General features: G+C 35.2%; 1 protein-coding gene across 1 annotated transcript; it reads right to left on the bottom strand.

Annotated features, from left to right (window-relative positions):
* Positions 1–25,024: 25,024 nt before the first annotated feature.
* CDH9 (cadherin 9) lies at positions 25,025–95,278 on the bottom strand. The gene is made up of 11 exons (XM_005526477.3): positions 95,036–95,278; positions 73,034–73,328; positions 49,850–49,969; positions 47,428–47,595; positions 43,489–43,676; positions 41,934–42,187; positions 40,528–40,664; positions 39,012–39,133; positions 28,825–28,942; positions 28,491–28,742; positions 25,025–25,777 (listed from the first exon to the last, which is right to left on the bottom strand). The coding sequence occupies exons 1-11, from the start codon at positions 95,264–95,266 to the stop codon at positions 25,290–25,292; spliced, it is 2,373 nt and encodes a 790-aa protein (XP_005526534.2). The 5' UTR covers positions 95,267–95,278; the 3' UTR covers positions 25,025–25,289.
* Between the last annotated feature and the right edge of the window lie 48,901 nt (positions 95,279–144,179).

The following is a 144,179-nucleotide window of genomic DNA, read 5'->3' on the forward strand; positions in this document are numbered from 1 at the left end:
GTACAGTCTGACCAATGATCTTGTGCAAACTGGTCATGTCACTTACCATTCATAAAATGCTTCATGGGGGTTTTTCAGGCAAAAAAAATTACAGATTTTATTGGAAACATTTGGTTTTTTTTTTTGCTGGAAATCTTAAATCAAATAAGATTTGAACAAACCTGATTTTTTTTGATTCAGCTGAAGCCTTAGTAACAGTTTCTCCCAGGTGTGCCAAGTATTTTCATGGACTTTGAGAAGAAATCAGAAAGGTGTTCTGCATGATTCTCAAAGTATTGAAATATTACCTTTAAGGAATATACACATGAAAAAGATAATTTTCTTGCCATAAGAGAATATTTCCTGTGTTTCACTATTTTCTACAAATCATTGGCTGAAATTCTTCATATGTTATCCACCAGTAGGTTCAGAATTAATTTTTATTTGTTTCTCTTCATTCTTTTCTCTCTTGTGTATTTTTATTTTTCCCTGTGCAGAGGGCTCTTCTCTGCCTTGTTATATTCTATCTTTGATAAGGCAGAGATATATAAACAATCTCAAATATATTCAATTCTCATTGGAAATTAGGACAGGTGAATTAAAGTTAATGCAAGAATTTGGCTAAAGAAATAATAAACCAAATTAAATGTGTATAAAACTCCTTCAAAACTAATAGACATTAACTTACACTTCTGTCACCTCTGTTTTTCATCATCAGACCTAAACAGAACATCTGGACTAATAATAGGTAAAATATAGGAGGTCTATCAGTGACAAAAATACTTCTTATGTCCCTGATCCCTTGTAGTGGTCCTTGTGGTGTATTGTTGATTCTCATTTCATTTCATGATGGTTCTTCGAATGAATGTTTCTAAACTAAATGGAGAAAGGTAATTCTTCAAAGATTCAAATAAATTTATTTTTCTTTCATAGAGTTGTTTCAGTTTTTTCTTTTTAATTTTAAAAGTATTTTTTTTAATATATGTTAGTATTTTTATACTGTATAATATACTGTATAATAGAGACATCATTGATATGGAAATTAATACTGTAAATAGCTAGTTCCTGTATTTTCAAAGTATATTCATTTACCCAAATTAATTTTCAAATTCAGCATTTTTGAACAAGGTCAAATGATCAAATCAAATGATTTACTAAAAATTTTGGAAAGAAATCAACACAAGAGAAACCAATTGTTTTGTGGGCCAGTTAAGAAATGGTACTGGTCTTAGAAAGAAATCCTGGGGCTCTGCTTAAGCCTTGTTGATTTTTAGTGGGAGTAGCTGGACCTATTGAAAGAAAATAGACACCTTTGAATGTTCAGCAACAAAGAAGCAGCTCCCATCTCTGTGTTACTCTAGTGAAAAATGTTGGCTTGCTTCTCAGCACAAAAGAAAGGAGCTCTTTCAATATACAGAGCTTCTACTTGCAATTCTGGTGCTGCCAAGCTTGAAAAGGAAAATCCTTCCACCACCACTTCCCTTATTGCTGGTGTCTGTATCCCTTGTAGGTAATGAAGCAACGGACACATTGCAAATCTCAGTGTACAGAGGTGAAAAAATCAGGATTCAGCTTGCAAAGAAAGACAGAAATCCCTAACAGCAAAGTAAAAGCAATCATTGTGATATGAAATATTTCAGACAAATCCTGTGGAAATAAGTTTCTATTGCCTTGTGGTAAATTACCATTCCCTTATTGTAACAGCATCTGATTTGATAGTTCAATATCTCAATATTGAATAGAAGGAGTTTCTCAAACAAATGAGGAATATGGGGATTTTTTTATAAGTAGTAGAAAATGAAATAAATATCAAATATCAAAATATCAAATCTCAAATATTTGCTGGCTTGAAGCAAAGTCATGATTTTCTTGGTCTGTTGCACATTAAATCAGCATGAGATATGTACTAATAGTAATTTTGGATAGCAGGCAGCATGGCAAAGCAAAGACAGTTCCTGAATATTTGGACTGTAATCCTGCAGCCTCCCAAAACTGCTGGCAGAGTAGGAGTGGGAAGAAGCCACTGGTAAAAGGCCAGTTGGTTCCCTTTGCTGAGCATGGAGAGAACTAGGAGTAAAGTAATGAGCAGGCTCACAGCAGATGATTAGGATAGCAACAGATCACCCCGACTTTGGTAGCAAACATGAGGACAGTTTACAAAATTAATCATAGCACATTCCTGCAAACTTGGCTTTCTTGTTTGGGGTATGGTTATTTATTCCTTTTGATAGCTGAAATAAGCTGTTGTGTAGATCTAGTGTCATATATAATATAATGGAAAAAGAGAATGTTGGTATCAAGTTAATCTACATATATATATATATATATATATATATACACATATGTATATGTGTATATATGTAATGGGATACCACTGAATTTAATAATCTGTAGATGACTTAAATCCTATTTGGAGGGAGAGGCATACCCTGAAAATGGTGACTTCAAACAACAGAGTGCTGTCTCACCCCAGTCACTCCTCTACTAATTATTTATGTTCACTCTTGAAAGCTGTTCCATTTGCAACTAGAAAGGAATATCCAAGCACTTTGTCCTGTTCTGGTTTTGAATATTAAATTACATTAATATAAGCAGATTTTTTTATTTATTTCTTTAAAATTCATCATTTTCTTCACAAGTTTGAGTGCATAGTGCTCTCTATATTTCACTATTTGAGTTCCTTTGCCTCTATGAAATTTCAGTTTATACATAAAGGAGATGCTTTTCAGGAACAAATTTCCTTCATGTTGAGTTTTTGTAAACATTTGGAATATTTCTACAAAATAGCAAAATGATCCTAATAGTATATTGTTAGGAGAAATAGGAAATCAACACACCAGATTCTGTAACAGCTTTTATTTTCTTCATTGCATAGGCTCTAATTTCCTAATAAATTTTCTGTTAATTGTCATAGTAAAAACAGTGAAATATAAAAAAAACATTGTACATGATTCATTAAAGCTTTCATTGGTTCAGTCCTCTACTTCTTTACAAGACCAGTGAATTACTTTCAATTTCATACATGTAATTATTTATATCTCAGTCAATTTACTGAACAGACATTGTAGAAGACAACAATATTTCTAACAAAAAAATATTAAAAAATCATCTCTATTGTCATCATTGTAACTTTGATTTGTATCTGTCCATTTAATCACAAAGCAGAGAAGTATCATCATTATGTTCCTATGTGGGTTGTGGAGGTCAGGCTGCAAAGAATTGTTCCTTCATACTCACATCTGATACTTTTTTTAAGATTTTTTGTTGATAAATCTTCACAAATTCTGGAAGACATAAAATTTCAGTTCACTATTTCCCTAACCCCAGTTCTTCTGCCTTGCATATGACATCTAAATTTCATCACAGATGTTTTTACATTTTAAGATGGTCCATTTTAGTGGGACACCATTTGGGCTCATTGATACTTAATGTTTTTTTTCCAACCTAACTGACTCTATGAATCTCTTCCTAACTAAATTGTTTTGTATAACTTAAAACACTTAAATATATAATTCAAACTCAAATGAATAGCTAAACTAATAGCAGGATTAATACAATTATACATTTTAAATATTTTCTCTAAGCCTTTAGCACTGCCAGGAATTTTCTCAATTCCAGCTACTCATGAACACTTTTATAAAAGTTATGTGAGGTTTCTCAGCTTTTTTTTTTTTTTTTTTTTTTTTTTTGTGTGTGTCTGTGCTTTCTTTTTCTTTCTTTTTTTTTTAAGAAAGGAGAAAAATATTTTGGTAAACTCATGCTATAATAAAAATGGAAGTAACACACTCCTTTCCTGAAGCTTTCTAAAATCAGATTGACTATCTATTATAGAGGCATACCTCCTAGCAGAAAATATTCAAGGTGTTCCTTCCTAACTAAATTTGTATTACTGTGCATGCAGGGAGCCATGAAATTCCAGGAGTGTATCACAAAGAACAAGGACACTCAGCATGCTTTTCACAGCATTCTGGAAGGTAGACACAAAAGGATGGGGTGTGTGAACATTAAATTTTAAAACCTTTTTATACTTCAGGAAGCCTTTAAAACTATAAAAAATTTAAAGGATTTATAAAAACTACATATGCACAGTCATCAAAAGAGCTTGAAATATGTTTGGAAAGATTAAAGAGGAATATCTTAAAATATATGATAGGGGAGGAGAAGGGAGGGAGAAGGGAGAACAAGTTTCTGAAGTTTGGTGTCGCAGGTGAAGAACAGAACTGAGGATAAAGGTCTGCTTTTCACAGTCTTATCTGGCACACACTGTTTGCCATCTTCACTTTTTATATCTATCTTAGTGCTACTTAGAAAATTGTAGAAGGAGGTGGAGTGTGAAATGTCTGAACAACCCATGATATTCTGTGGAAAAGAAATGTGCCAGTTTTAGTGCTTGAATGGCTGTAATTATCATATTGTGGGCGAGAGTGCTGAAAGCTTAACATTTCAGTGAAGTATGGTAGGATTATACAATGCAAGATGTTGATGTGTACCTATAACTTGCATATGATATAGTGTGTCATTAAAAGCAACAACAGAACACCCATTGATTGCCTTTAGGTTAAAACCATATGCGAAATTTAGGTGTTTTCTAAAGGTCCCTTTTTAAGTGTTCCACGGAGTATTTGCAACAGGCTCACACAGTGGCACTTGACAGTTCAAAGAGTTCTTTTGGTTTTACTATGGTGAGTGTACTGCCAAACTTGGGATTTCAGTGCACTCCCTCCTAAGCAATTACAATGTCTTTAAGGAGCTATTTATTCAGCATGCATCTTTCCCTTTTTCTCTCTTCTTTTTTTTTCCACCTTAATTTAACAGGGTGATGTCAAGTTAAATTTAGATCAAGTTTTACGTTTATGAAATTTTCCTTAAAAATATAAAACAAAGAAGCCACAAAACAAAAAAGCAAACCAAAGATGTGCCATGTATTGGGTTTGCATGGCCAAACTTTAGTAGCAGAGGAGCTATAAGTCTGAGTATCTGCCAGAAACTTCCTCCATATCTGGCAGTGCCAATGCATGGCAGTGCAAAAGACAGATTTGCTGCTGGTCAAGGCTGGGCCAAATAGAAATGATGGTAAAGCCTCTGTGATAATGGATTTAGGAAGAAGAAAAAGAAAAGTTATTGTGCAGTTGTAATGGCATCCAAAGAAGAGTGAAGTGAGAATATCTGAGAGGGACACTGCACACACCAAGGTCAGTGCAGAAGGAGGGCTGGAGGTGTTCCTGGTGCTGAGATTCCCCTGGTGCTGAGATCATGGTGCAGGCCATGATCCCACAGCTGTGCAGCCCCTGGAGGACCACAGGGAGGCAGAGATCTGTCTGCAGCCCATGGAGGAGAGCCATGCTTGAGCATGTGGGTCAAAGAGAAAGCTGTGGGAGGCCCATGCTGGAGCAGGGTCCTGGCAGACCTGCAGACCCATGGAGAGAGGAGCCTAAGCTGGAGCAGACTAAGGGCTGTGACCCTTGGAAAGTGATCCACATTGTAGCAGTTTGTGGAGAACTTTTGTCCGTGAGAAGGACTCACGTTTATTAATGGAGAACTATTTCCCATGGGAGAATCTCTATGCTGGAGCAGGTCTCCTCTTCCTGAGTAGTGGCAGAAACACAGTGATGAACTGACTGTAACCCTCATTCCTGGTCTCCATGCACCACTGGGGAAGGGAGATAGAGCTAGAAAGGAGGGAAGGTTGTGGGAAAGGTGTTTTTAAAGTATTATTTTACTTCTCATTATCTTGCTCTTTTATTAGATTTTATTAACAATAAATTAAATTAATCTCTAAATCGACCCTGTTTTGTTCATGATGGCATTTGGTGAGTGATCTTTCCCTGCCCTTACGTCAACCCAGGAATTCTTTGTTATATCTTTCTCCCCTGTCCAGTTGCAGAGGGAACTGACCAAAGAGGCTTTGATGGGTGCCTGGCATCCAGCCAGGGTAAACACAACACAACAGCCCCCATTCTACTCGATGGGAAACAAAGCACTAACCTTACAGTTATAACCTTACAGATATATTTGAAGTTCTTGTGTGTTTGTAACTGAAATATTACATTGTTGGTTAAGGGTTGAAAAGAGATTAAAAATATTTGTTAAAAAAAGAGAACTAAATAATTAATATTCATTATGCAGGTGGATGCAAATAACCTTCCCGACAAACAGCAGTGAATTTCTCATGGTAACTTATTTCTGTGTACTCTTTCACTTTCTGTTTGTTGCTTGTTATGGGTTTTTCCAAAACTATTTGCGGTTTCTGCTCAGATAGGTCACAATTGTTTTGTCTCCAAATTATCTTGCCCAGAGAGGCAATGAATTTTGGTGGCTCAGAATTCAATTTATCCCAAACACTCACAATCAGTACCAATTGCTGCTACTCTGTTCTGCTAAAAAAAAAAACTTTTTCTGCTTCTTTATGTTCTCCATGTTGCCACTCTAAAATCTTCTGTACCTGCTTACTGGATTTTGTCTTGTCAGGTCAGGAGTCTTCCTGCAAAACCTAAACATCAGTGAGGTGCCTCTTCCACCACTTTCTGCACCTAAAGTCACATCATGGCTCTTACGATACACCGCATTGTGTGTGAAAGATCCTCTCATTTTTCTGTGGTAGCTGCTTTGGTGCTTTGCAATGAGGACCCAAGAAGAGTCTAAGAAGCTTTTTGAGCTGTTTGAGAGATAATAACTATCCAAGCTAGATGTGAAATTATAAAGAAACAAATAAGGTATAGAATCCAGTTGCTCGCACTGTCTGTTCCAAACTCCCATATATATCAAAATTGTTTAACCTGTAAGAGCCACATTTTGAGTTTTTAATATTATCAGAGCATTGAAATGAGTAACAGCTTTGTAAAAGTGTTTAGATGCTTAATATACTTAAGATGCCCATGAGGTTTTCATGATCTACTGAGATTTTCGAAGAAAGGTGCATTGCTTTATGATGCCTTTATTTCCTCTCTCGTTTCCTCTCCTTCTGTTTAATGTTATCTTACTAAAAACTACAGTATTTTTCCTTGAGAGTGATTCAAAAATATTTTGTAAATGGCATAGTTTGGATTTATTAAAACTCAATGTAAATCTATTAAGTAGCCTGTGAAAATAGGTATGTATATGTACAGTTCCATATTTCTGGCTGCCCTGTGTGGAATACAGAAGTGCTGAACTTACAAGGTCTATCTTGAATTCTTTCTGCAAGTAAGACTCCCACTGAAGCCATCAAGCAAGTTACTTTTACAAGGAATGCAGTGTTCTACTCAAAGTGAATATTTCTTGCTATAGACCAAGCCAGGGGATGCTGAGGGAATACTTAGTTTTGCCTTTAAAATTACAATGAGGTTTTGAGTCTCTAAGCAAGAGGATTACAGGAGAAGAGGAAGGGTGTACAGTGAACAATAAAGTAACACTTCTCTGCATAAGCAGCAAGCCAATTCACTTCTCATCAAATGCCTCATAACCAAATTATTGGATGATGATTTCTGGAGAAAAAAAAAAGTAATATTTTTTTTAAACAAATAGGCAGAAAAAAGGAAACAAAATAATATAATGCCTGTGTCAAAGTATGGCTTTAATTCCTTAGCCTGAACACCGTGACAAAGATGACAGACTTGATGTGCTTACTTGTGTTTGGATTAGGCATATGCTTTTTTTTTGCTACACTTCCTAATTACCAACAGAACTCTGATAAGAGGCTCTTTCAAACTTTCTGTCTCAAGTTATCATTTGCCTGTTTACTATGTCCATGCAATGTTGTGCTCTTATTATTCATACACTTTGAAACATGTGAAGTCTAAATGCATTATTTAAAAAAACAAAGAGACAAACATACTATTGAAATATTTTGAAATTTTAAAGTAGTTTTGGCTTCACCAGATCAGAATTGTTAGTTACCATAGCAACAACATTATGCGAGAGAGAATTAAACATCATTACAATCACTCCTAAGTGTTGAATAGCTGCTCAAACTTTTGCCTCTTGACATACTGCAAATCTAAAAGTTCACAACTCTATAGTAGCAAGAAGACAACCCAAATGGCCCTTGGTTTTGGTTTGTTTTGTTTTTTTTTCTCTACCAACTTGCTCTGAGATACAACTGTTTAGCAGCTTTCTCAAACATAACAGCCAGAATAACAAATTATAGTTCAGTGAAAGGTGGTTTAGTGTTCAGGAACAGTAAGGAGCCCTTGCCTTTTGTTCATGCCTTTTGCTCCTTTCTCATCAAGACAAATTCCTGTAACAGCCTTTTACTGCATATACAAAGTGAAAGGTAATGAAGAATATTTTAACTCCATTAGCACAAAAATTGTATGACATTTATCAGAGTTATATAGCATTAGTTAGTGTGTATATGCCACTGATTGATTTGGGTAATTAGGTTTGGATGACCAGGTTTTGGTAGCAGTGGGGGCTATGGGAATGGTTTCTGCAAGAAGCTGCTGGAAGTTTCACCCCCTGTCTGATAGGGCAATGCCAGCCAGCTCCAAGATGGACACACCCTTGGCTAAGGCCAATACCATAAGTGCTGGTGGTAATGCCTCTGCAGAAACAGATTTAAGAAAGGGGAGAAGTTACTGCTCAGGAGAGGCTTCAGCCAGAGAAAGAGAGCTGTGAAAACACGTGAAAGAAACTACTCTGCAGTCATGGAGGTCAGGGAAGAAAGAGGGGGAGGAGGTGTTCCAGATGCTGGAGTAGAGGTTCTCCTGCTCAGCCCACAGTGCATGGTGAGGCAGACTTTCTCCTGTAGCACGTGGATATCCACAAGTGAGCAGACAACCACCTGCAGCGTCTGGAGGGTCTCACATCAGTCTAGGTTGATGTCCAAAGGAGTTTATGACCCCTTGAGAAGTCCACACTGGAACAGGCTTCTGGCAGGACTTTTGGAAAGAGAGAACCCCATGTTGGAGCAGGTTTGCTGGCAAGACTTGTGAGCCTGTGGGGAATATTGTTGAAGAAATCTAATCCTACAGGACTGCACCTTAGGTAAGGAACCCACACTGGAGCAGTTTGTGAAGAGCTGCAGCCCATGGGAAGGACTCACATTGGAGAAGTTCACAGAGGACAGTCTCTTGTAGGAGGGGAGTAGGGAAAGAGTGTGAAGAGGAAGTAGGGTGGATATGACCCTTCTATTCCTGTAAACTTTTCAGTTGTGTTCTAAACTTCTGTCCAACCAGGTGTGTGTATTGATTAACTGTGCAGTGCACGTATGGAGACTTCAGCTAGCTTTGAACCAGACAAATGCAGTGTGAAGCCTTTCACAGCATTGGGATGCAGAGTTACAGGAAATATATTTTTGGGTGGTCTCAGCTTCCTCCACCTCTACTGGGAAGGTAGCCATCTGTTAAATGCTCTTTTACAGAACTGAATAGAGATCTTAGTTCTCTTCTAAAAGATAGGTAATGGCAGCTTTTATGTATGTCTGTGCATATAAATACATACATATATACACACAGACACACATATCTTTATATATTTATAAATAAATATACAAGATCTAATAGGGAATTTTCCAGGCTCCAAGTCCAGGTCATGTTTCCACATGCTGAGAATTGGCATATCTATAGCTTCTATCTCTTGTTACAACCAAAAAAATATTTGCAAGGGGAGAGGGGACGTGAGATAGGTTGGACAGAGTAAATTAAATGGAAATGTTTCATTCGTATATTTGAAATTCTATCAGTACGATTCAAAAGATAACCAACAAAAAACAAACCAAAACTAAGTTCCATGAGATGGAGAGGGTTATTTGAAGGGAGTACAGTTTAGCAAGTGTATTTTTTTAGAGCATCTGTTTTAAAAAAAAAAAGCTCAGATTCTTCTCTCAGAACAATTTCTATATTTTTTTTCAAAAACTGTTTCAAGTAAGTCACAAAAAATCCTCAGATTAAGGATTTTTATTTTTTGCAAGGCCCTTGATTTCATACCCCCAAATGATTAAAACAGAATATTTAGTAACTTCATGTCACATCATATTAATTCACAGCAGAATCCTGCAGTAATGTGACTTCTTTTCTTGTATTTTTTAGTGCTTATGCAAACCTTCTTGGAAAGATGATTCCTACAGCTGAGGTATACTGCAATTAGTATGCTATAGATAGAGAAGTGCACAATATGCACAGTACATCATTTGTCAATGGTAACCTAAAGAATTGGTTCTTACCCTGTAAGAATTATTGAATAAAAGTATCTGATATGTCAGATCCATCTTAGAGAATCAAGAGTGAGAAAATTTAAAATTCTGTGCTCAGTGCTTTATCTGCAGAGTATGCAGCAGATAATTTATGTGGAAAACACTAAGTAATAACAGTATAAGAAAATATGAAAAAAGCTCTTCTTTTATGAAGCTAGTTATGGTACATATGAAATGGGAAGGTAGAGAGGGTCCTTTGGGATAATGCTATATAAATAATAATTAAATCACTGTATTGTGATGAATATACACTAGGGGATACAATATAATTTCTACAGGCATTCTTAGTGGCATGAGTCTCACTTTCTTCCAAACCAATAGGCAATTTTTGTAATCACAAAATGGTTTTGATTGAAAGGAACTTTTAAGATCATCTTGTTTCAATCCCCCTGCCATGGGATGGGAGACCTTCCACTGGACCAGGCTTCTCAGAGCACCATTCAACCTGGCCTTGAACACTGTCAGAGATGGGGCACCCACAACTCCCCTGGGCAACCTGTTCCAATGCCTCATCACCCTCACAATAAATATATAAATCTTATAGCGATATCTGAAATACTCTTCTTTTTTACATTAATTAATTTGCCTGCGTTTTATTAAAGAAGGTAGAAGAAACTCTTCCCAAGAAAATAACAGTGATCTCTGTTGCATTCCTATTAGCAGCAGTTGCAGTAAAAATTGTGCTGCTATTATTTTTATTTTTTATTTTTAGTGTTCAATCTACAAGGCTAGTACAGATATTTTGATATTCTCTTTTTTCTTTAGAGTACCTTTGACAATAAATTTTAAATTCTTTTATTAAAAGAAAAAAATTCTGCATTTGCCAGTTGTAGACACAACGGGATAGAGGACATTACTTTCTCAGAAATATGGTACTTATGACTCTTGTTTAGCAAAATCATTAATTTGGTAAACATGAGCAACACATTTATGCCAGATTAATACTTTTAGATAAAACATAGGAGAATTTAATATACACAGGGGCATTCAAAACTCTGTATTTATTATGACAAAATGCTCCTAGATATTTATATGTTTCTAAAAACATTTGGATTTCAGGTTTTGTGAAACCTGAACTTACTGATGCTGTTCAGCATAATGGTAAAATATGCCTTAACAGAAATTTGAAAATTTAAACAAAAGTGGTTTTCTATTTTCTTTTTTTCTATTAGAGCAAAACACGTTAAGTCAAGAAAAACACCTAAATATAAAGTGTAACATTGATGTCATTATCTAGTTATACAGCTGTCAGCAATACTGGTCATAGTTGTATCAAAATATCAGTAAAGTTGCTGCCACTTAACTAGCCCAGAAAATTAGATCCTATTTTGCTGTGTATATTTATGTTAGGCATTTTTAATGTGCTACTTAACAGCAGAAGCAGCAACATAGTAAGTCTTTTATCCATGGTTTCAGAAGTGTAGCAGGTTTTCTTTCATCTTTCGCACAATTTTCTTTTCTTCTAGCAATAATAATATTAATGATAGTTAAAAAACCCTTAGTGTTGTGATTGATGTCGGTAAATGAAGACTGTACCCCTCAGCTGTAAGAAGTAATTGAAGTTTTCACAGTATCTGAGAACATTCCCATGGTGCTTTACCAATAAACCAGAATTTCCTGTATGCTACCCTCTCACTTAGTGCATGAAAGAACATGCTTGAGGGTGAGACCAAAGGCATTTTTTGACACATCAGTTCTAAACTTTCCTAGCCTTTTAAAAGTAAATATAAAACTATATAGAAAATATCTGTAAGTTCACTGTAATTGTGAGATCAGGTCGCAATTGTTTTCCTTATTTAATGTTTCCTGTCTGATATGTTTTGCATTGCAGTTCACAAATGGGTAATAAACAGTTAATATATTTAACTTCAGTTTTATAGTATATGGCTTTTGTGACCTTAAGTTCTTCATATTGACATAAAATATCTGGCTTCGGAGAGTAATGCGAGATTTTTTTTCCCAGAATCTCCCACCAGTATATCCTGTAAACTGCAAAATCTAATTTACAAGTCTCTCAAAAAGACAAATTAAATAGCCTGTCTTCCTATGACTTATTTCTGACCCACCTTTCCTCCATAGCTACATCTCCCTGAAAAATACAAAGAGCTTGCACTATTTTTCTCTCCAGCCCCTTTCTTTCTTACCTCTTTTTTTCTTACATTTTTTTTTTGTTCCTTAATTTATCTGTTAACAATGTCTTGTTTATATTCTTGATTCTGGACATGACAAGAAAGATCAAGAAGAAAGCAAAGCAACATGGGAGAAACTTCTTTATTACCCTTTCTCATTCTTTCTCATGGTGTTGTGTGTGTAATAGTAACATGAAATTCTCCCATGTTGAACTTCTGGGTATTTTAGGGTGTGAAATCTTTTGTTGTTCATCACAGCTCGTAGATGTATTTTCTTACCCTGGGGCAAATTATTTGTCCAAATTCAATAAGTGTACTGCTGTGGCTTCTACAGAAACCACTTTCCCTGAAGTAGTTAATGTCCTCTATTCTCTGCTTATGAAGAGCGCTAACCTAATTTCAGTATTTGGTATTGTTGATAATCCCATCTTCCTTAATTATATCCATATCAATCCTAGTTATCCTACCAATCTAACCCATTTTTGTCCTACTTCTTTGTGTTGAAAAACCTGCTTATAACATAACAAAGTTAGACTTACGATCTTCCACTGTACGTTCCAGCTATACAGACATCCTCCTATTTCCTTGTCTACACTTAAGCAGGTTCTCATTATTGTTTTACAATAAGAAATTCTGAGTGTTTTGTTACATGTTTTAAAGACAGGAGTACCAGGTTACAAGTTTAACTGTTGGCATTAGAATTATTGCTAAGACATGAGATCACAAAAAATTTGCCATCTTTGTGAGAGAATATACAAATAATGCAAAAGAGCTATATAAAAAGTGATTACTTAATTTTTCAAAAACTTGAAAAAAATCCCTATGATTTTATCATAGCTGTATTTATACAATTATTGTGAACCAAGACACTGCTTTTTATTTTTGTGTAGGTGCACTGAGTTGCTGTGATAGGTTAAAGTTAGTGGTCATATGGACTTCTAGAATAAATGTTCTGGCAGTAACATTTATTACAGCATAGGTTTAACAGTTTCTGTGGTTGACTCATAAAATTCTATCAGTATTACAAAATCAGCAGGACTCTGGAGGAATTCTTGCTGAACCAATAAAGACTAAGAGTTTTATTTTTTCATCCTCGAATCTACAGTCCTTTTCTGGTGTACTGGGAGATGTTATCTTTCTAAGTGGAGAATTAAATTTAACTTTCTCTAATAGGAAAGTTTGTCAAAACCTATATTACATAAAGATTTGAAGGGCGTTGTCCACATGATGCGTATGCAGATGGACATGACTGATTTCTAAGGAGAATGCAGACACATTTTACAGAAAAATCTAGATGTAGCTTCACTTAACAAAAGCAGATTTAATCATTTATTTTTGTTTTGTTTCATTTTTTTAAATTTCAGAAGAGTCAACAAGTTATGTAGCACAATTTAGCAAAATCTCAACTATGTTTTTATATTATATTATTTATATCATATTATATTTATTTCATTCCATTAACACATGTCTCCTAATATTGGATTCCCTCTCTCATCATTAAGTCAAACTATGAGACTGAAGCAAACAAAATCTGTCCTGACCACCTGTGGAAAAGAGAAGTTTTATATAAAAAAATATAAAAACTAAAAATTATATATATAAAAGTTTTATATATAAAATTTATATAGCAAATAAAAAAATCAACACCCCTTTTCTACAGAAAGAGATGTGTCTAGAGAAGGCATAAAGACTGACTGCTGAGGAACTGTTTGGAATCTGAGAGTTCTGATTTCTGACCATGATGCAATCACACTCTGAATCTAAACATGTGGTCCGTTTGCCTAAGCTGCATGGTGCTATGTAGCAGACTCTTTGGCTAGTATCCTCATTTTCAGACAAGCTGCTCCAGGTGGGCAGAACAGCCCTGCCAAGGGCAACTACATCCTTTTCCATGGAGCTGGGGAACTGGCAGAGTGGAATGTCATACCCTGCCAAATGTCTCTGAGGAGCTCAGCAGGCGCAGTGGGTTCTGCAGTGTATTTCTGAAGTTGTCTGCCTATCTAAATATTCATTCAACTGGAAAGCTGTATTGGGATACAATATCACAGATCTGAGTATGGATTCTGGTAAGAAGTATGTGTCAAAAAAAAAGATTCAGAAATAATGCAGAAGGGTAGGGGAAAGCAGGAGTCTTGACTAGAGACTAGATTAAAAGAGAGAAACATATTGAAATAGCCTAAATACATAAAATTTAGCTCAAAGTTGGTGTATGAGGCCTTGCTTGTGTTTTTTCTGCATTGTGATTTAACCCCAGCTGTCAAATGAGCCCCGCACAAGTCACTCTCTGCATCACCTCTCCCTCTGGATGGGAGAGAGGATAGGAATGGTAAAAGGTAGAACAACTCATGGGTTGAGAAGAAGACAATTTAACAGGGAAAGCAAAATCTGTGCACACTAACAAAGCAAAACAAAGAATTAATTCATTGCTTCCCATGGGCAGGCAGGTGATCAGCCATTCCCAGGAGATCAGGATCCCATCATCTATAACAGTTGCTTGGGAAGACAAATGCCATCAATCCAAGTGTCTCCCTCTTACTTCTTCTTCACCCAGCTTTTTTTGCTGAATGTGATGTCATGTGGTAGGTCAATTGATGGAATTGACAATGTCAAGTTTCTGAGCACTTGCTTTTCTTTAAACACAAGTTTTTCTAGAAATCAAATTCTTATTCAGTGATGTCCTGTGGCAGATAATTTTTCTAGAGTTTTTTGCCCTCAGTGGCTCAAGACTGTGACCATCACTTTGACCAACAAACATTGCAATTGCAACAATCAGCTCTTTTTCTTGGATGGTCTGATCTTTCCACTATTATCAGTTGTCTCTTCCATATATATTTTCTTAAGTAAGATCTTTATTTATCTATCTAAATATCCATATTTAGATAATAATAACCAAAATTGCTGCATACCTCCTTTGTATTGCAAACAAATTATTTTAATATAAGCATATATATATATATATATATATGTATATGTATATTTATCAACACTGATCATACATTGTCATTTCACTCTAACCTTCCCTAAGAGGTGAATTAACAAAAACTTGAGACACCTTCACCTTCCAGAGTGGGTTACAACATCCCTCACAAAACAGGCTTCAAAGTCAAGGATTTGACCTCAAACATTTTCTTGCCAACATAAGCCAACAGCAACAAAATGGTGAAATTTTTCTCCCAGCATTCAGTGTGGGAAGCTCCATGAAGAACTAATCCATGTTCCTAAGTGTGTTTTTCAGGTTCTGCTTTGTTTTCACTCTTTTCGCCATCCTCCCCAGAAGCACAGACTGTGATTCAGGGCAATGATCCCTGGGTCCATTTCTCTGAACGCAGAAGCCCATTCCTTCTTGTTATTAGGGTTATCAGTTTTGTCTGTGAGTAATATTTTTGGTTGTCTTCTGGGTGGCAGAAGTGGCATAGAAACAGAAGAAGCCTATGCCCACTAGGTTTTTCCTACAGAAAACAATGAAACACTCCTCTTTTTTTTTATTTCATGCTTTTGTTCTCTATATATCTTAGTATGATAATAGCAGTACAGCAAATAATTTCAGTGCTTTATTATACAAAAAAATGGGAAAGAATAAAGGAAAAGTCCACATGGGAATGATAATATTTATATATGAATGTTGTATATGAAATGTGTTTATGCTACTGAGATTTAAATTTCCATATCTGACATACTGGTGATTTGTTTTTCTTTGATTACATCCCGAGAAGCAGCACGAGAAATGTACGCTGTTAACAGCTGATACATTGAATGTCATGTTTAATGTTTTTCAAACATAATCAAAATATTTAATATTTTCTTGTGGTTTCTTCTGTATAATGCTGAAATTAAAGCAAATGAAACATCATATTTTTTTACTATTCCTTAGGAGTGCAAGAGAACCTATAAATGACACATACTGGGCTGATTCAAGCATATTGCTGTATTAGTATAGACATTTCTTTTTGAAAACATACGCATAAACATCGCAGCAGGGTTGTAAGTTTGACATTCCCATGCCCCAGAGGCTTTATGCTTATGTACCAGTGCTCAGAAATGGAGAACCTTTTCTTTCTTTTTTCTTTTAAAAAAGATAATGTTGACCAGTAAAGACAGTTTTATTTGGATGTATAGAGAAGCTCTGCAGGAAGATCTGCATCTCAATACTATGCAATAAAAAAATAAAAAGAATCTATGTACAATTATTTAATAATGCAGATGATACGCTGTAAAAGGGTAATATTTCCTTCTTTCAGTCTGTGTCCATTCCTTATGTCCTAGCACAATGGTTCTCTACTGAACTACTATTTGCCCTTTTCATAGTAAATTTAATTTGTGAGGAGGAAATGCACATCTATATTTTTCTTGGGGAGATAATACTATAGGGTAAGAAATATCTGTGCTTTGATACTGAATTTCCATATAGTCCATCTTATATCCCCAACCATAATATTGAATATCCTGTGTTTCTGAAGTGTCTTGTAGACCACGTCTGGTATTTAGACATTTTTCCCTCTGCTCTTCTCAAATTTTAATTGTACAATTCTACCGTGGAAAATTGCTGGGGCGTAAGGACACTTCTGGTTTCACTTGCTTAAATTATTTTAATCATCCTATAGCTTATAAGCAGGCCAAGTTATTTCTTAACCTATATGATATCAGAAGAAAGCTTTTGACAATTTTTTTTATACCCCAAGATCTTCTCCTTCCTTCTGTTTCACTTTTCACTCCAAAGTTTTAATTGCAGAACTATGGGTGATGCATGAGCAAAAAGAGCACAGCTTGACTTCTGTGCTGCATTTGAGGCACGGCTAAGAATGAAAACAATTTTTCTACTAGAATACTGAGTAAATATGATCTTGGACATACTGTGGGTTAATAAATTTGGAATCCCCATTTTTATTGAACTATTTCCTAGGCTAGAACTATATTGCCTGGTAGCAATCACAAAATATAAAACACTCTTAAAAGGAGAAATTGTACTTGAAATTTTTACTACACAAAATCCATAAGAAAATCCCAAGCTAGTTTAAAAATTAAGTCTTTTTTAGGAATTATTCATCTTTTGAATAAAAATAATGCATTTTTTTGTGATTGATGGTTGAAAAGTTTGGAAGCAACCACTGTCGATGCAATGATAAACAATACTAATTCACAAATTTAGCCTTTTCTAGTTTTGTGGTTCTCCCTATTACTAAAACCAAGAGCCTAATACAGACTTAAACAGATTTCTGGGTAGCCAATTTGTATTCTTTGCCACGGACCATATTTCTGACAGTCCACTCTTGGTCCCTTGATCAGTCTGTTTGCATTCTGTAGCTCTTGTTTTTAAAATATGTTCAAAATGTTTGATTTTGATTTTTGTTCCCAAATTTCCCTTATATTTCATATTCCCACACATCTATCCTTTTTCATGTTATCATTTTGATACATATGTCTCTTTTATGACATATACTGATTGTTTCCCAAGTTGTAACTTGAAATCTGTGATCCACAGCAAATCGTAAAAAACTTGTATATTAATAGTTGTTCTTTGTCCTGGTCCTTCTCCAAGCATGATTATTGTATTAAAGTAAAAAAAAAAATAGATTCCAGGAAAAAAAATGGACAAAAAATGTGCAGTAAGCCCTAAAGACTGCAGAAATATGCCCCTATGAGAAGGGATTCATAAGTCTGAAAACATGTCTGGTTTTATTAAGGAAGCTAATATAGTTAGCTAATATTATAGCTAATATAGTTAGACAAAAGATACTGCCTCTTTCCTCAGGCTTTCACTCTATTGCAAAAGTGTAAATGTATGAATTAAATCGGATTGCATCACTATTGGAAACATGTATGTATCAATGATGTAATGCAAATCTCTTTTTCATTGTATTTTGAAGGGCTGTTCACAAAATCAAGAGAAAGACCTTTAACAGCTGGGATTTTTTCACCTCTAAAAAATTACGGTGTTCATAATACTTTGTAATGAGTTTAGTGTTAGTAAGTACAGCAACATGCCACTGACTCGGGAAGGAAAATGCAGTGGGTGAAATCTGGCCCTTACTGCTATTGCTGTGCAAAAGCTGGCTGTAAAACAGTGCAGGGTTGGCTGAACATCAGTGACAACAAATATTCTGGCACTACTGTGCAGGATGGCTGAAGGCGCTCATCCATGGCACAGAAGAAAACACACTGGCATTGCTTTGGAAAAGATCAAACTTCCCCTTTGGTCAGTAAGTTGCAGATGGCAGCATATGTGTTAGCAGGTGGGGAAGCTGTTTACTCTCTTTGGCTCTCACTCTGGTTCCCTTTGGATGTTGCTGTGTTGCCTGGTGCCCATTCTGTATCCTAATTTGAGCATTAGTTGAAACAAAGCCCTTCATTTACACAGTAGATGGGGTTGAAAAGCCTCTTCATGTCTTGTTTCTCTCTGCATCCCTGCCGAGTGCTGTTCAGGCTTGTTCCTAAAGACTTGTCATTAAATTACAAATCTGGAATTGCTGGAGAAAAATTATATTTTTTTTTCAGCAATCAAAAATAATGTCTCATCAAGAAATCAAATGAAAAGGCATGGAAGGAGTCCTTAGGAATAAAGCCCAATCAGTTCTGAAGGAGTGGAGACCAGCTGGTGTTGGGTACTACAAACCCATATTCTTCCACTGTCCCTGCCTGCTGTACCACTGTACTTCTGATTACCTATCTGTAATCTGCTTGAAGTGAGAAATTAAAAATAAAGCTACTTCCTTTTCAAATCTGAGCATATTCCTGCAGTCTTTAGGGATTACAGCACATTTCTTTATCTATCATTTTTCCTTTGTACCTGAAATTAAAAACCTCTTTTATTCACTTACCTGCACAAGGCAAGCCCAGGAAAGCAACTGAACTTGTCCTCTTGAAACTTATGTCTCCAAAACACATACTTGTCCAAAGAACAACTTAGTCTGAGAATAATCTTTGATTCACAGTCACATGGAATGTTTTCTTGTTTTAAGATGTCTGAAATTTGTGGAGCAGTGAATCTAATTACAAAAAAAAAAAAAAAGGTTCTTATTTTTATCAGTGAAAGTACATAAATTAATGTCTCCTAAATTGTTAGCTCTTCTCAAGGAAGTATGGCCTGTCGAGAGTAGAGCAGGTATTGCTTCTGTCTTCAATATTGTCCTGCTGGGTGTTTTGGGGGAAACTGGTTCACAAATAAGAGCTTTTCCCACCTGTGAAACAGTGATAATGACACTGACCTTCTTTTTAAGAAAGCTTTAAAAACTAGGGATAAAAGCATTATATAAGGAGTAAGTATTATTATCGTTGCCCCTAGCAACTAGCTGCATGCTTCCTGACAGCTGAAAGAGCAAGTCTCAAGTGAAAAAAATCCCAGCCTTAAATTTCTTCTCACTGTTTTTACTCATGAAACTCTTTCCTCCCTTCTTCCACTGCTATGTGCTAGAAATCCACTTACATGATTAAGTGGATGGGGTGGTCATTCTGCCTCCAGCTGCTGGAGAGAAGGGAAGGCTGTAGTGATCCTGGACAGGTTTTGGGATACTGTGTTCCTCCAGAGATATCATTGCACTACTCGAACAGATCATAAACTGTTTGTAATATGGGCTAAGTGTCTACCTGTAACTTGAAAAGTAAAATGAAGGACAGAACTATAAGCAGTGAACAATGTTATCATTTGACTCCCACCAAAATCAAGATCTGTGTTTGTGCAGGCATACTTTATACAGCCTGTCATCCTCCTGTGAGAAGTGATGGAAGAAATGCTTGCCATGCTGACTCTAAAACCAAATGCTTTTAAAATTACAGAGTTCATTCCAAGCTTGATAAAGGTATATTAATATGTGTTATGACAGGAGATGTGTCAAATTCCATGAAAAAATGAACAAATCAGGAATGTGCTCATATTTTAAGTTACAGGACTGTTATGAAAATGTATTTCCTGCTAAAACAGTGCACGAGAAAAAGACATTGGAGTTGTGACAAGACACTGTCACTTTTTCAGCTCTTACTGGTGATCTGAAATTTTTCTAAAAAGTGTTCTAATGAATTTTGCTGGAGTGGGAGAAAGGTGCTTTGCATTGAATGGAGATGAAGTGGGGTGGGAAGTAAAACGAAAGAAGTACATGTTCCTGGATTTCCTGTGTTGCAGGGTGCCCTGTGACAGCCAGTGGGCTGATTCCAAGCAGAGACACTCACTTCCCCTGTAGAAATATCGTCAACATGATTTCTTTGGAACACAAGAACGTTGATATTCACAACATTCTTTTCTGCATTTAGCTCCTGTGAGATTTTAATGAAGATGAAAAATCCCAAATTTGGAAGTGATTTTTAAGTAGAGTTCAGGCCAGATCTCTCCTCATTTGAATTATGATTCATGAACTGAAACTGAACCAAAGTGTAAAATATATACTTTCTAACAAAAGGATGCTAAGACAGAATAAAACAATCTGTGAAATCAGAGTATTTTATATTCTCTGGTTTGCACTTAGTTGAATGCATCTTGTGTTCTGCCATAGATATTTTCCTTTTAGGTGAGCATCTCTGTTTAATGAGGTGTGGTACCTAAAGGTTGTTATTGGCAAACCTTTTAGATAACAAAGTGGGGATTTATTTTTTTTTTTAATATATGCACACATATACACTCATGCAGGCATATAGAACAAAATAAATCAGATGCCTATAAAATAATATCCATGCCTGTTCCTGAAAAATTCTTCTAGAATTCCTCACTTCCCCATTCATCTTCCCATGAATGTGATACCCTGATTCTGTTTTTTTAGTTTTGTTTCTGAAACTTCTTGTTTGTCTACAAAATCAATTGTAAAACATAATATGTAACAATACTCCAATATGCAATGACCTAGACACTTATATGCACTGTCTGCCTGCTCAGCACAAGTGAGAAATGCTTGGCACAAGTGAGAAATGAAATGTAAAATGTAAAATGTAAATGTAATTTTAAAATATTACCCTCACTATAAATTAGACCACTATCAGTTGAAATGCCTTTGGTAGAACCAAAGGTGTTAATGTCTCCTGTCATCAATGCTTAAGATGTTTCACATAACATTTTATTGTTCTGTGTGTGACTATTCTGTTCTAAAAGCAGTTATTTAATGAAAGGACTAAAAATTTTAGGCATTTTCATGTATGATGGTAGTTTCACTTAGGCTGCTTAACCTGACGTAATGAGGAGCCTGTTTTGGCATTTCACTGAAAAATGTAACCTTATGCAAGAGATCATCTCCAGCATCATTTTGTACTAAGACTACTTATCAAAGTGTGTTTTTAAGTCTATGAGAATAACACAAAAGTCAGCTTAAGTGAAAATAAGTAGAAAATACATGGATATTACAAAACAAGACCTCCATCAAGCTGGAATGGTTTTATGTTTGTCTTCTTTTTTTCCCCCTTGGAACATTCACTTGACATTTTTCTGTGTTCATTTTTACTCCTTTTTCTCAGCTTATTTGTTCTTAACCCTGGAGAGAGCCCATTCAAAATCGATTTAAGTCTGTTCAGAATGATCACTAAATCTAACAGTATTTCCTTGGGAGTTACTAAATTTATCTTGGTCCTTAGCAATCACAAGTAGGTTTTCTGCTAGAGATTGAGTTAGGCTTGTAAATTTTAAGTTTTCCCAAATGCTTCTTCTCCTTTGCAGTGAACCACAACTGAGTGGTTCTGAGTGGCAGAGAAGAGATCCTTGGTGAGATAAACACCATAAAAATTACTCTTCTCCTTTCTCTTGAGACTCTTCTATGGTCCCAAGGCTTTGAACTCCCCAGTGAGAGATGTCTGATGTATTAGTCAGTCCCATGGATACAGAACTTCGGTCAACAAGCCCAGTTGACTTCACAGAGGTTGAAGATATGAAGATATGAAGATATGAAGATATGAAGATATGAAGATAAATATGAAATACCCAGTGCTTTAGTGCCTCAGTTCTCTTACAGAGGGAGGAAAACCTGCAGAAGCAACACTGGAAGGAAATCTGACCTCTCGTCTCTCTCTTTGCAGTTTGATGCTTAAACAGTATGGCATATCCCACTGTCAGTCAGTGCTTCTGCCCATTATTGTACCTATTTTTTTTGCCAATCCAGCTGAATCCTGGTCCCTAGTGGTTTATTTTTCTTGGTCATTCTGTAAATTGTATACGTCAGTGTCAGTCACCTTAAAATGTCAAAGGAAGCTAACAATTTAATCAGTATCATTTTGTATGGGACAACTGAAAAGCATTTTCTGTGCCAGTTGCTCCTTCCACCACACTAGGGTAGGAATATTCATGCTGCATCCAGGTTTTCCAAATGTGGACCTGTAAAACCATCAATACCCATCAAACTCTAATAGGCCTCTCATAATTTTGTTTTCCTCCTCTCTGTCTTTGGGAATCAACTTTTTCAACTACTGTTATTCATTGTAAGAATGCTTGAAATTCCCCGTAAATTTGTGAAATTACTTGTTTTACTGTGTCAACTATACAAATTTCTGTGATTTGTAAATCCATGTAGGTAATTTTTTAAACACATATTGCTTTAAGAATTACAGGGTTCTTGACTATTAGTGAACTAACATGAAAGCATGGAAAAATCTCATTCTCTTGCTGAAAACAAAGGCTCTTTCTCTTTAGTGTCTATGACTCAGGATGAGAAAATCTAGGGTGAGAGAAGGGAAGTACCTTTTTTTTGTCAGTTTTCTGGACTTTATGCTCTTCCCAAATTACCACAGAGGTACTGTGACATGATGATACTGAGCACGTCTTTCTACCAGAGCATTCTGTGAGGTGACTTCTATTATACTTCTTTCTGTTTTCTGTCACTGAAGAAAAAAAAAATAATCTCTTCTGTACAACTTCTATAAGTCAGAGAAGTTTATCCTATATTTTCTTTCTATTTCAGTTTTCATTGGGTTTCACTCTTCCCCTCTCCCCCAGTCATTTCTCTTCAGGCACATGGGTTTTTATTGTCCCTTTACTTTTTCTTCAATCCCGTCTTGAGGCAATGCCTTAAAGTTATGGAAATTGAATTTGAAGATTAATGGATTCCTGTGTACTTTCGCTTTGCCAGCAACAGGTTGAGAACATACACTTCATAAGTCTTTTGTTTTTACCTCCAAAAGACACAAAACTGAAATATGCATTCTTATGCCATCAAGTTATACACTCACGCCCTGCAACTGCATCACATCCATGCAAATACCTGCCACATATTGCAGGTTATTTTAACATTTTTTTGACCCTAAAGTTGTTTTGTTTGCAGCGTAGTGTCACAGACCTGATGTGCATCTCACAACAAGCTATTCACGTGCTTGCTTGGAACCAAATCACACAGACATTCCTTCCCCCAAAAAAAGGAGTTCAGTGCGAGGAAACTTGAGATACATCCTTGGGGCCAGCAGAAGAGTATGGTAGAAGGACTAAATAAAAAACAATAAAGAAATATTTTTGATAAATAATCCGAAAGTCAACATAGTATGAAGATAATTAGTTGGCAAGAATGTGTTCTTACGTCTGACTGAAGGGTCTCTGAGGCTGCAGCCTCATTACTATTTTTATGGTAAGAGATGAGTGCCTCTTTATGGAAACATCTGAAAAATGGTTAATTAATATAGAGAAAACCTTGAAATATTTTGGACATCTGTAAGTGTTGGTTTTCTTTAAATTCAGTATTAAAAATGGAAGTGCTATGGATAATGTACTTCCTAAAGTGTAAAAACGTATCTTCTATTCCATAAATTTGAGATTTTATATTTTTCTTTTTTTAAACAAATGAGGATAAATCCTTCAACTCTGTAAGATCGTGTGATCTACTTATATTCCTTTCATTCTGTGTTAAAAAATTGTGCATTGCATAAAGGCATATCCAGCAAATATATTTTAAACAAAAATATATACTTGATAAATGTCATTAAGGCTTTAGGAAATATGCAAATGTACACACTTCTTTGAAGGACTAGAACAGTAACATCTTTAATAAAATACTATTTAGACCTTGTTTTTATTTCTTGGCTCCCTTTAATTTAAAAGAAACTATTAGTAATATGCCTGATTTTTCTAATTGTCTCAAAGCTCCAAAACAAGATTAGTATGTAATAACCTTCCTTTCTTTATTGATGTTAGCTTAATTACTCAATTTCTTTGAAGGTATATTACAAATTGTTTTCACATTTACCACAATTAACTTTAATAGTTCCTTAGATCCCCAGGCAACTATCTGTTAAGTCCTCTCAGTGGTCATCTGTTCACTTAAGAAGGTATGTGTGACTGAGTTTCATTGTGAAACTGTATTAGTATGCCATATAGCAATACACATTGCAAACCTGAGTGCATTTATTTATAATCACCTTTTCAAAATAGTTTCTTCTGTTTTTTACAGTGAATTTCCATTGTAGAGCACTATCTCCATATCATTCTTATGCAGTACATTGCAACCACTAATCTGATATAGGAAGATGCATTCAAAAATGAAGTATTGCACAATACGAAGTTTCCTTTGTTCAGAAAGATTGGGCAGTTCTTTATGATTAACAAAGTACGTGAGTAGGTAGTGTTTTTATAAACTCTAATTTATTTAATAAAAATACAAAAATATAAATATACATATATAAAAATATCAGGATGAATCAACACACAGACATTCTTTAACTCAATAAATATGGCAGTAATATTAATCTTTTTAAAGTATATTTTTGAGATTAAGTTACAATGCAGATGCACACTATCCAACATAGTAGGAAAGATAAAGCAAAGCAATTTAAAAATATGGAGTTTCCATGTCATTATTAAAGGCACAAAAAGCCTTTTATTTTCTTTTCATTCCCTATAAAACCATTTCAGTGGAGGTTTCTAGGCAGAGAGGGTGAGTTTGTTTTTAAATCTCAATCATTCATGTTCATTCACGTTGACTTATTGATTAAGCAAACCCTTACTAAGACAACACCTATTTTTTGTAAAGTTTTTATTCCCAAGTAAGAGAGTAGGCCACTTTATTTATCTAGGAACATAGACATGAATTCCACTAACACGGACCAGGTCACAGATTACTTTCTCAGTCTCGATCACTGTCCTCTCCACCATACATATCTGCTAGTTTTTTAAACCGAGGTCCCCAGTCACTGAGGTAATCATAGTCTTGGTTGCCTTCTGTGGTAAGTGATTCCAGGGAGCTGAGTGAATTTGCTATGGAATCATTTCCTTCATAGGCATATGTTGCTAATGAATCATAAGGAGGGGCAGCTGGGTCTAAGTCATTTTCCTTTAACCTTCTATGAATAAAATCTTGGACATCAATGTTTTCCCAAAGAGGTGCAGTCCGCCTTATCTGAAATATTGTTTCTGGGATAACATCTCTTCTCATCTTACTTTCCTCCCTTGCTTCTGGATTTCTCAGTGTACCAATGTCAAAGGCCTGGGTGTCTTCCTCCCCACCTCCTTCATCATTGTAGGTCACAATATTGTCCCGAACATCATCCTTTGAGATGATCAATGGTTCCTTCTTCCTCTGTCTCTTGAGAGCCGTAAACAAAACAACTAATACTAAAAGGAAATAAAAAATTAATTAAGAAATGGATAGTTAAAAAGTAAATAAATGAGCCAAAATTTTACCTCGTCTTTTGACCTGGAAATGTTTTAAGGCTGGAATGGGATTTTTAGTAGGATATAGTGATTAAAATCTATATCCAGCTTGATCCCTTAATAAGGGAAAGTATTCATGATTTGATAGCAGTCAAAAACTTACTCTTGTTTTAAACCTATGGGAGAATGGATCAAAATATTTTATATTTTAAAGAAATTTGCAACTAAGCTGAAGTTGAAAAGGAAACAATATCATAAAATATTATCCCACTAAGGTTTGACTTTGGTTTTAATTTTGTAAGTACCACCTTTCTGGCAGTTGCAAAGGGTCCTTTGATCAAATGTAGTTGAATCTCCTTGGCAAAAGTTATTCACACTATTGAAAGCTAGTGATTTAGGTATTCACAAGTGTATTATTCACTTCTGAATATGGGATCTACAGGTCCCTCTGAAAAGAAGAATCTGAGGACCTTAAGCTATCAATATTATTGACAAAACTACTTTTCCTTCAATGACTGCAAGAATTGAAATCCAGTCTTTGTTACTAAATGCTGCTTTTAAGAAAAACATGACCCCCTTTAGTTTATGAAGTGCTAGTTGAAAAACTCTTCTGAAGAGGTAAGGACTGATACAAAAATGAAGCTCTATAAGGAGAGATAAAAGAATGAAGTTAGGATTTGTAAATACATTCTGGTGTCTAAATGCTATTAATTTCAGTAGCAATTCAATGCTTAAGTGCATTTAAAAACCTGACTCTCTCTCCAGTAGCTGCAGTAAATAAGAGAAGCCATCTGTCAATGAGACATAACAGTGGTTACTGAACCATAAATTACAACAGTGCTGAATAGTTTTTTTGAGTCTTAGGAGCTAAGATTTTACTCTGAATCACCTGAGTACTGGTGAATAAAAGATAAGATGGGACATGCTGCAGGTAGGGAGAGGGGAACAGAGATCTTCCACATGCCATGATATTATCTTGTGCATATAATGGGTATTCCATTATGTTTTATTTGGGTTTTCTTCCTTGTACCTGTACAGAGGCCCTTCTTTTCATAATGATAGATGAGAAACTACACACTTTAGTAAGTTTAAGAACTCCACGTAGGAGAAAAGGGCATATCACTGAAAGTTTATTATGAAGTGCCTTTCACAGCCTGGTACTTTATATGTCTCACCTATGTTGACTGGGCATGTTGACACCAGTCTACGATTATAACACACTATACCTTGTTGAAAAATTAAAAAAGATGCCGAGTATCACACTAGCTGTAGACTAAAAATTCTGTTTAGAGTCTTCACAGCAACCTGTTTCTTTGACTTCATGTATGTCAGTAGTGCTAAGCAGAGCAGGGCCTACCTTGGGTCCTACAGTGGTCATACTTGTTCTGCACAGCAATGGTCCCTGATCCTCCTCTGAGTCTCATGTGCTATTGCTGTGGCCCTAAGGCACATTTTGAGTTTTGATAAGCTCAAAGTTTAGTACAGACTTGTTCAATCTGTACTGAAGCACTGCAGCCAATCAGAGCAATGCTTTCATTGTGAACAAGTAAGGACATATGCTTCATGCTCCATTATTTCATGCTCTGTGTTGGGGTGTGCAGGGTGGCTTTAAAGATGCAGAGCTTGTTGGCATGGTATTAAGAACTATGTAAGGTGAAGAGCTAGGTCTGGCAGTGTCTGAACCATAATTTTCTCCTGAAAGTGGTGCCCTTCCAGTTCTGCCTCTCAGACTATGCCTGGGCAATATCCTGGGGAACCCAGGGGTGTTGATGCTCAAACCAGGCCAGCAACAACTGCCTGAACCTAATCAGTTTATCTATCAGTTTGTCAGAGCTCAAGTATTCTCTCCCCCTTAAATCCAGTACAGATATACTTCGTAGATACTGGTTTCTTCCAATACCCACAGGAAAGATTAGGAGGATCACAGAGTTATCCTGAATCCAGAGTAAAAGCTGCAAAAAAAAAAAAATCCCCTTATAATTATATAAACTGATACCTGTAACTTCTCACTGACCCCTTGGCAAACTGTGTTTGCTAGGACAGGTGGGAGAGGAAAGAGGTTTTGTGCAGAGTTTTATTGGAAGGTAGCAGTGATGGCACTTGTCTTGTAAAACATGCAAGTTGAAATTTTTTTGTTCTAAACACCAGATAATGAGCTAGCATTTATTCTACTTCTTTCGTATGTCACCACATCTTTCTAATGTTTCTATCTTCCAAACACTCATCTGACTTCAGTGCTCACACTTATTTAATCAGCTGTTCTCACTATCACTTGCAAGAAATTGAATATTCTATCCTATGCTTTTGAAGTGTTTTCTGAACAGAAAAAAACCAAATCTTTCATCATTAAATAGTTAATATAATTCATAACATTTAATCATTGTAAAACTTAGCACTCAGCTTCAGAAACATGATTTTGAAGTTCTTGATCTAAATTAAGATCTGACTATGGCATGAACATTATTCAAATGAGCGTGGTAACTAAAACTGACCCTGTATTTTCAATTGCATTTAATCTAAGTAGCATAGTCTCGCTCTTCTCACAAAGTTGTCTAAGGAGTAATGATGATATTTTTCTGCAGGATCATGTAAATAATGGTTTTAAGATTATCAGGGCTCTCAAAGTGACTTGATCTTTGCTAGGCAAAGTAAACATCTCATCAGAGGTACTTACCTAGCAGGATAATGATGCAGAGGAGAATGGCCACCAGTGCCCCCGTGCTGAGGCCGGCAGGGAGGAGCAAGGCCTCGGCGCTGCAGGACTGCATGTTCCCCCGGCTGTCACAGGCACACACCCGGATGGTCAGCGTGCCCGTGCTGCTCTGGATCGGGTAGTCGTTGTCAAATATTATGATTGGCAGAAGGTAGGTACTCGTCTTACTACGGCTGTATCCGTTTCTTCTAGTCATAATTCCTGCAGTGTTATCTAGGATGGAAACACAGAATCAATAAATGTTTCTGAATTTTTATGTGATATTGGGGAGGGGGGTGTTAGGGTCAGCAGTTACCTTTGTTGTCTACAACAGAGAAGTTTGGATGAACAGCAAATTCTGGCACCAACTCAAAGAAAAATTTGTGTCCTCGAGGAGGCTGATCTTTGTCAATTGCACTCACAGTCTGTATGAGCTATAAAGAAAAGAGTATTTCATGCTTTTAGAAATCTTATGTTTCAATTCTCTGCTTTTCATGTCCAGTAAAAACCCAGTGAATCTCTCTGAAGACAAAAACTGATGTCCTAAGCCAAATGTTTCCCACATACACACAGTAGAGGTTACAGTAAACAACTTGGTTTATGGTTTAAACACATAACAAAGGATGAAAAAGGGTCCAGTCCTCACTGTAGAACAGTCATGTGCTTTGATTTGTACTCAGTATCTTGCAGTGATGCAGAAACATTTGCCCTTCTGAATAAGCCATAAACCTCCTGTGGCTCCATGTAGCAATGACGGAGAGTACTGTGTAAACCAGTTGTTAAGTGGGTCTAATTCTCAGTCCACCTCATCTGCTCCTGGCGATAAATCGGAGTACTGCACTGGCAGGATTCTCGATTCTCCTGGGGTAATAAAAAGAGAAGCTCTGCTCTCTCCTAAATTGAAACCTCTGGCTGTGGAGCTTAATAGCTGCCCTAACAAGGCCACTCAAGCCCAGCTGGGAAGGAGTGATAATAGTGCCAGAATAGCATCAGAGGAGAGTGAACTGAAAAAAGGAGAGGCTTCAGCAGTACCTCTGGATTCCACAAGCTTTCCTGTTGCATCAAAACATGCAAATGTGTGTACTCTTGTTTATGGAGACACACGTAAATGCTAACAAATTGACTCATTTTGTATCTATCTGCCGCTAGACTGACAGAGAGCAGTTACAAAACTGCTGCAGAACTGAGGAAGGAAAGGTTACCTGGGAACATCTGTGATTTATGAATTGACATGCAATATTTAACACCATGCCACACTGCATGAGTCATAGTAACTCCAGAAAGCTCTGTGAATGGCTGTTCTGTCCTTTGCCCTTCCTGGTGGATGTCACACTAGAGAGCAAACCACAGTCCACCTTGGCTTACAAGGACAGGTTTGCACTCAATCACAAGGTGACAAAACTGGTGGCGTAAGAGTAGGAATACATCTCAACTTGCTATAACTCAGGATGATGTTATATCAGGTGGAGGATGGTATAAGTCAGTACAGATGAATTTCTATGGCACCTAAACTTAAAGCCAGAATGTGTTCAGCAGTCAGACATTTTTCTTTCAAAGCCAAGAGGGAGCCAATGAATGTTTTGAGTTTTCAGGTGTTTCCAGTGCTCAGGGTGTCTTGAAATTCCACAGATATCAAAGCTACTTGTTATAAAAGACTTTGTTTTTCTCTTATTTCCAAACATTTCTTCCAGAAATACAGTAATTGACAAGTAGCACTAATATAATCTGTAAGCTTTGTGCCAATCAAATAAGGAATTCCTTTTTCTTATATACTGAGTCTGAACATTGGCTTGAGTGGGACTTGAGGACACAGTTAAATTTTGGAAGGTATTTGGAAGGTATTCTCACAGAATGGATCACTGTATTAGGCAAACAAAATTATAGGGCTGCAAAATATACTAAAGTGCTTTTTGTTGTATTGTTCAGAAAGAGGCTGCTGCTGCTACAGTACTGCACTGTGAACATTTGACCCATTTTTTCTAGTTATCTTTGGGATAATTTGATTACAGTTAATAATATTGAATTTTTTTTTAAAAATGGAATTTAAAATTTAAAAAAAAAATATTAATTTTTTTAAAAAATGGAATTTATCCATTTTAAACCCCCCAAACAACCCAAAACAAAAAAATCGCCAAAACTTAAAACACAACACGGATTCAGTTGAAGGGTCTGAGTTTAGCTCATTCACTTCCCAGCACCTCCTTCTAAAACAAGCACAAAATATTTTTATAATTTCTTTTTATTTTTGAGGTATGTTTAGGAACTTGAAAGGTAATTTGTGAACATCAGCCTTGCACAAAGCAATATGACTATCCTCAGAGCAGGATTATGCAGTTTTTCTAAGTGTAATTAGAATATTAACTACATATAAAAATCTCTAAACTTTTTAAGCATTTAATGATCATTGATCTTACAATTTTTAATTTTTTTTTTAATTTTTAGCTGTTTCATAAGATTAGTCAAATCCTTGTTTATGGTGAAGTATCCTGGGTAGTATTAGTGTGTTTCTAAATCACAGTTTATGTCAATAACTTTCCAGTGTTCAATTCTTTTGTCTTTCCTGTTATCTGCCTCTGGGTGTGTTAGTACAGAAAGCAAGACCGGGATTTGGTTTAATTTTAGTTTTCCACAGCTTAAAAATATTGCTAAAAAACCCAAAATATTTTGAGTGGGGTAAAATACCAAATTTAAAAGAGAAAATTTGCCTATCATAGTAGCACGAGTTTGAAAAGATGGAAGAAATAAAAAAGTACCTGGGAGAAGAGAGAATTAATGTGACAACATTTGTGCAGTTTACAATTACTTATTGAAAAACTCAAGGAAAAAATATCCTGCTGTAATAACTATCAGAAATTGTAGTTGAGTATCTCAGGTCTTTTTTGAGATGTAATCAGTGGGTGTTTGTAAGATTTGATTCACTTCATGTGCAAATCACACGGAGAAGTACAATTGTACCAGGCACAGAGGAACCTAATTGCAACAAATAATTATTGTTGAGGGTAAGGCTGAAGAAGAAAGAAACCCAGCCTTATTACCTGATCTAACTACTGGCAACATAAATTGAGAACCAGCTGTTTGCCTGCTAGAAAAAATGGGAGATTAAAAGAGCAATGAAAAACCATGATTGCAGGTGAATTGTTCCAAATGATGAGCAGGTGAAAAGAAATTAGAAATTTTATCTAATTAAGGATATTTTTTTTTTCAGTTATACAGCTGTAAATAAAATACAATGATATCAGTAATAATCACCACAGAAATGAAAGCGATCTGGCTATTTTTAAATATCTTATTTATATGAAAAAAGTTAGCACTCCTTTGCGTACATTTTATGATTTCATTTTGGAAATATAACCACCCATTTTGATGCACTTATGGACATTGAGTTATGGTCACTCTTCATCAGGACTTCAGAGCAATATCTCTGATACTGTAAGATTATGATGGAAGAGTTATTTCAAGAAAATTACTTTTACTCAAATACATTTCAAGCATATTAAGCTTAGAGAAGATAAAACCATTCTAATTATTTTCTTTCTTTCATACTTTCCCACGTGAATGAGTAGAATTTAGAAAATACAGCAGTATTGTCATTATTTTGAGGGCTGCAAATGCATGTGCCTAAGCACTTGTGTGTATTTTAAAAAACAGTGTCATACTCTAGAGCGGATCTTAATAAGTTAACTGAGGTTTTTAAGGGTCATTTTCCTTTGAGGGTTATGAAAATTTAAACATAAACACTGACATGAAGTTTTCTCTTGCTTAATCAGGACAAGGTGCTTGTAGCAGTTTGACAATGTTAAATGAGTAGCAAGAAGAATTATTCCCAATGGAAACATTTCTTAATGATCTTGGGACTAATGCTCTTCAGCCATGCTGTTTGCCAGTGCTCTGACAATGACTGGTGTCTTGGGACAGATGTTCTTTAATATCTTTATAAATGATGTAGGCAGCGAGATCAAGTGCACTCTCAGCAAGTTTGCAGATGACACGAGTCTGAGTGTGTAGTTGACAACAAAGGGAAGGGATCCTGTCCAGTGAAATCTGGAAAATCTTGAGAAGTAGACTGAGGAGAATCTCACAAAGTTCAACAAGTCCAAGGTGCTGCACCTGGGCTGGGGCAATCCTAGACAAGAGCACAAAGTTGAAGAGGATGTCATTGAGAGCAGCCTTGCAGAGAAGAACTTGAGGGTTCTGGTGGATGAAAAGCAGGACATGAGCCTACAATGTGCACTTAGAGCCCAGAATGCCAACCATATCCTGGGCTACAACAAAAGTGGAGTGGCCAACAGGTCAAAGGAAGTGATTCTGCCTCTCTGCTCTTCCTTTGTGAGATCCCACCTGGAGTACTGCATTCAGATCTGCATAATAGAGATGTGGGCCTATTGGACTGAGTCCAGAGTAGGGGAACAAAGATGGTTAGGGGTATGGAGCACCTGTCCTATAAAGATAGGCTGAGAGAGTTGGAGTTGTTCAGCATGGAGAAGAGAGGCTCTAGAGAGATCTTATTGTTATCCTCCAGTACTTTAAAAGGGCTTATAGAAGAGAGGGAGATTGACTTCTTACACAGGCAGATGGGGAATATGACAAGGGGGAATAGTTTTTAACTAAAAGAGGAAAGATTTAGATTAGATGTTAGAAAGGATTTCTTCACTCAAAGGTCAGTGAGGCAAGTTACCCACAGAGACACTGTAAATGATCCATCTCTGGAAATATTCCTAGCCAGGATGGATGGAGCCCTGAGAAACCCAACCAGTCTAGTGGATCCTATTCCTGGCCATGGCCAAGGGGTTTGGAACTAGATGGTCTTTAAGGTCCTTTTCAATCGAAAACATTGTATGATTTCATGATTCTATTTATTTCTTTCATGATGAAGACAGAGATTCTGCTAAAGGGTTTGGCCCTATTTCCCACTGAAATAGTTTTTTTTCAAGCATGAAAACAGTTCAATTATAATCCTGTTTCATGTTGTTTGGATTTTTTTTGTCCTGGATGACAGCATCAGATTTTAGGGCTATGACTTGCACCAGTCAAAACTATGATTGTAGTTTATGTTCAGGCTATTTTATAGTTATTTGTACTCATGTCTGAAAAAGTGGTTGGGGGTGAGCAGACTGCCCTGGAGCAGATTCCTTATACGTATCTCAAACATCCTTAGGCAAAGGCTGCTATTCAAGTTGTTTTAAAGATAGCAAGCAAGTAGAAGCTAGGAAGGGGAATTCTGAAATAGGAAGGGTCCCTGTGTACTTCAGAGCATGCTGTTAGTGTTCCTGAGGTTGCATTTATATGCACAGAGAGATGAACAAGTAGAAGGCTTTGGTTGTAAGGTCAGCCTTGGGACTGCCTTTAAAAGAAATATAGGAACCATTAAAGCAAATGCTAAGCTTTATCAGCACAGAGGTCAACACCATCTGGACACTTTTAAGATGGGCTTTTCAGTGTGTGCTGGCTTGGCATGTCAGGCAAAGAAATGGCTGTTGCACCTTGGCTCCAGGGTACACTCTAAAACTACAGCCACATGCTTCAAAAGTTTCCTTGGAGAAACATGGACAAGATGAGGTCCACGGGTGGGCACATACATTTTCAGGTTAAACATTTCAAAGAGACAAATAGAACGTTTGCAAAGAATTCTTCTACTAGTTCTTTTCAAAACAGTAATATATTGGTGGTTGTTATTTTATTTTTAAACATTTTTCTTTTTCAAAATTCCTTCTTTTAAAATTCACTATAAATGGTGAAAAATAATGTCACTTTCACCAAAATTTAAAGATGGCCAGTGCTGTGTATTACCTTTCTGAAGTTTTAATACAACTCGATTATCATACAGCATAAAAATTATACTTCCAGTCACAAAGACCACTGGAGAAAGATATTGTTAAGGTAGAGATACAGTAATAACTTCTGAATTTTGTTGTTTCTGTGTGTAACAGAAGAGAGGAACAGGCCTTTAATCCACTTGAATCATTTGGGTTTTCATTTTTGTTATATCATGCTTGTAATACCAGTTAAACCCGGTGATTGTACAACAGAAAAATAGACTTTAAAAATATCACTAAGCATTTGAGAAAGGAATGTCTGGGAAATGTTAACGTTTTTGCCTAATATTTTTTAGAAGAGATAAAAAAGTCTGGATCTCGAAGCACTGGCTTTCTTGCAAGTTTTGAACTTGTTTGGCGCTGCAAATGTTTCTCTAGGAATCTGGAAAGATCTCACCACTTTGTCTGCAATAAACTATGAGGGAAAAAATCCTGTGAGAGAAACTATTTTTGGCAATCATGAGAACAGTTATAACAGCAAATGTTATGGGGAAATGGTGGAAGAACAGCTTTGTTTCTCCTTCTTCCTCTTGCCCTTTTCCTCCCTGTGTGATCTGGTAGGGTCAATCACTAACTAACCCTGAATGTATTACTAAGAGCAAGGGTAAATATTTGTGGGACGAAGATTATGGAAAAGATGTGATGATATGGCCCAGAGGAGTGTTTCAAAATCAATCCAGCTCTCAGTGGATGTCCATCTTGTCATTATGCAGCTTGAGTCACAAGATCACACTTGTACAGACACAGTTCTAGGCTATACACCTGTAAGGTGCTAGCTATAGAAAACAGCCTCCATCACACGTCTGCAAGCTTGAATAGATGCCTGCCACTTAATGAAACTTCAGAAATGCAAAGCAGTTTGGTTTGCAGACCTTGGATCTGTTCCACAAATGTGTTGGCACTTTTAAGCAGGACTGAATGTTTATCAAAAGTTGGAAAACTGTCAGTTCCATTCTTACTTAAAAAAACAGACTGTTACCATGGGTCTCTCACTAAAATAGGCCAAAAGGTGTCTACCTAGTGAAGCAGTTACAGTGTATAAAATGTCATGACTGATAATTAGCAATGCGCACTTGAGAAAAAGTGATGTCTCTCTGCTCTGTTTTAAAAAGTGAGGGAAAGTAAGGAGAGTAATGAAAAGAAAAATCAGCCAGGTATCTGAAGGAGGAAACAAACTTTATGCATTCTGATATCTGAAAGCCTGTGAATGGCAAGAAAGAATATATCATCAGAGGGGAAAAATAGTGACTGAGGTTGTTTTCTTGATGGGTGTTGAAATTAGCTAAATTGTTGCCAACAGTAAGCTATGCAATAAACTATGGAGCTAAATTTTTACCAACAAATTTTCAGTTAAATCAGTCTCCTTCCTGGTTTCCATGGAGAATACTCATCCTCTAATCCAGCTAAAAAGACCCAGTTAATTCCTGTGACAAGGCCATAAGAGAACTTGTACCAAATCCTTCCCCACAACAGTCCCTGGGGCATTGGGATTAGGGGTTTCTAAATTGCACGAGAGGAAGGCTGCTTCCTACTTTTCTTTAGCCTGTGTACTAGCTAATGGAATGAGATTCTTAGGGTGACAGATGTGTTTCAGCCCAATGAACTCAGATTTTTATTAACCTTTTTGTGATAAGGTTTCTCTCTAGTCATACCATTGTTGTTTGGAGATAAAAGAGTAGGAGAAACTCTGTAGGATTTTCTTTCCTCTGACTCTCCTAAGGCTATCTGAAAAACATAATGAGTGAAGCCTCTAATATCTGTTGATGCTGAGAATGAGTAATGTTCCTTGGTGGCAGAGAACAATCTTTGATCATTCTGATGCTTTCTAATTCATCTGAGACTTAGAAAGCAATGTGACTAACAACTGGTCCTGGTTAAAAAAAATAAATTAATTAACTAGATATATTTATCTTCTCAGTCTGATTCTTTTGTTATGGTACAAGATGTAGAATCAGTGGTGTGATGTGTCAAGAAGAAATAATGGCTATAATAAAAAAGCTGTTTTAGGTGATCTCTAAAATAGGTTGGAGTAGTACTAAATGAACATGTTTCTGCTTATATTATACAGGGACTGCTAGACATGAGCAATACAGGTTCTCTGGAACTTAGCATCCTTGGCCAAAACATTCAAGTTCATATTTCTATATTAATTGCTATTTTTAAGCACTCTTCTGTGTTAAAGGCAGTCAATTATCTTCTGAAATGCTAAGTAAATTATGTGTAAATGTCCAGATATGAATTCAGGTGCCTCTCTTTAGGACCCCAACTGTTAACAAATAGAAAACCAAAATTAATCTCTCATTTTTTCTGTAGCTACCCTTGGTGCACACTGTCCTTCTAGTATTTTTGGGAGTTTTTCCAATGAGGGAAAATAATTGCTGAAATTATATTGGTAAATTAGATGTACGGGAGGTCTGAAAAACAACATGTCTATCTATCTATCTATCTATCTATCTATCTAATGGGTCTCTGTCATATCTGTTGTTAGGTAATCACAGAATTTATGAGAAAGGTAAGTGAAATTTCAGACATCCATGGATATTTCATCAAGTATTCTAGACGAGATTAAATAGGATTAAGGAAATTGACAGCCAGCATGCCTGGATTGAACTTCTTCAAATATATGAGAAATCCTGTGTTTTCTGGTTGGCAAAACTGCATAAGATTAATTGCAATTAGAACTTCATTTCTAAGCTTTGGAATCTTTGTTTGTGTTATGCAATTAAAATACATAACATACTTTTCTGCCAGTCATCACACTGAGATTTTAAGATTTATTTACCTTAATTTTGTCTTGTACAATGAGCCATTGTTACATTAACAGAATTTAGGTCCTATGGCAGGTGTTTGAACTTAATGGCTAGAATTATCTGAATTAAATCAATATGAAAAAAACAGCTTATAAGTCATAAACTAAAACTATATGGGTCTAATAAGCAAAAGCTTGGAGAATTTTTGCTCCTTCTGGAAGGCTTGAGCTGTATTCTTAAGTGGCAATTTATGTCACTGGATGATGTGATCATAAACCTTAGTTGTTGTGAAAAGCACTCTTTTTCATTTTTCTGATATGATAATTCCTTCCACTGTTTTAATTTAATTCATCAGTGCCTTTGATGTGCATATTCATCTATTTATATAATGTACATGAAAAATAGTAAAACTTTCCTTAAAAAATAATGAAAAAATTGTCAAATACCGCTTCAAAGGGAAGTGATTTTTTTTAATCAAAGTATCCTCTGCCATTCTAACCTATTTTGTTTGAATTCTGATATTTTGTGTAATGAATGAAAAATAGAATTGGGTGCAGTCTCCCAACAATCTATTGTACCCTCTTTTTCTCCCTTTTTTTTTCTTTTTCTGTTTAACAATTCATAAAACATTACTTGAATTGCAATTAATATACTACATGTTCTTGCTCTGCATAGAGTTCTGCTGTACCTAAAAACCTAAACTCATCTCAGGTGCCATCACGCTACATTCAGTGAAGCCTCTGCATTTAAATAAACATTGGGCAGAAAATCAAGTAAAACATGAGCATGGTTCCTGATGCATATCCATATGACCCATCTTGGTAAAATCTTTGAATATCACATGGTCACCGTGCTCCAAAGAAAAAGAAAATATTATGCATTCTGATCCTTTCCACACATTTTCGGTGAAGACAGCCAGCTTTGGCTGGATGATGACAGCCTAAAGCTAGTGGGACACGAGGATAGATTAAGCTGTTCTTAGGACTTCATCCTGGCTTCTCTCTCCTATACTAGGAACCCACTCATGTTTCTGCTAGTGAAAATAATGTTCTCAAGATTTTTCTTCCAGTCAAAAATGAATCAGGGAAGAGGCTCATGCATGGTCTCAGGTCTATTTTGGAGAGATATTCTTTAAGTACCCTATCTTCTACAAAATCCAGTTATTTTGTAAATACTTTCAGAATTAAAAATATTTTTTCACAGGATTTAAAACTGAGAGACTGACTGAGATTGCTAGCATAAATAGATGAATAATAAATAGATGATATATAATGGCAGCAATATTAAGACACTTCTGTAATATGCTGGCTCTGAGCTCTGTTGGTTCATCTACTTACTCAAATCCAGATTATCACTTTGTTTTATCTTCAATTTTTCTTTCTCTTCTTTTTGATTTTTACAGAATTGCTGAGGTAGTTTAGAAAGAGATATACATGACCTTTGACCAGACTCAACGCAATACCAAACTGAGTTTTAACTTACAATGGAAATGGTTGCATTGCCCTTTATTTTTGAAAAAGTTTGGTTTTTACATTTTCTTTACTGAAACATAGTAAAGATTTTCCTGGTTCATGTACTTGAATGTGTGGCTACATTAACCAAGCCAATGATAAAAATCCAGAAATAAATGGAATTAATGAACAGTGTAAAGCATTTTGTAACATTATACAAACCTCTTTCTGAAAAATATTTTCTGATATTAGAAATGGAAAAACACCTTAAAGTATCATTTTTTATTATATACTACATTATAGTACTAGGATATTATCCTTCTACTTTTATGTATTTTTTTGAATAAACTTGTATTTTCTGTAGAAGATAAGAGATTAAGAGAATGGGTTAGTCTGCTGCTGTTCAAACTAAGATATTGTGAAGTCTTCATGATGGCGCTGCAGGATAGTTTCCTTACAAGTTGTTTGGCAATATAAGTATTGGTTTACCTGTCCTGCTTTTGCATTTTCACAAACAAATGTTTCATAGTAGTTGGCAAACTCTGGTGCATGATCATTTATGTCTAAAATCCGTATGAAGACAGGTATCTGGCTACTTTGTTTAGGATTATCTGAAAAAGAAATATATTTATAATACAAGACAAAGTGATGTATATATATGAAGATAATCCAGTACATTTTTTCTGCTAGATTAAAAATGTTCAATTTTTATAATTACACTAACAATGAATAATTATATTTAATTATATGATTACATACATTACATATACATAAAATTCCTATTTATAATTGAAAAAAAAATCTATTTTATATATATATATGTATATGTATGTATAAATAATATGAAGTATGCTTAAATTGATTTGCATTAAAAAGAGATCACTGGGTTGTTATGGTGTTGTATTCTATATATCAGTTCAGCAATGGATTCGTTGCAAAACTTGTTCCATGAGCTGGAGCTGTTAAGAACATTTATCTTTTTAAATCAATAAAGCAGTAAAACAGAGTCAGTCTAAAACACCACCACCAAAACCACATACAAACACAAACCCACGAAAAACCCAAACCAAAAGTTGTTCTTTCTCCCCCAACTGTAAAAAACAAAACAATAAAATGACATATGCAGGATATGATCATCAACTACTCTTCACAAACCTCCAAACTCAAGGTATTGCCAGAGAGAATTCTCACACTATCCATATTAAAGATGTAGAACAAGTTTGACCAAAAAACGACAATCATTTAAGAGGAAAAGATAAAAGATATAAATCTTTCTGAAAATGGGGGTGTGATTCATCTCTCCATATTACCCAACTCCCAGATTCTTAAGCACAATGACTCCAGGGGAATCTATAGGAGAATAAAGGAAGGGAGAGAAGTTTTTCCTAAAATCAGTGTCTGTTTCCCCCTTTGATGACTGTCACCTCAGAACAAAGAGACACCCATACCTAAAAGTATCTAACAGAATAATAAAGAATCCAGGTGAAAGATTTAGGGACAGGGTTTACTTCAGACATGGAGGGCAAAGAATTTCCCTAGCCTTGGCTTTAAACAAAGCCATTATCTGAAATAGGTTAAATCAGTTGAGGTAAAGAGTAATTTGTTCCCAATTATAGAGGTTATTGTGACAACATATTTGTATGTCAGGGACTTTTATTTTCCATTTTCCCCAAGGATATTCCTGAAGACTTAGCTTGGGATAGAGCCAATGAATCACACCTGCACCAAATTATCTGATGTGAATTCTCAGGGAATCATTTAACTTGTCTAATGTATACTGTACATGGTTTTGATGAACCTGAGAGTACATAAATACCTTTTAAAAATGGGCAAAATGTATCTTAAAATAATAAATTGGAGTTTTATATGTGTGTTTAAAGATGTCTATCAATAATATAAGGTTAAGGGCAAAACTTATGAGACAAGATAAGTCATAGAAACTGTAGAATTTAATTATTTTCTTAGTTCAAATATTCTTTTGAGATAAGTCTTATCTTCAACTTACTGATTTCAGTTGCTATGACAGTGATGTTGTGCCAGGGAGTTTCTTCTCGGTCAAGTGGCTTTGAGAGGAATAAGGATCCATTTCCTGAATAGATGTTGAATATTCTGTCAAGGTCAGTGTGTCGATCTACAGAGTATCTGTCAAGATACAGTAAAACTGAGCATCACTATCTTGTGTTGCAGCCTCCAGCTCACAGCCACCTTTAAAAATTTTCTAATTTTAACTGTACTTAATCAATAATGTTTTCTTTATGATTAACCTAAGCTTTCCCACAGCTACCTACCTGCATGCTACTAATACTTAGAAACAATTTTAAGACTGTGAGGAGGATGAAGAGCAAATTATTATGTGGGTGGTTTTTAGATTGATAATTGAAATTTCATTTTAGCTCATAAAGTGAATCCTAGAACCCTACATAAAAGTGAACTTTTTTAGGTAAAATTTTTTGCAAATTAATTATTTCTTAGAGAACTGTGTCACCAAAAGGCACATATTGCAGACATGAGGAAGTACGAATTTTTAAAATTTATTTTTGAGGTGTGACACAAACCACAAAACTCAACAGAAAAATCTTTCAATTAGTTGTTCTTTAAGATGAATGTCCTAAAATCTTGTTTTATGATAATTGCTTTTGGTTTGTTCTTACGCAACAAGGAAAAAGCTTATTTTACAGCTGTTTTTTAATCAGCCTAGTAGTTGGCAGTCATTATCAGCTTAAATGGAGATTTTATACATATTTTACTTAAAAAGATTTTATTTTCTTCCTCCTCTCACACCTCCTACCTCAAAGCATACTGCTGCAGGACATAGAAGGCTTGTTCAGAAATGCAGAGATCAATTTTCATAATCACTTGCATGGTAAATACACAAATTTAACTGCTGTGTTTGTCACTGCAGATAATAATAGCAGATTGGTAACAATTACAGCAATTTCACAGCACTGAACTCTTACTTCTAATTGTTATGACTTTCTTGCAATCATTTCTTATTCAATACACTGTGATCATTAAATAGTTAGGCTATGGAACGTGGATGTTATGTACGGAACTCTGACTGTTGTCAAGCATCAGGGAGCACAGAAATACACCATTTTGAGTGTTTTACATGGTATAAAAGAATAATTTTATGAACAGCTTGGTGGAACTACTAGAGCATGCTGATAATTAAATGCTGACATCTTTCTTTTTACCTGGTGCCTATAGACTGCTCTTCAAAAGCATTGTCTGCATCGTTCATCGTGTTAATTGTATTTGACTTCACAAGCTCACAATTTCTCTTTGACACTTTTCAACAACCCCCATGTGCTTAATTACCCAAACAGCTTCTAAATACCTTGCACTCTCGTCACTTTCTGTACATGAGACTTGACCCATATCTAAAGAATTTTATATTGTACAATGGCTTACTTTATTGCATTCTTTGCTACATCTGGATCTTGGGCAACAACCTGCCCAATAATGCTTCCTTCCTTGGCATCTTCATCAACCTCTATTAAATACCAGGGTCTGCTGAACACTGGAGGTTCATCAATGTCTTCAACAGAAATTTTGACTAAAGCTGTGTCTTTGAATGGCCCCAGCTGAAGAAAACGAGGATCAGGATGAGCGTTGGTTGCTTCTACTCTTAGGGTATATAACACCTTGTTTTCAAAATCCAGATGCTGAGGAGCAAATATAAAGAAAATCACATCACTTTACAAAAAAAATGCAAGTATTACAATGCTAAGTGAGAAGGTGAAACATCTTTAGGAGCAAAAGCTCTAAGTTTGAATCCATCTTGGGCAAGATGGAGTATATTAGGTCTTATTCTGGGCATTAAAAAAACAAAGATTAAAGGATTATTACAGGATAGCAAGGCAGTTATGATCCCTCTATCTACTAATTGTTCAGGATCCTGAAAAAAAAACAAAACAGGAGGCTTTGGCCTATATAAAAATAGAAAGAAAGAAACAGGGAAGTTATACACAAAAAGGAGTTGTGTAAAGTCTTATTTGTCTCATCTCACTGGCAGTAAAAAGAGCAATTATTCCAGTTCTTAAATGCTTTCTGTCTTATTTATCTTCTTTTTACTTTCTTTTACCCATTACCATCTTTCCTTTTTGGCACTAGGAGCAATGCAGACTTGTCCCTGGTCTCCTTACTCCTCAGTAAAAAGAAAATCTGTGAAGCTTGATTTTCAATCTGTGTGACATTTACATCATGCATATCCATATATGCCTATGTAGGTGGACATTCATACCTACATATACATAAACAAGTATATGTGTTTCCAAATATGTTTAGAGATCTGGTTTTTATTTTTAGGTAGTTATCAATTAATGTTACTGATATATTTAATAACACTAGAGTCAAAAAGACTGTTTATAGTTTAACAGGCTGACTTCTGAGAAGCAACCAATAAATCTGTCAGACATGGTATTTTGAATTAAATTTCTGCAAATATATTTGCTCTTTGGAGTTTTGCTGACATCATATGTAACAACTGAAGTATCACCAAGACTGGACTTAAACCAAGACAGATTTTAGGTACTGGAGATAACTGGCAGCTGAATAGATTAGAGAGGGAGAGTTTAGCGTTGGACGTGCAAATTCATCAAACTCCAGGTAAGCCTCCCACTCTTGTTAGTCTTACCACAGCAATCAGCTGATAAACCCCACTGTGAACTGAGCCCCTCCAAGTTTTCACAGCCCTAATTTGAAAGTATTGTGTGTGAGACTCTATATTGAACAGACAGCAGCCACTGAAATATTGCTTTATGTGAAGTGACATGCCAGTAAATTTCCCTTGAGACTTGAAAATAACAGATACCTGCTGAAGAAAGAGAAGAACAAAACTAATACAACAGCTCCTTGGCAGCTTGACCCCTTGTGAGATCTACCCTCCCTTCCCCTGGAAAAAGAAAAATAACTGTAACACCTGAAGAGCTAAGTACATATAAAAGGGAGAGAGAAAAAAATAAACCTTTTTGACAGTTATAATCCCTTCCTGTGTGTCTTTGTCAGTGATGATATCAAACATGTCTGATCCATCCCCATTGGAGATGCTATATTCAATCTCTGCATTTTCTCCCACATCGGGGTCATTGGCTTTAATTCTGCCAAGCGGAGTCCCAGGGGGAGCAGATTCAGGAGAGCTGAACTGGTAGGAGCCTAGAAGAGCAAAATCAAGCATTTATTGTTCTGAGAATTTTTTAATTTTTTTTTTTTTTTAATTCTGAATAAAAAATCACCTTCAATTTCACGCAGATTTTTTAGTAGCTTGAAGTTCAAAACACTGTAAGAAAAATGCTGCTAGTATCATACTAAACTTTAAAATAGGATTCAAAACTGATTGACAAACTGTCACAAATATTCAAGTTATTCTTCAAAGTCATCTAATATTGTGCCTTTTTTTTCTTTTTTCTTCAGTTTTAAGGGACAAAGGTGATAAACAATAGGATAGTAGTTCTTACCCCAATTATTAGCACTATATGTATGTTTTTTCTCTAGAATTATTCCTAGATATATTTATAAATAGGAAAGTATTTTGTTTTGTTCTCTGAAAGTACAAGAATTGTAGAAATCAGTGAGGAGTTTAGAAAAAGACTAAAATAGAATAACTTTTTTTAAAATTATTTTGAAATAAATTCAAATAAGTGTTGTGTTTGAAAACAATCTGTTATTGATATTACGTACTAAAGTATGGTAAAGAGCATTTGGATGCATGTTCATGTTTATTGCTTTGTTGTTTTTAAAATCAGAGTCTTCTAGAAAGCAATCTGATTACACAGACACTCTTGTTTGTGTGTATGAAAAGCAAATTCATATGTTTTTTCTGACAACATTTGTAATAAAAAAAAAATCTAATTTTAAAGACATGTTGTAGCAGAAAAACTATTGATCAGATGATTTCTTGACCAGTAAGAAGCAGACATTGAAGATGTTTCATTACTAGTAAGACAAAAAAACAAAAATCTAATTCAGTATTTTCTATTATTTACTACAAAGAAAATGTAAAAAAAAAATATCTGAAGGGTTCACATTTTGCACGTAACATGCCAGAATCCGATGTTTCTTTTGATCTGTTTTTTCATGCAAATTCATATTACTTTACTGAGTGAAGCTGTAGCATTGGAGAAATACCTTAAGAATCTGACAAAATTAGCACCTAATGAAATGTACAACCCTTATTCAAAGGATCCAATAAGAGCACATATAAATTGTATTGATTTGTAATAAAGAGCATTCAACTCTCTTTGTCAAAACAAGCCTATTTCCTATATTTACACGTCCTTTGCTTTTCAAGACACCTAAAGGATCCTGAATGTTCCGTTTAATACAAGGTATATATCAAAATTCAGAGTTCAGAATGAGTTTCGGACCCCAGTTGTAAAGACTAAGTACAAAAGAATGTTACTGAAAATACCTTATATTTATATAGATGTGTAGCAAAATGGAAGCTAATGCTTGATGCTAAATTGTGATTGCTGTTATAAATTCAAGGCTGTAAGTGAAAACTCAGCAGTAGCCTGTTTGACTGTGATCCACACAGACTAAAATGCATATTGTTGCCTCAAACCAGTCTGCAAATGGATGAAAGGTAGGATTCCTGGCAGCTAAACCATGAGTTTCAAGCCTTGAACCCTTGACAAATTCAAGGGCTTGGCAGCTGAGCCAGACCTGCCATAAGAACAGATTCAATCATGGTACTTATTACTCCTTCCAGGTAAATACCTCCCTTCAGTGCTTTTCTGTTTGAAAGCATTCCAATTTTTGTGTGTTGTGTGAATGCTACACATTTTCAGCATGTGAGATGGGTACTTGGTTTTAGAGTACAACAGAATTCAAAATGTGTAAGGTTTTTATTGTAGTACCATTTAAATTCCATTTAGGCCTATGTCTTCTAATTTTCCATGACTACTTTCAGGAAACAAAAAACAGAAAATGCTTCTTCTTGATGCAGTCTGAACAACCACTACTTCACAGTGCCATTTTTACTTTCTCCAGTCCCTCTAAGAAATTAATTTTTGGCTCTTAAATACCTTGATATTAACTGGCATTGCTTGCAACTGCTATTCACCCTCTACTTTTGGCAACAATTTTACTTATTTACAAATAATTTGCAATTTTACAAATTTACTTATGTTGCCTCACATAAGAGAAAATAGAAAACAAATGTGTTTGTAAAAAGCATACTTCTAGAACAGATCATTTTTTTAAGGTGTGCCCCTCTTAATAACTACTTAAGAAGAAATCAAATCTACCTGATATTTCTCTTTCTTTGATTTCCTAGAAAGTATTAAAACCAGCCTGCTGAAGAGAAAGAAAATTAGAGGGAAGGGTGACCTTCCCTCAGCAAAACTGAAATTGCAGCCCTGGAAGATCCCACAGCAGGCCTTCTGTAGGCCACACAATGTGTTTCAGTGATATTCAAAGTAGAGCACTACAGAGAATATTGTATGAGGCATCAAATTGTGTAAATTTCTCTAAAAAGTACCCATCCCAAAGTTGATTGAAATAATCAGAAAAACTTCCATAGACTTGAGGCTTCAGTTAATTTTTGAAGAACATTATGAGGAACACAGGCTAAGGGGACTGGAAACCTTAAATTATTTGCAGTTCTATACATTCCTCATCGTTAATTTTATCTTTTTTCTTTATTTTATTCAACAGTGAGGCTTACCATGCAATGTGCCACCATAAATTAGAGTTTATGTTCCAGATTTCCTATTTGCCAAAATATAATAGGTTGCATCATGCTATACATGTCTGAAAAGTATCCCCTCATTAAGTCGAACAGGAAGTTCAGTTAAAAATTTCTGTTTGAATTTACTGCACAAAGGTGACTCTCATCAAGTGAACTCTGAAAGTGAACCAAAATTATCTTTTTTTTATGAAGGTTGCAGTACTTCCCCTCCCCTCTCTTTCAAAGCAGTGTGTTATCACAGATTGAGATTAAAACAGCAATTTATAATTCCAAGGATCCATTCTTCCATGCTGCCAGAGTTTTCCCATATTTTTTTTTTTTAAATCTGCATTAGGTTGAACAGTTTGTACTATTCTGGGTGTACTTATTGCCATGGTACTGAAGTGCTTTTCAAGTCCAGGAAAGCATTTTATAAATCAGCTCTCTTTGTTCAGTCCTTAGTGGATCTGTAAAGAGAGCCAGGTCTCTCATCAGTGTGAACAAGCAATTCAAATTTTATTATGTGGACACTTTTCTGGCAGACACTGAACTGAGGCTGTAAATTTCTCCTCTCTGCAGCCAATCAAACAGTTATCAGACACTGACTGTACCAATGTGAGATTGGATTTAAACACTGGCCTAGGATAAAAAGATCTGTAGTGTGTTACTCTGAAGTTTTCTGTGCTGTGTAGCTTTCTGCTATTTGCCATTTTTTTTCTTCTACAAAGGTATTGTTAAAAAACTTATTTTATTGTGTCAAACTGGCCTAGATTATCAAAGTAATTCAAGAACTGAATGTAGATTGCAGGTACCTAAACCAAATGCTTAGACTGCCAGCAGAACATATGACCTGATCAACTCTGCCTGTGCAAGTCAGAACATTAGAAAACCTGTGACGTATTTGCTTGCCTTGACACATGGAACTAAAAGTGTTTTCAAGAACAGATCCTTATATTTTGTAGTTGAATTCCTCTAAAGTCCCTGCAATTGGCCTAAATTATTGTTACAATTTATATTTCTGTAAGCAGAGTAAGAATGAGAAGTTTATCATTCCAACAAATAATTTGATATTAAAAAATATTCCCATTTGCCTTAATAATGCTGCAAAATAAACATACACAGCAGTGGGTAAGTACTACAAAAGCAGTGATAAAAAAGAAACTTCCAGATGGCCAAAGCAAACCAGCTGATTTTTGGGAGGATCTTTGGAAAACGGAACTATGAGGTGCTCCATACTCTGGGGAAAGCGAGGTGGATTGTCGTTGACATCAGTCAGTGTGATGTTCACGGTGGTGGTCCCTGATAGGCCTCCCATCTGTCCTCCCATGTCTTTAGCCTGGATGACCACTTGGTATTGCTCCCTGTTTTCTCTGCTCATGTCTGGTAAAGCAGTCTTGATTATGCCTTGAAGGAATAAAAAAAAAAAAAATGGAGAGACAGAGTGGTGAAGGAGAAGCACCATCCAGCATAATCTCAGAGCTCTTAGATGGATTTATGTCAGATACACTGTGCAGATGATAATCCATAGCAAGCACAAGGTATACTGCAATAAACCTTTCAATCTATGGATGCTTCAATGTGATTTTAAGAAAAAAGTTTAAAAAATGTAACAGACACATTATTCATTGTTTTTGTTCTGCTAAATCAATTTGATTATTATTTTAATGACAAAAATATCAATAAGTTCATTGAATTAATGACATTTTTCAGTTTCTATCCCCAGTTATTACTAAATTGTGAAATCTCCAGCCCTGGTGACATTTTGATATTATAGCACAAGGCTGAACTCTAATATGCCCAGGATTCATTATTCTGGGCTGTGATAGATCATTGATTGTGATGCTCAGTGATGTCCACTGTAAGTCAGCTGGGGCTACAGCTTGTAAGATAATTGGACAAGACTCTAAAATTAGTTTTGAAAAACCTTTTTTGAGGTGTCTAATTTGAAGAATTTCATAACTGTAATTTAAATGTCTCAGACACCTTTGCAGTACACAAAAATAATAGGAGTCGCAGGTGAGAAACCAAAAGTGATGCTGTATGCCATTTTCATTAAAGTCTCTTTTAGAAAACCAAGCATAGCCTTTTTATTATTTTTATTTTTATTTTATTTTTATTTTTATTTTTATTTTTATTATTTTTATTTTGAAGGGTGGTGTCTTTGAAGGGTGGAGTGATGAGAGCTTTCTCTTGTGAAGTGGGAAAATTTAAGTATAGTTTCCTTTTCTGCTGGGAGGATTCACACCCCTGCCCTTTCTTTCTCAGAAGAAGGCTCTCATTATAGGCTTGGTTTGATATTAAACAGAAAAAAAGGCAATTCTGGAAAATATATACTTTTAGCAAGTGAGTGAAATAAAGAAAAAAAAACCTTTACAGCTCAGTGATTATGACATTTATATCTGATCCAGGATTACCAGGTTCTGATTATCATACCTAGGCTTGTTAATACATGTAACATGAAACAACAAATTGGATTAAATTGAAAATTAATCCCTGAACCAAAGATGAGAGTCCAGGTCTTTCCCTTACTGTCTGCCTGCCTAAACACCTGCTGCCATCATTTACTGCCCGTGTGGTACTTGTCCTGTTTCCCTGCTCATGCCTGGTAATGATGTTTGACAAGGACACTGGAGAAAAGAGAAAAAAAGAGAGATGGAAAAGAGGGGGAAAACCAAACACTTTTATTCAAAGCAAAATTGTTATTCTCCCTTTTAAAATTATAGCTTTTTGATTAATTATCTTTTGTATATTATTCCTTTGCTGTGTTTAGAAAAAAGAAAATTGTTTCAAAAGAAAGCCATCATCTGAGCACTCTCAATGGATTAAGAACTTCAGGGATTCTGGGCAGAGTTGCTCTTAAATTCTCAATTAGCAAACCAGAATAATTTTGATAACACGCAAGAAAAGCTAATGCAATGCCTACTGAGTCTTGAGTATGTTAGGATGAAATATCTGGAAGAGGGGAGTTTCTGGTTGTGTCTTTCTTTTCTGAACCCTAATCTTGAGTTATGGATATTCAAAATTTACACTTTTTTTTTTTTTTTTTAGATTGTGTTTGTCTCTTATCCAGTTTCTTGCATAACTGTGAAAAAGGTTTCAATTCATTATTTTCAACTGGAAAGCATTCACGATACTTGCTTCAGTTCTCATAACTCTTGGAAACATAATGAAGCTTCAAAAAAAAAGTTAAAAATTTTCAGTGGTCAGGAATCTATTCCAAACTTTTAGAAACATTTAGTTACCCGTGAGAAATTTTTACCCTATAGTATGAAAATGTCCAACTCCCATTTATGTTTTTTAAAGGCAAATAGATGAAATTCACAGAAACTGGTGTAAAATAGGCTTGTGATGAATTTTTATGTTTCTTTGGACCCTTCACAGTATTTTCCACCTTTTTTTTTAAACTTTTTATCTTTACAGTTAACAATCATCTTTTGGAAATCTTAGTTATACCAAGTAAAGCAATTTTTCTACAATAATATTATTTTAACAGAAAAAGCATACTTTTATTTTGATTCTGCTTTTCATTCAATGAAAGGGTATCAGCTTTGTGTCAAGTCATATGTCTGTTCCAGCATTGAAATGGAAGTGAAATGTGTCTTGACCCCTGCATCCTGTCTCTGTTACTGCAAAAAGTGAGACTGAATGGACTGCTAACCTGTTTCTGGATCCACTGAGAAATATGGCTGTCCCTGGAGGATGCTGTACACCACTTTGGCACTGTTCCCATAGTTGGCATCATCAGCATCTGTGGCTGTCACCTGAATAACAGATGTACCTAAATGGGTACCAAGCAAAGAATCAGCAGGTTTTAGGAAGGCATCTGCTTGTAGACCACATACAGTTGTTGCAGTATTGAATTCAGTAAGAAATCAAACATCATCCACTGGACCAATCCAGAGACCTGGATCTACCCAAGAGACAGTAAAATAAAATCCCAGCTTCCCAGTGACTGGACCTAAAATCATTATCACTTGAGATTCATGCATTAGTTTAACAAGATTAACAGGAACTGACGCATCTTTGAAACTCAACACAGCATAAGGTTTTTTGGTGATCAAACAACTTTGAAGATTTTTCTCTGGCGATAACACGAGCTCAGCTGAAGCTGTTCACTTAAAAGTTTGGCTTAATTAATAAATAAACTTAAAGCAAATTTCCCCATACTCATTTTCTGCTTAGATGACAAATTCCAAGTGTCTGAATTCTGGCTCATTAAAACACTTTGTCTCATCCTAAACTGATTTTTGAGGTTCAGTTTAAAAATAGATTGTTTTTGCAATAAGAAATTCTATTTGTGGGGTTTTGTTTGTTTTTTTTCTCTTGGTCAAAGTTATCTACCCATTTGGCAAATATGCTACTGACATTTTTCAGGATTCACTTATTTTGTGTGACAATATTTTATCCTTGTCCTGTGATCATAAAGAAGACAATATAGCTTATACAGGATTATGAGTACTGTGAGCCAATACTTCTGGTGTAGTTTATGGGTTAGAAGCGAATGAAAACTTCCATAAAGCCTTTCTTATAAGATATAAAAGCACAAAGGTGTCCTTCACAAGCTTTTTTTTTGCTTAGCACCTTTCAAGATGTCAGGATGCATTTTGCTCACACAATCTAGAGCTGACAAATATCTAGATAGATGCAGGCAGTCCAATAGCTAGAGGTATAAAGATGCTTGACTTCTTACCAGGGGAAGAAAGCTGACTGAGAAGAAGTTCTTTACCCTATTTTTGTCCAAGTTGTTTTGGGGTTTTTTTTGTATCTCACTTTCTTTGAAAGAAAAATTTCTGGTAAACACTGTCCACTTAATTGATATCATTCCCTGTTTCCCTTTTTTTATACCTCACTCTCTCTAGGTTGAAGTTCCCCCAGATAACTTGCTGGCAAGTGTCTGTCTTGACTAGAAGTTTAGAAGACACTCATTTACCTGTGACTAATGGCATTGAAGTGAGTCACTTCTATTGCTGCTTTTTAGCATATTCCAGGGTTGGGAAAAGTAGAAATACAGAGTAATCAAAACAGATTTTTGAGATTTGTTAGAAGCAACTATTTTTTTCATAGTACACAATACAGCTTTACAAATAATAGTTTTACCTACACAACAATTCCCAATATTTCAGGTTATCTGAAGAGCATGTCAAGAGAGGGCAAACACATCTTTCTCTGCATCAAACCATCAGAAAAAAATTGTGAAAATGCTTTGTCACAAATCATCAGACTCTTAAGAAGATTTTTGCCATCAGGTATATGGATTATGTTTTGCCTGATTAAACAGCTAGAGGTCATCTGTGTGCCAAGCTGAGCTGTAAAGATGATCCCAAAGAAGCAAATATTTAAGGACATTTTAATCACTAACAGTACCCAGCAGAACTGCTCATCTGGACAAAAAAATCAAGACAGTTCTTTGACAATGGTAAAGTTCCATTAGTCCATTAGTCCAGCAGTCCCATCTGCTTTCAGAAAAGCAAGTAAGTTAAATCCCCTGCCTCCTCAAGACAAATGGGGAAAGAAGAGTCAATATCCCTTGCTAGCCTATAAAAACCATAATCAGTAGAATCATATACTGTGTGACATTGTAGCATCTAGAAGTTGAGAATCAAGAGCAATTTAGCCCATCCCAAAAAACCCAGCCCAAAATACTTTAATCAGAAAAGGTTTTTACTGTGACCTCCTAATCTAGACATTGTCATGGGGCTGACACAAAAGTTTGAGTAGGGTTATAGCAACTTAATGCAAATTGATGTTCTTCCTTTCTTTTCCTACTGTACTGTTTTGCTGAAGAGAAAAAATGCTGAATTTGTTTTGAGTTCCTCTTTTTTTTTTTTCTTTTTTAAGACAGTTATTACAGAGCTTAAGGCAGTATTTGGGAGACTTTTGTGTTTGTGTCATTGGAATGTCTGTTCTTTGTTTCCTGAGGCTCAAGTGCCATATAATTAGAGTTGCTGAGCAGAGTACAGAAGATATAACCCTACAGAAACTTTTCATGTGGTGAAAAGATAGTATTACAAATCTTCTTTTTGTTAAACTAATAGTACAACTGTGAAAAACTATTAACCACAGTATAGCCTCAAAAAAATCAATGTCAGCAAGCAGTACACTCTCTTTGTCAACAGTCTGCTGTGCCATAAAGAAGGATGCTCAGAAATGATAGACAGTACTCGTACAACTTTCTTTCATGAGATAAGAAACCTCTTAGCTTTTTGGGTCAGAAATGGCAGTGAAATAAAGGCAGTGAAATAAAGGCAATGAAATAAAGGAACTCAATATTAATTATGGAGTAATTGGTAAAGAGGCAAAATATTTTAATCAAAGCAAAGTAGGCCTTATCTTTACCCCACTTGAATGGTAGCCACAGTATGATCTGTTTATTTATTTGTTTACTTGTAGTCTAGATTACCTTGCAAGCAGCCTCTTACTGCAGTTGTCAGAGGAAATCAGCTTGATTTAAAATACAAATGAGCTGTCTGGATGAATACAGCAGTAGTGAAGGAAGGAAGGAAGTACAGTCTGGGAAGAACTGAGGGTGGGGGAGGACATTTTAGTGTTTACCTTTGTTTATCACCATTCAGCTCTGTTTTTAATGTACAATAAATTAAATTATTTTTTCATGTGAAGTCTGTTTTCACCCTTATGGTAATTCATAAGTAATCACTCAATCATCAAAATCACTCATCATCAAAAGCATGAGCTTTTCCATTTTCTTTTCTCTCCCAGTTTTGTTGAGGAGGGGGAGCGAGAGAACAGTTGGGTGGGCTTCTGGCAGACAGCCATGATCAAACATGCCACAGAGAAAATTGGTGTGAAGGATGACACAAAAAATGTGAAAATAACTACAATAGCAGGCTGAGTAGTGATAACATCACTCTCCTGCAAATCCAAGTCCACTTCAACCCAATCCAACCCAGCCAGTCTAATCCATTTTAGGATGATAACAAAATCACAGAGTTCTCAAGAGGTATGTCTTTTCCTTTTATCATTTTCTTTATTTCCTTTTTTCCTTTTTTCTTTTTTCCTTTATTCCTTTCCAAATTTTTTTGTTTTTGTTTTTCTTTTTCTTGAGTATGGAAACTTAAGCACTTTGATAACGTATCTATTGTGTGATGTATGGGGTCCTAATATATGGGCAGCAAAATGCAGAAGTTAAATTTTGAAAGTAATCTGAGAGAAGACAAATCTGTACTTAATCTGTATTAAGTAGTGCTGCTGTGTGTGTTTGTATGTGCATAAAAATTCATGTAAAAATGTAGAACTCAAAAAGGAAAACTATTAGAGAGAGCATCACTTCATATCTAGGAAGTGCCAGAATTAAGTGTCACTAACAGATTACTAAAACTCATGGAGAGTGCGACATAAATTTGAAAAAATCCCACAACATTTGAAATTAGAATGCTTTTATGAGTTATGTTTAAAATGCTTTCTGTTCATTCGTGCTATTTAGTCTTTGAAAGAGTCCCTCTGGTATAATTAGGTCTCCCAGCATGATACCAGAGTCCATTGCAAAACTGAAGTAAATAGCTTGAAGAGGATTTTTGCAGTGAAAAAGAGGTCTTCCACTAGATGAGACAGGCATATATTTTGCTACCTTTTAATGTGAAGTCATGCTGTTCAGCATGCAACGCTTGCTCCTACTTGGCTCTTTTGGCTGACATGAATTACAACAGCTTCTGCCAGTCAGGAGGATATATCTGCACCTACTGGAAAATTTTAGTTTTACTGATAACTTGTTCTGTAACCTTCATTCTAAACAGTGTTCTCCATCTTGGGAGAAGAAAATGAGCAGATTATATTGTTAGCAATGTGTGCTTCAAGATTCTAACATGAATGTTGGATAAGAAAATGACAGTGATTTAAATATCATTCAGAACCATGTCTTTTTTTTTTTTTTGAAAGGGAAATCTGTAACTTCAAAATGCATTTTGATTCTGACATTTTTATAAAAATAGTATTTCAGAACAATTCAAACTTCTGATTTTAAGAAAAAAAAAAGAAGGCTTAGGCTTTGGCTGGCCAGTATAAAGTATTCAAAAAGTAGTTTGGAAATGCTGAAACAGGATGTTATTTACATTATGAGACAGTTTCATTTGTATTTTTTTTTTTTCAAATTGACTTCTGTCAAAATTGGCAATTATTGAAAAGTTATGACTTTTACAGAGGAGTTTTGTCTGTGTATGTGCAGAAAGTCTGTTTAATTTTCAGAAATAGAAGACCAGCTGGGGTAAGTGGAGAGGCAAGAAGGACTTTATCTCCCCAAAGGAGAAGCTCTTATGCTTGCTTCCTGTTTTCAAGCACAATGCCAATCTGCTGTTCGTCAAGTTTATTTACAGTGGGAAGATTTTAGAAGAGGGTTACTTTCACAAGAGAGAAAGATTTGGGTAAGCTCTGGAAAACCTCTGGAGGCAAAATTGGGAATTTTGTATGTCTGGAAGTCTAAAGAAAATGAATGGACATGTAGTTTGGTCAGACTACATCATTCCAAGGATTATGCAGACGTAGTCTGGAGATGCCTCTGCTGAAAACATTAGAGAAATTTTGAGGGGTTTTAAGAGACACTTTTGTTTTTGAGAGCAGGTTTTTGTCTCTGGATAGTAGTCTGTGCTTGAGCAATGAACTGGAAGAATGATAAATTAGGAGCTATGTGGCACTACCCAAGCCTAAAACGTTTAGGGAAGGATTGGGCTCACCACCAAGTATCTCATTACCACATCAGCTGGATGACATCGCTTCTGACTACTTTGTACGTAAAGGACAGGACTAAATAAGGTTGAGATACAACTCTTATATTTTGATTGGAAGACAAATCTTCCCAGGAAGCTGAAAGAATAGTGAACTGCAAAGTGAACTGTGCTCTTTTGTACATGACCACAATTTAGTGGGGCTTTCACTAGACTGATCTTCCTTTTATTAGAAAGGGCCAGAAGGTTGATAGCATGAAAGATTTTGTAGAACAAAAGAAAAGGACAAATAAAAGCAGAAAATGAGTAAGTTTCAACAGATAGATACGTGATCCAAGGCAGAAGAGGAGTAAATGGCTATGACCAAGGGAAAAAAAAATAAAAAATAAAGCCAACTTAGAACAAGCAAGCAACTTGAGGAACTAGACTCAAAAGAGCAACAGCATTAAAATGAAAAAGTGAAAAGGACTTTAAAATGTAGTTCAGCCATTTATATTGAGAAGAAATTTCATAAAAAGACAAAAGAGAGGAGGTAAAAAGATGGCATAAAAGAGGACATGTAAAAAATAATTCATGAATTATGTTTTTCCAATTTAAACTATTGTAATAATCTATTGCACAGTTATGAGGTGAAGCTTAATTTCACTTGAAAACCTACTTTCTTATTTTTGTGTATCTTGTCTCACAGAATTTTTGATTGAGAAATCAGCTGATGTCCCAGCCACTGTACATAGTTGCTGTGCCCTTGTTTTTGATATCCACTGACCTCCAACCAAGGAATCACAAACTTTGCACCACTGTGGTGTAGGTAAAGGGTCACTGCAATCCCTGCTAATGTGACTAAAAGTAATTTGTGAGAAACTTAAGAAAACTTAGCTATTCTGCCTACTGTAGCCTTCCTTTCCCCAGAGCTACATTTTCCTCTCATCAGTAAAAACAGATGGACCAAGACACTCAGTTCACAAATATGAGATGCTATTTTTGCACAGCTTTACTTCAGAAACAGTACTTTGTTTCTTATATTTTGTAAACAAAATGAGGAAACAATGCTCATAATTTCTTGTGTGTGTTACATTTGGGTGGTTTGGGGTTCTGTTTACTGCATCCTTTCCTATGAAAAAAGAAACCCCATTTTAGACTGTGTTATGAGAACTTGCATTAGAGAAGAAACCCTAATGATTGTCTCACCACACCGAGAGATGTAATGTGACTAAACTGCTCTGTCTGTAGCCTGCCTGCATTTGCCAGTGAATACAATACACACACTGTTGTAACATAATGTCAGAAACTGAACTAGGAAAGAATGGCTAAAGCTGAACAAAGCCTGCAGCCCTCACCCTCCCGCTGTTCAGTACCTTGATACAGTAACTTTAGTTTTCCTTTGGCAGTAATTGTAACTGAAGTGCATCAGATGCCCTGCATGAGAATTTCAAAAGCATTATGGATGCAATAACAAGTGGGAAACAGCAAAAAGAATGAGGAATAATGTGAAGGACTGGTGAGTGAACAACTTTGTGCAAGTTTATTCTTTTCAGTGAAGCTCCTTTTTCCCCTTCTCACCATAAAGTCACTTCTGAAACAGTAATACTGGTGCAATCAAATGGCAGAGATGAAAAAGAGGAAAGAGCAGTCAGACTCTTTCAAGGGTTAGTGTAGATCAGCTTTCACATTTTATTTTCTAATGACTAAAGACACACAATATAAAATGATCCTTAATGAATTAACTGCAGCTTTAAAGTCTTGATTTTGTTCAATATGCTGTACACTTTTACAACTAGAAAACACTTTTTTATAAGGTAGAACAAGTGTCTACATTTAAAAATACACTAACTTCCAATTAAAATACTTAATCACAGAATTATCCTCAAAATTTCAATTCAAAATAATGGTGAAATTCACCAGTCGTATGTTTCTGGGTCTCAAGCTATTGCACGTACAGAGAGTTGATTCAACTAGAAATAATGTGACATGTTGAAGGAGCCACAAGTAATGCTGCAATATGGCCATAAATTACCCTGGTTAGTCCTAATCTGCCCACAGAGGATGTGGAAATAGGCCACTTATATGAACTGGCAGCTGCCCTCCATGACAGGTCAATCACAACAACTCCACCACTTGTTTCCTTTTTAAAGATGAGAGCAGCAATTTTCACCCTATGCCCCATCTTAATTTCTGGAATACTCCAAAAGAGAGAAACAACGTTCAGCTGCTCTTATGATTAAACACAGGAAAAGTTTACCCTGTTGACCCTGATAGGAGAAAGAGTAGTTCATAAAGGCTGCAGCATGATAATCTCTTGGTTGAAAATCTCTGCTCCTAGACAACAGTTTCAAAGAAGTGTTTGGTTTTATTTATACTTTTGTTAATTTATAGAATAATGACTTAATCATAGAAATATTATTTCTTTGCTACTCTTAGCCCCCTTCATTTAGTACAGTTCTAAAATACTTTCTGTTTTGCCCTTTTCTTAAAAGTAGTCGTGGTCCTCCAAACAATTTCTAAAGTTCTCACTTAAAAGGAAAAAAAGCAAGCTTAAAATAAATAGTTTTCAAAGTTTTGTGTTTTTAAAGTTTTAGTTCTGATGTACATGCCTGTACTGTTGTGTATTTTGAAATGAAACACCAAAAGTTATAATTTTTGTGGAGAAGGAACAACTTTCTGCACTTATTTTTCATTTGCACCTATTTTTGAGCTCAGTTTATGTATCCTTTATGAGTCTTTGAATTTCTGTCTATGAAGGAGAACTAGAATCTCACTCTCATCTGCATCTTCAAAATTAGTGTATAATAAAAATTAATGGAAACGTTTACAGAGATTCTTTTTTTTTGTCAGCTCTGCAAACAGTTGCATTTTAAAGCCACATGTGAATCTCTACTATGAACATGAGAAAGTACATAATATTTACAATGACAGGCTGGCCTCATCTTTATGTTACTTGGGATCATTTTCATCATCTGTTGGAATTCCTTTTTGGTAGTGATAAAGTTTGTTTCTTTAAACATTAAAACAGCTGTGGAAAACAGCAATTGCCATAAAAATGTAGTCAATGAAGTAATTATGGCAGCCCCAAATTTATAACTAGCCCCAAATTTAACTAGTGAGTTTATACTATGTGACTCATGAAAATATCTTGCTTCTGTCATGTTTAGTTACTCTGGATGTCAAAAATAACAATAAAGACCTAAAATTTTGAGGATAAATGGAGTCTAAACCAAAGCATATTAATAAAATTCCAAGATTATCTCAATTATTTGCCTTTTTAAAGTTACATTAATTAGACTACCATTTTCACACAAAAGCAGAACATTTCTAAAACATGCATGTCTCTACATAAGTAAATACACATGTAAGTATAAATATATGTGTGAGTGTATTGGTGTAGGTACACGTCTAGAATATTAAGTAGGGTAAATCAAGAGGCTTTTCTATTATTGTTTCTAGGCATTTCATTTATCTTCAAAAGTGTTCAAATGCCTTAAGTATAATGTGTGAAATGATTCAAAGGCAAAAGTGTTCTGCTAAAGACTGTTGAATTTTCACTATGTCTGCAAATCAACTGGAAGTTCATTGGCTATTTAGTGCAAGACTCTGCTCACAGTAAATGATAATGGGGATGATCTCATTTGCACATATCTCACAGATGGGCATGTTTCTGGATGAAAAAATGTAAAGGTGTTGACTACAAATTACTTGCTTGGGCAATACTCTTAAAAATGCCTGAGTCAATTTGAAAATGCTTAGACACTGTGCTCATTATGACTCAGTGAAAATTAATTTGGCATATTCATTTAAACAGTTTGTTTATTTTCTTCAGGTAGACACACCTTCCTGATAGCCAAGGTGTCTTTTCAAATTGTAGTCATGAAGTCAGTAAATATCAGTCTTCTGGACCATGAAATACAAGATTAATTTTTAACCTTCCTCTCTCTTAAACCACCTCTATGAACCAAAGAGGTGGCTATCCCTTGGGTGTGCAGTAGTTTTTTTTCACGACTGTCACATATTTTGACTTTATGAGGAAATAAAGCTTTCATTTTTTTTACTGTGTACATAGCCTTATTTATCACAGGTTATTTATCATTTGTCTTGGAGTAGAATGAACTAACTGTTATTGAGCTGGCTTTCTGTCAGGAAGCTTTGATGAGAATTTGGGGTTTATTGGCAGTTAAATGCAAGACATTCACACATGTACATACTTCAGGGCACATTAAGTTAGATTGTATTGTTTGGCTTTTGGGGAGGGTTTGTTTTTAATCTCCAGTTAGGTGTGAGCAATGCATTTTGATTATGAAGATACAAACAACTTTTATAAGGAATAAAACTGATGCTTGTACAAATCTTAATCCTGCTTGATCTTAATCTTACAGTGTCACACATCTGTGAAGTTGTAGGAAAAAGCTATTCTGGAAAGTGTTCTCAGGCATCTGGCAAGATAGCACAATATTAAGTAAATGTGAGCATCAGGATTGCTGTCATTGGGGAAACTTGCAGATGTATGTACATTTTGCAAGATATTGAGAAAAATACATGAGAAATGCTCTAACCTATTTGTTCTCGTGCTTACTAAAAGATGAGTAACAGCAGGAATAATATCAGGCACTTTTCAAATAAGCAGAAGTCATACAAGAGAGCCCAGGGTAAGGCTTTCCTTACCTTCATTTTCCCAGCTCTCTGAAGGCTGTGTATGGTAGAGAAAATTTCCAAAATATCTATATGATTGGCAAGAAGGAAAAAAGCTGTTTTATAATGGAATTCAAGCTGAGGTATTAATTGAACAAAGAAAACCACACATGTAACTGCCATTCCTATAATTCATCTTCTGTGTTGCTAAAAACTTGCAATCAATTCTCATACCTATTGTAATGATTTAATTGAAAAACCCATCATAATTATGTAATGTATAAAAACATGTGTCTCATGTGTGTATATGTAAATATCTATACATAGGTACATTTTAAGTGAGAAATTTTCTTTTTTAAAATGTTTTTATTTAACAATATCCATTATGGACAGGTATTGTATCATATCTATTAAGTTGAATAATGGACTTCTTGGGGGTGGGTAGTGTTCTTTTCCTGTGTTTTCTACTCTTAGGCTGCTGGAATTCTGCAGCTAAATAATTTTTAATTGAAGTGGTTCTAATCATTCAGATTTACATGAGATAAAGCTTTAACTTCATAGTAACCCTAATAAAATTGAGGATTAGGGTGGAGTGAGATAATTCTAGACCTTTGTTTTGTGAGAGATTGATTTTGTGAGAGATTTGATGAGCACTATATCACTTTTGAAGACTGAAAATTATGTCAAAGCATCTTTATGTGTGTTCTCTCTGGGTGATGATTAGTTAATTTATATTATATTGAAAAATATGTGTTTTATCATGAACCCAAATATTATCTGTTGTATTTTATTTATATATTTTAGAGATTCTTAGAAGTTATGCAGAAATCTGATAGGGAAAATCAAACAAAGCAAACCAAACCAACTGAAACAATCCTGTCTTTGGGTTTTAGTTTCAAAATAGATGCATGCAGGTGTTAGCACAATTATAAAAAGAAAATCCTCAACTTTACACTCAGCTGCATAAAATTAGCAACTAAGGTGTATACTCAGGCATTCAGAAAGCTGTATTTATTTAATAAAGAACTGAAAATATTCTGCATTCAATAGATTAGACTAAAGAAGAATGCCAGATGGGCTTTAATTTAACAAATAACAATAAAAATAATTTTAAAAAATTATACTTCTCAATGTAATTTGAAAAATCTCTTTTATGGCTACATAAAAAAAATCTCAGACAGATTTACCTTTTATCTAGTTAATTGCAATTCCTGACTTAGATCTGTGTAGCCAGAATTCCCAGCCAACTACAGAAACAACACTTTAGAAATCCCATTCTCAAAAATCTTTGAAATTAAGAAAAGGTTTTTTTTCAGACACCTAAAATTGCACAAGGAGCATAATTACATGGTTTCATAAAAGAACTCTGTGCATTAGGTTGATATAAACAGTGACACTAATGTTAGCACTTTTAATGCATAATCTGTCCTTAGACAATCTCTCTAATACTAAGCTGTTTAACTTAATGTCTGGCATATTTTAGTTGTAATGAAGTCTATAACAAACATATGCCTCTGTTTGACATGTTCCTTCTGAAAAAGACACAGGGGTTCCTAATATTAGTACTGTTAATTAGTGCCAGCTACTCCAGTCCTTAGATGCAGTTCAATTGCTGCAGGCTTCATTATAGTCCCATAAATGTGAGAAGGGTTTCACTGCAAGTCTTATTCTGTAGCATGTCTTAAAAGAAGGAAAATTATTTGGTGGTTGGTAGCTTCAAAGGCTCATAAGGGAATAAATCAGGTGCCTATAAACTGGTATCACGCTAGGAATTCTATTTACTCTGGCTCTGGAAACAGGTTGCGCATGGTTGTGAATAGCAACAAGTTTATATCAAAGGATGTATAGAAGGCTGTATGTTCATATCAAGAGTTTTACACACTGGGTGAAGCAACATGCTGTTTCAGAATGTAAGTGATATTTTTGGTTTTCAGATGTGAAACCATGAAAGATGAAAGGAATTTAACATCTTGTCAGAGGGACAGCATACTTAATCAGGCAGACCATACCCCGTTGTATTGCTCTGCAGTGTAAGCAAAAGTACTGATATAAAGAATCTGGGAGCATTATGTTTCTGTTCACAGACTGTGGTGTTAGAGCTGAAAATCTAATGAAATAAAAGTCAGGAAAATTAATGCATCAAAATATATTTAGTGTGGGTATGAGAGAGGAACATTTAATGCTAGTTTCAATCTCTAATTTAGAGATGCACAGATCTCTGTTTTGGGGAAGGGGGCTGTTTAGTGTTTTGGACATTTTTGTCTATTTTTTCATATTTTTTTTTTTTCAATGTATACAGATAATGGGAAATAATAAATTGGTTGGAATAATGCAGCCAGGTAAACATATTTGCAATGAGTCATTTCAAAGAGATAAAAGGGGGTGAGACACATTTAGAACAACCCGGGTCTGAACATTCCATTGGTAAGATGACTGTCATTCCAAGGCTATCATTTCAATGTCCATTGTTGCAGTAGCTGAACTTATTATGACATAGCTATGGAGTAGAACTGTTCAAGCCTTCTATGAAGTAGTAGGAAACTGAGTTTAAATGAGTTTGTAGTCATATTAAAACTGCATGTCCAAAGTTTAGACCAATTAGTTGACAAACCCTAAAGTCCCATATATTGCTATACAAGTCACCTATCCTGCTTACTAATTGCTGTATTTGAGCTTCTGGCACCTTATTTCTCCCTGTGAAAAATATTTTAAACCAAAACACTGCGAAAGGTCAGCAGGTGGAGGTCTAAGGGAACTCAGAGGAGGTCACGGACTGACAGTGAGTTGACAGTGGCTCAGTTCTCACAGGACAGGAATAGAAAAAATTATATCTTCCTGTGCTAGCAGCAAACACTAGTTACTTTTACTTGCTGACAACACTTCTACAAAACCCCAATTTCTTGTAGCACCAGGAGTCAGCTGTTACTCATAGCGGGTGACTAAATGGTTCTGGTTTTCCCATTGTGCTGCTTCAGACTTGTGGTGTCTTAATAAGAAACCAAACTTGTCTCCATCTCAAAAGAAAGGAAAATATAAGAAAGTGGAGAATCCTGTTTAGGTTAGAAGGATTTTGTAGCTGAAGAAAAATGGATATGTCAAGTGATTCTTTAGCTAAGGTTAGACACTGCTGTATGAAAGAGGCTCACCTACTTTTACTGGTTACATTTTGGATATTCCTGCCACTTCCCTAACACTAGCTCTGGCATCTAAACTCATGTGATCTGAACCAGAGAACAGAAGTAGTAGTAAAGGAATATTGACCTTGAACAATCCATCTTTATAATGATTTAGCTCCTTAAACTTTCTTCTTCTGGATTCAAAGGACAGTGGGAAAACATAAGAGAGCACACCTGGGAGGGAACAGAGAGACCGAAAGGAGAAAGAATGCCACTCCTTTTTCTGTAGCTTGAGATCTTATTAGCAATATTAAAATGTTCTGTAAAATTTGAATTTGTGAATGAAATTGAAATCTTCATAAACATGGCACAGATGTTTTCTATCTGGGCTTCTCTAAAGCCTTTGACATGGTCCCCCACAACATTCTTTCTCTAAATTGGAGAGAGAGGGATTTGATAGGTGGACTGTAAAGTGCATAATGAATTGGTTGGACAGTCACATCCAGTGTGTAATCGTCAGTGCCTCAGTGTTCCAGTGGACATCTAAAGACAAGTGTTGTCCCTCTGGAGTTTGTACTGGGACCAGTGTCTTTTAATATTGTAATTAATGACACAGACAAAGGGATCAAGTGTAGCTTCAGCAAACTTGTAGATGACTCCAAGCGAATAATGTGTTTGATACATCCGAAAGACAGGATGCCATCCAGAGGGATCTGGACAAGCTTGAGAACTGGGCCCATGGGAATCTCATAAGGATTAATGAGACAAAGTGCAAGGTCCTGCACCTGGATTGGGGCAACGCCCCATATCAACACAGGCTGAGGCATGAACAGATTGAGAGCAGCCCTGCTGAGAAGGACTTGAGGATCCTGGTGGATGAGACGCTGGACATGACCCAGTCATGCGCACTCACAGAGAGCCCAGAAAACCAAATGTGTTCTGGTCTGCATCAAAAACATCTTGGCCAGCAGGGTGAAAGACTGCCTGAAATGATGCATCCAGCTCTAGGGTCCCCAGAACAGGAACAACATTGACCAATTGGAGCAAGTCCAGAGCAGAACATGAAAATTAGAGGGATGGAGCACATCTGTGGGGGAAGGCTGAGAGAATTGGAATTTTTCAGCCTGGAGAAGACAAGGCTTCAGGGCTACCTGATTGCAGCCTTCCAGTACCCAGAAGGACCCAATTACAAAGAGGGAGAGAGACTATTCACCAGGGCCTGTAGTGACAGGAGGAGGGGTAATCATTTTAATCTGAAAAAGGGTAGGTTTAGATTACATGTTAAGAAGAAATTCTTTAGTTTGAAGGTGGTGAGGAACTGAAACATAGAACAAGAAGTGAATCATAGAACCAGAGAGGTTACCCTGTTCTTGGGAGCATTCAAGGCTGGGTCGGATGGAGGTCTGAGCAACTTGGTCTGGTGGAAAATGTTCCTGCCCATGGCAGGGACCTAGATATCTGTAAGGTCTCTTCCAACCCAAACTGTTCCATGATTCCATGATATACACAATACATAAAAATTAGAGTGATTACTTATATTTTAGGTGCTTATTTTATCTTCAATCTGTAACAAAGGGCAATAGTACTTTTGAATGGATATTTAAATTTTACAGAAATTAAACACATTCATTGTGGAATGAACACCATGCAGGAAGATCCTAACACTTCTGTAACATCCAGCTTGAAATCAGCAGAGCTGTACAAACTCAAAATAACCTGCTAATGGTACCAGAGCTGAGTAAGTTCTTTTTACTACTTTTTCATACTTTTTCATACTTTTTGCTAGGAAAATGCTGTCCATATTATATACATAGGTAAATGTGTAGAAAAATCATAGAATAATTTAAGGTAAAAATAATCATGATTTAAATAAGGTCCTTTTGGTGTTCTAGTGGTTTTCTTTTGAACATTAGAAATATGGCATCTTAAAGCATCCATTTATCCTACTCTTCAAGAGTTCTGCCTCATGCCAAATGCAAAATACTTATAAATATTTCTATATTTTCGTAATAAAAATACTATACATGTCCTTAACAGACTTCATGCCCAAAAGTGAAAGAAAAAACCCAAATATTCCAAAATTCTTTGAAAATATTCTGGAAAGATTTATTATTTTGACTACTTAATAAAAAGAGTGTTTTGACTTTTTTAACTTGATGGCTTAAGAAAATGTTACTAGGCATTGAACTCTTATTTTATATATTTTTATTTTCTTGCAACAGACTTGCATAAAAATAAGAAAGAAATTAGGACAAATATTCTTTTAAAAATTCATTTAAAAATTCATTTAAAAAAGATTCTGACATTAAAGAAGGTTTTGAAATTCTTTAGTTATAGTGGCAAATGCAAAAAGAAATATTGAAAGTACTCTAGTTACAGAATTTCTGCCATCATGCTTAGTTTGACTAAAAGGAATTCTAATTCCCTCTTGTAAAATATGAACTTGTGGATAAAATATTTATTTGAAATGTATCTTTCTCTTAAAGCTAGCTCAATAATTCATTTTAAAATAGAGTGCACATTAACAATTAGAATTCTGAAGTTTTGCAAGTTAGCAAACTAGTTTTCTTAAGCTCGTGTCAAAGTCAAGACAGTCATTCATAGCTTCTTTTTATAAACATCTGAAACCAGGGAAAATATGCAAAGGAGAAAATATAAATATTTCCTGCTGAAACATGAAAGATGAGAGCTGCCTCCCTTTAGTTGTTTATACACATCTGTAGATTAATGGTTACTGACATAAGCAAATTCAAAAATAGAAGATGTGATGGTTACTGCATTTGGTTCATTTTCTTCTTTCCACTTTTTTTTTTTTCCCAACCATAAGGCCTACTTCAGCTTCCTATACAAAATAACGAACTATTCTTGCAAAATGTACTTGGGATTATGTGATGCTGAAAACACAGTGTAACTAAAAATACTATCAGAATGGAGTGCAATCTTACTTAAATGAAGTAGTAGTAATGATGATTATAGATTCCCAAGAGATACCATAAAAATATTGAACAATGATAATGGAACTTCTAAGAGAATTCATTGTATAATTGGTGTTTCAGGATATACTACTGCACTCAAAGACAACAGCACAGTAATAAAAATGGTAATGTTAATGTACATTACTCAGTGTGTTTTACTGCAATCTCATCATGCTTTTTTACACATTCATGTGTATGTCTTTTACATATATATATTTTATTTATATCTTATATTTAGAATAGTTGTTCAATACATGTTTAGACTTGATATAATCCTCTACCTCTCAGTTGAAAATGGCCATATTTATATTTAATATATAACATTCTTCTATCAAGTTCCACTGATCAGCTAAAGAAAATCTCTTCTATTCTGATTATTTTCAATAAAAGTGATATAATAGAAAATTGTGTGTTCTAAATATAACCATTTAAAATATGATCCTCTATATTTAGATGAATCCTGCTGTGTAGAAACCCTGAAATATGTTAGGTGTCTTTGGTTAGATCTATAAATTTAGAAAGTAGCAGTTTGGGGAAATGACTGGTAAACTAAATTAGGCATCATCCCTTTTCTCAATAGAATCAATGCAAAGATTAAAAATTTGTTGTGTAATGCTCATCAGCTGCATGCTGAGGAAGCTTAATGGGATAAAACTGGTAAGCCTTACTCATTAAAATTAGCAAAGCAGGTACAGAGGGATGTAATAATATCGACCTGGGTGCCAAAAGGGATTAACTACACAGGACATCTCATTGCTAACTTCCCTTTCCAAAAAGTTCTTAATAACTTTATTTATAGCCTGAGAAAAGTAGTTTACTCAGTGAGGTGCGGTGATAGTTTTGATTTGATTTTATTTAGGTTTTTTTTAGGAATGTTTCACTTCAAATGAATACTTGCACTGATCTTATAGTCACGTAAACTTGAAGATGAAATGAGTAGATTTTAAGTGTGGTTAAGGTTGTGGTTTTCATTCTACATGAAGAAGAAATCAAAAAAATATTCATGATGCATAATATGTATTTAACGTCTCTGAAGTTTTGGGGGGTTTGGATAAGTAGTTCAGACTAGGACATGCTTGAGATCTACCAATTCTTCATTGAGACAAAGACTGTACCTTAGAACTTTGGCCTTCCATCAGTTTAAAACATCTTTTGTAAATTTGCTTCTTTTATTATGTTTTGATCAAACTTATGGGTCTTCCTAGCCTCTTTTTCTCATTTTTTTAAATTATATTTTATTTAATCAATTTACTAAATATGACATGATTGTCAGCTGTAGTATTGTTCAAAAATATTGCTACAGCAGTTATTATATTTCAGCACTTCAGTACAGTAGGTGATTTTAATGAGAAATTCCAGGTTATTGAGTTTCAGATTGTTTTAAACTAAAACATTCAACTTTTTAAGTCAATATCTGTTTAACATGATCATTTCCATAAAATTTATCTGAAATGACTTTGCAGTCAGCTCACTTCAGTGGTTTTGATTACTCCCAGTACTAACTTTGCTACACAGCATTTTAGGTTTACCCATAACACTGTTGGATTGGATCCTATTTAGGCATAACAGGGCTAATTTATATATAACTTGATGGCTGCACAAACAAGTGCACAAATAAGCATTCCTATTTCCCCCGGGCTTGGATAGGTTGTGCTGAAAATCCACGTTATGCTTTCACTCTTCTTACTATCAAACTAGTTAAACACAAAGGAGGTTTGCTTATTGGTACTGAAAAATCACACATTCTGTCAGAGGTGTTGACTTACCATTTTCCCTTGTGTGCTCTAGACACAGTTATTCCAAGAAACAGTCAGTAACACACTGAGAAGTACGTAGTGTGATTGCAATTTGAGTAACAGGTATACACACAGCTGGAAACATTGCTAGTGATGATTCCTCTTCAATTTTTCAAACTTAGTCACATTTTCCTGGGCTTTCATAAATATATGCTCTCATATTTGCTGGACTTGGCAAACATCATAAATATAATATTTAAAAAAAAAAAATTGGTTTCAGACAGAAATTTGGGAAGAGATTAAAAATTGAAAGAAACCGGGATTTTCCTGCAGATTTTTTACCTGCTTATCATAAGTGTATCTATTTCTTATAGTGTGTATAGTGCAACCATGTTGTGATTTTTAGTCAGAAAACTTCTTTGATTAGGGATGCAAGAATCTCTATATACAGTCAGAAAATGTCCCTCATAATCTCAAGTGTTTATGTAGGTAATGCAGGAATACTTTGACTTTTTCATTTCAGGTAGTTTTAATAAAGATGATCAGTCTCTTCCACAGATTCTTGATTTCATTATATTATTCTTATTTTTATCCATTGCTATAGAGGAAAATATATAATTAAAAGGCACCTAATTTTTTATTCTGGAGTCTTCTGGCTTTTTGAAACAATATTTTGTCCTTCCTTCCTTCCTTCCTTCCTTCCTTCCTTCCTTCCTTCCTTCCTTCCTTCCTTCCTTCCTTCCTTCCTTCCTTCCTTCCTTCCTTCCTTCCTTCCTTCCTTCCTTCCTTCCTTCCTTCCTTCCTTCCTTCCTTCCTTCCTTCCTTCCTTCCTTCCTTCCTTCCTTCCGCCACTTCCTTCCGCCACTTCCTTCCGCCACTTCCTTCCGCCACTTCCTTCCGCCACTTCCTTCCTTCCGCCACTTCCTTCCTTCCGCCACTTCCTTCCTTCCGCCACTTCCTTCCTTCCTTCCGCCACTTCCTTCCTTCCTTCCGCCACTTCCTTCCGCCACTTCCTTCCTTCCGCCACTTCCTTCCTTCCTTCCGCCACTTCCTTCCTTCCTTCCTTCCTTCCTTCCTTCCTTCCTTCCTTCCTTCCTTCCTTCCTTCCTTCCTTCCTTCCTTCCTTCCTTCCTTCCTTCCTTCCTTCCTTCCTTCCTTCCTTCCTTCCTTCCTTCCTTCCGCCACTTCCTTCCGCCACTTCCTTCCGCCACTTCCTTCCGCCACTTCCTTCCTTCCGCCACTTCCTTCCTTCTGCCACTTCCTTCCTTCCGCCACTTCCTTCCTTCCTTCCTTCCTTCCTTCCTTCCTTCCTTCCTTCCTTCCTTCCTTCCTTCCTTCCTTCCTTCCTTCCTTCCTTCCTTCCTTCCTTCCTTCCTTCCTTCCTTCCTTCCTTCCTTCCTTCCTTCCTTCCTTCCTTCCTTCCTTCCGCCACTTCCTTCCTTCCTTCCTTCCTTCCTTCCTTCCTTCCTTCCTCCCTCCCTCCCTCCCTCCCTCCCTCCCTCTCCTCCCTCCCTCCCTCCCTTCCTTCCTTCCTTCCCGCCACTTCCTTCCTTCCTTCCTTCCTTCCTTCCTGCCTGCCTTCCTGCCTTCCTTCCTGCCTTCTTTCCTTCCTTCCTTCCTGCCTTCCTTCCTTCCTGCCTGCCTGCCTGCCTGCCTTCCTTTTCACTAAATTTATTCTCACTTTTTTGAGATGCATTGCTTTCATAAGAGCAATAGTCCTAATATGTATTGCTCTATCAGTAATTTTTCTTTTTGTTCTTATTACATGACATGGCAGCCAGGAGGGCCAACCCTGCCCTGGGGGGTGTCAGGCACAGCATGGCCAGCCAGGCAAGGGAGGGGATTGTCCTGATCTGCTCTGAGCTGGGGCAGCCTCACCTTGAATATTGTGTGCACTTCTGTGTGACAGGGAAGGTGCGGGAAGGGGAAAGTGAGAGAGAGAGAGAGAGAGAGAAAGAAGAAGAAGAGAAGAGAAAAAGGGAGGGAGGGAGGGAGGGAGGGAGGAAGGAGGGAAGGAGGGAAGGAGGGAAGGAGGGAAGGAAGGAAGGAAGGAGGGAGGGAGGGAGGGAGGGAGGAAGGGAGGGAGGGGGGGGGGGAGGGGGGTAGGGAGGGTGGGAGGAAGGAAGGAAGGAAGGAAGGAAGGAAGGAAGGAAGGAAGGAAGGAAGGAAGGAAGGAAGGAAGGAAGGAAGGAAGGAAGGAAGGAAGGAAGGAAGGAAGGAAGGAAGGAAGGAAGGAAGGAAGGAAGGAAGGAAAGGAAGGAAGGAAGTGGCGGAAGGAAGGAAGGAAGGAAGGAAGGAAGGAAGGAAGGAAGGAAGGAAGGAAGGAAGGAAGGAAGGAAGGAAGGAAGGAAGGAAGGAAGGAAGGAAGGAAGGAAGGAAGGAAGGAAGGAAGGAAGGAAGGAAGGAAGGAAGGAAGGAAGGAAGGAAGTGGCGGAAGGAAGTGGCGGAAGGAAGTGGCGGAAGGAAGTGGCGGAAGGAAGGAAGGAAGGAAGGAAGGAAGGAAGTGGCGGAAGGAAGGAAGTGGCGGAAGGAAGGAAGTGGCGGAAGGAAGGAAGGAAGTGGCGGAAGGAAGGAAGGAAGTGGCGGAAGGAAGGAAGGAAGTGGCGGAAGGAAGGAAGGAAGGAAGGAAGTGGCGGAAGGAAGGAAGTGGCGGAAGGAAGGAAGTGGCGGAAGGAAGGAAGGAAGGAAGGAAGGAAGGAAGGAAGGAAGGAAGGAAGGAAGGAAGGAAGGAAGGAAGGAAGGAAGGAAGGAAGGAAGGAAGGAAGGAAGGAAGGAAGGAAGGAAGGAAGGAAGGAAGGAAGGAAGGAAGGAAGGAAGGAAGGAAGGAAGGAAGGAAGGAAGGAAGGAAGGAAGGAAGGAAGTGGCGGAAGGAAGGAAGGAAGGAAGGAAGGAAGGAAGGAAGGAAGGAAGGAAGGAAGGAAGGAAGGAAGGAAGTGGCGAAGGAAGGAAGGAAGGAAGGAAGGAAGGAAGGAAGGAAGGAAGGAAGGAAGGAAGGAAGGAAGGAAGGAAGGAAGGAAGGAAGGAAGGAAGGAAGGAAGGAAGGAAGGAAGGAAGGAAGGAAGGAAGGAAGGAAAATAAAGGAGGAGGGCAACCAAGATGGAAAAGGGTTTGAGGGAAAGCTGTCTGAGGAATGGCTGAAGCCACTTGTTCTATTCAGCCTGGACAAGATGAGACTTAGGGGAGATCCCATTGCAGTTACAACTTCCTCATGAGGGGAAGAGGAAGGGGCAGATGCTGATGTCTTCTCTGTGGTGACTGGTGACTCGAGGGAACAGTGTGATGTTATGTCAGGGGAGGTTTAGGTTGGATGTTAGTAAAAGGTTCTTCACCCAGAGGGAGTTTGGGCACTGGATCTGGGTCCCCAGGGAAGCTGTCACAGCACCACGTCCGACAGAGTTCAAGAAGAATTTGGACAATGCTTTTAGGCATACGGTGTTCTTGGGGTGTCCTGTTCAGGGCCAGGAGATGAACTTCAATGATGCTTGTCTCCCAGTTCAGTTTATGATTCTGTGGTTCTATGATTCTGTGGTTCTACGACTTGTTTTACACAGCACTCTAACCTCAAATTACCTTTTAAATTCTACAGGACAGAACCAGCTAGAAGTTTCTAGCCTACTGCTTTAATAACTTTAACTTTTGAGCATCTATTTAAGTTGTTTTTTTTCCAGTTAGGGCACCCAATTCCTTATCTGGAGGAATGGTACAAAAGGACTACAAGAAGAAATATATATATATTTGTATAGAAATATATATATATATATATATGTACATAATCTTATTTACATCTGTATGTACATCTTGACTCTTGAATTATAATTATTATGACTGTTTTTGGATATAGACAATATCTCTTTCTAGAATGGACTGCCTGGATTTGGGTTCTTGTTCTATTCCACTTTAAAAAATTACAAAACTACTTTTATTTGTTCTAATGTAAATGCTAGAAATTCTTATTCCAGTAGTTTTTATATTCCTGAAGGCCAAGTAAATGTCAACTAAACAGAGGAAAGAGTAACTCAGATCCTTTCTTTTGTCTTCATATTAGAACCCAAAAGACATTTTTTGCTGTTTATATCCTTTTTCTCCAGGAAAAGTACACAAACTCTTCTTCAAAGTAAAACTCAGCTTTACTTGTGTCTTTTATGGAGAGTTCCCTAGCTTAAAGTACATTATGGTACTTATGCTGTCATCCTCCTCATCAAATATAAACATTTCACAGACTTAGTATTTCTCAGGCAGTGTCAAAGCACTGGATCATATTCACTTCTCTTTTATTCATGCCTCTCCATTGACTGTAATGAAGTTGGACTAAGTGATAATGTTAAACACAGACATATTTTTTCCTATCTGTTCCAATAGAGTTCCTTCCTTACAAGTATATTTCAAATTAAATATGACAGGTGCACTGCCAACATTTTTTGTTCAGTGATTATCAGCAAAGTAAATTCTGAATGAAGCGGATTTCTCTAGTTTTCATATATTTTTACAAGAAGCATGCTTGGGCATCTCACATAACACATGGTAGTATATTTGTTCCTTTCTCATGCTTACTAAATATTATTTTATTGTTCTAAAATATTTTCTAAGTACATTATAAAATATTTTATAAAATAAGTAAAGTAATGTGTATATCATCATCTTTATAAAGTAAATTCTTATTCTGTTATACTTCTTCTACTGCACTCAGAAATATTAGTTTCTGGGAATTATTTTGTGAAGATGTACATTAATCACGAGATTCAGTGTGTATTTTATTGTCTCTCTTAACAATGTCATCATCCAGGGTTGATTTTGCAAGCCATTACAGTAAATCATGAGACATAAATAACTCAAGAATTTTTGTTAGTTGTGTCCCACAGCATATGGGTTTTATGCTTACTTATCTTATGAGAGAAACTGTCTCTGCTGTAAAAAAGTAGAGCACTTAGGTAATCATGATAACTTCTGATGAATGTGAATGTTATCTATCACTTTATATATTTGAACAAAGCACAGAGAATTATTTTCCTGTTATGCTGTAATTCTCACATCTACTGTAACTCCACATTTTTACTTTTCATTGCAGCTGTTATAGTTGTAAGTTTTTACCCATAAAGGCAAATATTTTTGAAACAAAACTAGTTAATTATTTAGAAACAGTGTTCATACATTTGGTATGAAAAAAATCACAATTAAATAAATAAATCCATATTAAAACAAACAAACAAACAAATAAACAGCCCACCAACAAGAACTATAAATACTGATAACAGAAAGAAAAAAAACAAACCAAAAAACATTTGTAAAAACATATTTTGCATCATTTTGATATATTAGTTGATTTACATACTTACACACTTAAAGTTGTTTCTGTCTAAAGGTACAAAAAATTTTGGTAAATTAGATGTTAAAAGACGATACTCTTTAATAAGTGAAGGAGTCAGCTGTGACAAAATTGTGTGGTAACTGATGAGACAGCCATACATGCTGCATTTCTTGATGGTTCCAGTGGGCTTGAAAGAGTAAAGAGTAGCTTATGGCATGGATAAAGGATTAAAAAGTGGATAAAGATGAAACCAATGAGTAAAAGCAGAAAACAAGTATTTATGGTACATTGCCTGCAACAGAAATTGTTCCATGGATACTCAGAGCAGCTAGTTGCAAGTGTCTCAAATACATTTCTTATAAGTTCCCAAGCAGCTCAAACCATTTTTGATTTTACATAAGGAATTTTTACCTACCAACTCTAGACATCTCCGGAATACTGGCCGTGTACATGTCCTTGGTGAATTTTGGTTCATTGTCATTGATATCGTGGATTTTAATGATAAATTCAGACTCTGGCTCCACTTGTCTTCCAGTTTTTCTGTCTATAGCCTTGGCACGTAGCACATACAGGGACTTTTCTTCTCTGTCCAATTTCTTTGCAGCATGAATATCTCCTGTATTTTCATCTATAATGAACAGACTGCCAGCCCCATCTCCCGTTAATATGTATTTTAAATTTCCATCTCCTTTATCTTGATCAGTGTGTAGCTTCAGAGAGGTAGAAAAGAAGAATTTTATAAATATATATATTGTTATTACAGACCAAATATTTCAGCATATATGAATAAGTCTGTACAATCTTGACTATAATTGGGGTGAGTAGTGGTTATCTTCTGTCAGCCTGATGGAAAAATTGAAAATTTTAGACTCAGTCATACACAAAAAATAGCTGCAAACAAACTCATAAGGACAGAGAAGGATGTAGAGGATATTGAAATAGTACTTAAAATAACAAATTTATAACAAAAAATTCTATTTCTTTGAACAGTCTGTCCAGAAATTACCAGAATTCTCCATTTGGAAGATGAAAGTGACTGTAAAACTCCCAAATTTCTATTTGTAAAATAACTCTTGCCTTGTATTTACTGGTTGTTGAGAAGTCAACCAGTTACCTTGAAACATAATAGAACAAATGAGTTTTAAGGATTAGAGATTGTGAACGTCCCCAAATCACCTATAAATGTTCTGATTTAAGTAATTGATGTTTCTTGTTGTATTGTTCTCTTTTTTTTTCAAGGCACATCCTACCTCTGTCAATTAATTCCTTCTTTCTAGTCCTCTCCACACAGAAGAAATAATTTTCAAGAACACTAGGAGGTAAACATTCAAAGCATAGAGAGGGCTTTAACAATCCTTTTCCTACTCAACCTCTTCTTAAGAGTTCAAAACTCTGTCCCTGTGAACTTACAGGCACTGGTTAATTTGCCATACAACACCCTTATGAAAAAGTGTCTAAAACCAAAATCAAATCAAGCCATTGAAGTTGACTCAGGCACCAGAAATTTTTATTTAATGCACTTCTTCAGGCATCTATTCCTCTTATTTCATTTACATGGCCTTATAGTTCATTTTTATGAGCTTCTGCAGTATATTTTCCTTATACAAATCCTTACAGTCACATCTGACCACAACTGGTGACTGAGTGCTTCTCAAGCATGGAGAGAATCTTATCTTAGCATGTTTTTTACTTCTCTGAGTAGAAAATTATAGTATATCAACAACCTGAGAATATCTTCTACAGTATCAATAATGGTATTATTTTAGAGAGTCACAAAAATAAGGGGTTTTTTTTGACATGTCTTGCCTTGTTCCTATATTCCTGTCAGTGTTTACCTCCATGTTTCATAGCTGAGAAATTGCAAATTTTTATTATTTTACCTGTATGAAGGATAATTACAGGATTGAAGGATTACAATAGATTTTTACTGAATTACTCACTTTAATTTTTCCTCTATTTTAACACTGTATCATAACATTTTTTACCTTTTTACTATTTACCATCTATTCTATCTATCTATCTATCTATCTATCTATCTATCTATCTATCTATTACTATTATGGTAGTATTTACACTTTTTACCTTTTTTACTACCTGATTACTGTTTTGGTCTTCAGAGATGAGACTGAATGAGGTAATACCATCCAAGGTAGGTCATCTCATAGTAAGTTCTAGTGCCTACTGTGTTCAGTGTGTATCTGTGATAGATACCTGTGAGAATTATTAAGGATTGCATGGTCATCTGTTAAAAAGAGGTTCTATACACTAGAAGGTGCAGATGAATAGCAGGCTGTAATATAAATACGACCCTGCCAATCTCATTTTGTCTGCTTGTATGAGCAACTCTGCTGTTAATCCAGGGTACACAACCTTTTGAAGGGGACAACAATGTGCAAGTAGTGGCAGCAGTGATATTTTCTATGTTACCAAGTGGTTCTGATAAAAAATCATATCTGTCTATTGTCATTTCTTTACCCATCTTCCTAACAATATGCAGACCCTCCAGAGATTAAGTTAATTTATCTTATCCATCTAACTATCTACATAGTTTAAACTATCTACAAAGATGTCAGGTAACTCAAACTTTGATAGGTATTTTGAGCTTCCTACTTGTCTCATGTTTCTAACAAATGATAAACAGAATTTTCAAGCATGATAAATTTGTGACTAGAATGTGATTTCCTAGCAATGAAGAGTTCCACCACCTATTGCCAATTTACTATTAGGAAGTACTAAAAGGACATTTGCAAGTTATCACTTATCCTAAATATGAGAATTTCTAATTCCCATGTATGTTTTGTTTTGCTATTCACATTAGAGTGACCTCCATTTATCTGTGAAGCAATTTTGCAAAATCATAGCTTGTGAAAAACTTCTTACTATTTAGAATTATATAACTACAAAATACACTTTCAACTTATGAGACAGGGTAACTTCAAATAATATTGTGAAGGTTTATGCAAAATTAGTATACTGATATATATACTTGTAAAGAGACACTGCAATGTAATTTTGACCAATCTATACTGTGTTTCTTGATGACTGGTAATCTTCTGTGAACTGCTTAAATATTTTGAATTTATAATATAAAATACAATTCCAGCTTTTCAAATGTTAATTATTCTACATAATGTCTACAGAAAATTGCGTTGCTGTAAATTACATGTAAAAATATGGTGTGTTATAATAACCATGCCCTTTAATTGACTAAAACCAAGGAACAAGAGCAGAAACATTTTCTAATTCATGTTTCCAGCTACAGTAAACCATTTTATATACAACATGCTTTTTGGAATTTTTATCATTAATAAACTGTTTAGGTGTGTGAAAGAGGCTCAGATTTTCAAACTGGAAAAATAATATTAATACATGTGATCTGAAGTAATCCTTGACTGCTGTCATTTCCCTCTACCTTTTACACACTCAGCAGGTCTGGGAATGCCCACCATTTACAGAAAGCAAAACATCATTCCTGTTGTTTATTCTAGATGACCTTTCTCTAAGTGGATTGGAGTAGATTAGAAAGCAAAAACTTCACATGGGTGGAAAACGAACTTTTCAAACATTTCCTTTTTCATATCACAAATTGTTCATTCTGCAAGTCAGATAACCATGAAACAATTTGATAAATTAAAAAAAGACCTACAACCGACACACCCCCAAAGCAAACCTACAAAGAAAAATCTAGACAAATACCCCCAGAAACCCCAAACAAAAGCAAATAATACATTAGATTTCTCAATATATATGTATAATACATAGTGACCACTGAAAACAAATGTCATCCCCATTAATTTGTTTGAAACATGTTGGAATGAAGACATAACCCAGATGTACTGCTGAGTATCTGGATTTCTTAATACTCTGCACACAAATCTCTCTTTGTAGTCTTCTGTGTGATTGGCTAAACAGTTGTCAACACAAATTTTCCTGTGGACAAAGATATTGGTAATGATTAGGGGAATGATAATCACCTATTTTTTTAACAATGTATGTCTTATAAATATGGGCATACTTATAAATTCTCTCACAATCTTTTTTTTTCCTTTTTTTTATAGATGAATTGTACTTCTCAAATCAGCCTGTCTATCCAGTTTTGTGGATAACTCAATTTTTATATGATGTGATAATTGAAATCTTGATGTTCTCAAAAATCTTGACATAAATTTACATGGATCACTGTTACTCTATTTTTCAATAAATAAATGAATAAGCAAGCAGTGATTATCTCAGAGTTCTGTAGCATAATTCTACTTTCCATAAATGAAGTACCTTGTTCCTCTAGTTTACCCTTCACCTTTATTTAGTACTCAATATCTATCAAAAAAGGTGTATATGGCACATAACTTCTTGGTTTCAGGCAGTATTTTATTTGACTAGGCGTTCTTAGTATGTGTAACTCATGACTTCTCTCAGAAGTGCTGTTATTATGCACAGTAGACAAGATATCAGTATTCTTTGAAGTGAAAGTACATCTCAAATTATTAAGTTCAGGAATTGGTATGGAATGTCAAACTAAATATAGAGTAAAAAAACTATATTACCTTAGAAAAGAGTTCCTTAAAGGTCCATGTTTCTTATTAATTCAGTTTTAATTTACTAAATTTCCAGTAAATTGCAGGTGATCTCATTCTTAACTCTTTTAATAGACAGTAACTCTTTCCAAGTTAGCCAGACATATAATCAATGGAAGAGGAGGGAATCAATGAACACAGTTAAGAAATTATATAGTGATATGAATAATTTTCTGCATTTAGAAACAAGAAATTGACAGACCTCATTTAGATTTCATTTTATTTGCAGTTTACTTCCATACAACTATTGTTGCAGAAGAAAAGGAGAAAAAAGAGCAATAAGAGCTACTTATTACTAGTGATGGTTATGAATAAATACAGTGAAAACGTTTATTTGGTTGCCTAAATTCAGAAAAGTGGTATAATGCACTTTGTGGAGAGGGGAGAGCAGAAATTAAAGACAAAGACACATTGGGAGAGGAGAGACCCATGTTTATGTTGTACTAAGCTACCTGCTAATGCTTACAAATCGGGAGGTTTACAATGTGCCTCTGTATCTTGGTATAGAAAAAGGTCTATTTCTACAGATCTCTTACCTCCACTGCCTCCACACATACAGCTGTCTCTGGCAGACGAATCCTTATGTCCTGTGGTCTATTTGCCTGTAAATACTTTTTAGTAGGTGAGAGCAATTTTCTTTCCTTACCTTTAAAGTGAAGAAAATACATTGACGGGTATGGTTAAAAGAACTCTTTAGTGGCACTAAATTGGTATATCTGCATATGTTAGTGGGAGATGAAGGCCAGGCTAATTTCCACATTATTTCTGGAATAATTCTGGTTAATTTCTGGTAGTAGAAACTATTACTAGAACACAAGTGAACCTCTTAAAAGGTATGTTGATGAATCAGGATTGCATGGAGCAGCAGTTCAAGTTAGAATACAGATGCACATGGGAGGGCAAAAAAGGCACAAATGCGGAGTTTTAAAGTCAGAAATATTGTAAAGGGGGAGGAAGTATTATTAAGCTATGTTAAGATATTTCATAAACTTATCAGGTGGGTAGGTAGGTGTTTGGAATCTGATCTGAAGGACAAATGAATTTGTGGTCATGTCTAGTCCCAGGCCCAACTACCTGAAACTCCAAACACACTAACATCCTGGTAACAAGGGATTGAGCAGAGGTTCCTATTTGTCTCAGCTATTTTTACTTCCTCTCCTCATGACAGGGAGGAAGACTCAAAACTGAGTCTTTTCTTGGCATGGGGAAGCAGTTCTGGGTACCACAGGGTAGACACAGCTATGTTGTGTTATCTTTCTCCCTGCATTCACTGTCAAGCACATTGCCTTGTATATCATGTAATGTGAAATATTGTGTTTGGTGTTCATCTTTATTTACTATTTAGTGTTGTGTAGAAGTAGAATTAAAAAGACATTTCAATAAAAGTCTTAAAAATTACATTAGACAATATTAAACTCCTGACAATATTTATTAGGTCCATCCTGTGGACTTGTAAAGGTATTGTCATAATTTCTGTGATTTTGCTATGAAAATCTTAAAGGGATAATCCCCCTTTTGCATTATATTTCTGTGATCGAATTCCTAAGAAATCTGGTCTACAGCAGTAAATTTACATTGTATTTGTATTTATACAAATCACTGAAAATGTTAATGGTAAGTTTTTGAATACCTCTACATGTATTTCAGATGTTCAGAGTAGCCTACTGCATGTTGTTTGTTAATTTTGTCTGGACTAGTGTTTTATTTTTATGTGTGTAATTCAAAGGTCTTTCTTAAAAGAATTTCTTAGGGTTTACTACCTGGATTTTTTTCTTCCAGTTGCTGGAGGTATAAGAATAAAATATGAAGAGTAAATGGTGCTAGTTATTTCTGTTTGAGATTATCAAGACTCAGCAGGAGAAAACTGGAAGCTATAAAAGACAAAGATTTTTAGTCCTGTGAAAATGAAAACTTATTTATGTTATTATACCAAATGCATTTCTATTTAAAGTTTTGATGAGCCATGATGCATTCACCTTTCATACAAAGTCTCTTTCTTGAGTTTACCTTTCATAACGTTGCTTTCTTTATTGCTTAAGGTGAAAGACTTAAGCCATGTGTAACTTCAAAGTGAAAATATTTTTCATAAAATTAGAATAATGAAGCATTATATTATTAGCTCTATAGGTAGAAAGTGTTGAGGTTTGGTTGTAATGTACTCAGACCTCCTGGCTCTGGGAAATGTATAGAGAAAAATAATAGACTGTGCATGGTGTAGACTATCAACCTGAAAAATGTCATGACTGTCAGATTTAGTATGATTCTTTGAAATATCCTTGTATCTTTTTAAATATTAAACCATTGAGTATTACAGTATTCCCTTATGGGAAGGGACACACGGTGTGGACATAAGGTTCCCATGAATGTGAAGCATAAGCTATTTAGATGTCTCCAAAGTGACCCTTTCTGAAACTAGAGTAAAATAAAATTTCTCTATTTGTAAGATTCTTCAAACATCTTTTAATCACAGTTTTTAGCTAAAGCTCCTGGCTTGAGGCAAGGAACATGCTAGGTAAAGGAAAATGTGTACATGTTTGTTCTACAAAGCCATGTGTCTATTTACATCAAATTTCTATTCATATATGGTGATTATATGATGCAATTTATTCCTAAACTGTGAAACAGAAAGAAACTGAGCTTTCCAAGTTATCCCGGTATGTATCAAAGCATAAATTGATTTGAGACTGGGAATTTGACTGTAATTATCATTCTTAGGTTGCTCCAGTTAAAGAAGTTTGTTTATACATAGGTGGGAAAGAAGACAGTATTTGTGAAAGAAGATAAGTATTACCTGAAACAAAATAATTTAATTCTAATCAAAAAATGAAAGTGGTGTGCTTGAAATAAGGGCTGGTATCATCTCAGCCAAACATAAAATCTCACACACAGTGCATTGAGTGCTAGTGACAGGCAGGATATCAACTAGTGCCCCTTCTGTATGATATCAGACCTTTGTGAGATCCACAGCAGTTAGGATACAGCTCAGACAATATTCTCCTTCATTAGCATTTTAAGTAATTAAAAACTCTAAAGACATCTTAATAGCTGCTGTAGTTCTTCAGTGTGGATTGAAATAGCAGTATATTCATAGCTTTAATTTTCTATTTATGTGTGTTTAATCAAAAGTTTTATGTATGTGCTAAATGGCAATGTATTTACCTGACTTGAATATGTGACATCAGCACAAACTTCTTAATTAAACAACCAGACTCTATGTGTTATGGTAGCCTAAGTGATTGTATATTAAACAAGGCAAATGACATTTACTTTCCTTATCTTCTGCTTTCCAGCATCTGGTTCTTGTGCTCAGCTGTCTACTGTTAGAAATTCTCTGGAGAAGGATATTGTGAAAAACACTGCTGACATCAGCTGCAGGTGCTGATTTTTACTTAGTACTTAAGGGTAAATCTTGTTTCCATTCAGGAAGAATTCAGCACAATTCTTAACAGTTTTTTGGTTCGAATCATACAAACACAACATGGGGAAATTCCGTATATATCTTCTGCATATGTAGGAAGGGGTCCTGGAAACCAAAGCTGTATTCTCATGCACCTCCTTACCCTTCTTACCTTCTATAGCTCCTGTGCCCTTTATGATAAGTTGTAGTTAAACCTGCAAAAGTCGTTGCATACTTACTTCTGCACAAAGAACTGGACTTCAGAGCATATAATTTGTTAATTTTTTCTGGAATAGTGTTTTATATTGATGTGTGTAACTCAAAGGTCTTTCTCTCTATTCTCCAAATCAGCAGCTTAGTTATAGGTTTTCAGCCTGATGAAAAGAGCCAACTTTTTTTATTATTATTTATGGTTTGCCATACACAGTTATTTTTCTGTTCCATAACATGAGATACAGATTTATGGGAATTGACTCCAGTCATTAATTGTGTGCACAGGTCGGAAATTATGTCATCATCACACCAAGCACTGTCACTTTAATCAGTCCCTGGAACAGGTGTTAAATCCATCATTATTTTAAAGGCTTCACAATTACAGAGGATTCCTTTCTCATGGATTTTTCTTTCCCCAGAAACTCCTGAGTGAAATGTGTCTCTGTGCATGACTTTTCTTGTTATTTTAGAGGCGCTCAAAATGTCCTTTTGTTCCAAAAGATGTGCATAGAGATAGGCAGGAATAAAAGCTATGGCCTGGAAGAAATGTTAATTTGTCATATGGATAGATTATCCCCTACCCTCTGCAGAACTAATTGTTCTGAGCTGAGCTCTATACTAATAAGCTTATAAGAAATACTCTAATAGGGGAGACCAATGGTTTTTTAGCCAAGTACTTTATCTCAGAGGCAACAGGAGGTGCTGGTTTGAGAGAGTATTCATTCTGACCACTATACTTCTTGATTAGATTAGCATCCCTGCTTCCCAGGCCCCAGAATTTAGAACTTTTAGATTATAACAGATCTGTATTTGGTTTTGTGATATGTTCTTTTCTATTTTCTTTTATGAATCTGATGTCCTTGAAGTTGTCTGGTTATCCATTGCCCTAACTTTGGACAAGGACTGTATTGACTGAATACACTGAATGTATAAGTGTTTCCAGGAATAGGTCATCCCCATTCACCAATGTCAAAAATATATCAATAACAGAAATATTTGAGTATTTTTTTCACTTCTGATCATAATTTCATGCATATATATGTATATATATATACTTATAGACAATTGTGCACTGATCAAGACAGCATGGTTTTTAGGAAGTCATACGGTATAACAGAATAGTAAGATATTGATATGTAAGCCAATAAGATCAGTCTTTTTAGGCCTTAAATATGTAAACAGACTTCCAGGTTTTCAGCCCCAAGCAAAAAAAAACAGACTATAGACTTGCTCACTGAAATTTTTTTAAGCTGCTGGATATGTATTTTCCAGAAATATTCAAAATTGGTTATTTACTCTCTTTAAAACATACTTGTGTTTACAAGAATGCATTTCAAACCTAAAAAGTTATTATGCTGAGTTTCATGCTTATTGATTCGCAATGATCTCTGCCACAAAGATTCATTTTTCAATTATGTATTTTTCCTAAGATCTTGCTTTGCAAACTGGTAAATGACACTGTACACACCTCACAAGAAGAAATTCATTCATTCCTGAATACTAATTTCAGAATTCCATTGTTATGTGGTAGCACTTTATATATCTTAAATGTTTATCTAAAACCAAATTTTCAAATAAACAGTAGTGGAAAGAAGGTAAGATAATTGTTTAAATTATCACTAAGGTCCTTGCTACTGCTTATTTACTGATAGTGTTGACCAAGGCAAAAAAATAGAAAGGAAAAATAAAAACACAGAATGAAGTTAATTTTAAGTATCATACTATCTCTCTGTGTCAGTGAAAGTATTCTGTAGAGTTTTCCATGTAATTTTTCATCAGTATGAGTGCAGTTCCCTTGCCCCATGTCTGCTCCAAGACGGGCATGTGGCCAACTTCTGGTAAAATCTGGGAAGCAGATTCTCAAAGTAGGTAAATCAAAGAAAAAGGTTTTAATCAGGACAGGACATAATAAGCGCCAAGCCTTGAATCTGTGTTGTGATATGGTAACTTCCTAAGGGAAGCTAATTTTTCAAGAAGAGTGTCATGAAAACCAGTAGTTAGGAAAAAAAAAAAAAAAATTTAGTGTATTTTTTTCCTTTTCTTATTTGTCACTCATTTTGTATTCATTGAAATTTGCATTACTTACTCATACAGTTCTTTTAAATCTTGTTTCCAAATACCATCTTTGGAAGGTCACAGCTGTAATGAGGGCAAAGACAAGGCAGGGGCTGGAATAGATATCAACACTTCTTAATGACTTCCATGGTGCAACAGAAACTGGTAAGTGTAACTCCATTTCTAGGGTGCCTGATATGGATTTCGGGCTCTGCATAAACCACAGGCTGATTGTACATGTCTGATTAAACATGAAGATTGTGGCTTAGAAGGGAGCCAGGACAAGGCTCTCAGGGGCCTTAGATGAGAAAACTCCATGAAAGAGAAGTAGTGCCTAGAGAAATTAAAGCATAAGGCCCAAACCAAGCATAAAGCCCTGCAGACCAACAGTGTTGCTTCATGTTTAATTTAATAGCTGAATCTGCAAGCTGGTCAGATAAAGTGAGATTAAGGAGACAGTGCAGGAGTTATTTAGAAAGGACTTTAAAGAAATATTCTTAATGCAAATACTAATGAAAAAATAAACTGCATGAGGTGCATAAAGGGAATAGTTAAACTATTATTAGTTCAACAACAAGGATATCAAAGCATTTGAATGTGGTTAAGGCAGATAAAATTCTAAATGTATTGATGTTAATTTTCTAATAACTTTTTGAAAAAAATTTGGTGGGGGGAGAATTGGAGAAATCAATGATGACTGTCTCCATTCTTTTCTGGAATCCATTTTTGTCTAAGAAAGTTCTCTGTACTTTGGAGAAGGATGCAGCATACATAATAAAACTGGTTGTTTTGCTAATTATCCTACAGCTTCAGCTGGAGTCAAATGTTGACCATGATCTTGTTAATTACTTGAAAATAGATTTTAAAATAGAACTTGAGATTTTAATATTATTTAAAATATGGGAACAGGAGCGCTTTCTTTTTCCAAATTGTTTCCATTCTTGATGAGTGCTGTCATTCCTGTCTTGACCTCTCTAAATAGATAAGCCTTGCCATTATGTGGATTTGTCCCTATCCAGTAGCTATTCCATTCTGCACCAAAATGTTGTCATTGACTTGTTCTGTGACCTTAAATCACTGTTTCAGCAACTTTGTTGTAGTTTTCTCCTCAGAAGAAGGGATGTTTTGCCAGTGCCTGTCTCACCATAGGCAATGTTCTTTGCATATAAAATACTTTGATATTTCACTTAATGATACTTATGGAAGTGGAAATTATTAATCCTAGAATCATGGTTTTAACATTTGACTTATCCTTTTCTCTTTTATTCTCATCAAAGAGATCAGTGTAAATCCTTTCTTTATCCTGAAGATAAACCAGTGTTTTACATGGATATACACACGCATACATTTTCAGAATTTTTAGGACAATAAAAGGATTTTTAACTATGGGAGGGGAGGGTTTTCTGATTTTTTTTTTTTTTTCTTTTACACAATTTGAATTTAGACCAGATTTATTGACCTGAAATACAAAGAAAATTAATTGCAGTATTTAGTAAGATGAAATCAGAATTGGTGATTCCTGTTTCCCTCCATATTTTAAGGGACTGAAGAATTTCTTCTGCTATAGATTCATATTTTTCCCTTCACTTCATGCCTTTCAATATGCTATTCTAAATTTTTCATATGGAGTGTGTGGGAATCAAACTGTGACCTCTTCCATTTCATAATTACTAGTCTTTATTGATTAATGTATTTGCATATTCTGTGAAATTTAGAGTTAAAAAAAACCCCAACACACTTAAGTGATTTATTTTGCTTTCTTGCAACAATCCTTCTTCCATGTGCTTCAGTGACAATGGATACAGAAATATTTGTTCCTATGCCAAATTCCTCTTTAAATTAATTTTATTGTCCACACCACTTGTTTATATCTAATTAATGTAGGTTTAACATTAAATGGCAAATGTTTATTTCTTTTAGTCACTTGCTTCACACAGCATATACAGTCTTTTTGCCTTTTTTTTTTCAAATTATAAATTAAATTAGAAGAAACACGCACACAAATTTTACAGGGATTTTAATCTCACCCTTTTAAATGCAAACATTTTAATAGTCAAGAGAAAGTGAAAGGAGATACTTTCAATATTTTATCTTTCATTTCTTAATTTGTTCTTATCAGTCAGCTACCTGTTGTATATGAACATTAAATGCTCTGTTACCTCCTGGTATTTGACAGGGTTTATTCATCAGAAATGCTTATTAAAAAGAAAAATGTGTTTACTTTCACAATCCCTGTAAGAGTGAACTACCAGAAGAGCACCATTTTTAAAGGTTGCATCAGTACTTGCAACATTTTTATCAGTATGATATATTAGTGTTTAATTCCAGTTTAACTGCATAGAAGTTGTAAACCAGAACTTTTTTATAATAACCAAATTTATTCTCAATATTTGGAAATCTAGTTTAATTCAGCTCTTAATCAGAAATATGTATTAGTAGTTAAAAGTTCAAATGGAAAAAATGGCTAAATGGTGGTGACAAGTACCAATCTGAAGTTAGGTAGATTAATTTTATGAATGTTTGAGTAGAAATATAACAATATCCCATTTACTATCTCTATCCTGGTCATTGTTATGCATTAGAAAAAGTTAAAGCAATTGGTTATGTCACAAATTCAAGCATTCAGGCACTGTTCCCCAAATAGGTAGATAGTAAATATCTGGTTCTATATATTTCTCCATTTCATAGTGTACCCTAAGATACTATTCAGCTCAATACTTCATGGCAATTATTAAATTCCAGAGCTTTTTTTGTAATATTGTATGGGAACAACTCATACACAGACATGTTCTGAGGAAAAGCTTCATTAGAGAGACATTGACAATTACAGTTTGCAAATGGAAAAAATAAAGTAAAATTTATATAAAACAAAAAATTTAGTCAAATATTATTAATAATTATTTCCAACATTAATAATTATTTTATGGCAGGATATGGGCTAAAAATTCCTTCTGGTAGCTGAATCAACCATTCTAAAGATCTTTGAGATTCTGGAAAGAGTTTTACAACTAAAGTAGGGGAGAAGTGGTGCCATTATTCCTTAGGTTTCTCCTATGGAAATGAAGAATTAGAAGCAAAAATTTCTCTTCAGTTAAGTAACTCAATATCATCACCCTGGCTGTCATTTCCTTGCACTCAAAATTTAGAGAAACCTGTTTTAGTGGTGTCCATCTGAAATAGGCATACTTGTGTCTGAAATGTGAAGAAAACCAGAGGAATTTGTGACTTCTGAAATGTTCATGGAGGCTGTAATTCTTTCTTATTAATTTTACTATATTCTGCCGTGTAAAAACAGAAAAGAGGAATTTCAGCAGGGTTTCTTGACCATGTAAGAGGGAACAGAAGTTTGCCTGTGTGTTTGTGCTGCTACAGCAATATATACAACAATGATCAGACCATGGTTATGTATTTCCAAAAGTGATAAGAGTACCCAGCTTCCTCTTTTGATTGATACCCAGCATAGTGTTAAATTAGTCAATTATATGGACTAGATGAACACTTTTTTTCAGCTTCCAGAAGTCTGAAATGTGTGATGACTCCTGCAATACACAAAATTTGATATCTCAGGCACATATAGGAAGAAAGCACTTGCTGTTCTAGGCAGTTGCTTGTTGACAGCTTTGCTATTTGTTGTTGAGATGACTATTCATAACCTTTTCCCTGACAGACCAGACATTGCAAAACACCATCCTCTGATGCTGTCAAACCAACCTTTTTAGGTAGTCACATACTCTTTTTCTCTGATGGCTTTTGCACTCCATCACTGGGCTGGCAGGTACCAATCAACCACAATACAGCCAAAGCACTTACCCTCTCCAGAATCATTCCCATAATGTAATCAAGGGAATAAATAAACAACATAATGAAAAATATCTCGTGAAATGCGTTTCGCTCAACCTCTCACCTTTTCACGCACAATAAATGATTGCCTGATAATAGATAATGATAGGTCTGCAGCTTGCCACTAGTCTAATCTTCTTTTTCTAGGATTAATGCTGCAAGGTTTAGAAATACTAGCCAAGGAAGTTTTAATAAGATAAAGCTATTCTACGAATAACAATTACCTACTGTGCCAAGTTCCTGAGCCAGACAGATCTTCAAGCCAGACCTTCTTAGGCCTTTCCACATATGGAGCTTGATAAGAACAAGAGACATTTAAGCTCAGAAAAGCCATTTTTATTAAAATGAAAATTATATTTTAACTGGCAGCTGGAAATTACCACTGCAGACAGAAGAGGACTCCATCCTCCATGGCTTATGTGTCTTTAAATCAGGTAGTTTTACTTCAAGTCCTGGGTTTTTTATTAGCTGGTCAACAATTGCTCAATCCCAGTGAACTCCACAGGGGAAGCCTCTACTGTGCAGGCTCCCAGCCTCCATTCCTGCTGTTTGGTCCCATCCCCTTGGTGCTCTGAGCACACCCAGGGCATCCCCAGGGAAGGTAGCTGTGACTAAGCCAAGAGCAAGCATTGAGGTGAACTATAGATTCCATGCCATTGCTGCTAGGTTGGGTATTAGGTAAGCATAACTTTTTCCACACCTGAGAGAAGCATGGAGGGCGAGAGGGAAAAGGGAAAAGAATTGGAGAAATATTGCTGCTTTTGCCTGTATTGAATTGTCTTGTATTGACTTTGGCTTTAAAAATGGCTTAGTAATTTTTTAAATGCCTGCATTTTTGCTATGGATGAAGTTTTCAATTAGTGTTGCTAAATTTTGAAAAATTTCATTGAAAATTCCCCTTTTTCCACTAAGTATCTATAAAAGCACATATTTGGTAGCTTCCTGTTTTATTCTTTTTTAACTGAAAATCTGCATGGATGTTCTGTCCCCTAAGAGGAGAGGGAAGGGACGAGGAAATGGAAAAAAAACAAGGGAAAGGGTAAAGAGGAAATCTGCAATAAAAGGTTTGAGGATTTCCTCGTTTATGTTTCTGGGTTTATTTTGGTTCAGCTTTTTTGTTTGTTTTATTTAATTTTTTCCCCTCAAAACAAGTTTAGCTGATTTAGCAGATGAACATGAAAAGCACACAGAATCCTTGAGAACAGAACAGACAGGGCCCTAAAGAGATATACCTAGAGCCTCCAGGTAGGATCAATATCACCTTTCTGGCAAGTGGTTCCTTTTTGGTTTGTCATGAAAACATCCAGTATCAATACAATCCTATCTCACTGATAGTTCTCTACCTAGTATTTAACTGTATTGACTGTATTTACCATTAAAAACTTTTTCCTGATGATGACTGTAAATCAACCTTATGGCAATATGAACCCAACTTCTTGCCCTGAACATGACAAGAACTTCAGATTGTTTTTTTAACAGCCTTTTATGTAGCTGAAGAAACAGAAGCTGTCAGATCTCGTGACAGCTGCTCTGTCTGTACCAAACAATGCCAACTCACTCGTGCTATTCATGTCTTTGAAGCCTCTGATCATTGCAGTTGTTTTCAAGAATAATTCTTTATTTTATATGAAATGTGATGTTCAAATTTGACAGCAAAATTCTAGCTCAGGCCCATTATTGCAATGTAACATTAGAGATATTTCGTGTTTAAACTGTTTATACTTGGGTTATGCATGATGTGATTAGATCTTGGCACTATTTTTGAAACTTCAATCAAAAATGTATTTATGTTGTCAGAAGTTACTGTTGTCCTTTCTAGATAAAGAAGAGTCCCATTGTTTTTGGAGGACGTAACATTTGTCTTTCATCATTTTCTTCCCTGGCCTTCCAGCCTTCTTTTTAAAATAGCAAAATGTATTGAAGGCTTTGGGGTTTTTTTATTATTTTTTGACAAAAAATGCATTTTACTTCCACCAATTTTTCAATAAGTTTTATGTTGGAAGACTTCAGAAAATAAATTATTTTTAAGCAAGTAAAGCTATGGCTCCTTATTGGTATTTGCAATTAAGTAATGAATGTGTCTAAGGCAGGGACTTGTTGTGGCATTTTTAAAATTTTTTTTCCCCTCTGTTTGTCTGTTTCAATTTTAGCTTTATTTTGGTGATTCATCTGCATAGGATATGGCTGTTTGAAACTAGATCAAATATGTATTGGAAAAAATGTGCTAACTGAAGAATGCAGGGTAAGTGGAGATGATTTATTAATTTACAAATCAAAGAAGTCTTCTCTTTTGTGTTTTTTTGGTCAGACTGTTTTTCTTATTTTTTTGATATTTACTGTCTTTATTTTTTTCCTCTTTTCTTTGATGCACCATTATTTCTTTGTATTTATTCAAATACAAGGAAAAATTTGAGATCTGAGAAAGTAAAGACAAAAGGAGACCCCACTAATTTTTCTTCTTTTATTTAAACTTAAAGTATTGGTTTTACTTTAGGAACAGTGATTCTAATGAAAATATATTATTAGATCTTCTTCAAAAGCTGTGATTTATGAGAAGGCTTTGGGATACAGTGCATACTAGATGGAATATATTAAGAATGTGATGAAATCTTCCCCCAGTTGAATTATATTTTTAAATGATAGAAGCATATGATTTGTTTATGCTTCTGTTGGGTTTTGTTTTCGGTTTGTATTTTTTTTTTTTTTCAATTTACCATAGTGCTAAGTTAAAAGATATCAAAAACCATTCTGTTTCTAGCCTCATTTAGTTGTTCTCCTGATTGCAACAATTTTACAGGGGGTACAAATGGAATGTAATAATAACAAGGTAGAGGACACGCTTGAAACTCTAAAAGGATAGTGCACCTGCATAGTCTCTCATCTTTATAGGTCACTCTTAAACTGAATGTAGAGGGAAAATAGCAAACACTGTAAAGAAATCTCTATGGAAAAATTGCATAAATTGCTTCAGGTCACAAATAAAAAAGTAAGTTCTCTCTCACACTATAAATGCAAGATAAAAATTCAGTACACAAAGAAAATATTAGGGAATGAATAAAAACTACTGTGGAAGAGAACATTTTGCTCTAGGATGGAGCAACTAAGGTTACTGCTGGTTTGGGCACTGCAGTGTTGCCAACAGCCAGCTTGTTTGGGTCACCCCTGTGGGCCATAAGCTTCTTTCTCCCAAACTGCTCAGAGGGGAGACCGAGTATGGCCAGGGCCTCAGAAACATGTTCTGAGGACGTGAATGAATGAGGATATGACTAATGAAAAAATTGCTTTAGTGCTCCCAGGTTTCCATCTTCTCTGCTGCTTTTTGTATTAAGAGGGAGCCTACTCTGGACTGGTAGGTATAGCAAAGGTAGTCAGCCGAATAATGTGAAATAATATTTTCAGCCATTAGTACATTACAGTCTACATTTACAAGAAAATACTATCCAATTCCATTGAATAATTAAAAAAAAATACCTCAAAACCATTCAGTACAAAGGTGTGAATTTGAGTGAATTATTTTTAAATAACCAGATCTGGTGAAGCTGGCAATTCAGTGATACTTCTTTTATTGTTTTTAAGTTAAATAGTTATTAAGCTAATAATTGTTTATGAAGTTGAATTAAGTCTTAAGACAGACTGCGAGAGCATACAACCTTACTTGTAGATGTCTGAATATTTATAAATGCAGATTACAAGAAAAAATAGCTGCTTTTAAATATATATTTAGATAAAAATATATTTTAGATATATATTATATATATATATATATTTACCCTGCCCTTCCAAAAACCAAACCAAACTCTTCCCCCACCCCCCCAAAGAAACCCTCTTGCTATTTTTCTTTTCACTTTATACTTCTTGTTAAGACACACAAACAAATGTCACGAAACAAATTTCTTGGTTAACTGATGGTAGAAGAGAGATATTTCTTCAGTTTGCATCCAATTTAAATGCTGCTTATGACATGCAGATCCTAGTTAATTTATTTTTATGGACGTTATTAAGCATGAGGTTATTCATGAGCTGCTAATTTTGAGCAGTGACATTTATTTATTTATTTTTTTATTTTGTATTTCCCCCTTTATTATGAGAAAGTTTGTGGTAGTGTGAAAAAAAAAGTTTTTATTCTTGTCTGTTTCTTCTTTTTAAAATTCTGGGATTTGGCAGGTGTTTGGTTGTAATGTTCATGGTAGGGTCTGACATATATTGCATGGTACTACACCCATTATCTGCCCATCAAGATTAGCAGCTTTTTATTATCAAAGTGCCTCTTTGGTACAGGGAGAGGAGAGCTTCTATGTAAAATATGCAACTGAGTGACTTAAAGAAGGGAAAATCTCATCTCTTGAAACCACTTCAATATACTGCTGCAAAACATAAAGGACCATGTTTTCCAAAATGGCTAATGATTTTCATCTGGTCTATTTCTTCTTGTCTAGGGATGTTTCATGACGGCTGTAGTTAAAGATACTTGGCATTTTGCGCAAATGATGTCCATTCAGTAGGTATCAGTTATGTCATTTAGAAATGGAGACACATAAAATCAATATTATCTTTGGAAAACGAAACTACTTTTTCCTTGAGGGCTATTTGGTTAGAGCCTTCTTGCAAGTTTTTTCTGTGACTAATAAACATCATCCTCATCAGCATTTTAATACTTCCTGAATCGCTTGTCCTTTTTTTTTTTTTTAGATTATTATCTCTTTGGATCGTTTGTTAGGACGTAAGTATATTTGGTACACTTTTCTCACAGAAGGTCAGTGTTTTAACTTTACTTTCTCAGGTTCTGCAAGGCTATTAAAGTTAATAGCAGCAAAGAGGCTGAATCTATGGCCCCTACCTTGCAAAAGAAAAAGAGATCCCAGATATGACACACAGGCATTTATTTTCTCAACACCTTCTTATTTCATAAAGGTTGTTCTTCCTTTAAGAAGAAATTAATCTCATAAATTTAACTATTAATGCTATATTGTAATCTACTTTTTCTGTGAATTGTTAGTGGGCAGAATCAGGTTTTACAGTTCTTTTCACTACATTCTCTAAAATGTCCTCACATTGATAATCTGCTTGAGATATACATCTCACTAGGCAACAGGCATTTTGAAAGAATGTAGCCATTTTTATATTTTAGAATTTATTTTTTCTTCTTTTCTAATTTTTTAAACAGGGCTCTGTTACTGCTTACCTTACATATGTCTGACTGCGTATTTAATTTGTAAACTCTCCAGAGCAATGTTCATCTCCCTATGCATTTTAGAAACAACATTTAGCAAGATGCATCCACTGGTTGGCCTAAGTATTTCCTGAATATCATTTAAAAGGAAAAGAAATCAAAGGATACCATAAGCAGTACATGTATGAGTACTAAAACCCAACAAATTTAAGGACTTCCTATCCACTTATCTTTTATGCATTCACCTGTATTTGAGACATGAATCCTCTGAGTTTGCAGAAGGAAAGAAAGATGTGAGGTAGACATGTTGTAAGTTGTCTGAATTTACATTGACTCCCATCACAGTCACAAGACAATTGATCTGCATATATCCCCCATCTTTAAATGGTGGCTGCCAACTATCCAACTATAAAAATTACTATTTAAAATATCATTTCAGATATGAGGGAGAAACTCCACTCCAGGGACCTGTGCAACTTAGTGAAGCCTGGGCACAAGGAGTCCTCTCATAGGGGCCAGACTGCCAGCCAGGATTTGGGCAGTCCAGTGGTCGAAGTGTCCTGTTGTCCTCTGCTGGTCTGAAAAGGACTGGGGTCTGAGGAGCAAGAATGAGAGGTGTGGGGATGTCACAGAATTGATCTCCATCCTGCGTACTCATCCTTCTTAATAAGAAGTTTCTATCTCAGTATGTCGTACTGAGTGATCCTTCCCCACTGCCAATAACAGAATGAACTCATAACAAAATAAAACATCAATAAAGTAACATTAGTATCAAAACATAATGACCAGACAGATAAAAATTGTATGAGAATAGAAACAGGGTGGGAAAGCTAATTTTTTACTATTATGGCTATGATCCCCTAGAAGTTTATTTTCTTGTAAAGTTTCTTAATTCAGTTTATTTAAATTTTAGTACTACATTTGTTATTCTACCCCAGTAGCCCATCTGCCTGTGCATATCCATGTTAAAGAGGGGATAGATAAGAATGCTTGCTATGAACTAGTCCCCATGGGTTGGAATAAAAGTGCTCTTACTTCACACATGCTAGTTTGCTAATTACCATCACTTTGAAGAGGAGAATACTAAACCTGAGATTTAAGCCTTTCTCAGAATAATGTTGTTCGATGAAGTTGTTGGCGTGCTTTTCCTTTCTTTAAAAAAATTCCTTCTTTGACTTATTGTAGCAGCTCCCTCTGGGTGCTGTATGTCACATGTACCTGGGTTAATTTGAACTAATTCAAAATGTATTTACTGTGGTTTTATACCACTGAGGACAGAACTGTGATAATTTCATCATGGTATAAACTGCTATAAAATTAGTGAAAACACATGGAGTTCATCATTTCAATGCAACTCCTCTTTGGAACACAGGATAATTGGGGTGATTTCTATCTGTTTAGAGAATCAGAGATGCTGACCTCTCTCAGGGGTCTTGCTGTAATATTTTGCAGCAAAGTGTAAAAATCTCAACATGTTATTTGAGTTATAGGAAGTGAAACATCTCAGACCCAACTGCTCTACAGCTGTCTGGCTTTTCTTCCTGGACTTAAGTCTATGGTAATAAGGTCTAACAGTTTTTAGTTAGTTTGGAACAAGTAAGAGGTAATCTTACCTTACTCTGGTAAGTTTGCATCTGTTGCAATATAACACGTAAGCATTCCTTGTGTGAGGGGTGGTGATGGTCTTGACGTAAGCTTAATTTATTTGAGTGTTAAAGTGGTTTTAAGCCATTCATCTATATTTAGTGGAATTGAAATTGGAAGCAGCTCTAAAGTTTGACATTTACTTCTCCTCTATGACAGATTTCTATTAAAAAAAAATAAGCCTATTTCTGTCAGTTTAGAGCTAACTCTACAGCTATGGAGTTTGAATTATTGTGAACCTTTTTGTATGTTCTCTTGAAAAGTGTACTTAATATTAAACAATACATGCAAACACATTGTTGTCTTTAGAAATATTTCTATGCAATTAGTTTATCCTTTATTGAAAACCCTTTTGCCTATAACAAACCTTCTTATTTTACACACTGATAAAAAGACCTAGCAATATTATTATTTGCCTTTGTCTTATTTCTCCTACTTCATGTCAGAATTTATTTTGTGGAAAACAGAATTGTACAGGTGTTGGTATGAACAAGGTAAGAATCAAGCTCATAGTTATCAGGGTTGACTTCTTTGACATTTTGTTTCTTAATATTGGGAGATGACTTGCACGTTTTCCATATGATCATGTGACCAGAGATATTAGCTAATGTTCAAAAATATTTTGTAGCTTTTATCTACGAAAGTCCAAATCAGTTTAGTAGCTAGGCACCTGAAAATGAGATAATTACCTGAATAAGAGCTAGTGACAGCATTGTGGATGAAAGATAGAAACTGAATTGGACATTTATTAATTTAAGCCATTAAGATAAACATTTCCTTAATTGTAAGTCACTCTGGGTGTATTCTAGATCTCTGATATTCTAGATCTTAATAAAGATATCTTGGTTATACTAGACCATAAGTCAGATTTGTGGATGGTGAGACAGCAGAGGGCTAAATATCCAGAATTTTTTGAGTTTCATGTTATCAGAAGAGGTAGGACTGGAGACAACTGGAATTCAGAGGTTCCATTTTTGACAACATCTGATGTAGATAGATCACCAAGAATGTAAAGCCCTTCAAGTAATTAAGTAAAATTTTCAGTTTATTTCAGAAATCACAAAATCCAGGTTTCTTTTCCCCCTCAAACACTATAGCCCTACTTGGAATCATGGAGAGACAGCAATTTTATTGTTAATAGAATTGTATATTTCACTTCAGAAAGTATACAGCCCAGTACATCAGCAAATGCCACAAAGGTAGATGAATGAAATACTAACTTTTCTATTCTCTTATCTAATATTCATGTTTAACAGTTGAAAAAGTGATAAAACTTGCATGGGCATATGTAATAGGAAATTGGAACATTTTAGTCTGAATAGTTTCCTTTTTTTTTCGCTGAACTTCGTTTCTCTCACACCTTTGAACAAACATGGAACCACAGGTGGCCTGTGGTGTGCTTTGACATAACGAGAAATTGAGACCGCTGCTGTACAAAAAGCACAACAGCTGTGGAGAAGGAGTGGAAATACCAAGGCTGTTAGATGCATCACCTTTAAAGAATCCTTTAAACACAAAGCTTACCTTGCCCACGTATTGAGTATCTGGACCTGTGTACTCCTCCAGCAAGAAAAATTGATTCCACATCCAACCACGCTTGGTGCGGTGCAGTGTTTTTCCATCACTCTCTGACAATCCTGTTATCCTTTCACTGTGTGAGTGCTTGTTAGTCCTTTTTTGGGACGGCGTCATATGAACCACATAAAACACAGAGCTCCAAAGCAAAACTGTCAGAAAGGAGTGAGTCCTCATCATTTCCAGAGATGCTGTTACCCTCCACTCCTCTAATAATTCACCAGAACAAATTTTTCAAATGTTATATTCCTCTTGTAAGAAAAACCTAGGGGACAGAGAAAAGTGTTTGTGTAAGTTGAAATAACTTTTTTTCCCTAAGGAAACAGGAACCCAGTCAAGTGATCAAAACAATAAGCCATGGGAATGACAAATAACCATGAAAATTACTCAGAGAGTTTTAAGTCAAGTTCTTTAATGTCTTTTTTCATCTTATACCAGTTCGCTCACATGGCATATAGATGTTAATTTAAAACACAAGCTGAGTAAAATACTCTATCTGAAAGCTTTAGCTACCAGCAGCATCCTGACACAAGAGCCCAAATAAGAAATCTTCCAACCTAATCTCTTCCAGCTCAGCCTGATGCTATCCTCCCTTAGCATCTGTTCATGACTGTCTGAAAATCTGAATTTTCTTTTACTTTGTGATTAATACATCCCCTTCTTCCCTTTTGCTAGCCCCCAATTGTCCAGAGGCTCTTCTTCTATTTCTGCAGAAAGGAAGTAATAAAATGAAATTTGTAGAGTATTATTGATGCCTTCTACAGATTCTTTAAACAAGAACAAAAAGTACTTGTTAGACAACTGTAGGTTCATAAGAATCCTGCTAAGTTAGCGAAACGCTGTGTTTAGAAAAGAATTCTCCATTTAGAATGTATTTCATTTTACCCTGAATCATGGCTGAATGAATGGGAATTTTCATGATATAGAACATTACTGTAATTAACATTTTTCTGAAAATTACTCTGATGTTTTCTGTGGAAGTTTGTAAGCAATACTTATTCAAACCAAATCAATCTCATACTCTATCTGGCAGTACAACTGAAGTGCCTGATGTCACAGTTCTTTCCATAAACTTTTCCACTTTAAGTCTGTTTTTGCTTTAGGATATCTTTAGTTGAGCTGTCATTTTATATTACAAAAATAATAGGAAAACAATTCAGCAGCAAAAGTACATTTTCTTTTACTATCCTGATCCGTTAGCAGTGATAGTACTGTGAGGCCAGAACACTCAGATATTTTGAAATTAAAACAACCCACACAAAATTATCCCCCTTTCTTCTGCAACCCGACATTACCAAAAGATATTTTCACTCTTGTTTATTTGTTTGGGACTTTTATAGAAGATGGGAAGGGAGTCTTTTCTGCACAAAAGTTCATTTTGGAAATAAGATTGTTTTTTGTGAAAATTATTAGCCAGTTGAGAACCAAGACTGTTTAATGGAAAACATTTAGTAAATTGTACTCTAAAGGCCTTAATGATTAAATTACTGGAAATGTGCCCTTGTGTGAAATTGTCTTAAAATGATGATATTCTGTATGGACTCAATGTCCTAACTAGAAATCCTGAAGGAGGATCAAAGTCTAACCATTTTAGTAACTTCAAAAAGAGTTTTAGCTGAGCAAGAAGTGAAGGCTTGGAATATTTATCACTTTCTAAGATCATGTTGAAAAACACAAAGAAAACAACATATTAGGTGTCATATTTATGCAGAAGATCATGTATATCATGCAGGAAAACTTGTTTTCTTTTGCTTTTTATTTTAATTGAAGAATCAAAGCACTAAGTAAATTAACTTAATTTGCATAAAATCATGAAGGTACATAGATCTTAGCATACATTCATGAATTTGTTTTCTTTGAATTCTGTTTTTCTCTGTTGTAATGCTCAGTATGTTCCTGCTGCAGGCACAGGGGCAAAGTGCAACTCTCCTGTGGTTAATTTAATATCAGCAAATTTTGACATTAACTGGAGGACATATTTAGTACATGATGATCATGTCTTGTGATTGAAATTTACTGGATACAGATCAAAAGAAAAAAACCCAAAAACTAAAGTCAGCCAATCTTCTATCCATGTTTAAGTCTGATGAGTTGAATTCCTTGTATAATATTAGACTGAAATAACCTGCTTGGTTTTATCATTGAATAAAGTTATTTATTAATGTAGAGCATAAAATATTACTGTTTGTATTTCAATTCCATTCCACTGCATCATCTGAGGCAGATTGAAGGGCTTCTTCATGCTTTGTAAATTAGATCCTGCTTAAAGTATTGCAGAATGAAGGTAGGCAGGAACAAGAACCTTTGGAAATACTGTATTGAGAAGTCAGACAATCACCTTTGTCCAGTGACTCTTACCAAGTCTCTTATCTCTTCTGGAGATATTCTTGCATGATGTGTTCTCAAATAGTGCTCTATCATGGCTGCACTGGGACTGAGTTTAAGAATTCTCTTCTGTACACTCTGAATGATAATATTCAAATGTTCATATTAATCAAGTTTTGGATTTGATTACTTTTGCCTAATATGAATTATATGTTGTTATGTAACTATTCTGATAAATATTGTGTTTGTATATATTTATTTATATATCTTTAAAGTCGTGACTTATTTATTTCTCTAATTTCTTGGACCCTACTGTCTTTTCTGCAGTAAAACATAACAAACCATAAACAAAGTGAAAATTCCTAAAATTAACATGGATATTTGGCAAAATGTTAATGCACGGTGATTCTATAAAACTGCTAAAAATCCTTAAAATATTTCTTCTCTAATACCTAAAACCTCTAGGCCTTGAAAGACTGCTGTGAAAAAGAAGTTACTAAAAAATGCCAACTAGTTAAAATTTTCACTTCAAAATGTCCTTATTTCAAAACCTAGACAAATGATGCATTCTGCTTTGATTTTACTCTTTTTTTTGACAGAGAAGAGTGGGTGACATCAATATATTTCCTTTTGACCTTTTAGAGATGTATGATTGCATGTTCAGTTTGGTGATGATTTAAAATGTAAATAAAATTTCTTTAAAAAGTGCTTCATTTTTACTATTTCAAACTGCACATTTTTAATTTCTTGAAATTGCCCTCATTCCTTTCTGTCCAAACACTATTTGCCATAATAGTTTAAATGCAAAAGAGGTTTATACTACTCTTTCCTCGTACTCAGAGAAATACTTCAAGGTGGTCATTGACTTATTAACCTTGTCTCATAGTCAGCTGTTCAAGCAGGTTAGGAGCTGCACTCTGTAGACTCAGAAGGTGGAGTTTAATACTGAAACAAAGGGTTCTGGTATGGTCTGGAAAAGTAAGACCAGCTTTTCTGATTCAAAGGAACTCAGTGCACCGTGCACAAATGTTCTGACCCTGCTAGAAGAAATTATCTCTGTGCAAACACCAATTTTTCATAGAGGTCTTTTTCTCGAAGGAATCTAATTTCCCACATTTTGTCCCAGCCAGGGCAGAAGTTAAACTGAGATTGCTTTAAGCATGTGGTTTTTCTGTGCAGCGCTGCCCTCTACTGATTTTCTTGATAATTAGTAAGACTGTACTACCTAGTCGAAAGGTAGCATCCTTAATGTCAAGAAGAATGAAGCAAAAAGGAAAACAAAAAATGAAGCTACAGCTCATTTTTTCCTGCTTTTTATTTTTACGATAACTGGAACTTTTAGGTGTAAAGAAAGACTTATTATTCTGGGTCAGTGTGTCTGCTGAACATTATGATAAACATCTAATTTGATTTTTCTTCTAAGAGGAGCAAAGATCTTTAGAGAATAATTTATTTTTTCTGAACAACTGATAAATATTCTATATGCAATCTCTTTTCAATCCATTTCTGGTCCCATCATTTAATCAGTAAAATTTCAACTTCTTGTTCTTGTCAAACAATAGAAAATGGTTTTCTTTCTAGTTATCTTGGAAGCTTCTCCTAAGATGGGGAATTCATGTGTTAAACATACTAATGCCAAACATTTCTGAGAACTTGCTTTTTTTCCCCATCTTTCAAATCAGTGGATCTGAGTGGAGGTAATAAGTATTTTTTCATTTGTATGGTTTGAGGGATATGTGGTGGTAGTGTAGAACCATTGCAGTCTCTCCTTGCAGTAAGGAATTTGATATCAGAATCCTACAACAGTTCTAGGTAAATGAATAATTTCTGTATGAAAAACATTATTCTCTCAAGCACAGTAACAACTGGAAAAAATTTATCTCTTGAAGTCCTTTTGAATGCAAAATATTCTATTTAGATTCTTCAGGTGTAGTGTGAAATAAGCCTTGCTGGGATCAATAGCACGGATTTGTTACTGATGATGCCAATTTAAATGTTTCTATAGCAATTGCCATGGCAATGTTTTTAATTAGTGCAGCACAGTCACTCATAAGCATGACATGAAGAAAAGCTAACCTTCGGCAGCTTGATAACGTACCCCACATTAGTCTGTTTCATTTGTTAACAGTGAGGCAAAATTTGTGTTCTAAAAGAAGATCTGGTGCTAAATAGCTAAAAATAGCAGTTAACTGCAGGAGCAGTGCTTCATACTACACTCTGATCTCTAAATAAGAAAGGTGTAACTAATGTTTAGGATGATCCAAACAATCTGTATAACTAGGTATTTTAACAGGATATAGCAAATACAAATCTTGTGTAGCCTGCATGCATGGAATCAGTCTCATTGGCTTTGTCAGCCTTTTTTTGAAAACAAAATATCTGAATGCAACTTTAATCTACCTAGACTGAGCACTAAGAATGATGAAGCTGTAGCAACAAAAGGCTGTACTATAAACAGCACACTGCCACCCATAACACCAAGATTTAGGAAGAGGTTGGATCTGCGCCACTGTAGGTTCAGTTTTATCACTTCCCCAACTAATTAAAGGTATCACAGGATGGATACACATTCTTCCCTTTGGCTGAAGCACTCAAATATTGTCTGAGTGCAGTCATACTGCAGACGTGAATATAGTCTCTGGATGTACAACTTCCTAAAAGCAGCATTCATTTTTAATATTCTTCTGCCCAAAAGCATTTTTTTTTTCTTCCCTCTTCCCTACTCATGGGGTTTGGGCTAAGGATGAAAAGATTAGAAGTAAACAACCGATATGCATATGGACTAAACTTGGGGTAATCAAATTATTTCTAGAAGAAATTATTTCTAGGAGAGCTCAAGAAATTTTTGAGGGATCCTCAAAGCTTACGGGACAGCTTTTTTGACTGATGAACACCCATTCTTCGAGTTCAAGTACTCAGAACTTCTTCAGGCACAGAAACATGGACCACACTAAAGAAACACTTTCCCACTCAGCAGCTCCCACTGCAAACCTTTCAGAATAGATATTCAGAACTGGTTTGTGCCTATTGGGTTGCTTATCTATTCAGCACTGCATACAGTGACGATAAGCTCATTTGAAAATTTTTGCCAGGAAACAGCTGAAGGCAATTCTTTATTTCTGGGACACCAGTGCAGGTTCCCTTAGTTACATAACTCCAGGAGTCATACTAATAAAAATAATAGGGAATTTGAACTAATAGTCATGTGTATTGGAATGTCTATTGAGTTAATGTCTTTAGGCAAACAAATCTATGGTTTGTAGGTGCATTAGGAAAAACATTTCTCTTGCTGTGACAAGAGAGAGTTAGCATTTATTTTAGAGTTTTTCCAGACTCTTGGGTATCTACATTGGAGATATAGGTCCAAATTCACCTCATTACAGCCTGAGTCACCCTCTCAATAGCACTCACAGTAAGCAACTCAAACCCTTGGGTGGGTGGATCTGGCTAGAGAATGTGTTGATTCATATTTGGACAATCCCCACTGGCAGAATTGTGCAGAGGCAGAGCTGTAGTTTAAAGCAGTGAAAATACCATCTTCCCTTCTCTGGAACAAGTATCTTCTGAGGAGCAAATGAAACAGTTTCTAGACTGTTTGTCCTCCAACCATCCTTCTATCAGCTAGTGAATGAAGCCTGCAGCACTCCCAAACCATCATGAAAAAGGGTATTTCAATTCTTAGCAATGGTATCAAATTAAGTTAAAAGAGACTTTTAAAATATCTGCTTCTAAGACAGCAGGCCACTGGATTACACATGTGAAATGTGCATTTTCTCATTGGGAGAGAAAAAAACCAAAAAAACAAACAACTTTTTTCTCCAATAATGAATATTTTTACAGGATGTCCTTTTTATCAACATGAGGAGTACAAGGAAATACAGCACTTGTAAACCCTTAAAGCAGGGACTTTTGAAGATATTTCTTTGATCTTCAGTACTGATTTTTCTCCACAAGGAACACATTTCACTCTTATCATATAATGAAGCTGCATTATAAGTTTTTATGCCACACCTTATTTACAACTGCAACACATTCATCATATTCATGGTTTTAAAGAATAGCCTTTAGAAACATGAGGAAAAATAAGTGCTATCATCAAAGCATAATTTTTCTCTTTTCCTTCCCTTTAAGACTGTTTTGTCACTCATAGCCTGATCATCTGTATTTTGACATGGATACCCTGCAGGTACCAAAATTAAGGCACTTATTTTTGTTGGGTTTTTGGAGGTTGGGTTTTTTTTTGGGTTTGCTTGTTTGTTTGGTTGGTTTTTTTTCATAAGCAGCATAGCTTTCTATCTGCCAGATACAAACCCAAACCGCATCTGGAGTTATAGGCCCCTATTTTCCAGACATATTGGTTTTTATTATTCTCTCTGCAAGAAACAGATGAGATTCACCTATGGCAGCACTGTTAATGACAGGATTACCAGTTCTTCTGATAACTGGGACTACACACTTTCTCTAAATTTCTTTTTCTTGCTGCTTCATTATGTATCAGTCTACTCTGGTCACACATCAAGCTTCTAACAAAGCGTTCTGAGATTCTACATCTGGTGCCTCCCATCTCTGCATGTCTCCTGAGCATGGCACATACCACAATGAGAGCTTGCTAAACTTTCTGACTCTACAGCTTGTATAATGGCCAAAGAGATTGTTACAAGCCAGAATCTCTCAGAATAAAGACATCTTCAAGATAGTATCTCAAGGTCTTTTTAAAAACTTAAATCTCTGCCATCCTTTTTTTTTTGCTCATGTACATCTGACTCATAAGAAATCTTGTTCCTACAGAGAAGTACTTAATTACTACCTACAAGGGATTATACATTCACTTCTCTGGACTGGAAAAACTGAGTTGCTGACCAATTAAAGGTGGTTAGCAAATTCAGAATGTAATTGTAGCCCATTGTCACTGCTTCCTTCCTCATGGAATTGAACAGCTGCTGAATGCTGTCATTCATTAGAGATCAACCTCCTTTATGTCCTTCTGCTGTCTCCAATAGGATCACAAAATCTAGAAAAGTTTTATTCTCAGAGTTGAGCAGGAGTATTGAAAGCATAGGAATTTGCAAACAGAAATAATGTATAACCTTAACATAATTTTTTTGCTATTAATTTATCTCAGGTAATCTGAAGGGAGTCTGATGCAGCTGAAGTTTCATCCTATATTTCCATAATAAATGCTTTAAAATACCTAAAAATTATAATTCTCTCACTTGAAAGAATAAGATAGATCTCAGAAATATAAATTTTGAAAACTTTCTTTTTTCTTATTTCTAGGTCTAAATCTCTTTTTAAAAATTAAAAACATTCCCCCAACAAAGAACCAAAAAATTTTTCACCCTAATGTCATTTTAATGAAAGACAAACATGAATAATTTCAAAATGAAACATGAATAAATTCAAAATAAAATAGTGCTTGTTTTGTCAGTAACCTGACAGTATAAATAATGGTATCTTCAACAAGCAGACATGCATGATAACCTTTAAATGTGGAGAAGCATATAATAGTTTTTCTTCTGTATGTTTTCTTAGTCTATATAAGGTAGCAGTCCCCCATAGATTCTCTTTGCCATGACTTTCTCAAGATTTTCTTTGAAAGAAAGATTTTTCTTTGAAAAAATGTGTCTCAGAGAAACAATATTCTTCAAGGAGACTCATATTTACCAATTTTGTGAAAAGAGCAAACCCTTTTTGTTTGTTTTTGAACATTGTGAGTGACATCTTCATTAGACAAAAAAAAAAACAGCCATTGGAAGTCACAAAAAACAGTTATTCCCTCTCCACCCTTTTTGCCACTGATGAATGTATAGACTTAAATCAATTTCTCCCTCAGCTTAAGATGGAAAGCTCTGGGACTGCCTGCTTAAACATTTCTTGTATGGAAGCTGTGCCAGACTTTTGATCGCATCTGTAGCCCTCCTCTGAATCTCTTCTATTTACTTTTTTTTTTGATATATCTCTTGAGTTTGGAAATCATAATTTGTTGCTTCATGCATTTATAAACAGCAGCTTAATTGTTTTCTCTGCTTAATTTCATCATGATATATGGCATAGCATATTTTTATTGACCGCACAGCCCTGGGCTAAAGTTTTCCTGTATAATCTCTTGTCACATTATGGTGTTATTCCCCAACAGCAGTAGTATGAATTTATTATTTTAAGTGTATAGTCTGGGTTTTTTCATGTGCATGATTTCACATAGTTAGATAAGAATTTCATCATATATCATTTGGCTGTCCACTCACTGTATCACATAGACTTCAAATGTAGGTATGGTAAACTACTGTAGCTATTAGACCACGGTAAAGTAGAGATTGGTTGGCACAGCAAGGCTGAAATCCCTATGGATAAACTTTCTTCTCTCGCCTGCCTCAGTCCAAAATGGGTCTACCATGTCCATGCCATTTATGAGATTTCATGATGGGAATTTTCTGGGAGAGCTTGGTACAAGCTAAAATAATGTTAGGGTCTGTAATTATAGTGAAAAGTTATAGGCGAAGTACATCACAAATTTTCAGAGTTGAAGTATGTTAGTATAACCATAGTCATAAGATTCCTCTGCACACCCACTTGGCTTTATTATTCTTTGTCATTATTCTGTGTCATGGTGGTTTATCCCCAGGAGGAAACCAAGCCTCACACAGCCACTCCCTCACTATATGATAGAGCAGGGGAGAGATCCAGAAGTGGAAAAGTGGGAAAACTTGTAGGTTGAGATAAAAACAGTTGAATAGGTAAAACAAAACTACACACAAAATCAAAGAAAAACAAGGAATTCATTTGCTGTTTTCCATGGGCAGGCAGGTGCTCATTCCATCTCTAGGAGAGCAATCTCCATCTCATCACATTTAATGGTTACTTGGGAAGACAAACTACTTTACACTGAAGATACATTTTTTTCCTTTTTCTCTGCCCAGGTTTGTATCCTGAGCATGATGCCATATGATCTGGAATATCCCTTGGGTCAGTTGAGGTCAGCTGTTCCAGCTGTGACCCTTCCCAGCTTCTTGCACACCTCCAGCCTGCTCACTGGTGGGGTGCTGTGAGAAACAGAAAAGGCCTTGGCCCTGTATAAGCCCTGCTCAGCAGTAATGAAAACATTTCTGCATTATCAATGCTGTTTCCACCACAAATCCAAAACACAGCCACATACTAGCCACTATGAAGAAAATTAACTTTATCCCAGCACATGCTGAATGTCACTTGCAACATTTTTCACCTTTATATTCAAACCTGTTTTCAGTTTATTTATGGGTATGTGCAGTACTGGCTCTAGTACAGATCCCTGTGGAACACTGAAACAGACACTTCAATGTCAAAACTCATTATTTACTTCTCCCTGACAGTTTCTGTCATTTAATCAATTAAATTAATTCTTTATTTTATTATTCTTCTATTATTTGTTAAATTTAAATAACTTTAAATTATTGTTATATTTTATAAAAATTACTGATCTATCATATCATTATATATATATATATATATATATATATATATATATATATATATATATATATATAATTGATATAATTATATATCAATTACTGATATATTCAGGAACCTTCAGCTCTAGCTCATGGGCGCTTACGATCATATGGTGAGTTGCCCTGTCAAAAGCCTTCTAGAAGCAGAACTATATAATATCAAAGAGATCAAAACTACTTTCAGAGAACTTGAATAGGTCTGTGTGGTAGCACTTCCCTATTGAAGAGCTACCCTGACTTTTCCCCAGTACCCCATGTGTCTAACTATTGTGTTCTGTATAAGTATTGTTAACAGTTTCACTCATTTGTGCCTCATTTTCAGTTTGGGTTTCAGTTTTACCAGGAACAAGTTGCAGGAACAGTTTTTTAAAACTTAGTATTGCTTTTGATACCTTGAAGCCCTCAAGCAACAAGGAAATTCAATTGAAAAGTTAGAGAAAATAATGAATATTTCAGCTGTTTCAACACTGAGATATTTAGGATTCTTGGTAGTATATGTGAAGTGGCTTGAAATCCCGCTGTACTGAAATGAGATCCTCTGCTGAGTCCCTGGTCAAATAAATAAATAAACAAATAAACAACCTGATCTGGCATTGATTCCTTTAGGGTTTATAACTCCTTCTCTTTTTTTCCTGGAAACTGTGACAAATGAATCACAGAGCACTGTGTAGCCACAAGCACAGCACTGATGGTGAAGTGTTGCATGGAACTTCCCAAAGAAGTTTTTGGTCATAGCAGTTTCTTTAAATGTTTCCCCATTCTCTGATGAAATGACAGAAAGGATATCACACTGATCCATAACTCTGACCATTAGGTATATATGCTTTTTTAGTGTATCCCTGTTCTGCAATTTGCTCCCTAAGGGTTTAATATCTATACTCTCTCCCAAGGGCTAACATCTTGGATGTGGCCTTCTGGTGTTTGAAAGTCCTGCAGAGAAGTCCACTAAGAACAATGAGCAGTAGCTCAGAGTTTGGTTTTAATGTCCAATTTCATAACAAAAATTTGATTATGGTTTTCCCCAATGAGGTTTTAAGATCTCCTGTAATATTTCCTGATTTTGCCTTCCTCAATTTTATACAATTAGTGAAGATTTTATGTGTTTATAAGCATATTTATTTCTTAGTCCCATGGCAGGAAATTTCAAACCCACCTGAAACTGCACCTAAATGTAGAGAAATATGTCACCTGCTATGTCTTTAATAATTTATTTGTACTCTCATGACAATGTAGTTGTTACTGCTTATACCCACTATTTTAGGAACTGTTTTGCTATTTCCTTCTTTTGATTCTAGCTACCAGAGAAGGAAATAACTAGTTTATGTCTCTAATAATACAAGTCAGCTTTAAAATGGCATGTGACATATTTTCTTTAGTAATGCCTGAACCAAAATTGAGAGCTTAATAATCTATATCTCAGCAAGAATTCCCAGAATATTCAGGGTTTCATGTGATTTATTTGTGTTAATTCAAAACACACAGAGTACTTCTCAGACAGCATTTCAGAATTGCTTCCTGTATTTTCCTTGTCCTTTAGACTTAAAGTGAGTAAAAAGCAAAATTATAACTGCATGAAACTATGTATATGGTTCCAGTTTCAGACTGAAAAAAGAGTAGAAATATGATTGAAAAAAGTTGATATAGCAAAGCATTTGCTTTATGGTTTCTGGTCTAGTTCTTTTGGTCTAACTTTTAAATGGCAGTGCATAGTCTGGCTTTAAAGCACTTTTTCATAAGCTGAAATGCCTATGATTGTCTCCCTTCCTTCTTACATTCCTAAAAAATTAAGGGAAAAGGATATATGAGGAGATATATCTTTGTTTGAGCTTCATGTAGCTAAGACAAGTCATAAATTTGTGACTTCAAAGACAACAAATTAACTCAAGCGTATAACAAGAAAAAAGGTGCATAGGTAATCTATACATAAGGATGTGACATTCTCTGGGCTTTAATCTTTTCTTGGTTTAAATAGATAAATAAATAGATATGTTATGTGAAACAAACATGCCTTATGCAAGTGAACTTCTTCCTTCTTTTTACCTTTTTGGTTCTTCAGTCTTTATAACAGCCAAATTTTGCTGTCTTGTTTTAGTAGTATGTCTGGGAGTACGCAGCATCACTTAGTGTAACAGCCTAATTTTTACTTTCAATAAGGCCTGTTGAATTACCTTGTTTTTCCTAACTCTGAAACACTGCCATTATATGCACTATCCACAGGCAGTTCTTCATGGGAAAGATGTACCTTCATCTAAATCTCATTACTGCAGCGTTGGTTATAAAATAAACATTTTATAGTAACTGTTACTAATAAATAGAATGAATAATAATGACCCAGCATATCAAATGCAATTGTCCTATTGCAGTTCTGAGTGCTGAGAAAAGAAAACACTCTGCAATGGTATAATAAAAATGAACATCAAGACATACTAATTCTAAGTTAGTTGATGGTATAAATCCAGCTAATTTTATAATTGTATAGCTCAACATCTTAATGAATGTTAAGGAATGGCTATTTTTAGCGATAGAAAGTGCTAAACAAAACCTGTAAATCCATTCATTTATATGTGCCTGCCTAACATCAATATTTTTTATAAAGGCAATAAGAAAGCGAGAGGAAGGGGTTTTGAGTGAAATAAACTGCCTTCTAGCTGGCTCTGCTGAAGTTATTGAATAGCGCTACTGAATTCTGCAAAGGCATTTTTTTTCAAAAAATTTCTTTCCAGTTGTCTCAGAGCAGCCTACAGGGATACATGAAGACAATTAAACCTGTTATGGAATTATGACTAAATACTAATGTAGACGAACTGTGGTTTGCTTCCAGTACTTGGGAAAACAAAAGCCAAACAGAATTAAATGCATCAATATCTGTAAAGCCAACAAGGATTACTAATCTTATATTAGAGAAAGATCTTAAACTTAACTTCTGTCAGGAGTCATTATTTTGTATTTGATGCATTTCAAGTTTTACTCTTTCCTACCTTTCTCACTTTATAAAAAATATTTTGCAGGATTTTTTTTTAATTCTAATCACGTTACATTTCTTTTTCTTCTTCAATGGTATGTTCAAAAATATCCCAAAACCAATGCATATAAATCTGTGGATTTTTAACTAGGTTGCATTTATAATGGAAATTCTAAAAGAAGAACCCAAGTGACCATTCATTTCATTTTTCACTCACAGTTATAAATTAAGTAATAATAGTGTAAGAGTAAAATTTGTTATTTTCTGCTAACTTTTTCAGAGGGCAAGTTAGATTAAGTGCTTTCATCAATCATCTCTTTATTGTTCTCTATTTTGTATTAACAACACTGCTAAAATAAGGAGCAATCCATTCATTTTCCAGTTTTTTAGGTACTTGATAGACTAATGTTTAACATATTTCAAAAATATTCTAACTACAGTGTTATCTTGGAAATGCATGTATATTTTATAAAATGGACATCCACCATATATTTGCATTTTGCAATAAGCTTATAAAAGCTTGTTTTATTGACTTCATTAATCATTTCTAAGCAAGATCTGGAGGAAAAATAGTGCTCTGTGGAGATTTTTTTGGTGTTAAGGACATGATGAGTTTTCTTAATATTGAATACTAGATATCTGTTATCCAAAAGAGGGAGCCATAACATTATACTATACCTTTGCACTTTTTGAGACAGTGAAGCTGCATAAGTTCCTTTATTCCTTTTTCTTAAGGATTATGCTTGCTCTGAGGTTTTGTTTGTTTGTTTACTATTAGTAAGTATAACCCAGAACTAGATAATACACATTAATAATCTTATCGGATCTGAGTGAAATGGTTACACTAAAGACAAATACACTTTAGCAAATATCCTGTCATGAGAAAAAATACTTGGAAAAAGTTTTCTTGCTCTTAATTTCACCTACATGCACTTTTTTCAATTTTGAGAAAAGAGTGTAGTGTCTTTTTATTTAATTCACATCTTTTGAAATGGAAAATATACATAAATATAAAATGAAAGTGCCTAAGGTATTTTCTAAACATACTTTGATTGCATGTCTCTGTAAAAACTGAGACTAATGCAAAACACCACTTTTTATAACTGATGAGACTTCCACTTATTAAACACTTGCTTAGAGGAACACAGCACTTATAAAGGCATTGCTGATATCTTGGAAAACATGGACTAGATTGCCTTCATATCTGAAAAGTCAGTGGTCAAGAATATATCTGAAAGAGTAGAATGGAAAAGCACAGAGTGATCAATAACGTGTTTTATTTTCACAGTTTCTTTACAGCATTTTCTTTTCATAAGTTCCATGTGCCACATTGGAATTCCAGCACAGCCTTGTAACCCTTTGTGAGGAAAGACTTTTGGCATTCTCAGCATCAGAGAAGTACTCATAGTTGTTTCATCCCTTTGTAATATTTTTTAACTAAAGTATAAGTTTGATTTTCCATGAGAAAAGACATGCCAGGTTAAAATTCAGGAGATGGAAGTCCAAGTACAAATTCTGTGGTTGAAAGCACATATACAAAAATTTGTTATCCCTTGTATGGAATGTGATTTTTTCTACTATTTTTCTCCTTTTTCCTAAGTAAAATTAAACACCATGGAATAATACGTTATGTAATTTAAACCACTATGTCCCTTAGTTCTTTTTTTGTTTGTTGGTTTTAAGTCTTTCATGAAATGAATGCTGAATAAAAGAGGAAGGCGAGTACTGGGAAGGGAAAGAGCAAGTGAGAAGATGAGGAAAGCACTGAGAAGATGAGGAAAAAAGAGAGGATACAAACACTTGAGAACAAAGGTGCAGGATAGAAGAATAAGCGTTCTTCAGAGAAGCATATAAAGTTAAACATTCCATTCATAGTATCTATTTGCCAGATGAAGCATGGCTGTCTTTTAGAAACACTTTCCAATTACCCAGCTCAAGGAACATGGATCTGATGTTTTCAGAGCTGGAAACTATCAGCAGGTCCACAAATTAAACTAGTTTTATAGATGCTCAGCAATTCCAAAAACAGTCTGTTTTACACTGGATCTATTGTTTCATTTATTACAAGATTTTTCTTACTGGAAATATTTATAATAGCAGTACTCTCTCCATGCATTTTAATAGCTTCTGCTACTTTCTGCGAAACTTTAAAGATAGCATTTGTCTGGGAATAAGCATAATTCACACAAACTTGTATTTACCACAGGGGTATCTGATGTCACTTAACAATTTCTCCTGCAATAAAATATATAGATAAGTTTTCGGAAAACTTCTGTGTTATTGAGCTTATGGTAAGCTCTAAAAGTGACTTCACTGCAAAGCAGACAAGTAGGACTGCACATTTTCTCAAGAAAAGCAAATGACTAGATAAAGCATGATGGAATAAACATTCCACCTAAAAATAGCTTAGCTGAACAAATAATTTAGGCAGTTTCTTCTCCATTCTGAAATTCATTAGACAGTTTCTACTTATCTCATATCTTCTTATGACAAAAAGTCAATCCAGCCTATGATGCACCTTGATGTAATAGCTTGTGACTTGACCTCCAGGTAATTTGCTCCAGCAACATACATGAACTCAAAACTTACAAAAATGAGAATTTATTCATCTTCATCAAGTTATTATTTGTTAAGGAGTGTTCACCATAATTTACTCTCATTACCAGTATTTTTTTCAAATTTCCTATGACAGGAAAATTCTTTAGTTGGTATATTTTAAAATCTCAGTCAATCTTTTCAGTTCTACTATTGAAATTTTATGAGCTTTTATTATATTGCTTCACAATATGAAAACAGCTTTCCACTTTTTCATGTCTATTGTGACATTAAATGTTCTAGTAATTAGTATGAAATAATAAAATCACTTCAATTATTGAATACATTGTATCTAATACAAATTTAAATACTTCATTTTAATTTCCATGTTGAACCCCCCTCCCACTTGTATCATAATGAAAGTCAGTAATCTTGCAGAGCAGCTAATTTCATACCATAAAAAATATATATTGTTAGCTGCCATTAAGTCATCATAAAAGAAATTATGAATTTGAGGTTAAACATATTTCATGTCTTGAGCCTTCCCTTTTTGTCTTGAATACATATGAAAATACTTTTGTTAAAACCAGCTTGCATGTGCTGAAATTATAAAAGAAAATACATTGAGAAATATATTTTGCGTGAAATTTTCCTCATTTGGATGTGATCACTGCAAGTGTAATTAAAATAAAAGTGCTAACTCTAGACATATTTTTACTTTTTGTTTTCCCTGTTGGCATTTGAAAATATGTTAATGTTTACTCCAATTATGTTCAATGAAGTTCTTTTATGTATCATCAGACCTACTTTTAATATTTCATAACCAAGTCAATATCATTCATACTTTCAATTTATTGTCTTGTTTTAATTATACAAGTCCTCCGTCATACAATGAACTGAGATTACTTAACTATTATCTGATTCTATTGCAGGTTTTATCTACACCTACACTAAAAGTGGCCTTAATAAGAATTGAGGTAGTGACTTGATAATTGGAATTCCCAATTTATAGTGATTTTTCTATGATGTATAAAATTATAATTTTACATTCTCTTTCTTAAAGACAATTCTGTATTTTTAAACATATTTATTTCAGTATGTCTCTATTTTGGTATGCATTTAAAGTTTAAGTGTGGTCAAATGTTCTTTATTTCCATTCATTGTTGCTTCATCATTTACACAGGACACTATTTCAATAACCGATTAATCTTTGTAAGGGTGTTTTGGTTTTCCCTCTTACCTACATGTACTGCATTTGCTCTGACCATGTGCCATAATATTGTTCATATTTTTCTCTCATTTAGTATTTTCAGGACATTTCAGAACTTTCTTCCAAGATAAGTCAGTAAAAGCATTCTGCCAACTACAGTGGTTTGCAGTTAGGTTTCTGTTGCATTTCTATAGTTTTTCCACTTTGCCTCAGCCTCTATCTTTTAATGAAATTTTTTTCAGTAATATATACATTATAATACCTTCTAAAGTCACGGCTTCTTCAACACATTACTAGTATATACGTTTGAATTTGAATTTTTAAACCAAAGATTTTAGCCATGTGTTTAATTTGTGTTTGTCTATTGTTATGTGGTACTCATGTATAGCAATTTTTTCAATCTACTATTCTATTTTAATAAAGGAATTTACTACTTCTATAACCACCATGTTCACAACATTATACTGATCTCATTTTAAGCTATACTAAAATTATATTTCAGTCTCATTTTGGTAGATGAACAAGATAATTTCCCTTTCCCTCCCAGCCTATGGAGAAAGAAATCTCTTTATACTACCTGTGTTTTCATCTAACATTATCCTCTGCTGTATCAGAAATCACTATCTGTTGGCATTTTGCAATCCTGTTTTGTCTGACATTTACCTTGAAAGTAACATGGATTTGATTCCACTTGTTTGCTTGAATACCGATTACTTCTGCGCAAAAGAGAATACATTTCAAAAAAAATAGATCCAAATAGTTTTGTTCACATAATATATTCTAATTGGCTTTGTCATTTGCTGTTATCTATCAATTCATATTTTATAACATGGACATTATACAAATAATGTGGATTCTGTGCACACACCAATCCCTATGCAGGGGGAAGGATGTGAAGAGACTGGAAAGAAAAAATTTTTAATAGCTTAGCATTAGTCCTGATTGTGCAACAGTTGACCATGTCCATCCTATGACTATTGCCCAGCTTGTGGAGCCTGGTGAGGCTCAGGAACCTCAGGCAATCTGAACAAGCTGGTGCTCAGCTGTGCAGTGCATTCTGCCCTTTCTATCCCTTTGCAGCTCTCAAGTCCTCTGCTTGGCCTTTTAATGACTGTGACAATATTTCCTCTCTTTATAAAGATTGGATCTAAATGTTACTGATGTCCATGGGAATATTCAGCTAGACCATGATGAGCTTTCCATCAGAACTGTGTGCACTTCTGTTGTTTATCTGAAGCTTATACTTGATTGCTGTCATAGAACACTTTGAAATACTTTGTTGTAATTACTGGCTGGTAATTGGCAATTTCTGAGGGGCACCACAGGAATACTAATTTGTCTAGTCTCTAATAAACCAACTGTATTGTTTCAGATCCATGAGAAAGAACTATACTGTTACAATTAATGTTATGTCCTCATAATTATTTTTATAATTTTCTCATGTTCTAGTATTTCTTGCTTCAAGATTTACATTCAGTATGTAGTCTGAGCTCAATCAAAAAATGTGTTGTTCAAGCCAGTGCATATTTTTTTCTGAGCAATAAGCTATGACTGTTTACCTTCTCCCTGTATATTGTACATTGCACCTGTAAATTAACAGGACTTCAAATTCAAAAATAAAATTATTTGGTTACTCTTATCAAAGATGGAGTCAAAGGCAAAACTTGAACTTAAAAAATGCAGGATCATATCCATGCAAAGTTTTGAACTTGTTAGTAGATAATATTAAAACCAGAAGGGTTCAAATGCCCTTTCAAACCACAATGTCTGTGCCTTCCTGATTATCCTTTTGTCCTTTGGATTTCTTAGTGATATCAATATTCCAACAAATTATGAATAAAAATTCTCCACTACCTGTTCTTTTTTAATCTCTCCCTTTTTTTGCAGTCTATGATCTCACCAAAACAAGGCTACTAGGCCACATATATTTTTTTTATAAACCTCTAATCTGTTGAAAATGCAGTAGACACATATGGTTCTAAATTGTTCCTTTTTACAATTGCTACAGATTACAGATACTATAAATATTTTCCATGAGGAAAGTGCAATTCTGTATGACAAATTTCAAACTGTTTGTAATTGGACTACAGATTTTTGTGCAGTTTTCTTAGAAACAGGCTCCTGAGAAGTTTGCAGAACTTACAGGGTAAGAACCACCCACTTAAACCAGTGAATCCAGAGACATCTAGGTAATGCTGTGTTGTTCTATTAGAGCTGGGTTCAGTGTCTAATATACGAATAATAATTGACTTTAAGTAATAGGTACTATTTTCCATGTCGGGGAATGCCGAAATATTAACAATATTTCCAGTAGTTGTTAGTTATAATTTTTGCCAAGTAGTCACTATCATTGGGAATGAATGTGATAGAGGAGGATATAACTCGCCTTATTAATGACTGCTCCAATAGGACAGAAAGATATGGATATCCAGTGACATGGGTGCATGTACCTAGACCAGGTGGGATCCTATGCTTAGCCCAATCCTCCTCTTTCTCTGGAGTTCTCCTACTGATGGAGTACAGACGTTAGTAATTACCCTCACCCTTCTCACTCTTTCCCATTATTCAATATCAATAAAGTGTTAAGACAAACATGATGGTGACATTAATTCTTTTGGACAACAGGTCAGGGAGACTTGGAGTAGGGGAAGCATCTCTTCTTGTACCTGATAAACCAGTTTGGTCTCCAGAACATGGGGAAAGGAATTTTTTTCTGATCATCTTTTAGTGGAGGGTTCCACCCTCTTTTTCCTCACTTCCATCAGAAGTTGGGAATCAACTCAGAAACCTCTGAACCCTTTACTCTCCTCTCCTCAGATCAAGAAGTCTCCCTGGCCACAAAAACTCAGTAGTCCCCCAGCTCAAACCACAGCAGAAACACAGGGAGACCAGTTGCTGCTTGTACAAGTGGGCAGTAAAGCTACACCCTAGGGAGGGGTACACAACCTGAAAAGAAATAAATGTCAGAAATGTTATAATTCTGCTGCCATTCTGGCAGGTAATCATTTTCGTAACTGGCTTCACACATATTTTCTACTGGGATCTTGTGGTACTCCTGCTCACTACCAGATGAACTCAATGAAATTATAATGTACATGACTCTCACAAGTAAGAGCTTCAACTTCTTAATTGCACTTATTTATGACCACAGGTACGCGTATATGTATACACACACACATATAATTAAGGAAAGCATAGCTATGTTTCTGCATTTAAGTGTTGAGGTTTTTTTACAGTGATTGTGTCATAATATCTTTTGCATGCAATTTCAGAGGGCTGTAGACAGGAAAACAAATTAAAAATATTTTCAAAATTCTCAGTGAGATAACCTAGAAGTTTTAGCATCCAGTCCTACCATTAACAGATATAACTGGTGAAGTATTAAGATTTGTTAAGATAAATCAATTTCCAGTCTCAACTGTTTAACATAACATATGGCATAATTCCATTTTTTGAGGAAAAATGTTGCAAAACATGCTGCCTTCAAAGATGAACACCTTTATATTTCAGGGCAAATAACAATTCTTTCTTTTTTTCTGAGTGGGATTGGTGGTGCTGTTTTTCAACCACACATGGGAAAATAATTGCTTGCATATGAAGATGGTGACTTTGTCCTATGACTACCGTATATTTAAATCTTAACATCTTCCATTGTCTTTTTTATAAACAGAAAAAGAAATCTTGGATGCCTTGTGGCAATGCTGGAACCCTCATTCAGTGTGCCTTAGAATTAACTACTACGGACGACCTGCAAAAAAAACAAAAAACATGTCTATGTTTTCCTTGTCCTTCCTGTTCTTTAGACACTTGATAGTGGTCACCGGGATGGAAATTTCTGTTTAAAGGGAGCATGCTCATATCATTCAACCTTTCAATTATCAGGATAAAACTGAACTTCAGGACCAATTAAGCAAAGTAGGCATAAGTCAACTTTTATTTGCATTGTAAACAGACATTTAAATTAAAGTTAACGGCGGTATTGTTTACCTTGGGGCTGATCATTTAGATGACCATACAGTAAGGATGAAGAATTCCAAAACCTCCATTGTAGCAAAAAGATTTCAGGTTTCCTAAACCTTTGCTCCTTGAGGTGAGAAACAGAAAGGGAAATTACTTCCATGTTGAAGTAATTGCTTAAATTTTCTGAGGGTGTGAATGTTGTCAGTGCTTGTAGTGAGGTACAAAGTGCACGGGTGATTCACTGAAAGCTGCCAATTAGTCATACTAAGTAATTGTATTAATGTGACTTAGTCAAAAGTTCCTCTTTCATGGAATTTTTGCCTCAAAACAAATTTGTTGAATGAACTGGAATTCTTTTGTAGAAATCTTGAAAGAATAATTTGGGGCTGATTTGCTGGAGGACCCTGGGAACTGCCAGCCAGTCAGTTTCCTCTCTGTACCTGGTACAATTATGAAACGCATCACCCTGCAAGATGTATTAAAGCATATGGAAGACAAGGAGGTCTTAGGGACAGCAAACACCTTAGGGACAAGGTTATTAGGGACAGCAAACACGTCTTTCCCATGGGCAAATTCTGAGTGATCTCATGGTCTTCAGTAACGGACTGACTGCATCAGTGGACAAGGTACCTTCCGATACCATGTACCTGGACTTCTGTAAGGCCTTTGATATGATCCCCCACAGCAGTCATGCTGCTAAATTGGAGTCATACAGGTTTGGTGGTTAGACTGTTACACTGATATGGCCTCATTCAAAGATTTACGGTCAATGTCTTTGTCCAAGTGGAAACCAGTAAAGAATGATGTCCCTCGAGGTTTTCTGCTGGGGCCAATGGTATTTAATGCCTTTTTAAACTACACAGACAGTGAGAAAGACTGTACACTTAGCAAGTTTGCAGATGACACCAAGCTTTGTAGTGCAGCTAATACACCTGAGTGAAGAGACACCATCCAAAAGGACCTTGACAGACTTAAGGAACATGCCTATGCAAATCTCATGAAGTTCAACAAGGCCAAGTCCAAGGTACTGCACCTGGGCTGGGTAAATCCTCAGCATCACTGCAGACTCTGGGATTAAGAGATTGAGAGCAGCTGTGCTGATAAGGACTTGATGGAACTGGCAGATGAAAAACTCAATATGAACTAATGACTTTCAACTGAAAGAGAAGGTTTAGGTTGCACACGAGAAAGAAATATTTTACAGCAAAGCCGTTGAGACACAGGAACAGATTACCCAAAGAATTTGTGGATATTCCATCATTGGAAAAGTTCAAGGCCAGGTTGGAAGGGGCTTTGAGCAACCTGATCTAGAGGAAAGTGCTCCTGTCTATGGCAGGGAGACCAAACTTTGAAGTTCTTTTCTAGTCCAAACAATTCTGATTCTAGAATGACAGCATAGACAGAGCAGATGTTTTTCTGTGTTTTTCTCTGGTATTTACCACTCTAGGTCTGATGTTATAGAATAAAAGCTGGAAATTACCTGCAAAGGCCTCCTCACCTCAGAGCACATAAGAATATTACTTTAGCTATTAGTAAATATAACATATAGCTCTGGAGAACTTACAATGCAATATATGCATGACTTTCATAACAGAGATGCTGTGCACTTAAATAACAAAAAGCAAACAAAAAAAATCTCTATTAGTCATTACACATTATAGATTTATATATACCTATGTAGATATATATGTATATATAGAGAGAGATATAAGTATACCTAGATTCCTAAATCTTTGAATCTAACCTCTGTGTCTAAAATTACATCAAAATAATAATAAAACTATATCGACACAGATACAGATACATATATACACAAATGTGTGTTTTCATCACAGGCAATGGAATTTCATGATTTTTAAAATTTTCTACTAAACTCACAGGCTGACTAGCATGAAGTTTAATTAGTGCCAATTAACTAGAGGTGAAGGAAGCAGAAAATTAACGTGACTCTTTTCTTTCTCCATTCTACCACACCGTCCCCTCATTTATGTTCCTCTAAAGAGTATTTTCTTTCATATTTCAGCTTTCAGTCTGTAAAAAATATTGATTCTGATGCTATTTGTGAAGAAAGGAGATAAACAACAACATTGATTTTGGTCCTATTTTTATTGTAGCTACCCACAGTATTGCATTTTAAATGATCTCAAAATAAGCAATCCAGAAATGTTTATGCTGCTTCAGCTTTGTGAATCCACTCTTCTTGGAGAGGAAGCCTTCCTTTTTTCCTTTCTTCCTTCCTTCTTTCCTTCCTTAGACCTATGTCTGTATATAGCAGTGCAGTTCTCTATTTAATCGTATAACTGCTTTGCAAACATAAAGTAGTTAAAAAACTATTCAGCCTGTAGGCTTTTGGTTTGGGGCATGCTCTGAACTATGGTCTCAACACATTGGACACAGAGAAAAAACATAGAGGGCCTTTTTGTATTTGAGAAGTTTATTTTAATTTTTCTGTATCCTATATTTTCTAAATTCTTTGGAACTATATTGTAGGGACATGTGAAGAATATTTACTCTAAAATGTAAATGTGAATTTCCTGAGCATAAATTCAAATGGGAAATAAATTTTTAGAGTGAGTATCATTGTCAGAAGTGGTAAATCTTTCATTCTAGTAGTGCTCACATTTATGTTTCTGAATGTGCAGCACTAAGCGTGTTCCTAAATCATTATCTCTTAGATTCAACCTATCAATAGGGATGAGCATATTTTAATATATTTTTTGGGGCTTTTTTTGGATTTTTTTGGCAAAAGACTTCAGTCTGTGGTGCAGTCTAGCAGCTTCCTATTTCACCCCCCATTTTGAGCTAAATAGTTATTTTTTTCCCTTTCCTGAATGAAAGCTTCAGGGAAAGACTCTCAACCAGTAGATTTTTTTGGCTGATGGTAGCTGAGAGCAACTACACTAACTTTTTTGAGATTTTCTTCTCTTTAATTGTCTATAAAAGTGATTATAGGTACATTAATCAAAACTTTTTTTTTTTTTTAATTTGAAAGTATTTTTGCTTAATGCAGGCTTGTTTTGGTACCATAAGTAGATTTTTCAAGAAGACACTGGAAGAGCAGGCAGTACCAGAAGCTTGAATTTTATCAAAATGTGACAAATATAATTACAATATCACAAAATCAGTACTTCAAGTTATGTGCGAGTTTTCAGCTTTATTACTACTGCTTCTATTCCTACTACTAAGTAAAGAACAATTACCTTTAGTGTCATTCCAATTCCATGAAGGAACTTGAAGAGATCAATTAATTTTATTTAGAATACAGGGAATTTTACTTATTATCTTACTTTAGAATATATATAAATCCAACCAGATAGCTGGTCTTGAGTAGGAAAGGAGTCATACATAACACAAATTTAAAACCATTAAAAGCAAGATCAAGCTCAATTACTCATAATCCATGGATTTCAGAAAACAGGATGGAATGAAGAGACTACATTATTTTTTAGATAGAAATCCATTTTTCCTACAAGTCTGAATTCCCATTAGCAATGAAATTACCTTTTATATTTGGGAAGCAAATGTAAGGATTATTGCAAATCTTCCAGGAAATGGGAAACTATTTTTTGTAATTTAATATTTTTATGTTTACTCTGAGGAAAATAGAATTTTTTTATCAGATAGCTTCATTATAAGAATACAGATTCAGCACTCATTTTTACTTGGGGTAAGGGAAATGCACAAAAGTAATTTCACTGGCTTCAGTGGGACCAGTCTTATTGCAAAATATTACTTGTTCTGAATACAGGTTCTGGAACGCAACACAAGCACAAACAGCTCTCCTGACGAATAGTTTAAACAACTACAAGAATTTCCTTTTGAAATAAGTATGTTTTTCTGATTTTTTTCCCTTTACAGAGGAAAAGTTATTTCCATGAGATTACCTACAACCAACATCTATGACTTAAAAATAAGAAGGAAGAACAATAACTTCCCACTACAAACTTGATTTTTAAATCCACTAGTACGGAAAATAGTGACAAAGAATAATGCAAACCATGTAAAAGTATTGCAATAAACAACAAAGTAGGCAGAAAAATTCAGCCATAATACAGCACTATAAACTTCAGCAAACCCATTGTAATATATTGCTTTGTACAAATATTTAATTATTTTTCTCTAGAATTTGCATGAGTTATGCTTGGGTTTATGTCTCTAGATGCATGTATACATGCATGAAGATAAATATATATATATATATGTATGTATGTATGTATATAACAGTTCTATTTATAAACTGGGTCTATTTTTATCTGTTAAAATCATATGTGAGTAGTTTACTGAGACTTTCAAATCATACAGATCTTATAACTGCTGGATTTTAAAATGCTAAATTTCATTTGTTCTGTGCCTAGTTTTTCTTTCAAAACAGAAGCAATGGGATTAACTTCACCCTTATACCCAGCTCAGACCTGTTTTCCTTTGCCTCTTTATCTCCATAGGAGCTAATATTGAATGATGGAGTACAGAGGAAATAAAATCCAATCATTTTAGTAAGATCTTAAGCTGAGTTTTTTAGATCATTATATTTTTAAATTTTCTTTATTGAACACTTTTTATACAACTTGATATTTTATTGAATTCTTTTTTAAGACGTGCCAAAGTATAAATGTCAAATTCTGCACCACTGATTATCAATACAATAGATCATATTTTTTTGAAAGTAATGGCTAAATCTAATTATGTCTGTATATGTTGCCAGAAGGCTTGTATACATCATTAATTGACTTCAATTATTATTGAAAAATACTTAAATTCAGATAATCTCCTTCTGAGAGCTGTTGTGTAATTTGTTTCAAATGATGAAAAGGCCTAATGTTTCCATCCCCAAACAAGAATATATTATCCACAATTTTCTCTATTTCGTAGAATCTCTTCTTAGGTGTAATTTATGAAGATCCTGTTTTGAGTCTGGATAAGTGCTTTAGGATCTCTTTCTCAACATAATTATGTACAATGGCAAGATATAGTCAGTGTTTTTTAGGAAGTGGAATCCTTGAATACCAACGTGCATGGCCCAAAACTGCAGTATCAATATAGGCAGAATTTCCATGAAGGTGGTCATTCTTTCTCTCAAATACAGCCTCTGAGGACCAAGCAACCTGAACATCATCTAACATACAGAAAACCTGTACTTACTTATACCTCCTTGACATTTGCAAATAAGGAGATAACATAATAACTATTTTTTTTCTGAGATTAGGAAACAGAATCCAAAGTGATGTTGTCTTGATGCTGCTATTACTTTTACTACTAAAAATTATGAAATTTAATTATAGAAGTTCGAATTTCACTAACAAAGAAATACACTGGCCATCACTTGAAGCACTCCATTTTGCAGTTGCAGAAATACACTTTCTGAGAAATATTTGTGGTTATTGATGGTGTTATTTAAGTATTCAAGATTAACATATTTTTATGAACATTGATATAATCATACAGAGAAATTGGAAAACTGGGAAAGTGGAGGGCCCATTTGATCCCTGGCTCTGACACAGAGCTACTCTGTAACTGAGACCAAGTCTCTGTGTGGCGCTGTATGGGATGACAGCAACGCCGCCCATGTCATTTTGTAATCTTCCCAAGATTGCAGAGATTATAAATACCATACCTCACTTCCTGATATTTCTATAATAAAATTACTTACGGTGTATTAAAAAATATTCTTTTTCTAAAACATTTTGAGTTTTCTTCTGGGCTGCAGTATACATCCAGCATTTTTTCCTTTTTTCCTGAAGCTAGCAACTTTTTTCCAAAAGTAACCAAGTCTCAGTTTTGCTAGGATTTTGCACTGCAGACACATAGGATGATTAGATCAAGATACTCCTCTACTGTTCAGTCATGCTCAGCAAGTAGTCCTCGATGCCACTGGGGTATTTTTTATCATGACGAGTCACTGAAAGCCAGGAAAATAACTTGTCTTTTAACATTCAGCAATTTCCTATATGGTTAAAAGGTAAGGAGAGAAATTACCCTGATTGTTTTTGCAAAAATACTTTTTGTTCATTTACCTTTGCTTTATTTTCCTTCTCCTCCTACCACTTTCAGCAAAATTTTGGGTTTATTCTTATATATGATTTTTATAAACTCCCTCACTCATATACAGAATGCAGTTAGCTTTTTCTTTGGCATCTCTATTCATGTTCAAATATTAGTGCTTCTGCAGATGTAACACCTGCTGCAAGCCTTAGAAATTCAGAAGGCATTCTGATATGAGTGGGAGACACATTTTTCTCTTTTGCTTCAGTTACCTTCTGAAGTTAAATAGTTCTGACTGCATGGAAGAAACACATTTATTTATTTATCTAAATTGTCTTATAATCTAGCCTATATACCCCAGTTTTCTTATATATCTCCTGAACAAACTCATCCTCAGAGAAAATTGTCAGTCCTGTTACTATGTGGCTTTACTTCTCAAATGTTTCTGCAAGTAGATTCCCTGCAACCCACGTTGTGCAGATTCAGAAACCGTGTGCGGATGCCAGAGATAAACGAATGTCAGAATTAAGTTGTACAGTCCTTTCAGCAGCATTATGGGTGGTGACATTTAAACTGGTGGGCTTCAGTTATTACATTTTGTTTGGTGGATAGGTCAGGGAATGAAATCATCGTTATTGGTTGATCCCATGATGAGAGGGCGTCTCTGCCAGTACCATGCTGAGATCAGCATCCTTGTGGAGCAACAGCCAGGTGAGAGGAGAGCACAAGTCCTGTGCATGGGCTGCTGTCTGGAGATGAGGACAGCCTTTACAGAATTTTCACTTCTGCAGACAAGTGTGAAAATGCTGAAAGCTCCAAGCAATTTTACCATGGGTCTGTACAAAGTATATGGCAAAGGTGTTTCTCCCCACATTTTCTCTACAAACTGCATCACCAAACTTCTTTTTGTGTTTAGGTGAGATGTACCGGTTACACACACAGCATAATATTCTACAATAATGGGTACAAGAAAATCTCTTAAATTAAAAACTCTACTTAGTTCACACAATAAACATATAAAAAAACTTTGATTGCTGAACTCCATCAAGTTAAAAAAGACTTGACAACTGTTTTAGGTACAAGTATTAATAGTACTGATACACTTACATTTCTCCATTTAAAATCAATCTTGTTTACCTAATGTAAAAAAGCCCAAACCAAGAATTATTTATTTCACAGATATTTGACTGTATAATATTCAAATATTTGTTAATAGAAAATTAAATTACATTAGATGTAAACATATTTAATTCTCTCTTGAATTTACATTACTACACAAAGAAATGCAAATGACAGGACAATATATTTTATCTGTCAGCTTGATATATAAATAGCAATATACCTTTTTCAACAACTAACATAATTCACTAATAAATTTCTTTATATTCATAGACAAATTATAACACAAGATTTCTGAATATTTAATTAGTTCACTCAATTTTTGGAATAAAATTATCATTTCAGATATGGAGAAAGATTTGGAGACTGATTTTTAAAGATCTGTCATTAGCAATTCTTATCACTATGACCAATATAATTTATTAAAGAAGCCTTTTGATCTCATCTCCAAAACTAGTGCAAGTATTACACTTCCCTTTTTATCCATATTTATCTTTAGCATGAGTAGCTAGTGTAATACTGAGCAAAGAAGAATAATCCTGCTGTGATTTCACTAAAATATTAGTTTTATCATTTTTATCCCTTAAATCAGAGCAAGACTCACACATTGGTTGTAAATCTGTCTACTGAAAATGGAAAGTGTTTTAAGAAAATACCATTCCATTTTCTGAACTATGACTTAAATCTGTGACAAGGTGAGTTGCTGCTGTATGCACATTGCCTTACAAGAGCAAGGGATACCAATTTCCTTTTAGTTCATATACATCATTCTTTCTTTGAAGCTCATACTGTGAAATTAAACAGATGTGACAGCATGTTACTTGCATGTGAAAAGGCAAAATGTCATTCAGTTGTTTTCTGCTGGTTTTTTCAGAATCAAGTGGTCAGTTTGACCTTTTATGCTTTCTGCCTTGCTTTCTGTGGGACTCTCTGATTACATATATTAGACTGACAAGGTAGTTTGGAAGCACTTCTGGAAAGCATCCTTACACTTTAAGCCTGTTGACTTGACTTACTGCTACAGATATCCAAAGGGACATTTTCTTCAGCTCTCAATCTTTCTGAACCCTGAGATGCACTTCCCCTTGTAACACATATAAAAAAATCCCACGAATTTTGCTACATTCACTAAAGAAAATTTAAAAATAGTGTTAGTACTTCCTTCTTAGCCCTAACAAGGACCTCCTATTTTTTCATCCTTCTAAACCAGGGTTGTTTTTATTAGATGTATTGACAAACACATATGTGAAAAAAAAAAGGGGGGGGATAGCTTCTATCTGGAGAGGTGAAAATGCATCCTGCATGAAAGTTAGGCTATATTGTAACTCTTACATGGCAAGGAAAGCTGAATAATATCTAACAGTATTGCCAAGGAGCATATGCATTGCTAATTTTTTAATATGCACAAGTAGTTGTCATATATAGTGTATCAGAAGTTTAGATTTCAGCAAGTTAGTGGGTTGTGGGTTTTTTGAACTCATCGAGAAAAATATCCCCAAAGTGCTCTGCTGACACTGCCCCTCCACTCCCCCTTCCCTAAAAAGTATCTGTAAGACATTTTCAGCATTTTAGACACTCCTGAAGAAAACATCTGCTCTTTCTCTGCGGGCAGTTCTCATGCTACAGAAAGTTGATCTACTCACCCAGGCTGGCTGTGTGAGCCCAGTCCCGTCCGTTCCGCGCTGCTTCTCTACCTGCTCGCTGCCTTCTGCATGTTACCGTGTCTCCAGCGCCGAACGCACTCGCTGGGGCTCCCTCTCTGCCGGCATCACTTTTAAGTCAGGCAGGCAGCGAGCAGAAGCCAAAGGGACTCTCTGTCTGATTGGTTTCCATTCAGTGCCGCTGATTAATAAAATAGGTCCCTGACAAGGAGAGGTGCTGCTGCCCCTCACAGAGATGTTGCTGCTGCTAGAGCCGCAGTGCTCAGCGTGAGAAGGTTTGGGGCTGGGGGGGACAGCACGGCGGCTTTGCCAGCCAAACACTGATTTGCAACTGAATGCGGTGGGAGGGTTCAGAGAGGAGGGCTTTGTTAAGGACCCTCTTATTAACTGAAGCTTAAATACAGAGATTCATGTTACCAGCTCAGTTTGGTCTGTTTTAAGATCAGGTGTAAAGGTATACCCCTAACTTGTGAATTATACGGAGAAAAAAAAAAAATTACTCTAAATATCTATACTAGAAACACAGTGTCACTGGTGTGCAATACACATTGGAGAATGCAAAATTATCCCTCAATGCTACTATGTTGACAAATGATTTTAAGATGAAAGAAAGCAAGGTATGTGAGATTTTCTGTGTGCTCAATAGGTTTACATCTCTAGTGTCACTTACAGCTATTGATAATGATGGGCTTGTCATTGTACCTGAAAGTGAACATAATGCAAAGTTGCGAGGGACGTTTTGGGAATTGTGACTAATAGTGTTCAAGTCATTCACAGAAATAAACGGTTTTGCTAGCAACAACAATGAATTTCCTGGTTTCTGGTGCAGCCTGTTTGGGTACAAGTAATAACTGCTCACTACTATGACTCCAGATGTTCAATGTTACAGTGTTAATGTGGTTTTCTTGAACTATCATTTTCAATTAAGGCATGACGTCATTTACTAAAATAAGAAAACTGGAGTATCCTAAATTCTGGGTTTTGCTGTTTGTGCCTTTTTTTGTGGGCTCCGGGGTGCTAAAGAGTGTTTGAGTCAACAGTGTAAGATTAAAATTTGCAATGGAACTTCTAGAAACTGGTTGCCATTACTTTCTGTAATGACAAATCCTGATGACAGCTGTCATGGGCATCAATAGAATAGCAGGAAATGCTGCAAAGTGTAGTTGTATAGTCTTGTAGCATAATTAATTTGGTACCAACATTTTCTCTTAGGAAAATGAATCAGAAGGCTGATTTGCAGTTATGAAATTTTATTAGGACTGTGCTTTCATTAGCTGGATTGAAAAAAGATATGGCTTTAATCTGGTGGTGAAACCGTATTATAACTAAAGGCAGATTTGCACCAAATAACCAAGTGAGAAATCTAAGGGGTTATTTTTAGGCTCTTCTTATTGCCATAGTACTATCATTGATGAGCTCAACAGACTCATATTCACAGTGCACTGTAACCAGTGAGAACTAATTCACCATTAGATCCCATCTGAAGTTATTAAAGGATTGATGTAATTTGCCAACACCAGTCAGAGCCTTTATATTGAATTAAGTGGCAGTCAAATGAGCTAGGTCTTCTCTGAACTCTACACATCCATGAAAGCAATATTTGCATACATGTCACAGAGTGCACACTTGGGTCTTACATGGGAATATCAGAAAGCTACATCCAGACCCAGGACAAAATTGATTAATGTAGTTCAGGTAAAACACAGAAGCAAAGTTGCAATTAGTATTTTCATTCCACAGGAATGGAATGGAATGGGTCCACTTCAGCAATGGAACTACTAGAAAAGAATATTTAGTTTCATTTTTGTCCCAGTAATTATATGGGAGAACAAAAAGAAAAGCTACTGACAAGTGTATATCTCTAATGTCCTAAGGTCCCGGTGCAGATTTAAATCTTGCAGATCCTAAAAGGTATTTTCTTAATAGGAAGATGTCTGGATGATAAAAAGGCATGAGTAATGGCTCTACTTTTTTTCATTGTGCTGGCTTTTTTTCACCCTTTTGGCTTCTGTTCGGGAACATTGTGGCTACTCTGATCAATATTAGGAGACCATCCAGGTACGAAGGAATCCCTGAAACTGCAAAGATGAGCAAAGTATCTTTTTAAATATTTTCTTGAACTAATTCAGTGGCATCTGGGGAACTGGCCCCTGTTTAAAGGTAGCCATAGATCTGCTCAATAGCAGTTGTAGGACACTCAGATAAATGGAAACGGCTCCATTTGATGTTGATGCCATCTACAAGTTTGTAATAAAACAAGCAACTTTATTTATATTAGACAACATAAGGTCTGCTCTCTCATTTCTATTTCTCATGGTGTTTTAAATACAGCACAATAACTGCTATAGAGAGAAAATATTGAAATTATGTGCTATACATTTACAGAAAAAAGGAGCATTTCTAATGCAAATAATGTTGCATGACGGGGATAAAAAGTTTTGCAATATTCCCTCTAAGTAGAATATACATGAAAAGTAGGCCAAAAAGGAAAAAGTGTAGGTGTGACAGCAAATAGGGAGAGATGGGTGGAAATCTAAGGCTGTGCTCTAACATGCAGAGGGCTACTCCATATAGGGGAGGAATACAAAATTCTCCTGAAAAAGAGTGGGCAGTGGAAAGAGATATGGAAAAGCAGAAAGTGCGCCAAAAGGATAAGGCAGGAATGCTTGTATTGCAAGACAGGCTGTACTTCAGTTTTATATTTTATGAAGTCTCTTGGCATCAGGTCTCTTTTCACCCATATGCATCTTTCTTTCTTTCTTTACCTTCACAAAGATTTGTCTGCTAGCATCCATGGGAAGTAGGAAGCAGTGATTACATACCAAATCTTCATTGAAATTCTGAACATTTCCTTGTTTCACAGAGGCTAAGGTCACTCTGAAGTGATCTAGTAACAGAGTTAGGCTGCTTGCCATGTTAAATCATTCTGAGTTCAATCACTGTTTCCCATCAGTTTTTCTTTTCCTGACATATTTACACTTGTTTAAACAGAACTAAGTGCAAATAGAACTTCAGAAAGGGAAAGTAATGATCCATTTTTATTCCTAGGTTTTTCCATCTGTATGCAGTCAGAATATGATGTCTAGGTCTGCTAGTGAGACTCATCTCATTTAATCTCTTCTGATACTTCTGATAAGGCGAGGCAGACCCAAATTTTCACAAATCTCTGTTCCCACATGTCCTCGGGTCTGTAAGGAAAACTTGGCCTGGGTCTGGTAGTAACAACTTCCCTTAATTAAGCCACTTCAATATGAGTTTTTTCCATTGTCAGAAATCTTAAATATGTATTTAATTGTTCTCAAATAGGAGACTGTGTGATGTCAAAAAAGAACAGTGCTGAACAGGATAGAACAATCAAGAAATATATAAATAAGTAAAAGCTTACAGAGATTCACAAGAACAATGCCAACAGTTCTGTACTTCAACTCTGCTAATTTTCACCAGACACTTTAAGATTATGAAACATAAAGAAACTGGGTTGAATCCACCAATTTCAATCACTAGTTGAAAAATCTAATCTTAAAAACATCTGTATTTTCACTTAGTCAATCAATTCAGAAGAATGCTTTTTAGTTTCTTTTTCAGCTTTTCTCACAGCTTTTTTTTTCTGTGAAAGACTTTAAATGATCCATTTGTTAAAAATATGATCAAGTGTATGACTTAGAAAGATTGTTGGAATGTTACTGTGTGAGTCAACACAGGCAGGCAGCTGGAACAACCACAAAATCACGGCTGAAATGCAGAGAGTAATTTTGTTTCTTTACTCCAACTGGAGGATCCTTAATCACCTGGATGGAGACATCCAAGTGGGAATACAGGCACCATCAGGCTCAGTTGATCCTAGTGAACAGTGGGCCTGTTGTTTGCACCCATTTATCAAGGGCCTGTGCTTGTGCAGTTTACCACCAGGTTGAGGTGTCCTCGGCTTTGATCTTCTCTCTCCCAAGACCGGGAGCTCAAGCACGTCTGTGAGAGTGTCTTTGAGTCTCTCAAAACACCTACATCACCTACACACAGAGATTCTTCTCAAAACAGACAGAGGACAAACAGCAGTAGGCGTAATATGTGAGGTTTCACACACTGTTATTCTCCAGGCCTTGGCATTCCCAGTTGCAAGGTCACTTGAGCGAATGCACCATCCTCCTCACCATTCTCCTGCTTTTAACATTTGCTAAACCAGAGCTGACAAGCATGAGATTTTGGCTGCCCCCAGCCTACATATATACTATCCAGAGGATAGGACACAGAGAGAATAAGAAATCTTTTATTTCTTTCCCATAACTGAGCCTCCTCCTTTGATAAAATTATGCAAGGAACAGCCACTCTGTCTTGTTTTATCTCTGTATATGACTCTAAGTTCCCAAAAAAGACATGAGAGGAGGGAAGGCAAGTATGTGGGAAGGAACCCATATCAAGACCAAAACATGATAAGAACAATTAGACATTGTTAATGTCTGAGCTTTTTATTTTTTTAAAACAATTAAGTTAAAACATATGCATAAAGAAATCTGGTGCCACACAGATCACTGGATTAGTTAAGATATCTCCAGGGTTACTTTTGTTTCTGATTTGGGAAATACAATAGTAAAAGCTTTAGTTAAGAATAAGTGCAATAATCAGTTTCATAGCCTAATAAGCTCTCTTATCTTTATTTTAAATTTATTTTAAATTATTAAATTTATTTTAAATTTATCTTTATTTTTAAGATAAATTAAATCACAAAATTCAATTTTTTCCAGCTTTTTAAAAACCCAATAATTTATTTAGATAGTTAGCACAAAATGATTTGGTTTATTTGCCATGCAGATGCATATTTACATACATCCACCCCTTCTCTATTTATTTCCATAACAAAATTTATTTCTCAGCAAGTCAAGATTGTAGACTAATATCATAGTTAACTTGATTTTGTGGGTTAAAAATGTAAAAGAAATTCTTAAAAAGCTCTAGTAGTTTCAAATTTATTATTAATTTTATCATTCTTTCCTTGCTTTTTATCCTCAGTCTGCAAATAAACTGTTTTGAAATACTAAAACTAGATAAATCTGGTTTAGGTTCTGCTGAACTGAAGTTTTAAAACATCAGGCCAGGTTTTATAGCAGAAAAGCTATGTTTTCCAAGCATTTAATCAGTTTAAAGCTGGTGAAGATTTTGAAACTATATAAACCCAATCTAATTATGTATAAAAATTGAGCTGCTCAGATTTTACATCAATTTACCAAAATGACCATAGAAGAATAATTCATTACATACACAAAAGGTAAAGTGAAGTAGATTAAAGTAAAATTGACAAATATTAGATGGAAGGTACAAATACATCAAAAGAAATGCACACAAAAGTGTGAGTGCCAAACTGAGTTTCCAGTCACAGTTCTCTTATAAACTGACTTCATTATAACTTTATTTTTCACTTATAAATATTTTTGAATGGGTAGCTAGTCCTGGTCACAATCTATAATACAGATATTTATTTTTCCCTGGAAATACTGGTTCACTGAAAGTATGTACAAATCTTGGTTGATTTTTGTTTATTTTCTTTATCCATGCTTTGGGGGCAAAACTGTGACCATATGATTCCTGCACAAAATGAAATCTTTCAAAATTATTTAAATTGTTTTAGTTGACCTGGTCCAACCAGATATCTTTTGTGTCTTATTCTGCAAATATTTTGAAACTGTTATGCTTGGGGATAAGACTACTCATTTCCCAGAAAAATCACATTGAATAGAAAATTTCTTGGCTTTTCTACAGTAAATATCCATTTAATTGTAACAACAATGCACTTTTTCAAAGTGTTCTTGTTAAACAAATTAGCTAAATCTGCAGAGGTGAAATAAAGAAGTTATATATTCTTTTGGTACAAGAAATAAAATTAAGGAGATAATTTGATTTGGATAACCTGAGTCCAATTTCCACTAAAAAAAAAAAAAATCCTTCTTATCTCCAAATATTAAAAAGATAAGGCTTCCTAAATGTTGATAAGAATATGGACTTTATTGGCCAGTACAAAGGAGCATACATTCCAGCACAGAGTGACCCTCCATGTGCACTACTTACAGAAGACCAAATCTGCAACAATGTTTAAGTACCTTCTACAGAGAATAAGTGTATAAACAGAGCATGTAATGCCTTTTAGAAACTGCCATTTACATGGGCAAACATAAACCACTCTGCTTTTCAAGTTATAGAAACATGTCTCGAATGGGCCACAGCAAAGCCCTCATCCTAGATCAAACACAGTGATCTGAAACTGCTCCCAGCCTCATTCAGGTGTATACACACACACACACACACAAATTACCAACCTAATTGTTTCAGAGCAACAATAGGAATGCTTGTGGTTCAGAAAATAAGTAAGTAAAAAGCTCTGCAATGTAAATGTCACCTGCAAACTACAGACATGGTGAAAATTTCTGAAAATAAAAATAAATACTGGGATATTGCAACTTGCTAAGATTAGAAAGCACTTCAGCTCCACATGAAATTTCCATCCCTGATTCCATAGCTAGAGTCTTTTAGAGCTTTGTACGTGCATTCAAAAATTGATCATGACAAACTGCTAACTATTTAACTGTCATTTCTTCATAATCTTGATGCCTAAATTCTTTACTCAGAGTGTGTGACATATGACAGTTGTGAAGAGCTACTGAAAATCGTGGGAGGAGAGTTGTTTTCTCCTAACATTGAAGAAGAAGCTGGTTTCAAACATAGTAAAAAGCACAAGCAGTGCCTTTTTTTAAAATGAAACAAAGTCCTGACAGATGATGTTTTTCCCCTTGATACAACAAGGTAAAGGATGAAACAAAAACAAAATAAATTGACTTTTATTCCTTTTAAATTGGGATAAATGTGCATTTATAAATAAGTCTATTTACAATGATCTTAGTCTATGGGTGCAGAATATTCCCAGACCTCTTCCATATTGTTCTCTGTTTATGGATGCAAATCAATGCAAAAATGCATAACCTTCTCAGCACATGCCATTGTACTTCAGTTTGGGAAATATTTATTCTTTTTACGTAAAAAGATGAACTAGATGAACTTTTTCACCTTCTATGTGGCAATATTAAAGTTTCCTTCCACTATAGTCCTTGGAGCACAACCAGAACTCTGATTATGCTGTAATTGGATCTTGAGATGGAATTAATTCCACCTCTTTTACTGGTCCAGAAGTTAGAGAGCCACTTCAAGTTATTTCATGGATAATCAGTGGAAGGAGAAGGAGGTCTCCAGAGGAAAATTCATCCCATTTTAAGATAGCTATTTGAAGAAAATTCAAGTTGCTAAGCAACCTCATCTGGATTTTTTTCTTTCTCTTGCTGACTATGGAGGGAACCCTGCTGAGAAGCTCAACTGTTTGCCTAACTTCCAACTGCTTATGGTAGCTGAGATGAATCTTGTCCTCTAGATCCCAGAGTTCTGAAAAGACCATGATCCATGACACCAATTATTCAAGGTAGATAATTTCCCCAGACTTGTTACTTATGTTTTTAGTCATTATGATAGGGAAGAAAAAAATGAAAGTTCAGCCAAAAAAAAGAAGATAAGAAAGAAGATTTTAGCATGTTGTTATTTGCTAAAACACACAATGGTCAGTTTTATCTCAGAGCTTGGCTTTGCCATACTGATGAATTACAAGATTGCTATCTAAATAATAGATATGTGGCAATACTGAGAAATAAACAGTGCTATTAAATAGTTTGAACTGGTCAAACCAGTTAGTTCCTGTGAATACACAGATAGATTTTACTAGACGTGTATGCATAAGAGGTATGCAGATGACTGAGATTTTTCTAATTAAAAATATTTTAGTGTAGAAAAACAAGCAAAACATTGAAACAATACCATGTTTATTCCTTTTTTTCTTTTTATTAGCTTTTTTGCCACTAATTTTGGTTTAATTTTTTTTTAAAGTCACTCTCAACTCCTTGAAAAATTCTCTTTCAGTCAACTCGAATAGCATTGCTCTCTGATGGGAGAAGAGAAGAAAGAGAATTAACAATGTGCTCTCATGTTTGCATTTCTTTTATTATGAAAACCCTATGCCCTCTTTTATGGGACTGTAAACTTCAGAGTGCTTGGTTTCCTGGATATTATTTTCATAAAGCTTTAATTGATTTAACATGATTTATTTTAACTAGAAAAACTATGTGGCTTCAAGTTCCATGGAATCATTTTTCTTTAATATACGTGCATTTTTGGCAATTATTACTCTAAACAGAGGAGTACAATTTTTAAAGGAGATCCCATTATGGGAGGCTCTATGTAAGTTAAAGTATTCCTTACAAATATCGTAGTCAATGCTGGCTGAATTATACTGAACTTCTGGATATTACATGAGGTTAATTGAAACCTCATTACCATATTCTGTATGTGTGCACACAGCAAGAGGTGAACTTATAAAGATTAACATAAAAGTGCTATATATTTTTGTTTATATATTGTTTTTACATGACATGAATTCAGTACATTTTCTGCTGTCTTCCAATCACCTTAAGGCATGAAGATGGGAAAAAAAAAACCCAACAAAAACAAACAGGAAGGAGAATAGATCACAATAAGAATAAAAAGAAGAGGCAAATGAGAGGAAAATACATTAGAAAAATGTATCCAAATGTGCAGCCTGATCATCTGGTTATCTTGTGTAATAAAGCATCCAAAATTTATTCAAATTCAGAATTTATTCAAAATCCAAAAGATATTAGCATCTTAGTGAAAAACAATATACAGTGCTCAAAGAATGCATTATTTTAATAGGCACAGAGAAACTCAAGCTTTAAAATATCTTCCTGGACTGCATAGGCATTTTCTTCGGATGGAGGCCAAATGGAGTATCAGAGTACTTTGTTTCTGAGTCTCCCCAAAAAGCAAAATATTCAAATTGCTTTAGCAGACATACAACATGTAATTTAGATGCAGCTGATTTTTTTAAACTTGTGTTTGAATGAATCTCCAATACCGTGTTGTTACAATCAGCCTTTACTACTACCTGTTTCTATCTTTGTGGTGAATAGTGGGCTTTTGTAGAACTTGGCAACATATTATGCTAGGTGTTTTGAAACTATGTTGTAAGATGCTGTTTGACATTACTGGGTTTAGGTTTAGGTTGGATATTTGGAAAAATTTTACATTGAAAGAGTTGTCAAACACAGGAACAGGCTGCCCCAGAAAGGAGATTACTCACCATCCCTGTAGGTATTTAATCTATATAGATGTGGTGCTTAGGGACATGGTTTAGTGGTGGATTTGGCAGTGCTGGGTTAATGGTGGGACTTGATCTCAGATGTCTTTTCCAAACTAAGCTATTCTATTATTCCCTTTTATAGTTTAAATAGCCATGGATCTCTTAGTGTAAGGAATGGGAAAGAACAGCACACATGAAACTGCTGAAATTACTCGTCTCATTCATATAAGAGCTTGGGGAATTTCCCTTTGTGTGCTGTGTCTTCCCTAGATGATCATGTGGATTTCAGACCACTTTGCAGGAATCAGTTCAAAGCTTAATTGTTGCCACATTGCCCTGGTTAGTGAGAAGGGAATGTGCCTTCTGCTCTTTGAAACAACAGCAGAACTTTAATACACTGCTTACCAGTTGAGCAGAAAGAGTTTTCTCTATGGATATATTTGGTACCTTTATAAATGATTGTGGGTTTTTTTTTGGTGGGAGGAAGTGTTGTTTAGGGATTTTTTTTTTTTTTTTTGTGGCAGTGGTAGTGGGGTTTTTGGGTTTTTGCTATTTTTGTTGGTTTATTTGTTTTTGTTGTTGCTGCTTTTTCCAGTAAAATTACAAGTACCATCTGTGCCTAAAGGAATGATTTTTCCTCACATAATTATACATTGTAAGACCACCATCTGCAAAAATGGAGCATACCTTTAACAAGGTTGAGCTGCCTTCCATCTTGTCAGGAGACATTCAGTATTTCCCAGCTCTTATAGCTGCATTCAGGTCTAATGACTATTACACACACTGGTCAGGAATGTAAAGTAATGATAAAAGAGTTCCATTGACTTACACATTTTGTCAAGTTGCAAATCACAGCACTCACATGAATATATTCAAATCCGACCAATTTCCCATTTATTTCTCTATGGGGCCCTTCTGTCTTCAGGAAATATTTATTACTTAATTAAAAGAGTGTCCAGAAGCATGCACCCACCCGAAGAGCAAAACTCATGAAGTTACTGGAATTAAAATAAAACACATCCAAAGTTGTTACTCTGAAAAGATGAGCCAGAAAAACTAACTGGTAACATTTCTGACCTTGCTTGTTGTGCACATCCTTTTTAAAACTTTGTTTTTGAAAAAATAAAGAAGAAAATTTAAAATTAAGGCTACATCAGATGTAGCAGTATGGAAAATAAAATAAATAAATTAAAAAACCCAAAACAAAGAAAACCGCATTTCTTGAAAGGAAAGGGTTAAAGCAAGAGAATAAGCAATACAAGCTCCAAAGAATGTGTTGGAATAATTGAGCTGACGGGAACATTTTTCCTTGATTTTGTTAGCAAATAATTTCTATTTCTTACAAATAACAGTATAACATTTTCTAATAGCTTTCGTTATTTCTGAAAACTCATTCTGTAATTTTGATTGTAGATATTGCGGTCAATTAATATTAAAGACTTAAGAATTATTAAGAATTATTATTGCTCAAATTTCAATACAAATTTTAAAGTGTCATTTTTGTCCTGTTGTTACCAAGATCATCATATGTGTAAAAGTTACAGCATTGCCTTGGGGATGAGCTGGTGTACTTAGTGTATATGTTGCTAATATGTTGATTCTCTTCTCTCAAATCAAGCAGAGAACTGAGGGCACTGTAATAAGGAAATCTGCAGGTTAGAGGCACTTTTAGTGGATCAAATAGATAACAAAGCATTTTTTATATAGTGGTGTCATTTTACTGCTTTAACATAGGGTTTGCTGGCTTTTCTGTTGCAAATGAAATTTTCCAAACTTAGCCAGTTGTTTATGAAAATGACTCTGAGCAAAACTTAGAGTGTGAGTACTCAAAAGAATAAAAGAAATGCCTGTGCTTTAATCTCAGTGCATTCAATGTAACAGGTTTTTTGCTATAAAATATGCAGATTCAGTCACTGACTTGATCTTACCGTACTGCCTGTCAAAACTCCTCACATGCTGACCTTGAGATTAGCTCAGTTACTCTAAGGTTGCTCAGTTGGAGCATGGTGCTAAGAACACCAGGGTCATGGGTGTCATCCCTGTATGGGCCATTCTCTTATGGTCCCTTCCAACTCAAAAAATTCTATGATTCTGTGATTAAGAAAGGAACAGCCACCCTTTTGTTGGCCCCTTCAAACCAGATCCCTGGCATGAGCCTGCCTCAACGCTTGCTTTCCTCTTACAGCTCTGCTCTTTTCCTATTTCCTCTGAGAAGGTATGAGGGGAATTTTACTCTCTTCTCCAGTGTCTAAACCCTAAGAACCACTCTGCCTCTCTTTAGTTCGCAAATGGATGTTTTATAGCACACAGAAACAGTTGTAGGACTGTTAAAAAGGGGGCTAAATTAAAAGAATTTAATTTGAATGAGTCTGAAGAGCTTGCATTACAAAAATAATTCTCTCCTGCTAAGCTGCAATACTCGTGCACCCAAAGGGTCCTTCATGCCAGGAAAAATGCAATGATTGCTTATCCTTTAGATCTGTGGACAGAATGAATGTGGGGACTAGCTTACCAGTGTTTGCTCTATTTCCCGTAGTATAAGTTGCATCCTTTTAAAACTACCCCCTGGGATTTCTTTCAGCTTCTCTTTTATAAATTCTAAATTATTTTTTCTAGTTGTTTTTCAGTTTGTATACCTTCTGCCAAGCTTCTTAAAAGATTAAATTAAATTTGTTTCTCTTTAAGTTAGGAATGCAGTGAGAGTGACAAAAGAATTTAATTTGATAGTATTCTACATGTGACTATTAGCTTTAAAATATGTATTAACACCACAGTTTTAACCATGGTGCCATTCATAATCTTAAAGGATTTTTTTTTTTTTAATTCCACCTACGTGCAATTTATCCCAAGGACAAATACCCTTGTTGGCATTAAGGAGAATGTAAATCCTAGGGAAATTAGACCACTGATGAAACTCAGTCTGTGTCAAGCTGCCTAAAACAGTTTGTGGTACTGTGAAGTAAAACAAGGTCTCCTGGGAAATTTCTCAGTGTCAGAAAAAGCATGTGGTCTGTGGGAACTACTGTCCTGGAGACATTAAAGACCTCCAAGATAAATTAATGCAGCCCAGACTCTATGCCAGCCCCTCTGTGATAATTCTGACACATTTCCTTTACCCCAAAGGAGAACCACACTCATTTAGTCAAATGTAATTTCTCCTCTGACTGATAGTTGTTGCATTTAGAGATTAAAAATATCCCAAACCTACAACACTTCAGTTGTTGACAGCACAAGCAGCAGGCAGTCATAAAGCCTCCGATTAATAGGGCTTGAGGGCAGATTTGCTTTATTCTGACAGTTTCTGTTTCATTCTATTATGTTCCTCTGTTGCCATAAGGTTTGAGTTCACTAATTCATTTTTAATAAACAATAAGATTTTAATGCACAAAATGTGAGTAATAAACACAGGGTAAACAGGAAAAGAACTGCCAACAGTTTCCCATATTTTTGTAGAAAATAACATAGTTTTGTTTCTCTTAAACATTCTTAAGGAACTGTTGTTTAAGATTTACTATTAGCATGATTGTAATGTTTGGTAATACTGAATATATAGTATAGCTTTTCCCATCTTTCTCAGAATGAATGTATTTTTCAGAATTGCAAATCAAAAGATATGAGTTTGGCTTCAAAAAAATGTAGAGCAACATCAGATTTTTAATAATTAGACAAGAATTTAATAATACTCTGATTATTTATTTTTTTTGTGTGTATGTGACATTTCTTAAGTTGAATAATTGTCTTAAAGCACATACCCAGATGAAGAATTCTCATCTTCTTACTGGTGAGAAATCAATTTTCCATGACTCTGTAGATTTAGAGATCTAGTAAACAGAGCTGACTCTAATAGTGCTAATATTTCTTAATTTGGGATGAGTTCTTTTTGTTATCAAAAATATTAATTAAAAGCCAGTGAATGATGTGAATGAAAATTAACAAAGTAAAAAAAAATTTCAAAACAACCAGTCAGTAGTGTGGGTTTTTGTTGTTGTTGTTGGCCATGCAAAACACATGCCTCTACAATATGTGAAATTCAACTGTGTATGAACTGAAAGATTAGTTGGCTCTTACTGTTTTATTTTAGGGATTTTGATTTTTCTAGACTCATTTTAAATGGGAAAATTTTGATATGTCAAAAATTCTCAAAGGACAGTAAATTGGTTCCTGACAGCTGTGCTGATATGATCAAGTTTGTATAGCTTCAGGCTATAAATTAAGTTATCCTCTCAATTCTTTGAAACTGATGTATGATATTATAGAATATTTTTCAAAGCAGCATGGAAAAATAAGTATATTCATACTAAATTAATACGAAATATTAAGTCTATATTTAAAATTGAACACAAACTTCACATGATGCTAGTGCTATTATTTAAGTGTACTGGGCAAGGCATTAAAATAACAGATTTGTGTTTGACACTGAAAGATTAGCTCATTCTCCTTTTTATACATACTAGTGTCAGTGTGACATTATCATTCCTTCCCATCTAATTGCTTGTTTCAAGATAATAAAACTCTCTTCTCACATACAAATATGTTATTAATTATTGCCTTTTTACACACAAAGCAGTCTTTTAACTCAGCATGAGTTTCAAAAGAGGAAATAATGGATGCTAGTGAAGATAGACCGAGCAATGTTCTGTGTCGTGAGCAAGCATGTAATGCTTTCAGATCTGTGAGAAAATTCAGAGCCTTTGCAATGTGTGTGTGAGGGGGTTGTTTGTTTTCCTGTGGTGTTTTTTCAATCTTCCAGTACTTCAGCAAATCAGGTGGCATGATTTTAAACTGAATCCAGGGAGACATATGAAGATATGTGGTGATGCATCCTACAAGATTCAGCTATTTGGCTTCCAGGAGAACACCTCTCAAGATGCAAACCTTTACAAAAACAAGGAAGGGAAACAAATAACTCATCAAGATCACAATGTGAATACAGCACAGTGAGCTGTCAGAAGAGGCCAATTTTCACACTGGGCAAAGAAAGCAGTCTGTACACTTCAAGAAGTATTATTTTATTTATGAATTAGTGAAAACTTGATGCTTAGACATCAAACTTTAAAGAAGTCACTTGACACCCAGTTCTTCCCTGAATACTCACTAGTTAATGCTTTATCGCCTAAGCACATTAGCACTTTAGCATTGCCTTGGAATATAAGGTGATAAAAGAAATTAATTCCACAACATAAAAGTTGGAAACTTTCTCTAATCTTTTGGTGTGTGCTGTGACTGCATCAAGTAGAGCAGTTCCAGATTACTTAAAATATCAGTGTTGCTCTCCTCTCGTTCCCACTTGTGATCACATTTTTGTATTAAATCCTTCTTCAAACCACCCCATCTTTTTACCCAGCCCTGGAGCACTTAATCTAAAATGTTCCTTGCATCAGGAATGTAAGTCCTGATAAACCACAATGATAGCTACTGAAATGTCAATAACTAATAGAGAGTGTGATTTTTGTGATGATGGGAGATTCAGTGCCTCTTTTTGGAAGAGAAACACAAATCTATGTTTCTTTTATTTCACTTTGCTTGTTTTTTCTTTCTGAAATAAATGAAGTTGATGCATGTTTTCTTTTTTTATGGTTCCATTTGTATACAATTGCATGCAGAACAAGAGTATATCAAGGTTTTTGTCTGTGTGACGCAGAAAATACACAAAATTCAAGAGGTTTAATCCCTTGTCCGTGGTTTCTTGGCATCCTGATGCCAATTGGGGTAGTCACGTCTACAGCTACAGCTTGGCTGGGTTCTTCGGTGTTATTCTTCACAAGTGGATCAGCAGTGCTGTATGTTTATACCAGTTCCAAGGCTTCCCAGACACAGCCAAACTGCTGTAGTATGGTGAATGGCACATCTGACTGTGGAAGGTATGTGTCATGTTTATCAGCTCCTCCAAGTGCACAAGAGCTGTGCATACAGCACCCGTGCCAGCACGGTTTCCTAAACACGAGCAAAAATGTGGGAGGCTAATTTGTTTAGGAAGGAGAACTTGCACTATGCTATTCTACCAAAAAGACCCCCAAATGAGTACTTTTTGACCATCAAAAATTAATCTAAAATTTACTTTTATTGATGGAAAATTTAAGTGGTGAGCCAAACTTTTTTCTTTTAAATTCAAATTTGAATGTGATTTAACAAAGTAACCCTGATACTTTTTAAAGCTACTTTTCATTTCCTAAATCTTTTTAAATTAAATTAAAACCAAAATAAAAATCCAGAAGGCGGAAACTTTCTATGGAAATTACTTTTGATTTTCAGAAAAGTTTTTATGTCAGGCAGAGCTAACAGACAAAAAAATCAGTTGTTCACAGCAGGGAGTCTAAACCAACCTAGACTATTTTAAAGATCCTGAATATATTGTATTTACCCTCACAATATTTAAAAGTTTTGGTTGTGCAACTTATCAATAGCTAACCTCCCCAAATAAATAAAGACCTTGTTTATAGAGATGTCAAATTCCCTAATATGCTATTAGATGGCATGATGCCTTTGCACTGATGCTGCTGTTCCCTCTGGTGTGACATCCCCATGGGCCACTGTTTATCAGTGTCTTTGACAGATGAATCAAGAGATAGGAATATGGGACTCTGCTGGCAGAAGAGCTCTGATTAATCCACTAGATGCATGTATGTTTGCATCTCACTAGCAAACAATTTTTACTCCTTTGGTCTTCTCAGCATCCTTCAGCAGCCATTTCATTAACCCAGCTATCTTATAATCAATTGGGAAATCAGCTGATGCTTTTTTCCATGGAAAACTCCATCTATTTCACAGTAAAATTGCGTGTAAATGGGATGGCATTGCTGAACACACAGAACTGGATCTGTCTGCAGGAGAACATCTCTTTGTCTAAACTGCATATAACATCCCAAATATTAGATAACTGGGGTAGCTGTTCCCCTACTATATGGTTACAATGCAAATCACCTTATAAAAGCAATAATGTGAAATCTATATTGTTTGAAGAATTTGAACACCTTATATTTCTAGTGCAGTATAATGGAATGTTCAGCCTTGAACTAACAGATACACTTGAAAATCTAAATCAGATGTAGAAGCTCCTCAGTTTGGTCAGCGGGCTTTAATTTTTTTCCTGTTATTCTGAGTTAAACAAAAGTTCCAAATAATACAAATTAACCAAAAGCAGCACGGTTTTTTAATGTTCAGTTTAGTTTGAAGTTTCATAATACAAATCCTTAAATTGTGATAAATATTTTATAGCAACATATTCTTCCAGAATAACTTTGATTTGATTTTCTCTATGATTAAAATATTTTCTTGGGAAGTTGTCAAAGAAATTTAGAAAGGTTAGAAGTGCATATTTATGCTTTCAAAGAAGAAATTATTGTAGTGATATAATTGTCGAAAGATCAAACAGTACATTTTCAGAAAACATAGTGCTGAAATTCATATTAAAAGAAATAAAAACTGGTGTTAAAGTACTTAAGTTGCCTCTAAACTATCAAAACTCTAGTTTAGTGAGACTAGGGAGGAAAAATTGTAGTGAGTGTCTCAAGAGAAGGTCTGAAAAGCATTTGCATTTTAATGTAGTATTTTTTTTTAAGATTGCTTTTAATTTTGAAAATCTTCTGAAGGACATTTAAACTTTCTGACTGAAATTCAAATTCCACCAGAGCCAAGAACAAATATTATGACTGATATGGAGCCAAGTTTTCATGGTTCTCTGCTGTATTAACCTCCAATTTTTAAGGGTGTTTTGGGGTTTCATTCACTTGAATCCCATTTTATTAATTTTTACACTCTCTGAACATGTGGATTATATGTTGACACAGGACAGGTTCTGTGGATTTAGGAATATATTAAATGCAAACTCCTTTTTTCTGAGATGACTTTTTCCCCCAGGTTTTTTTTTTTTCATTCCTTCTGGTTTTTTCTCTGAGTAAAATGTGTAGCCATTGGGTTTAAATGGAAGAAGTTTCAGCTTCTGCAAAAGCTCCTCCAAAAATATTTTTTGGATGAGGAACTACAAGAAAAAATTACCTTACATATAAGTAAAATTTTTAATCTCAAATGTTATATTTCTAAGCTGTTCCTTTGACATTGCGAGATGACTCAATTGCACAAAGTTATATGTAACCTTCATAAACTGATATGTTTGAAGACATTCTCTCTACCTTATATTTCAAATTCTTAAATAAGATCCATTCATTCAAGCAAGAATTTTGTGGGAAAAGTTCGCATCTTTACATATGGGTAACCAGTCCAAATTCTAAATATATAGGGAAGTTTCAATTATTGTAGCTGAGTTGTGTTGTTGAGAAATATGTGTAATATTTTCTGTATTTCTCACCTACATTATTTCCATCTTCAAACAATTGTTGCATATATCATAAAGTCTGGTCTTCATATTTTCTACAATTTTTACCACTCCAGTGGCATCAAGATTTGCATGTGAGCATTTTTGTTCAGCAGAGACAATCCCTGTAGACAGTGTGTGATTTTTTTCATACAAATTGTGACTCTAAAAAATAAAATTACTTTGGAAAAAATTTGCATACCACGTAGATGAATTTGATGAAAGTTTATATAACTTCTGTGTTATTCTGATTATTAAGGATTGCGCAAGTTGACAGCTTTCTTTGCCCTTCCTTCCCCATTGAAGGTTAAATCCTGTTTTTTGTTGTGTTTTCTTTAGTCTGGGATATCTTAAACACCTGCCTCAGTATTTTGAATGAAATTCACAATATGTTTCTTTCAGACACATTAGAAATGCAGCACTGAACAGAACATATCCTGTTATATTGTAAAAGGGAATTTAAAATGTCAGTTTACTCAGTCAGGTGAAAGTAATCCTATTCAGGGAAGCAATTAGAAGGGTTTACAGCTATTAGTTGTCTCAGGTCAGGATGATTAAAGAAAGAATCCTATTTATTTAAATAAGTAGAGGGCATTATTATTATCTGTACTGCCAAGGTTTAAGACAGTTTATTGTCACTTGGCAAAACGGCTTTAGAAATTACCCCTCTATGCCAAATTATTTTAAATATAGTAGAAAAAAAAAAAAAAATCCTTGCTTACATAGCAGTTACTTTGCCCTATGTAATCCCAGACTTCCTTGTACTTGTTCCTATCTTAACCTACTTTTCTCTCATCCTTCTCATTTCTTCTTCTGCTTGAGTTCTCTTCAAATTCAAATGTGGCTATGGGACAAAGTTGACAGCCTGCCTTTTGTACAGCACCATCTCATACCTGAATGTGTTCCACAGTAGCATTTTCGGCTCATTTCAGCTGCTATTTAGGCAAAGCTGTAATGCTCAACTTGTGGTTGTTTGGATGACAGTAAATGGCACCAATCTTTTTTGAGAGAAAGAGATAAATACAGGTTGGAAGTATAATAAAAGTCAAGAAATAGGTGAACAGGAATACTTCTCTTTAATACAGTGCTGAACCTCTTACCTCAGAATAATTCTGGTTTTCACATAACTAAAATATAAAGTCTTGTATTTCTTTTTTAGTTCAAAGGAATCAAGATACAGCAACAAAAAAAAAGTCAGTGAAAGCAAAGGTGCTTGTTGCTTTTATCTGAGTTACTAGTGGAAGTTAAAGTCTTGAAAGAGAAAAGAGTTTTCGTTGACATGTTTACTCAGGTGAAAATTACAAGCTACCTTGTCTTGTCCTCACATTACTTGAACCCTGCAGTGAAGCCACATAGTGCTTGCTGCAAGGCAAGCAGGGAGAAAGTAAGGATACAACAATTCATCACATTATATTTTATTCTGTAAGATATGGAAATAATGATGCAGACAATAGAAAGCCTGATGGAGGGAAATGAGGAATTTTTTAGGTTTGGCATTTTGAGATGCCTATGCATGTGCAATTATGTTCAATTCATCCTCCAGAATCTGGCTTTCCCCATATTTAATAGCTTGGTGATTTTTTTTCTATTTTTGAGCTAAAAGAAGTGATTCTAAGAAACTGTCTAGCTGTTTTTCCAGATGATTTTCTTCTAATATCTGTGTCTTGCAAGGAAAATCAAGTATTATGTGCTTGTACAGTTAAAGAATCAGCAAGAAACTTCAGTTTAAATAGCTTATCTTGATGATTTCTTACAATCCACATATGAATTACTTTTGACCATAGATATTCATATTTGTTTGTTTATAAATAAAATCCCATTAATGTTATTAGAAGCCCAGAAGCCCTTTCCACCTGAAAAAAAAAAAAAAAAGCCATAAAGAAATACTAATTACAAGTTAGTATTTTGTACAATTCTTTATCACCATGGCTTGGAGGAAAGGAACAGTCCAAGTATATCTACAAAAATGGCAAATTTTCTGACCACCAGTTCTGACACTGCAAAGTAACTGTTCATTTTTTTTATTAACACCACATTATTGAAAAGGTTTCTCTCATTTATATTCAATTATCAATAGAGCCAGTTGTTTCACAAAATAGTAAATGGCAGAGAATAGAGGAATTTTCATTTTCCTAAACTCAGCAAAGAGGGCAGAGAGGTCACAAATGCCTAGTTCTTCCCATGCAGGGAAAGTGCTCCAACTATTTCCACCAGCTTCCTAGCAGGCAGTAGATGAAATATTTGCTGAAGAGAGAGAAATATAAAGTAGAGAGGGAAACATTTTTTTAAAATTACATTTAAGTGTCATTTTCCTCAAGACTCTTCTAAATTGTTTTTCTTATGATTTTTCTAGTCTAGTGAAA

Source organism: Pseudopodoces humilis, chromosome 1, assembly GCF_049639895.1.
Source record: "Pseudopodoces humilis isolate 2021_Gansu_Grassland_sample_001 chromosome 1, ASM4963989v1, whole genome shotgun sequence".
NCBI lineage: Eukaryota > Metazoa > Chordata > Aves > Passeriformes > Paridae > Pseudopodoces > Pseudopodoces humilis.

Coding starts and splice junctions, on each gene's coding strand:
- CDH9 (XM_005526477.3), bottom strand. CDS start 95,266: ATGATGAGGACTCACTCCTTTCTGACAGTTTTGCTTTGGAGCTCTGTG. Junction 43,677..47,427: donor TCCACCTCGCTTTCCCCAGA/GTATGGAGCACC, acceptor TTGCTCTTCTAG/GCTCCTACCAGTTCAGCTCT. Junction 40,665..41,933: donor GTAGCAAAGAATGCAATAAA/GTAAGCCATTGT, acceptor GTATCTTGACAG/ATACTCTGTAGATCGACACA.